At 44.9% G+C, this 120,090-nt stretch overlaps 4 protein-coding genes across 5 annotated transcripts; 3 read left to right on the plus strand and 1 right to left on the minus strand.

Moving 5' to 3' along the window:
- The first annotated feature begins 12,746 nt into the window (after positions 1 to 12,746).
- Positions 12,747 to 46,593, plus strand: LOC142571990 (katanin p60 ATPase-containing subunit A-like 2). The gene is made up of 16 exons (XM_075680761.1): positions 12,747 to 12,928; positions 13,437 to 13,494; positions 13,557 to 13,627; positions 13,720 to 13,880; positions 13,973 to 14,012; positions 14,809 to 14,944; positions 15,592 to 15,648; positions 17,957 to 18,052; positions 20,658 to 20,756; positions 21,915 to 21,978; positions 24,639 to 24,757; positions 25,104 to 25,198; positions 25,387 to 25,494; positions 27,084 to 27,264; positions 28,949 to 29,051; positions 31,455 to 46,593. The coding sequence occupies exons 2-16, from the start codon at positions 13,441 to 13,443 to the stop codon at positions 31,598 to 31,600; spliced, it is 1,530 nt and encodes a 509-aa protein (XP_075536876.1). The 5' UTR covers positions 12,747 to 12,928; positions 13,437 to 13,440; the 3' UTR covers positions 31,601 to 46,593.
- Positions 40,160 to 53,032, minus strand: mRpL24 (mitochondrial ribosomal protein L24). Of its 2 annotated transcripts, XM_075680763.1 has the most exons (6): positions 52,626 to 53,032; positions 52,231 to 52,326; positions 51,997 to 52,097; positions 49,944 to 50,080; positions 48,304 to 48,448; positions 40,160 to 40,262 (listed from the first exon to the last, which is right to left on the minus strand). In XM_075680763.1, exons 1-5 carry the CDS (start codon positions 52,896 to 52,898, stop codon positions 48,312 to 48,314), a joined length of 744 nt encoding a protein of 247 aa, XP_075536878.1. In that variant the 5' UTR covers positions 52,899 to 53,032; the 3' UTR covers positions 40,160 to 40,262; positions 48,304 to 48,311. The 2 variants fall into 2 exon arrangements, with proteins under 2 accessions (XP_075536878.1, XP_075536877.1); XM_075680762.1 differs by lacking the exon at positions 40,160 to 40,262 and having other exon boundaries at positions 48,257 to 48,448.
- Positions 53,033 to 53,207: 175 nt separating this feature from the next.
- Idh3a (isocitrate dehydrogenase [NAD] subunit alpha, mitochondrial) lies at positions 53,208 to 78,761 on the plus strand. Its single transcript, XM_075680764.1, has 10 exons — positions 53,208 to 53,341; positions 54,236 to 54,379; positions 56,062 to 56,234; positions 61,125 to 61,254; positions 64,058 to 64,191; positions 65,458 to 65,560; positions 69,973 to 70,037; positions 70,195 to 70,276; positions 73,264 to 73,416; positions 75,056 to 78,761. Exons 1-10 carry the CDS (start codon positions 53,315 to 53,317, stop codon positions 75,140 to 75,142), a joined length of 1,098 nt encoding a protein of 365 aa, XP_075536879.1. The 5' UTR covers positions 53,208 to 53,314; the 3' UTR covers positions 75,143 to 78,761.
- A 5,224-nt stretch (positions 78,762 to 83,985) lies between these two features.
- On the plus strand, positions 83,986 to 118,865 carry LOC142571994 (uncharacterized). Its single transcript, XM_075680765.1, has 2 exons — positions 83,986 to 84,606; positions 114,356 to 118,865. Exons 1-2 carry the CDS (start codon positions 84,144 to 84,146, stop codon positions 114,661 to 114,663), a joined length of 771 nt encoding a protein of 256 aa, XP_075536880.1. The 5' UTR covers positions 83,986 to 84,143; the 3' UTR covers positions 114,664 to 118,865.
- The last annotated feature ends 1,225 nt before the right edge of the window (positions 118,866 to 120,090 follow it).

Below are 120,090 nucleotides of genomic sequence, written 5' to 3' on the forward strand. Positions count from 1 at the left end.
TATAGAGATCTATAAACGTTAGTAAGAAGTGTGCTGTGGTTATATCACGAGAAACCTACTTAACCTTTCCGATCAAAAGGCAGGGAAGTGAAAAAGTTAGATTCTACAATAGAAATGGTACGCACCCCACAACACCCCCCCCCCCCTCCCTAATGTTCACTTTAAAAATCCACAATGTCATCCTCCTAGGCATTCCTCTCACTGTACAAGCACAGTTCAAGCGCAGTGTTCAATGTTCAAGCACAGTGGGAAAACAGCGAGTACTCATGGTATCAACGCACCGACAGGGCCACTGCGCATGCGCTCTGAATGTGCTGTCCTCGATCGCGATGCGAAGGTTGTGCGTTCCGCTCCCAGCTGTTCTTTATTCCACTTTTCTTGGCTTCAATGTATATTGGCTTCACGTCGCTTCTATAGTATTGTAAAAATTCGAACACCTCGGTACCCTTGTTTTTTTCTCGATCACGACGAGTAAGCGCACGCCGATTAGTCACCAACTCTTCACCCTACTTTCCCCAGCCGCAAGTGTCATTGTCTCAGCGCGCCAATCCTTACAAAAATTTTTATAGAAAGTCTATAGACGTCTATAGACTGTCTATAGACGTTCTATAAAAATTTGTAATGGCAAATAGACCTGTTGGAGTCATTGCAAGCAGTACATTACATATGCGGTGACCCGTCTCGAGCGCTTAAAAAGAAAAAAAAAAGGGGGGGGGCAATTGTACACGATTGGTCAATAAAGAAAACACAAAGAAAACACGTGATTCTTCAACGCACCAAAACGAGAGGTGAAGTAGACTCGAACCTAAGTGTTTACAGGCGTCCCAATAAGAGCATCCACACAAAGGGTGATGGCCACAGCCACACTAAATACCCTTCAAGAATTAACCGAAGCACATCTATCATCGCAATACCACAGACTCACCACCACTGAAGCTGGGCGTGAGATTCTGAGACAACTTCATCATGCTCCACCATTCAACGAGAGCAAGCGACATCATGTGCCTCCGAACATACACGACCAATACTACATGCAGGCCCTACCCAGAAACATGCACCCTAAATTTCACGTCAAGCGCCGCAAACTTCGAGCCAGGGTGACTCTAACACTGCTATCCGGAACTTCAGTAACGGCTACATTAACAACCTCGCGCACTCTCTACTATTCGCTCACCCACCAGAAAACGACATCGCTCTCGTACATCAAGGACTCCAAAGCAACGAAGTGGTTCATGCCGCTGCTCGAGGATTCACGGACCGAGTGGCCGCAAATTTGGGCCTAACTACAGAAGCCAATGACTCCCAACAAGACACCAATAAAAACACAATCGTCACATTCCATGAAATTTGCACAAATTACAGACACCAACGCCTAATGTATCCACCTCTCTCTGGGCCTAGAACGCGCCACAGAGAAATACTGTGGCGCCAACTACAAACTTGCACTTTTCTTACCCCCCGAACTTTGCACTTATTCTTTCCCGCCACATACCCGACACGCAAGTGTCGCTTTTGCCCTGTCCCGATGCAGATCTCTCCCATATCATGCGGCAATTCCCCATACAGACTACCCCCCACGCACGCTCAAATCATTAATTAGTAGCGAGGAGCTGTGGAAGACTGCCCTGCGCAGCTCCGATCCCACCCTACAGGACCGAGCCCTGAGATGGGCTGAGGAGGTATCGGAGGCCTACCATGACTAGAAGACGGACGTCTAGCCACATAATGTGGCGACGGACGCCTGCTGGGGCTGGAGTACTTAGACCTCCCTCTCTACCCCCGGCCACTCCCCTCTCTTAAAAGGGGAATAAAGTTCATTCATTCATTCATTCATTCATTCATTCATTCATTCATTCATTCATTCATTCATTCATACAGGCGTCGCCCACGTTGATGCAATGCGTACATAAACGCGCGCGAATGCTTTGTAAAGTTTACTTCTCCACATGAAGAAGAATATTGGGGAGAAGCCCTCTCTTAAAATTCAAAGGGGTGCTTTTCAATATATATATATATATATATATATATATATATATATATATATATATATATATATATATATATCGCAGGAAATGACGACGCATGCGCAACATTTTCCAGAGGAATACAGCAGTACGGCCTCATGACGACTATACTCGTTATCAACTATATATTGGTGTGAATTCCGGTGACGAATAAACTCGTGAGTGGTATAGAAAGAGTTAAGAGGAAGCTTTAGCTCGGCTGCTCCTATCTAAATACATGTAAATGGATGAATGGATGGATGGATGGATGGATATAAGGATGGATGGATGCAAAACTTTAATGAAGGTCCTGAGGTACGCGACTCAGCGCGCTGCGGGCCGCTCCCACGTTGGGACAGTCAGGCCATGCCCGACCGCCGCATCGTGGGCCCTATGGACAGCCCATAGTTGCGCTCCGGCATCATGTAATACATGTAAAAAGATAATTCATTTTTCTCAGCAACCACAGCGCCAAATTTGGCGAGGTTTGTTGCATTTAAAGGAAAAAATTAAAATCTAGTGACTGATGGTTTCGAATTTTCGATTTAGGTCGTCAATTTTTTACTAAGAAGTGGCAAATATCTAAAATTTTTAGGAAACGAAACTATCAAGTTTACAACTCTGTAACTCAGCAATGAAAAGTGATATCATAATTATGTGAATTGCATATAATAGTACATCTAAAGCGGAGAAAATTGATATGTTACACATGAATCTAAAAAAATTAGTAGTATAGAAATACAGCTTTTGCAGAACCCTTGTACACAACATAAAAAATGCACGTAAGATATAAAATGACATATCAAATTTGTCTGCTTTCAATGATATAGTCGATGTCGTTTACAGCACCCCGATATCTGTTTTTTGATGCAGAGCTATTAATTTGTAAACTTCGTGCTTCTGTTCTTTTTTTTTTTTCATACCTTCGAATTTTTTAATATCCTTTTAACAAGATTTATGCCATAAATCGAAGTTACGCTTGCGACAGTCACTAGAATTTAACTTTCTCTCTCAAGTGCAATTTCATTAAAATCGGTCCAGGGGTTATCTCAGAAAATCGTTTTTTCGTTTTACATGTATTTGAATAGGCCGCGTCGGAGCTGGGCCCGAGCTAAAGCTTCCTCTTAAAAAAAAAACATTCTTTAAGCTGTATTAGTAAACGAGCTATCCACAACTTCAAACAAGTTACTATTACACTGAAAAGAGGTCTGGTAAGCCAGAAAAGACGCAAAAATGAAAGACGGGCGGCAACGCCACCTTGAAATTTCTGCATTAGCTTTCCGTGACGTCATGAATTTTGGCGGCGTCTGCTCGAGCCTAGCTAATTTTTTCTTGTTTTGTCGGTAAAGGTGGACTACATAGTTATCTAAAGAAGTCTAAGACAGAAGTTAGGAAGTTTCAGAAACTTGTACTGAGACACGACGACACAAATACCGAAGTATACTGTGAAATTCGTGACGTTACACTAACGTACCGGCGTAGGGGCTCCGGGCGGAATAAAAGATAAATCAGAATTTGACCTTCATCTATTTTTCTAATAATCAACCTATGTTAACTCTAAGTGAACTAAGACATAATTTTAAGAAATTATGGCGTTTTACGTGCCAAAACCACTTTCTGATTATGAGGCAAACCGTAGTGGAGGACTCCGGAAATTTTGACCACCTGGGGATCTTTAACATGCACCTAAATCTAAGTACACGGGTGTTTTTCGCATTTCGCCCCCATCGAAATGCGGCCGCCGTGGCCGGGATTTGATCCCGTGACCTCATGCCTAGCAGCCCAACACCATAGCCACTGAGCAACCTCGGCGGGTAGATATAATATTGAAACAATACCTTATCGGTCGAAACTTATATGGTGTTTCAATTTCGTGTCCTTTTAACGTTGATAGGTTGCGTATGCGAGAAGCAGATGTATAGCCAAAACCCTTTCGTGGCAACGGCGAGAGTACAAATAAATAATAAGCAAACAAAAATACACATCACACAGGATGTCTGAAACCCCTGCGCGCCAGTTTGAAGTATGCCTTAAAAGCGGTTGAATTTCTATGGCGACTAGGGACCTCGGAAGCGCTTGGTGGGCGTGGTGGGATGTGCGAGATGGGCTACTAGTGCAATTGCGGTCCATAGAATCGATCGCGAAAGAGGTTCCTTCCTGCAAATTGTAGCCCTTTTGCGAAAATCGTGTAATATGGAAAACAAAGCCCTCTAACTCAGTGAAAAGAGAGCTAGCCCAATTTTTAACATCCTTAGTTAATTAATTTATTTATCTATTATTTGATTTCACGAAAAACGTTTAAAACAAACGGTAACTTTCAATGGCTGCCGAGCCGCGTTGGTATTGCACGGAATGAGGTAGCTGACGCAAGTGGCTACCTCAGCAGATCTGTTAAGTACCCTGACCCCCATTGAATTTGCCTCCCCCCCCCCCCATATCATGCTCCAATACTGTTCTCGGGGGATGTTCTCGAGGACATCCCCAGATTGTAGTTTCTGCGAGAGCTCTGACACTTAAGGGGTGCGTGTACTTGAAGTACGTCCACGACATTACTTACAGTGGGATCGCCTATATACGTGGCTATTTGAACCTCACTGACGAACGCCCTCTATCATTGAGCGAAATGTTTGGGCCGTGGTCGTTCCCTGACAAACAGAAGCGTGTCGTCAGTGCCCTTCGCGACTTAGGCAACATTCGCGAAAGATAGGCAACCTGTCTGTCATGGTGTGCAATCCTATCCTATTTTTTTTCACCCCTAGCAAACATTTTTTATTACACATTTTTTTTCCTGATCTTCCAAAAAGGCAACTTCACGATGGCTCAGAAGAACAGATGGTTGGCTAATACAACCCTCTCCTCTCTCTTGTGTGTCTTCGCCTTGTCCTAGTCAGTGCGCTGCTTCACCACCAACGTATGATAGTTTGCGAAACGTCATTGGTCGTTCCCGGATACCAGCACTGTACAGATGAGATCGCCAAAAAAATGTAAACACATGCATTCGTGCTGCCTTCATAGATCTAGCACGTTCAATAGAGCGCCTATTTGAGCTACTACTTTTCGCTTGTCGCCAATAAAATAGTAAAATATTTTTTTTAAGAAATTGGCAGACTCCGCAGTAATTGTCACCTACGTAATTTGAAGCATCGCGCTAGTCGACGCCGCACGAGATGCCGACGCGCGGCGAGCTGGCCGGGTCCGAACGGTCCAAGACGCGCGCTTTGTCGTTTTGGCTACTGCCGCATACAGTGTTTCGAGATCAGGCGCGATGGCGCACGAAAAGCAAAGGTAAGTTGCATTCAGCGGCGACATTCTCAAGCAATGTCCAGTGGTGCATCATCTTTGAGACATTTCGCCCGTCTATAGATCAGACGCGTCGGAGTAGACGAGCGAAAGTCTTTCTGGCGCGGCAACAGAAAGGCTGTCCGCAGGAAGCGCATGTTGCGCATTTAGAAAGGGGGGTTAACCGAGGGGCCCGATATCACGCGAAGCCAACAAACAAGGACACCAAGAACAACATAGGGGAAATTACATGTAAATAATAATTGAATAAAAGAAATGATAAATTAATGACCATGAAAGTGGATGAACAAAATAAAAGCTTGCTGCAGGTGGGGAAACTTGTCGCAGGTAGTGCAATCATGTGCGTGTAATATTTGCTAGTTTCTTTCTGTGCGTACTTCTTCTTGGTTTTATTATATGTTGCGTGCTATGGGCGTTGTGAGAATAGTGATTTTGTTACGATATGCTTTTTTTTAGCTTTGTTAAATAACGCTTGTTTCACATTAACGTAACAGTACGACCCTATTACCCAATGCCTTCCTAAAGGCAAGTAAGGTATTCATTATTGAATATATTAAATAAATAAAATAAGCATACCACAAGCAGATATATGGAAAAGCAATTTATATTTTTGTGTTCGATGTACGTAATTAACATGTTAATCATTAGTGTTTCAGTTACGGTGATGCCTGTTTGGACGGCAATACATATATACTAATAAACGAGTAAATGATTGCTTAATTATCATTTCACGCTTGGTGCACAATTTGCTGCTCCTTGTAGCCTTGAAACTACAGCTTGCCGCTGGTAATTGCACCCACATTGAGGCAGCAGAACACATGGATGTTCTTTAATCCAAAAAAAAAAAAAGGAAACTTAGCTGAAACACCTGAGCTGAAACATTCTTTGCGCGTTTGCACATTTCAGTGACACTTCCCCTTAAATATGTATTTGCCTTTGGACTGACATGCCTAATCCTGCGAGTTAGGCTTGTCCGTTTGCTGACAAAGCTAACACTAGATACACTAGACGAGCATAAAATTTTGCTTTCTGTAGTCTCTAATAATAATTTTTAATGATTCCGCGTGTTATCTGATGCATGCCAATGCGCGCAACACTGGTTCCTGTCAGTAAACAGGGTTCAACATTTCAGAATCAAATGGCAAAGTGATCCCCATTAATGTTGGTGACCGAGCGCGGTGAAGATGGAGCCGGCCACGCCCACCACTGAACTTACGCTATCTCGTGCGAATGGGAACGCCGTAGCAAAACCTGCCAGCGCGTGCGCTCTCGGAAGCCATGTCAAGCCTCAGTTACTTCCCGTCGTTTATTTATATAGATGGCGGTAGTTGCCTCAGCGGCAGTGATTGAACAAGTGATTAAAACGAACATAATTCCAGTTGGATGGAGTGAAAGCGAGGTGAACCTCATCTACAAAGGCGAAGGCGATAAGGATAGGACGAGCTCGTACAGGCCGGTTACAGTAACATCGTTGTTATATAGAACGGAAATGCAGGCCATAAAATTAGAACTGTCGAAATAGGCGGAAACTAGTGATTTATGCTGGGGGAACTACAGAATGAGTTCAGACTAGGCAGACGCGTGGAAGATAACATTTTTGTTCTAACTCAATGCATAGAGACTTCAGGAGCTCAGAATATACGTTTATGGACAGCATTTATAGATATTAACGGAGCTTACGACACAGGGAGTTGTGGGATATTCTCAAGCACGAAGGTATAGATGACGATATCGTGGAGCTGTTGAGGGAGGTATATAGAGCCAACCCATGGAGTAAAGATTGTGTGGGAAGGACGATATTGTAATGAAGTGGTGGAAATTCACCAAATTCGCCAAGGACTGAAGCAAGGATATCCTCTCTTTCCATTGTTATTCACGCTTTAGTTTATGTTAGGGGTACAGAAGGGCAACTGGAAAAGAGTCAATTAGGATTTGATTTATCATACACGCGTAATGGAAAAAAGTATGTGACAGAAGATCCCCGCACTTATGTATTTGGACGACATAGTGCTACTAGTCGACAATGCAAGACATTTACAGGCGCTGGTCAATATGTGTGGCAACGCAACGACAAATCTAGGCCTTAAATTTAGCACAGAGAAATCTGGAATTATTATCTTTAATGAAGATACGAGTAACTACGCGGTGTCGATTCAACTGCAAGTCATGTCCATAGTCAAGGGATATAAATATCTCGGCGTATACATAAACGAAGGAAAGGCTTACTCATGCACCCACCAAGATAATCTGAAAATGAAAGGGAAGCGGAATGCAGCAATAATGAAACATATATGCGGCACTTTGGATGAGATGGTGCATGGAATCTGGAAAGGAGTCATGGTGCCAGCGCTGACGTTCGCAAATGCCATTCTGTGCCTAAAATCTGATATAATGTTGGGATTGGAAGTTAACTAAAGATCGGTGGGCTGGTTGGCTTTGGGGGCTCACAGCAAAGCCACAAATGAGGCAGTGAAAGGGCACAATGGGTTGGGCCTCGTTTGAAGTAAGAGAAGTGCAGAGCAAAATAAGTTTTGAAGAAATACTCAGGAGCATTTGGTTCAAAATAAATGGGCGGTTAAAGTGCACAAGTATCTGCAGCGAAAAAGCGGTGTGTTTGCCCTGCACTGAAACCGACGATGCTCCGGCACCTCGCAGCAGCGGGACTTTCGCCGCATAATCCGAGTGATTACACTGCTTGGACTCAGGCACCACATTATGGATCCCTCTTGGATTTCATTAGATCAGCAAATCTCTTTTCATTCATTTAATCATCTTTATTCACCCCCATCCCATACCCCTGTATGCACTGAAGCATTTACCCTCGCATTAAAAAAAGAAAGCGTGGACGCAGAATGGATGAAGAGGTAAAGAAAGTTGGCAACCAAGCACAGGTTAATGAAAGTGTAAATAGACATCCAGGAGTAATCAGAAGGAAAGTGTGAGAAACGGAGGCAGTGAATTGATGGTGAATTGGATGCAAGGAATGGAAACAAAAAAAAAAACGAAAGAAGGGAAAATCTGTACGATAATACGAAGGGAAGTGTCTGGTCATTTAAGGCTCGAGCTGGTTGCCTAAGGACAAAAATATACAGGAAAAAATATTCGCAATTAGATTAGGCATGTGTATGCTGCAGCAAAAATCCGGCAAACCACTCAGCACATATAAATGGAATGCGAAGGGGTTCACTCAGTGAGACCAGTACGTAACATGCAACAAAAGCGCTTGGATTTAAAGTATAGGCGGAAGTACCAACCGGTCAGCAGTGGAGATAAGCAAGAGAAGTGCAGAGTATTAATGGAAAAAAAGCAGGGAAGAGACTGATACGACCGGATTCATTGCATACATAGGCAGCGGTACAACGTAGGTAGAGCGGATTAAAGAGATTTATACAAAAATGCTAGAAGGAAAAGCATTGATGGCGTATACCTGAGTAACTCAAGCAGGCTACGTGGCGATGTGTCCCCGCATCATTTTGAAGGAGATGCCAATTAATAATAATCATCGTCATCGTCATCAACGTCGTGACAACGAATCAAAATCAGTTTTGGAAGGACAGTACCACTGGTAGAAACTAAATAAAGGAAAGGTACGAGCAAATTGAATGGCAGGCAGCTACAAGAAGTGGCGAAAAACATTGAAAGCATGGTATCCAAGCAACCGCAAAGGACATGGACATACGACGAGTTAATAGGTATTTTTAAACGAGAGCTAGAGAAGGGACAGATTATGAAACTAGGAAGTAAGCAGGGAAAATATAAACCGAAAAACTGGTGGGACCGAGAAGTTAAGGAGGCCATAGAGCAACGCAAAGATGCGTGCAGAAAACACAGAGCAGCGAAGAAAAGGGGAGCCACACCAGAAGAGGTGGAGACAAAATGGGAGGATTACCTTGCAATGAAAAGAGAAGCATTGGCATTAATTCAAGCCAAGATAGCAAAAATTGGGGTACAGTGGATGTTAGAGATACGAAAAAAAGACAGAAATGCCTCTAAGAAATTTTGGGAACACATAAGGCAACAGAGTAAGAAGACAGAGGTGGTTCAGTACTCACTGACCACACCAGAAGGAACAAAGGTAGAGGGAGAGGAAGCTCAGGAATATATTAGGTTAACAATAGAGGCAGCATTTGCAGAGCCAGTGGGTAGCGAAATGGAGAACAATGACAACAGCAGGACAGAATTAAAGGAAGAGTACAGAAGGATGACAAGTAAGGAATGGGACAGAATTGAACACAAGGTCCCCGTGGGAACAGCGACAAGACCTGATGGCATACCTATGAAATTGATAAGCATATTAGGCCAGAAAAGTAAATTAAAATTACGACAACTTATTGAACAAATAGTAGTAGGGGGAGATGTTCCACAGGACTGGAAATCAAGCAGAATGATATTAGTTTACAAGGGTAAGGGAAGCAAGGACAACATTAAATCCTACAGGCCAATAACTGTCACATCAGTCATATATAGAGTAGCAATGTAGATGGTAAAAAAGAGAATGGAGGAATGGGCAGAACGTGAAGAGATCTTGGGAGAACTGCAGAATGGATTTAGAAGGAACAGAAGGCTAGATGATAATTTATTTGTTATAACACAGTGCATAGAGATAGCGACAGCCAGGCAGAAACCGCTATGGATAGCTTTTTTAGACATTAGAGGAGCCTATGATAATGTAAACCGAGAAAAGTTATGGAGCCAGTTGAGGGAATATGGTCTAGATAGGAAGATGATTGAGTTCCTACAACAAGTTTATACAGATAATGAGGTAGAGATAACATGGGAGGGGGAACCTACAAAGCCAGCTAAAATAAGAAGAGGTCTCAAGCAGGGCTGTCCACTGTCGCCTCTGCTTTTTATGATTTGCATGAGCCAAGTGGAAAAGAGACTAGAACAGAGCACAATAGGAACCGACATAAGCTATATGCTGGAAGGGCAGAAGGTAGCTCAAGTACTAGCCGGACTGATGCATGCAGATGATATTGTACTGCTTGCTGACACCCGAGTAGGGCTACAGGAACTAATGAGCATATATGGAGAGGAGGGAGAAAAATTGGGACTGCAATTCAGTAGAGAAAAGTCTGGGATAATAGTATACAATGAAGAAAGGGGGAAACCATTGGAAATACAAAGCACTAAGATTGATCATGTTGAAAAATACAAGTATTTGGGCATATGGCTAAACGAGGGCAAAAAATACTTGGAAGAACAGGAAAAAATTATGATTGAAAAAGTGAAAAGGAACTCAGCTGTAATGAAACACAAGGCACTATGGAACTATAATAGGTACGAGGTGGTTAGGGGCGTATGGAAAGGGGTTATGGTACCAGGCCTCACATTCGGAAATTCAGTACTGTGCATGAAATCGGAAGTTCAGGCATGCATGGAAACGAAACAGAGAAGTGTAGGCAGGTTGGCCTTAGGAGCGCACGGGAACACCCCTAATGAGGGAGTGCAGGGGGACATGGGATGGACGTCATTCGAAGGTAGAGAGGCAATAAGTAAGCTAAAATATGAACAGAGACTCCCAGCACTGAAGGAAAAAAGGTGGGCAGGAAAAGTGTACAAATATCTGTACATGAAAAGTTTGAACACAAAGTGGACACTCAGAACGAGGAAGCTGAGGAATAGATACCTACAGCCGAGGGAGGGGGTCAAACGTGGTTCTAGTGTGGGAAAGGAGGTGAAGGAGACGGAAAGAAAAATGTGGGAAGAAAGAATGCTCGGAAAGCCAGCGCTATCTATGTATAGGTCACAAAAACAGGAGATTAAGAGAGAGCTCTTATTTGATAACTCGCGGGGCAGCTCACTATTATTCGAAGCTAGGACGGGGGTTTTGAGAACGAAAACATACAGGGCTAAATTTGAAGACGTGGACCTTTGGTGCACAGCTTGCGGAGCCGAAATGGAGACCACTGAGCATATAGTGCTGAGATGCACAGACCTTCGCCCGACTCTGGCAGAGGGAACAGTGGCAGATATGGAAGGGGCATTGGGATTTCCCGGGGAACGAGGGCAAATAGACGAGAAAAGAGTGGCAGTAACGAAGGGGAGGCTAGAGGCTTGGTGGAGGAAGTCAAGGGAGAGATAATACCATAAATCGGGGAGATAGTGTTTCCTCTACTTTTTTAGATAGTTATTTTGGGGGAGGAGGGGAGTGAAAACTAGTTTAAGGAAAAGAGGATATAAAGAAAGGGAAAAAATAAAATAGGAGGGGGAGCAAAAGGCTAGGTGGCGCCAGCCGCCGCCCGTTACGAAGGGTATAGCCGCCATCCATCCATCCATCCATCCATCCGTTGTAGCTAAGTTCCCTTAGCTTGGTTCGCTCGGTCACCTCAATGCGCTGCTCGTCTCCGAACGGAAACGGAACGCATCGAGGCTTTACTCGTTCAGCGTACACAACCAGACACAGAAAACCGTCTTTACTTGGAAAAGAATGCTTTGCATTAAAAGAACATCGCGGGCACGCAATGGCATAGGCACAGCGCACGAAGCAGCCAGTAGTATACTATGGCTAGCAGGCTAGCGGGACATGACACACTTGAACGGCACAAGCAGGGGAAGCAAATCTATGACACGGGCTCTGGTTCTCTGCACGGTTTGAATCGTACGGATCGAACTTTCGGCGAGTGGTAATTAATGGCGGGGCTTATTTCAGTTTCGTTATAAGAGGGATTATGAGGGTCCCATTTTCAGTATTATGACTTTGGGACCCTCGCCTGTATATTACATTTAGGTACCTATGTTTTGCATATGAATAAATTTCAACTTCAAGTTAAAAAAAAAAAGCTTCAAAAGAAAACTTCAATTATTACGAGATGCATGTTTTTCCGACGCGTCGACTCGTAAATTTTGCACAGAGGCTGAAACTGGGCTTTTCACACGGTTGAAAATTTCGGTTCACTTGGCCTTTAAATAGCTACTTATCCCATTTTGAATGAACGTCGGCCGATCTCGCACGATAGAAAAATCTGGAGAAGAGTAAAGAGCGGAGAGGGAAAGCGTACTTGCGGATATGTGCAGAGAAAGAGGGGAGTAAAGCAACTGTTTGGTTGGCGCGGGCGTTTGACTTCCCGCACTAGGAAAGGAGGAGGGGATGAGAGCGCGCGCTAGTGTTCCTGCATATGCTAGCACGCTCCAGCTACGAGCGCCACACGTGAAAATGTATAAGCACTAGAAAAGCGCGACGTTTATGTTTAAGTTGAAATTCCCGCCTTTCCGCATCACACGATGGCACTGATGCCACCGAGCACGAGATCATGCTCGGGAAATTTATAACTTCAATAGTGAGTAGACGCCTAGAAACTTTAACACTAAAATGTCTTTTCTTTTTCTTAAAGTCACCAAAATATTCATTTCTTATTTATCGCAGATTCTTTGTAATCCTTTGAAAAGTGTGTTGAGCTCTGCCATCTAGGTACCGTCACCTAAACTATGTAAACGCGACGACTGCAACTGATGAACTTACGGGCATTCGGTCAAAAATAATCCTGCGCGTTCGGCTGCACGCAGTGCACCTTGTTTGTCATGGCGTTGATGCGGGGTGATCAGCTGTGCCACAGAGCAAGCATTACCACGGTGACGACGGTCTGCTGATCATCTGAAAGAGGCTGCTGATCAGCTGCTAACAGGTATTACGCTATGTTATTAAAATCCGCCCGTGTGGCGTCACATTCTTTTTTTTTTTCCTCCCGAAGACAGGTGTGCGCGTTGCGGCTTTGCCGCTTGGCACTGGTCAGCGCTGTCAAAGGCGTTCGTGCGGGCGATAATGCTGCTCTCACGATCAATTGTTCTATTTATAATTCCGCGGACGAGCGTCGGTGACCTGCACGCCAGTGTCTCTCACGCACAGTAATAACATCTTTGCTCCATATACAGTTTAGAAGCTTACAAAAATAAGTAAGGAAACGGCGCAGGTCGGCACGTCAGCCAGTTCCACTACGCTGTCGTTCGAGCTGACAACAGTCGCGCCGTGACTACTTTACGAAGACATGCCGTTCGCGCCGCTTAGTTCTGTTATGGAGCCCAGGACGGTGAAATTTTCCTATACCATGAGGTTTGTGAAGGCAACTGGAAAATTTTGTTTTCGGTATGCACTTACACATGCGGGTGTCCTCGCGTCACTATTGTTTTTCGCAGGAAGATGGCTGAGTCAAAAACAGCAAAATCCTTTGTGGACGGGCATATCGGTGACACTGTAAGTATTTAGTTCTTAATTGGCAGCTGAGCTTAGAGTTGACGAAGGCTTTTAACGTGCAGGAAGAACAGAAATCAGCCGTTCGAAAGCGCAACCTCCTGGTCTTGATCCTACATTACCTTCAGCACCAAGGGTGAGGAGCTCTACTTCACTATATTTGCCTTATCACTTTACCTAGCTCGGTGCTCTATAAGAATTGCTTCACCCTCTGTTTCCTTTTATAAGGCTGATGACAACTGCAGAAAGCCTCAAGACTGAATCGACACTGAAACTTGATGATTATGTTCTCTGTGATAATGTCGACCTGGAGCTAATACTTCAAGAGTATGAAACATTCCAGTTCGTCAAGTTCAGAAAACAGCCACATATCGCCCGTAAACTGGAAGGTGTGTTGCGTTAAATTAAATTTTATCCCTGCATGGTTTGTTTCCCACAGCTGAGACACCAACGTTTATTGATTGCTCCATTTCTCATGCAGAGAGTGGCCCACAGAAACATTCAAAGTCATCACGAGCACAGTAAGTGATTGCTATGTTGTTTCCTAGACTGCATGATATCTTACTTCTTGAATTCGTTACTTTTCAGTTATATGCTTCCAAATTTAATTATTAACATTTCCCACCAAGGGGCCCACAAGTATATTTGTTAATCATCAGTGCTTCTCGGACAGGATAATATAACGGTTCTATTACAATTACTTTCTTTTTCACACTTCTTCAGTAGTAGGAACAGTGCTCCGTCTACGCTATCACCAGGATTGGCCGGCATGACCAGTGAATGATAAAAAAGGAACAAAATTCAGTTAAAGGAATCTTTTTGTTATATCAGCCCTTGTTTGCTGAAAGTTTGAATATATGAGCCAAGGAACAACATAGCACGCTCCGAGAACTTACAATTGCAGCAGCTGAAGGATGGCTTGAACACTGTCTTGTACAGTGTTGTCAGCAATGCTGCAGTCACTTCAATTGTGCAGAATGATTGTTGTCATGTCACAGTGTCTAGCTAAACATTATATTTGCAGTTGTAGAGCTTATAGCATGCTAAAATTTAGGTCACGAACTGCCACTGACAAATGAGTTGCATATGAGCTTTCAGCACAGAGCAAGTTGCTATATATTAAAATGCTGGAGTGCAAAAATCACTAGGTGACTCACAAAGTACATAGTACTTGTTTCTTTTCGAACCATCTTTCAAATGTGCTCTGTATAAGAAAAAAAAAACATTCGCAATATGGATCTGTGTGGACCCTGCCAGCTGTACCACTGTACATGCACAATTCTTATCACTGTACTCTTCTCCATCATAACTTTTCAGTTCTACACAGGGACAGTCAACTCAAACATCTAGCAATGGAAGTGGGTCCTTTTGCAGCACATTTCGGATACGGGGCCTTCATCGAGCAAGTAGTGATGAAAAGCACAAATCTGAGTCACAGCTCTCTAAAGGAAAGGTAAACCATGCTCTCTATTTATCTTAAGTTATGTTTGGATTTGTGTGTTCATTCTACAGCTGAATGCTAGCACTTGTTGTTTGAGTGCGTAGGTACTCCATATGTGTCTCATATGTGCATGCACCACAACTTGACTACATCGAACTGAAATGCATTTAAATATACTAAAAGTAGAATAGTACTTGGAAAACTTCAGTGTGAAAATATGGTAACGTACAATTGTTACTCTGAGCCAGCCTTACTGTGTAATCGAATCACGCGGACTTCAGTCACAAACCAGTCCATGCACTGTGAGTGATGCCAACAGAAATTCACACTGTTTCATTACTGTAAGCATCTGTTGCCTTTATTTTAATCAGTTACCTAACTATCCTGTAACATGCCATGCATTTTGTTGCACGCCTGTAATATGTCCAATGTTCTCTTTGAGCTGTTCAGCATCTTACCAGCATTCCTGTTTAATGTCTGATGTTATGATATAATTAATCTTTTATTAAAAATGAATAAGAATCATTCCTCTGAAGATAAGTCTGCAGAAGCAATGTAAATTTTGTTGATCGTTGCTTTAATTCTTGCAGCTGAAGCAATACTGTATTTCAAATGTCCTTTCTTGTTTGACTGATTCCTCTTCTGTTTTTATTTCATAGCTTGAAAACACCTTTCGGCCGGAAAACATCACCATTGACAGGCGCCTGGGAATACAGGTAAGCAAACTATTGCCAATAGATAATAATGGCCTTGATTCATTTTAGGGCTGAACAGTTGATAAATTAACTGTCTGATTAATCAACAAATGCTTCAATCACAATCGTTTTGCTTTATCCCTGTTACTTGGCTGAGGTCACATTAGCAGAATCAGGCAAGTGCCAACACCCCTGTCCTCGCGTCACTTGTTCTACAGCAAGGAAGGCAGCCACAGATTCAGTGTTCCAACTAAGATGGTACGTGCACGCATGTTTCTCAGGAGTCAGGACAAAAGCCATCTATGTGTGTTCACTTCAAGCCAGCAAGACAAGCAGTCAAGTAAATTGCCTAACACTGGGTTTATGATTTCTTACCCACCACAGTAGCGTAGTGGATATGGTGTTGTGCTACTGAGCCTGAGGGCCGCTGGTTCAATCCCAACTGTGGCCGCAGCATTTCGATGAGGTTGAAATGCAAAAATGTCCTTGTACGTAAATTTAGATGCACATTAAATAACCCCAGATGGTCAAAATTAATATGCAGTCCTCCACTATGGTGTACATGATAATTAGATATTTAGGTGCATGTTAAAGAACCCTAGATAATCAAAATTAATTGTGAGTTCCCCACTATGGTGTGTGTCATTATTGAATCATGTTTTTGGCACATAAAACCTCAGAATTTAATATTTTAGTTATGATTTCATCTGAGTGTATTTGATACTATTGATGTATGCATGCTCAAGCAAGGTGTCGCTGACATAATAATAAAGGAAACCATCTTCAAATAGGACAGTTTGGTTTTTCTGCAAAGTTTATGTACATTTTTAAATGTTATCAGTTTTGATCTTTAGCTCGCATATGTAAATCTACAAATCCCCTTAGTGAATTAGTCTATTAAAAAGATGTGGTTAATTGGGTTAACATTTTTGATCAATGCCCAGCACTAGCAAAGTTGTAAATATACCTGTAAGAATGTCCTAAGTTATGATACTGTCGAAAGTCTGCTGTTACCAGTAACATGCCTAGCTGGGAGCCATTTAAATAAATAAGAAAAAAAATTGAATTGTTCAGGCTTTATTGTACTTTATCTCGTGTGAGTCCACTACATATTCTTGAAATATTTTGGGTGCCATTTTCAAGTCAATCGAAACTACAAAAGTAATATGATTTTGTCAGTTATCACAATATGCAAGTTTGTTAGTATCTTTGGGAGGCGTAATAAAAAAAAAGCACACTCTCTCTCTTTTGCTCCCACGCCTTTCTCTCTCTCTCCTTGCCTTTTCACTGTCGCAGCAAAACCATGGAAAGTGTTGGCACTGACAAAATCTATCTTGGTTGTGGAAGGAATAGATCTCTTGGCTAACCATTAGGCAGTGTTACACCATAATACTGATGCAAGACATTGTACAATAGGTCAGCATGTAGCCATGGCTTAGTATATAGGATCCATTTTGAAATAGCTTAAAAGTTTCTTACATGCCCTCTGTGCCAATTCTTGGTTACTAAATGGGAGTGGCATTCTCACTGTCTAGTGTGTTTGTTCCATCAATGATGAAGCAGACGTTTCATGCATTTTGCATATTGGAGGCACAGGCTTTAAACACCGTGCTGATGTGAGAAGCACCATGCTGATTGCGGCAATTGCTACAGTGCATATCACTAGCACCTTGAAAGATAGTCTGTCAAAACAGCATGAGGAACAAGGATAAGATAAGCAGATGACACAAGCCCTAGCACTGTCTGCTCTCTCAGCATTGCCTCTTTTTATGTTACAGTGTTACAGTGGAATCCAGTATGTTACTGGATTCCAAAGGAAGGGAAGCGTAGCAGGGGGCGGCAGAAAGTTAGGTGGGCGGATGAGATTAAGAAGTTTGCAGGGACGGCATGGCCACAATTAGTACATGACCGGGGCTGTTGGAGAAATATGGGAGAGGCCTTTGCCCTGCAGTGGGCGTAACCAGGCTGATGATGATGATGATGATGATGTGGAACACTGTTACAATGTGGAACAATATGCTCAATATGTTGCAGTCAATACCTTATTAAACTTCAATGTGTGGCACTTCACAACATGGTAGTTTTTGGCAGAGTAGTTGACATCATATGGACAGATACATTCTGTGGCCTGATGAAATAATGAATGTTCTTGATACGGCCCTTCAAAATGAAAGAAATGGCAGCTGAAAGGTGCGGTAAGGAGAACAGAAAATAGTGCACATGTTTATATATTGTGATGTAGTGAAGGACCCTTTTTGTCTATCGTGCCAAGTCTGTGGATACTCACGCAGCATTTAGTACTAGAAAGTGCGTTTATGTGCTTGTGCAGATCTGTACACCTGGATTGCCCCAGCTAAAGCTGCCGCAGGCCATGGGTGCCACTTTGGGGAGTGAGTGGTTTAACTTGGTCGACATCATTTCAAAGGTAAAGAAAAAAAAAATTAGGCAAGAACTTGAATGCACTGCCCTTAATGACATGTAGCAGAGTGGAGCTTATTATTGGTTTGGTAGACTTACTGTGATTTCACATTATGCACATATATGCTGGCAATACTTTTGTTAGCTTTGTTTTCTGTTTTGTTTAGCATAGAATATGACATGGTATGCACCATATGCATGACAGTGTCCTCAGGACTGTGTCTACGTTCCCTTTTTGTCTTGTTTGTTGCACTGTTCTTGTTCTAAATACCATACACCGACTAGAACATCAGTAAACTCTTTGTAATAAATACCATTCATCTGCAGCAAAATACAGGGGGTGGTCATGCTTAAGTTTTACAGAATCATTAAAATTATCTTGTGGCAGATAGCATAATTGTAGTCCTTGAGCTGGGTTGCTTGAAGCGGCGGGCATTACTTACACAAGAAATCTAAATGCATAATTGACTAAATAACAAACATTTTCTAATTACCTTGTAATTAATTTCTTTATGGCACATATTGCAATTTACAAATTTTATTCAGTTAGTTTGCAAGGCATACCCACTTGTAATAAATTTTGAGGATGGCACAAGTTTCGCAATATGCTCCATCAAACTAGCAGCGAAAATGCACTGTTGTTCCACTTATGTTCTTAGCAAAACATTACTTTGTTCATCAAAGCACAAAAGTAACTGTATTGGCCATGTATTTCGTCACACACTTTGGCAATGAACAACTCTAAATTGGAATCATCCTGAAAATTCATTTTAAGTGAATACACCCGGCAAACACACCTGCTACAATTCGTAAATTGCAATATGTACCATAAATTAAATATTAGTTAGTGATTCTTGGTGAATTAGTCAATTGTGCATTTCGATTTCTCGCTCGAGTATTGTCCGTGGCTTCAAGTAATCCTGCTCAAGCATTACAGTTACGCTATCTGTCATGGGCGATTTTTTTTAATTCTGTAAAACTTAAACATGATCACCCCTTATGTTCAGAATGAAAGAGCCATTAGTAGTTATGCACTATACTTACACCTGCAAACTTGCTGCATTGATTTCACATTCTTTAGCTTCCTTCACTGCCATCTTGCGATGCAGATCTTGTATATATTGCTTGGCCACATTCTAAAAAGAGCTTGCTTGTGTGCTGTGTACATTTGTACAGAAGGAAGGTACTCTTACAGTTGTTTTATGTTTGTGTGTATGAATGTGTGTGTTTGTGGTATGCATGCACACATATATGCGTGTAAAATATTTTTCACGTTTGTATCTCTGGACAATATGATACCTTGCATTTGGCAAGAATATCTTTTACAGGGTGAATAAATATGGCAGAATTCAAGCACTAGCTTTCACATCTGATTTTTCAAAATCAAGGGAAGTTAGATGACCTAGCTTTTTCTCTAGTGTTCCTTTTATTTCTGCAATTGCATGTTCGGTACAAGTGATGCAATCTGAGTAGGAGCATGATGATGAAGTGGAGGCCATTTGCGCAGTTACCGTAATGTATAAAAAGGAGTCATTCTACACCAAATTTCCCAGACATGTCACTCAACTATGCCAGATTGTTGCTCTTTTATTTTATAATCGTGACTTTTTACTACCTTGCTTACAATAATTTTCATATATATATATATTTTTTAATTTTTCGTGTCACGTGACATGCTTTTAAAGTTTGATCAAGTATGTGAGAACACAGTTCTGCGAGAAAATTAATAATGTTATTTCAGTGTGTAATGCTGCACAACTTTGCCTGCTGAACTGCAAAGATTTATCTTCAATATGTAATGGTGCTTATCAGCAATGTTGCTCATGGAAAGTTTCTTTAATGTTCCAAATTTTGACAAAAATCTGCAATTTTGATTTTTACTGCCAAAACTACTATTGGTTTGCTCAATGTATTTATTTCGCTTGACTTTCCTGGAACTCAACTTTACAGCAGGAAAATTTCTTGCACCATTACATTGTATGGATTTTCTGAAACATGACAAACATACCAAAATGTCAGTTGTCGTGCACTTTCAGCCCTGATTTTTGCAGTGAGGTGCTCCATGTAAGAATGTGGCATAAAGTGCATTAAATATGCCTATTTTTTGTGTTTCAATTCCATACGTATCTTATTTCGTTTTTTTTTTCTAAGTGGGATATAATTTTTTTTTTTTTATTTGGACTCCTATGCTATTTATGTGATAAGATCTGTGCCACCACTTTGTGGCGCATTGCAGTAGCTGTCCTGCTTCAGATAGTCGGTGCACACAGTGTGGGACTGTAATGCGAATTTCCTCAGCATGTGAGGGCTAAACTGTGTTGCCCAGCCAAAAGAACTATTATAAAAATTGTCCTTGCCTTGTCTTCCTGTCATGTCTTAGAGCTTGCCAGTGTGAATGCACCCTTACACTTGACTGGAAGTTGTAATTTTGCCTAAAATTGAACTCCTGATGACAAAAAAAAGATGGAATACGCTGAGAAAATTATGAAACAAACGCTTCACGGAACTGGAACACAGTGACATAGTTTTGCATTCTGATCTCTCTCTCTCTCTCTCTCCCCACACACACACACACACACACACGCACACATCTTTCTCTCTTTCTTTTGCAGGATGTCTATGTGGACAGTCCAAACGTCCACTGGAATGACATTGTTGGCCTTGAGTCAGCAAAGCGGCTTATCAAAGAAGCTCTAATCTACCCAATGAAGGTCAGTTCAGCATGTTTTTTTCTGTGGTATTTTTCAGTGCAATCTATACAGTCAAACACCTTTACAAATAAGTGCTTGGGGCCTTCAAAATTATCTGCTGTACAGGTCGCTCTATTGTAAAGTTGCACACAGCACCACTCACTATAGAACCAGGACAGAATTATGTCTTCGCTAACAGGTCATTTAGTTGTAGATGCGTTCATCGTAGAGGCGCTTGACTATATTTAGCAGAGTTTATCTCAAGGGTCCAGCAATATTTCTTGAATTCATTACATCATGTTGCCTTGATTATCTCAGCAGAGAATTATACAACCGTCAACATTAGAGCTTAATCTTGTTCAAGTAGCACCTTGACTGTGCTTGCACTCATTCAACATTTAATTTTTGTTTGTGAGCGCATTCCTTTTTTTCCTTCTGAAGATATTTTGTAACTTTCCATAAAGGTGTTGGAAGGGGCATTAAAGCACTGGCACCTCAATCTTAAGCTACCATGTAAAGCTAAGATGAAACACACATCAGTAGGCTGTGTACAAGGGCATAGCTTTAATGTTCCAATAGAGGAGCCCGATGCCAGTGGAGCAGACTGCAGAGATATGTTATGTGGTTATGTTGTGGCTCACATGAAAAAAAACAGAAAAAGACAAAGGGTGTTGAAATTAGTCTACAGCTTTGTGCTGTAGTGTCACTCTTATGGGAAGTTTGACAAAAGTTTCTTTTGCATGTAATAAAAATCAGTCACTCAATTAGTACCACTGGGAAGAAGAAAAAAAGAAGATTATTTTTGTTTTCACAAAGGTACCTCAATCAGTAAATTTAAATTCATAGTTTACAACACAATACGCGTAGAAGCTGTACAATATCTAGTATGAATGATCCAAAGACATGGTAAAGTGATCTTGTTTTCTTATGACGAGTGTCACATAATGACAGTGTTTAGAGAGAGCATGGTTTAGTGTTATTGGAAGCTTTTGTTGACTGTGCAGTTCGTTATTGCATGCATTAATACTGAAAAACATGTTATATAGTTTTCAGACTTTGAATTATTAGTTGAAGAGCCTGTCACAAACATTTGATGATGAGTACATTTGAATTGGAACCACTGTGATGTAGTTAGTCATTTATACAATGATGCATTTATTATCGTTGCACGCTGCTTAGTATCCAGACATCTTTTCTGGAATAATGGGTCCATGGAAGGGACTTCTGCTGTTTGGACCACCAGGTGGATCTTATCTCACATGTCACTGTGTTGTGTGCCTGTTTTTGGACAACCTATAATATCTTCAAGCTGAAAAAATTTGTGGTTTTCCCTTCACAGGCAGTAACCACATGGAACACACATTTAGCATGGCATTGCCCTCTGCAATGCACACATTTTGATTTTACAGGATTTGATAACAGTGCTGCTTTTATGGCTGAAATGCATGCATAGTGCAAGCTACTATATATTATTTTTAAAAGTAAGCACCTGGAACCCCTTTCAGTGAAAATCACAGTGTGATGATAACACAGTGCAATATGGAGATGCCATGATAAATATTCATTTGAAATATGTCCCATGAAAGAGAATAATGGTCATCCCAACAGTTACATGAAGCCACAAAGGAAGCCAATACAGGTTTCTTAGGGAGAAAGCTTCACTTTTCAGGAAAAACTTATTCTGGACTGGCGATCGAACCTTTCTGGGGTGGTTGCTTTACCATCTGAGCTAACCAGGAGGCTAGTGGATCACAGAGCTGGGCCGATTAACCAACAACTTAGAGCATAGAGACACCAAATATGACAATCTTATTCTGCAGAAATATCCAAAGTAGCTTCATGCTACTGTCAGATGGATGACAATTACTTCCTTCTATCAAACTTCATCTTGCAGACTTCTGCAGGACGGATTTGCATATATGTTCCATGTGGTTGCTGCTTATGCTTTGTTAAACACACCACACTGAATTCGTTTACAGACCTCTTTCGTTACTTAAAATCGGAGGCATGCCAGTGCTGGTGTTGGTGTAAGTGCCGTTGACAATTCACATGATCTACAGTCGTGCAAGAAGATGAAGTACAAGAAGAAAGTGAGACACAGGAAAGGGTGTTCCCGTTTTGGCCTTATCTTTTTCAAACTCGCCTCCTCACCTCTTGTCCTCTCGCTCATTTAGGTAATTCTACCTAGCCCAATTTTCTGCAAGGCAAGCATTATTGAGCTGTGTCACTCTGTCACAAATTGACGTCATAGGAAGCTAAACTTCCACAATAAAAACTTTGTCTTTGATTGAAAGTAACAGTAGTAAATGTAAAGATAGTGGCTGTTTGTAATTTAGGACATTTATTAGTTACGACGCACGCACTTTGCAACACGACAGCTTTTGTAAGCCATGGCATGACTTCAGCATTGCAACAGTGGTACAGGGTGTACAGTTCCTTTAGAAAAAAATGTGTCCAATTCTAGCAACAGGGGTATGAAAGCCTGATACCCATTGTCAGAAGAATAATTGCTGTTAGCCAGATGTACAGAGCCGGCAAACTGTGAGTTAAGAGCCGCTTACAAGTTTGGGCGTTTTGAACAGACAAGCGAGGTGCATAGATTTTGCGCTGATGATCGTGTCTGCAAGGTATCAAACTGCGGCACGGCATGAGAAGAGCTGAAATTTTAAACACAAGCCTGCGCTTCCTTCCTTTCAAGGGAGCCCTGCTTCCTTCTAGGAAATTAAGGTCAAATGCATAAACGCACTGCCTGCAATTTCCCTGATTATGATACATGGCTTCGATAAATCTTGCAATCCAGAATGCACAATACCACCACTCAAAGTATGCTGCTCAGCAAAAAAAGGAAGAAAAGAATTAAAGAAAGGAGTTGGTGCTCATGATGTAAATGAGATGCAACCCCTTGGCTCCAGTATAGGAGAAAAGCACAAACGGAATGTTTCTTGCAAACACTAGTTGAGGCAAAGCAGGTGTCTATGTTGGCAGTAAAGCTACCCTCCTGGCATCACGGCGACATGACATTTCAGTTTGTCCTACTTCCTCTAATAGTTTACTGATTTCGAGAATATCTGCAATAAAATGCTCTGCAGATGGCATTATAGAAGTTCTGATGTACTATAACCAAAATTTTCTATAGGCCCTGGTGAGGGGCTTTTTAACAAACTGTGCACCTGACATAAAGCCTTGTGTTCATTGCCTAAATGTCAGCGTGCTGTAAATAACAGTGCCACATTTGTTTACTAGCATGAAAGAGGTCTTTTTGCCGCTGTCAAATCAATTTTGCACCTTGGGCTGGTGTCATCTCCTGTATAATTTAACTTAATTGCTTTCTTTTTCACGAGTTTTATTTGCCTTCTGGTCTTTTGCTAGCAACCTTTGAGGTGCAGTCATATTATTCCTCCTTACTTCTTGTTTTTCCCCTTGTTTTTCCGCCACAACCATGTACCTCCTTGCTTATGGAAACAAACAAACAAACAAACAAACAAACAAATAAATAAATAATAAAAAATGTTTTTTTTTTCTCAAATGTGTATTGGTTTCATGTTTTATATAGTGGCGAGTTCTACACCTTAAATACAAACCTGTTCTTCAAATTTTAGAGCAGCTCAAGTTTGCCTTTCACGTGATGCTATAATTAATTATCAAAATTACCGCTAACATTTTTTCGCTGCTAATGTATATCTAGCCATGTAGCCTATCTGCAAGGGTTCTAGATACAAGGGTTCTATCTGACAGGGTTCTAGATAGGGCAGTTTCCTTTAAAAAAAGAAGTGTTCCACATAAATAGAAACACCTGGTATAGTGTACATAGTACAAAAGTGAGCAGAGCTCAGATCTGGCGCAATGTTGTAAATCTTGTCATCAAGTAATTAAACAGTTGTACTAATAAATGCTCTACCCCAGGCACTGGAAAGACACTCCTTGCAAAAGCCGTTGCAACAGAATGCAAGACAACATTCTTCAATATCACTGCTTCGACACTAGTCAGCAAGTGGCGAGGCGAGTCTGAAAAGCTAGTCAGGGTAAGTAATTCTTTTTCCTATTGCCATATTGTGCAGTGCTTATAGATACATCTCCTAATTTCCATGTGCTTGATACCTTGCATCTTGAAACTGTCAATGCACAAAAAGACGAGAAACGAAGAGAGTGGACAGGACGAAGCGCTTCCACTTTCGTCCTGTCCACTCTCTTTGTTTCTTGTCTTTTTGCTCTTTGACAGTTTCAAGATGCAAGTAAACCAACTAGCCCAGTTATCCATTCTGTTATTTGATACCTTGATTGCAGTGATAAAGAGTGTTTGTGATAATTATGCTCTGCTAACACAGAGGACTCGTTTTGCATAACTTGAGGGCACTCTTTCACATGTAGGTACTGTTCGAACTGGCTCGTCACAATTCACCTGCGACCATATTTCTGGATGAGCTCGATGCACTGGTTGGGGCTAAAGGTGCACTAGGAAACAGGTAACCAGCCACTGAGTGCAGCAGTTCCAATGTTCATTTGTGCACGGAAAGCACAGTTTATCTTTCCTGTCGGACTTTTCTGACGATTCATTTTCTGTGCATTTTGATTTCTGAATGAAGTACAGCAGCTAGGCTTTACTTCCAGGCAAATTCTGAAACTCCCCCAATTGTGTGTTTTCATGTTGCAGTGAGAATGAGGCCAGTCGTCGCATGAAAAGTGAGCTTCTGATACAGATGGATGGTCTCAGCAACTCTAAGGATCATGTCTTTGTGTTGGCCACTTCTAATTCACCATGGTGAGCAAATGATCATTTGTTGAAGCACCGAGAAAATTCAGCAGGGAAAGGACATAACGCTAGTTGCAAATTCTGAGTGAAAATCAGTTATTGGTTGCATCTTATGATGGTTTTACAGAAAATGATTACACTTTCATTTTTGCAGCACCAGAAGTTCAACTTTATGTCAACCTACAGAGCACCACTGACAGCATTAGTAATCAAGATGCTTGTTATTGCAGTGTTACCTTGCTTGCTTAGACAGGACATGCTTAATATGTTGGCACATTGGCAACTTCTTGATGTAAAACAGTCATCTCCTTACATAGTTGTGGTCAAAGCACCAAGGCATGAACACACATAAAGATAAAGGGAAAAGACAATGCAATTGCAGACGACTTACTTATGGTCATATGACAAAGAATAAGGCATGGGAGCACATATAATGTGCAATCTTATTGAATTCACAGCAACCAGCATGGTAGCGTAATCTTTTAGTGACACCTGCCAACATGCACAGCAACCTGAATATCAAACATGGACGCACGTTGCCTATCATGGCTCTCATCAGCCTTTTTACCATGTTTCTCTGCTATGGGAAGCCAAAATACTTGAATTAGAGATCCTTGTTCTACATATTTTAGTTAAAGTTTAGGAAGAATAAAATTTGGAGGACACTTAAGCTGTGCCTTTAGGAGTGGAATGTGATAGCATTCAAAGATCCCTGACTGCTTCTCACACTTCCCGGCAAATACAGCGTATGTAACTGTAATGTTTACCAGGAAACACTGGCAGCAAACGCTATGCACGAAGGCAAGTTTTCTGGTAGAAATGCGGCCTCTTGCATGGGCCGATCCCGGAAGTAGTGCACGGCAAAAAAATTCCATCATTTTTAGGTTTCTATTTCGCACTTTCATTATTTAAGTCTGAGAAGATTTAACGTAAAAGCCATGCGCTGTCGGTGTCTTGTTTAATGACATTTGTTTGTGGGCTGTCATTCTCAAAATTCCTAGGAATAACTTTCTCAAGAATGTAAGACAAGTTAAGAGCAACGTTAGTGATAGACTGGTGTGGCAATATAACCCGCATGTATTGCACGTCATATAGCGTGACGTGGCATATACATGTACCTAAATATATATGACAGTTTTCGCTCACGAAGAACTTCGCCAACACTGGATTTTCTGCGACACGGGGCTCTTAAGGCTGTTGCATTAAAATGCACAATGCAGACAACGGCAAGAGGTCGAGACACGGACAGTTCGCCTGTGTTGTGCATTTTATTCTTTCTAAGCATTATGAAGCAACTCACCCAGCAGCAAGTTTTATTAATTAAAGTGACATAATGCATTGAAATCGTTATGGGCCTACAAACATTTTGTGAGTTATCTTATTTAACTGGAATTTAGAAGTGCACATAATTAAAAAGTGTGATGCTGTGGGCACGCTTGTTGAGAGGCTTTATTACTTTAGTTCAGCGTTTCACATGGGCATTGTCTTCTAGTTTCTGCTTTTTGAACTTTTCACTGTCTCCCTCTTGTAGTTCCACCCGTCCGAGGTTTCATGTGTTGACTGTAACCACAAAACAAATTTGATGCCTCTGACAACAGGGATCTGGACCATGCTGTTCTTCGACGCCTGGAAAAACGTATCCTGGTGCCTCTGCCAGGCAAAGAAGCTCGCACCTTTCTTTTCCACAAGTTCCTTGAAGGCGGCCAGAGTGCCAAGAGTGGTGGCCGCCGAGAGAGTTGCTTCGTGGCTGCTGACATTGACTACAACCTTGTCAGCGAGGTGGAATTGTTTGTTTCTTCCGCTACCTCACTCAGAAAGCTTGCACAGTTTACATATAGCAGTGATGGAACAGATGCGCCAAATTGTGCCAATAGCAGCCCCTTGCCCAAACCTGCTTTAACATGGCATGTTAGTCGAAAATTGTGTGGTACCTGCTCCGAAAAAAGTATTAGAACTAAAACCTCATTCTGCTTACGCTACCCAGCTAATAAAACTGAAACCAAAACCTAACCCTAGAGCCCGCCATCTTTCATCATCATCAATATGGAACTAAATGGAGCAGCCATAGCCTGTGTATTTCTTTCCATTGAAAGTTCACTGTGGAGTCTTGTTTGGACCGTTCGGACTGCAATTCAGTATTCCTTGTACCATCAGGGCATGGAGTTTGCTCAAGAAGGATATCGGATCAAAAAGAAGCTTCAAATAATGTCCAGTCGTACATTATTTCACTGCACTTGCTGACAGTACTGCTTTAGAAATATTTTGTAGTATGCCAACTCAACCACTGACAGATAATTTGCTCATTAGTGGGAAACTTCCTTGCAACTCTGCATGATTTGAAGACAATGTTTCACGGTTTTAAACAGCTTTCACATGTTCCATGGCACAGTTATACAGTAGAAATTGCGCGCATTAGAAGTAAAGGAGCCTGTGGATGTCTTTTCAGTAACTTCACTTTAGTTGTGCATGTCCTACAGTATGGTCTCATTGACATGCTCTAGTTCCAAGAAACCTTGCTCGCTTAAAGCACACTGATTGCACACACAATGCCTGTTGCAAGTTATAAATGGCTTTATACTATGACGTATGTACAGAAAAACCAATTCTATTAAAACTTAATGAAACTAGCTTTATGATTTCAACCTAAATGTCTGAGTGATATACGTAAATCTGGCTCCACTTACTTATACACTATTTCATTTAAAATTGAGACCATATCTGGTATATAAATGTAAATCGGGTACTGTGCCAAAAGTGCTTGTTGCTGCACAAAGTCAGCTTTCTGCCTGTGTCAAGGCCTGTGTCAAGGCCTGTGCTAAAAGGTCAAATGGCTGTTTCATCGCTAATGTTGACAAATACATACACACATAGGGAAACTACTGCATATTTAAACAAGAATGTTGGTGTCACTACAAAGGCAGCAGTGCAAATTGAAACTAAGGGCCATGTTTTGTGCCGTGTTTTTTTGAATTTTTTATTCCTTTTGCCCTTTGTCATTAGCCTAGGTGGCACAATGCCACAATTATTGCCAGGATTGGCCTCTCATTTCAGTGGATGATAAGAGGCATGGAACATTAAATTAACTGTTGCAAGACGTAGCCACCAGATATCATATCTTGATTGTAAATATACTAGATTTTGATAAGCTACTGCTTGTACATCTGTTTGTAGCCCCCTGTTGCCTATATGTGCCTGAAACTACAAAACTACATAAGAAGTCCACACGTAGCCCTTGGTTGAACCTCTGTCAGCTTTCTGGTTGTCATTGTGTTATACTAATGCAATATTTTATTCAATGGCATCAACAGTTCATACAGCGTCGAGTAACATCAACAGTCTGCAAGTGTTCAGAATAAACAACTTTACTAGATTACTTAATAATTTACAGTGATCACTAGTCTTAAAAAGTAATTAGAACACCACCATCATTGAGTGTGTGCCTGTGTGCTTTCTTTTGTAACAGGCATCAGAGGGTTATTCGGGATCAGACATCAAGATAGCCTGCAAAGAAGCAGTGATGAAATCCCTCCGTCAAGCACTGGAAGCTGCTGAATGCTGTGATAATGGTAAGCATTTCAGTTCTCGCTGTTACCACTGGTGCTGCTAATTTTTTATGACATATTATATTATTGAGATCCGAAGTGTTCTGCACAAGTGAAACAGCTAGTCGTGGTAGCTACATTTAGAAATGTTGCTTTCTCTTGGAGCTGCTGTCATCGTTGTTAACTTTCCATGCCATAATGTGGCGACAATGCACTTGAACTAGAATTTGTTTCAGAGTAATGGGGGGGGGGGAGCAAATGACATGACAGGTACAGCAAATGTAATTTCTGCATTTAACTATCAATTTTTCTTTTTCATGCTGAATTCTCCTACACTACTGTTTTTGATGCAAGTACTGCTAGCATGGTAACATAGCCTCGCAAACAAGAGACATTTTGTGTGTGTGTGTGTGTGTGTGTGTGTGTCAATTGGTGCCAGCTATAAATTTTATGAACAATTAACTATGATATGTTGAGTAAGTAAGATGACATTTAATAGAATTCAGCACATTACTTGGCCATCGAACTTTCTTAAACATTGGTTCATATACTCTGGCTTATGGATGTTATATCGGCACTTTAACAGTTTTGAAATTACTACCAAAATTGCTTTTAACGTCCAGGCAAATTTTTCATAACATGGTGATCAAACACATAAGCTCATGCATGATGGGGTACCACAAAAGAAACAATAGGGTAGGCAAAGTCAGGTAAAAAAAGAGCACTCTATCCTGTCCCAACTGCTTTCCATCAACACCAAGTAACCCAACTCTCTTCATTAATTAAAAAAATAATAATTTAGTGCCGTATTTGCTGTCCTCTAAGCTTTTCCATCTTCTGCGCAGTCACAGCTTTGCAGCTCAGTCATAGACAAAAATGTGCTTGCATTTAGCATGTCCGCTTGTTGCCACAATGACTGGTTAGCATTTGTGCTCCACTGCAGTTATTTTGCAACCCTAGTGATCACTCAAGTGAAGATGTACTTACTTATTTCACAATGCCCCTAAAGGCCCTCGAAAGGGTATTATTAGGCAGAGCGGGGGATACAAAAAACAAAGTAAGGTGAACAATATTATATAAAAGCTACAAGAATATACAAAATTAAACAATAAAACCAAATACACAAGTGAAACTGATCAACAATTGAGAGTTCGAAAAAATACAAATGGGTTGAACTGAAACATAATAAAAACAAATGAAGTACAAACTTGAAAATAAATATAGCTATACGTGCTCATCAGACACAACAAATATGTAATAATGGCACAAAAATACACATAAGTGCTGAAAAAGTGATAGAGAAATAAAAGTGTTCTTGCTCACAATTGAGGCAATTGTTTGAACATAACAGTAAACAAGTAATTTATACACTGATAAGCATATACACTGGCAAAAAGTGTTCTTTGGGAAGACACACAATTAGGTAAATCATTAATATAGATTAGGAAAAGTAGTGGACCAAGAACGCTGTCCTGTGGAACACCGGAGATTACTTGGGTAGAAGACCCGCCGTGGTTGCTTAGTGGCTAAGGTGTTGGGCTGCTGAGCACGAGGTCGCGGGATCGAATCCCAGCCACGACGGCCGCATTTCGATGGGGGCGAAATGCGAAAACACCTGTGTACTTAGATTTAGGGGCACGTTAAAGAACCCCAGGCGGTCGAAATTTCAGGAGTCCTCCACTACAGCGTGCCTCATAATCAGAAAGTGGTTTTGGCACGTAAAATCCTATAATTTTTACTTGGGTAGAAGAACTAATGTTGTTAGCAAAGGTGTATTGTATTCTAGATGAGAGGAAATCCCTAATCCTTCCAATAGCGGCTGGGTGTATGTTAAGGTTCATGAGTTTCAGCAGTATTCTGTGAGAGAAACATGATCAAAAGCATTTGAAAAATCTAGAAAGACGGCATCAACTTGGAATCCATGGTCTATAAATAAATGTAACTCCTCTAAAAAGCCTTCTAACTATGGTTCGCATGAAAAGCCCTCAGGAAAGCCATGCTGGCATTCAGAAATAATTTTGTGGTCTTCCAAGTAATTGATAATTTCAGTATATAAGTTGTGTTCAGGTTGTTTGCAAGTAGTAGATGATGATGTTTGTCATCCGGAAGGTTACCAAAGAGGCTATAAAGATACAAGAAGTGAATGTGCTATTTTTGTGATATAATTTATCTCCAGTACTTCAATTACATGCATACGCCGTTGGCGACATTGTCAACTGCAGAGGCAGACGGAACTGACCGCATCATCCCTGAGCCAGTGTAAGCCAGCGTAAGCCATTGCAAGTAGTAGATGATGATGTTTGTCATCCGGAAGGTTACTAAAGAGGCTATAAAGATACAAGAAGTGAATGTGCTATTTTTGTGATATAATTTATCTCCAGTACTTCAATTACATTCGTACACCGTTGGCGACATTGTCAACTGCAGAGGCAGACGGAACTGACCGCATCATCCCTGAGCCAGTGTCAACGGAGGACATCTTGGATGCCATCAAGCAGACCAAGCCCACTGGCAAAGCACTCGCAGAAAAGTTTGAAACTTGGCACCAAGAGTTTGGCTCGTCACTTTCGTAATGTGTTCTCCTGTAACTTTCTCAAAGGCTGCATAGCCCACAGTCAGAGCAGGCAACTGTGTTTTGTCTCTAGTGCTAATGATTGCAGCCATAGAGATTCCTACAAAAATTACACTAGTCTCTGCAAGAGCTGCATGTATGGTGGTTTAGACAACATGGAAATGATGGTCAGAACATGAATTTGACTAAACTTCATCCTCCACGCCTTGCGACTTTTGCAAATAGATAATTTTCTAAGTGCAAGAATTTGCAATGATTATGCATGTGCACGGAGACTTATTCCTTTCCTTTGTTCAAAAAAATATGATTGCTTGGAAGCGAAGATAACACATAATAAATAATGCAACAAGAATGTCTGAAGCCACAAGCACTGAGATTAGACAAATCCATGTACTACCTACGATTCCTGTGTTAGCTGAATGATTGCAGTGCCAGAGTTCTCTCTAGTAATTTTAGTAGGAAACTATGGCTGCAGCACTGTTAAAGCCCATGAAAAAAAAGCATAATTCCAACAAAACAAAGAGCATGTTTGCTTGGTGCACGTGAACTGCAGAGGACATTTCTACAACCATAATAAGAGTCTTTATGGCCTATGCAACAGTGTTCAAGTCAGGGTACTGTGTGGCGAGAACTGCCATGCATACGTGATGGCTTGGAATTCTTTCAATGCATGCCTCTTTGGCTGTTACTAGTGATGTAGTTTCGTGTTCTGCAGCTTCGACGTTATGAAGCTTTAACCCATCATAATGTGATGCTGTCATGCCTTGATACGAGCCGTGCTCATGTACTGTTGCGTTGAATATGAGCTGCAACATGTGAGCCATGGTTGCATCTTGAGAAGAAAAGTGGAGAGGGTGTTGCCATTCCAGGAATGTGCATACCCTCGTGCTGTACACTGTCTGCTTTCTTCGTGGAGCAACCCGCCATGGTTGCTCAGTGGCCATGGTGTTGGGCTGCTGAGCATGAGGTCGCGGGATCGAATCCCAGCCATGGCGGCCGCATTTCAATGGGGGCGAAATGCGAAAACACCGGTGTACTTAGATTTAGGTGTACGTTAAAGAACCCCAGGTGGTCAAAGTTATTGGAGTCCTCCACTACGGCGTGCCTCATAATCAGAAAGTAGTTTTGGCACGTAGAACCTCATAAGTTAATTTGTTTTCTTCGTGGAGCAATACACTGGCCCGCCAAGCAGCCATCGTTCCATCGTGGATAAAAGAAAAATTAGAAAGTTAGAGCAGCATGCACCATGATGATGGCACTGAGGGCTTACAGGCTGTCCTGTAGGCCGATGTATTATCAGCCCACGAATAAAGCAGACACCGTAAAGCACAGGAGTATGCTGTCATTTCTGGAATGGCAAAACCCTCTCCACAGTTTTTCTCGAGAATGTAGCTGCGGCCATGGCTCATGTGTTGCAGCTCATACTGAGCGCAATAGTACATCTGTAATTATCCAATCGCTGACCGTAGAAATTGAGTCACTGCTGTGGTTGGGTTGTGAGCTGCTTAACATCCTGATCTTTAACGATGATCCTTGTCTACTTCTGGTACATATTTAAGAAAATGAGACACTTGGCACCTTTTAGGTTTAGGAAATGCATTTATTAAGTGCATTTAAGCATGGCTCACCATGAATCATCATTTGGCTGAAGGGAGCTAGCTCTTTCATCACAGCTTTACTAAGGGTAGCCAGTAGCTAAATTTAAGCAGTGAAGTTTTAGGTAGTATTTATAGCTCTGATGGGCTTAGCAGGAATAACTTGAAGCAGTTACTAAAGAAGCCACATCATGAGCTTTCCCCTACACTTGTTTCAGTAGTTGCAGTTTCGCATATTTTACATTGACCGGATATTAATTCTTTCTACATCACAAGAAATGATGAAAATTGTACAAAGTTTCCAGAAGCTTCCATAAATGTGGCACACAGGCAGCCATGTTGAAAAAGCGGGCGGTCAAGTAGCTCATAGTATGAAGTATAAAAGCTACACACAATGCCACTGACATTGACAGTTTGCCCTCCTATTGTCAAAAACTGCAACAAAAAGCAAGCTGACAGGTTCACATGTCAAGGTCGGTTCCCACATAACGACTATACTCATAATATATTACATTGGTACTAATTCTAGTGACAAGTTTATAATCATCAGCGGTTGTGACGGTTACAAAAGATAGTGTCAAATTCATAAGTCGCATGTGAATAGGATAACAAAAAAATTTGTTTCGCTCAAGTATTGCATGTTTATAATTCTTGTCTTGTTGTAAGGGTTTCTTACTACATGAATTAGAGAGGGGTGGTTGCATGTGCATGTGGTATTTGACTTAGAAACAAAGAGGAAGGAATTATACAAGATCATGAGTTTAATTACCTTTTCTTTTAGCAATTGGCAAAAGGTTTCTCACTGATGCTAAAGAAACATAAAATCTTAACACAACTGAAAGTTGAGCAAGTTGGTTGAGATTCACGTTACTGAAAGGCAGGCGTACAGACACAAACACAAGAAGGAACAAAAAGGACTAATGCCGGATAAAAAGGAAAGATCAGTAAAAGAAATCTTTGTCTTTGACTGAGTTAACATCACTGGTGCTGCTTCTGTGAGAGTTAGCCTGAATAGACAAGTGCAAGGCTGATGCAGACACTAGCGCAACCATGCATTGGCCGCTGAGTCATAAGTGGCAGCATGCAAGTATGTACACCTTTTGCCAACTGCTGCACCACAGCCTGTCATGGCTGTTGATCATGATTATCAACCAATATTGAGTTCACTGTGTCACAAAGGCCTCTCCCACAGATCTTCAATTATTCCTGTCTCGTACGAAGCAGTTGAACCCATCCTTTGCCCGCAAATTTTCCATTCTTGTCATTCCATCTAAACTGCAGCTTTCGTTGACTAGTGTTATGCCCTTCCCTGGGCATCCACTCTGTTTTCTTTAACAGACCACTGGTTGTCCGATCTACAAACTACATGACTTGTTGAACTCCACTCCTTCCACTTAATCTCAGTTAGAATACCAACCACCCACATTTGACCACTAAACAATACTACCATGTTTTCTATCAGTCGTTCCAGTGTTATGCTTATCATTTTATGCTGTTGAGCATGAGGTCATGGATTCAATTCCTGCACCGCTGGAAGCCACATTCTGAGGGGCATGAAATGCAAGAATTCTTGTGTTTTTTTAGGTTTAGGTGCACGTTAAAGAACTCCAGACATTCTAAATTAACCTAGAGCCCCATGCTATAGTGTCTCCTCTTAAACCACTGTTCAGTTTAGAGACATCAAAACACGCAATATGATTTCTGATCTTTCATTCCACCATTAACAGAGTCATTAGCTTTTTATGAAATTTCGTTGTTACCCTCAAAGTTTCAGCAGAGTCATTAGGGCACAAGTTGGCAATGTGCATTATGTCATTTATGGAAGCACCCAAGTAAACTCTTAGCTCACAAGTGGTCCCCTCAATTTCAAAGGGGTTATTACTCCATGCCATTGGTTTCTGGGCAAGCCATACACTAGTATCTTTAGATTAACTCTGACAGTGGCAGTACAATAAAGTTGCCAAGAATTTATGGCGAACTCTACCTCAATTGGTTGCCATTTTCTAAAATTACACTAGCATGATTACACTAGTAGTAGAGTACACCAGCACTTATAGGTGTGCATGCAGCCTGCTCATTTTACAAAGGCCCTTTCTGTCCAACAAGCAATGTTGCAGTCTGTGTGAGATGCAGCAGAGCATGAACAGGCTGACTCACCAAGTATCACAGTTGGCTTGTGAAGGGCTTGGGACAGATATTGACAGTACTCAGTGCGAACATGCTTTCTTTCAAACTGGCTGATTACCAAGGTTACCTTCAATCATGTTGATTTGGAAAAAGTTTAGAGCTGTCTTTGTGTGTCCGTGGCAAATATATGTATTTCAGCAAGTAGCTACTAAGCCGATTACAAAGCACTTCTTTTTAAACAAAGCTGCACTATATTTTTGTTTTCTTTATTCCTGTAATACGACATTTACAGCCAGAGTATGTGTTATAGGGCACCAGATGCCACCTGAACAAAGCAGTTTTTTATAAGCAAAGTACAAGCATAAGTGGCTTTCAGCACAGGCATTGGAACAGGTCACATCCCCAAGACAGTGGGTACAAGGTGGTGGTGGGTGAATCATGCCTGTCAGCCAAGATCTTTTACGGCAAGTGCCACCGGTCAGTTTGGAGCAGGGTCCATATTTTGTAACAATTCTTTGTCCTCAATTCTGTCCTTTCTGTACAAACTGTTGTGTCATGTGGCTGATCTTGGCAATAATGGCAGCATACAAGTTAATAATTATAAGCAAAAGGAGTGAATTGTGAAAACAATTATGGCAAGATCTGGGCGAGACATTCTTTCGCCCTATGTGCATTTGTCTGGTTAATTTAGGGCGATGTTGCTCATTTCACTGGTGCGCTTGAATTTTGAGCAAGTTGCTGTAAATCACTGCACGCTTGAATTGTGCGAGGAAAGTGTGACCTTGCACTGAATTGGTGAATGGGTCATGCACTCTTGAACATGGACAAGCTGTCTAACCTGACCTGTATACACGGCTGCTAGGTCTCTATTGATTGAGCTGCAGCTAGCCCAATAGAGTTAAATGCATTGCAGCTGTCTTTGTTCAGCTGCAAGTCACGGTTATAGTGCGTTGTATCACAGTTTATCAGTTGGAGCTTTTGGCCATCCTACTCTGGCCACACTGTAAGAAGTGCTGTTGAGCCCGTAGAATTCCCTGCAAAAAATTACTAGGTGGAATCCTGACACTAGTGTCAATGGGAATTGCAAGCATGGCAGTTTAGCTAGCATGGGACTGATGGCTTGTACATGGATCGATTTGCCTAAACTTATTTCCATTTAGCTTCAGATGGCTTTGTAAGTTTGCAAATTGATTGTTTTCAACAAAGTGTTGCACTATAAACTTAAAAAAATAGATGATGTTCAAAGTATGGCAGCCATGACATGTGTCCAGCTTCTACAATTGCTCTTGGGACATTCAGTAAGCGAAATCATAGGTTTCGAAATTGGTTTCCGTTACTCTGGGGGAGCTGTCGCTGGAGGACCTATTTGGACACCACCTATTCACAATGATTATACATGTGCGCAGAAGCTTATTGCTTTTATGGACTTAGAATAAATATGAGTGTTTGGAAGTTTAGAAAGAAAGAATGGAAGAATTACTGCCACAAGCATGAAGATTAGACAAATCCATGTACTAGCCATTGTTCCCGTGATAACTTAACAATCGCAACGCCAGAGTTCCCTCCAGTAGCTTTTTTTTAGGAAACTGAATGGTTGAGCTAATCTATATCATTCCAGGAAGCTTTGTAGCCTAAAGGAAGCTTCGTAGCCTAAAAGGGAGGAAATGAAACTGCCCATTGCTTGGTATAAAGGATTAGCAATTCAGTGGTGTATCAGTGCTTCCTAGCTCCAGTAGTGTGCATGTGCTAGTGTACAAACACCATGAAGTGTTTGCACCATGAGGTGCAAAATTCATAGGTGATGAAAATGAAGGCGCTTACTACAAATTCCTTGTCTCTTGGAACTTATGTGCACCCACATTTCAGCATTCGTAATAATTTCCAGTGTGTCTATAAATGTTTCAATGACTTCTTGTTTGCATGAAGTGCCAACAGCAGAGACTCTCTCAGGTTGTTTGAACAAACAGTTATTAGCACAAGTGAAATACTTACCCCCGTATTGTAGGACGTTCATGCGCTCAACACTCTACCTCGACTTGATAAAGTGGATGGCAGCGGCGCCCCTCAACAGAAGTGGTCACTGTGTTTCACTAACACACCACAGCAATTCTTGGGAAGCTTTGTGCCTTGTTCGGTCAAGGGGTGGCGCTGTGCTCAACTTGGTGAAGTGGTGGAAGAGCTTTGAATCAAGGATTGTTTCAGAATACATGGATTAGTCCCTATTTTTTTAAAATCTCCCACCAGCTGCATAATGTGAAACAGTTTAGTGTGCTTTCTAGAGCCTTTTTAACATAACATGCATGTGTACATGCTGTACTGTGATTCACACTTAACACCTGAAGAGAGCAGTAACAGTAATGACAGGACATTAACGCTACGCTATAAAAGCATAGAAGACACTACTGATGTGCAGATCTAGACGTGTAGAAACAAGGGAACTGCAGCTCCTCAAAAAAAAAAAAGGAAATCAAATCTTCTGGAGCCTTATGTCACTTACCACGTGATGCACACCTCTACGGAGCAAATGTCAAGCTGATCAAGAGAAAGAAAAATGCACCACTGCAGCATTTGTTTCTTGGCTCCTTGCATAAACACCTCGTTTATAGAATCAGAGCTGTTAGTTCCTCACACTTACAATTAGAAGAATATTTACACAATTAAAAAATATGGTTTCATGCTTGCTATGTGTATTCACCTTCCTCAACTGCTCATAACAGCAATTGAAGCATGAAAGCAGTATTATGACCATACCACCCAAAAGCACAAATCTGTTAACTCAAATCATGAAATTGTAAAGCTTGCAGCTTACCTATAATCATGTGCATTCTCATTGTAATGCTTGTATTCTTTAAAGCTATTTTTCTTTGCCAAGGCTGAGCTATGTGCTCAACAGTCCATTTCAATTTTTTTCCTGTACTGCAGAATACAAGGACAATACCTTATATGAGCATGGCTATGAAGAAAACTTGAAATTGAATGGAGCTAGCATGCATTCTCCTGCTGGTGTGCCGTGTTGGTTTTAAGCAGGTCTGGGTAAGCAGTGCCTCTTTCGGGCACTGCTTCAACAACGTACGTGTCTTGAAGATGCCTCAAAGAAGAAAAAAATAAGCTACTGAAAGTAGTGAGCAAAACGAGAACAAGGTGAAAGCGAGAGCCAACATTTCGACAAGTGAACTTGTCTTCTTCAAGGTGGATGGCAGTCCACTTGTTAAAACGTTGACTCATACTTTCACCTTGTTCTCGTTTTGCTCATCGTCTTGAATTTACATTTCCCGACTTCCCCTTGTTTTCTACTGAAAGTAGTCACATTTAAATTCTGTTGGGTACATATTAAGGCACTTCTGATTAGACCTGTGCTACAAAATTAGGTTATGTACAGAAGATGGCACTCAAAAAATACAGGAGGTAGATCTGTGGATGGGAGGGATGCTTAGTGGTGCAAGCATATATGGTCATGCAGCTGTTTTTGATAGTAGTGAGAGTATTAGAATAAGGTCCCCAAAGGTTTTGCAGCCCCGCAAAAGTAACGTCAGGGCCACTATGCATGCAAGAGATGCAAACAGAGTTTAGCGTTTAGGTTGGCGATGCTAATTCATGAAAATAGCACTCCGATCCAAACTCGATGCAAAGGTTTGCCATCAACAAACATGGTGGCATCCACTAAAGTGATGGCTCTCACCTTGTACCAGATTCGACCCCAGTCCTCGTTAACCTGCAGCCATCAAAAGCAATGAACAATGTCTTAGGCTTTCACTTTCACTCATTCCATGTAAAAAACAAGGGTTGAGTGAGAAATCATTGTTATTTCTTAAATCAGTAGCCGAACTTGAAGGCTGCCACGCCTAACACAAGTACATCTCGTTGCTAGGTTGGCAGAGATTGAATTCAGAGCTTAACATGACACAATTTATTATAAGCACTGTACAGACTTGTCATCAATGAAACATGTATAGAAAGAGCAATTATTTTGCTGCTGTGCTTCTGATTACCTTTCGTTGAAGCTTCCGTTTTCGCTCGTCGAAGTGCTGCAAGCGCACAACACAAAGAGCAAAAGCTAAACCCTAGTTTAAAACTCTTTGTTCTTGCATGCGCAAAGCTCTTTGGGGCCACAATGATAGATGCCCCCAATATAAAGCTTCCTAATAGGGTCCAAAATGTCATCTGTGCATTTTTTTTACATGGTTGGTGACTGCAGTTTATGCTGCCTATCTCTAATAGAACGTTGCGGAAACTGTGCATCCAACCATCTTTGCATACCCAAAGCCACATGCCCTGCTTGCGTTCTTTTGTATACCTTTTTTGTATTATTTTGCACACCCGACGGTTTGCATCCCTTAACTGACTGCACAAAACCTTAATCTCTCTAATGAATTCTGAAATGGTTTTGTGTTTTCCAAGTACCCAAAGAAAAAAAATTCTTTAAATACATGCTTAGCAAGAAGCCTATGTAAACCTACATATATAACAGTAGCTAATTAAAAATTATCGCATGTATAATGCACCAATATTAAAGGAAGCCTGCATCATACACAAGGTACAATATAATAGATTTTGATGCTGCATGTGAAATAACCAGAGCTCAGGCATGCAGTGAAACTTGCAGAAAAATTCAGAAGGTTCAATCCATTTTGCTGCTTTCTGTTTTTAGTAATTATGAAGATGGAAGATATAGAATAAAATAGATCTTTTGGCCAATGTAATTGAATGGTGCCTGAAGAGAATATGGCTTCCAAATCAAAATTGGTGCACATAGTTCACAAGCTTTATGCTTTCAAATGCTTTCTGAATATATCTGTTCTTGTGTTCATCTGTACAAGGTAAATCAGCAAGATTTCAAGTCAAGCCAAAGCGTTCTTATTTAGACTGGAGAAATACTGCCACCAAAGAATGCTGTTGAATTACAGCTGGATCGAGCCGTCTTGTCCGTTTCATGTTGGCCACCTGAAAGGACAAAAAATGAAAACGCTTTAAAATTTTATATACTCTTCAGGGTTCACAGCTCAACAAGAGAACAAACTTTTTTCTCTCCCTCTCTGTTGCTTCAAACCAAGATGGTGCTCATGTTGCTCGTTCAACTATGCTGAATGCTCTTGTGTCATAACAATCATTAAGTGTGCAGGACTGTGAAAGACACAAAAAAGCATGCTTTCAAGAAACATTTGTCTTCCCTGTTCTTATAGAGCACAGGTCTCTTCAAGGCAACTAGATACAGACAAGTAGGTGGGAATGTAATGATAATACCACTGCAAGAGCTTGATGCTGAGGTGGTTGTTAGCTGAGGGAGGAACATAGCCTTGAATGGTTTGGTTGCTGTTGTCCGGCTTGAACGCCATGTTTTGCAGTGTAATATTTGATAGATGAACTCACGTTTGAGTGTTACCACATTAGAGGCGGTCACAGTAAAAAATGGTAGACCACGTGATAGAAATCCGTGCATCTTCATGTCCATCCCGTCCCCAACCAGTGAGTGATATGTGGTGTATATTAAATCAATACCACATCGCCTGAATCTGTGTGACAATGCCATCAGCTTTGTTGTTGCACTTGTGATGCTCTACCAGGGTGTCGCAAGATTATTCATAGATTTAATTGTTGCGAAGAAACAACTTTTTCTTTTTTTCCACCAGAGCTTTGCTAGCTTGTTTCTGAGAAGAAAAGCTTCAGATGAAAGCCTTCAAACCAGGCAGCTCTCTTATGTTTTTCCTTTCTCCCAAAATTCAGTTTTTTTTTTCAAATATTTATGGAAATATTGTTTTAGACAGGCAAAGTTGTTGCACTTTTATAACTGTTTAACAAGTCATTCATGCTACACTGTGTAGGAAGGTACTGTAGTGAAAATATTCTTTACAGCTTGCACACAATTTGTCCTTGAAATGTTATAGAGCATCTAAAAATTGTCAATTCTCAAGTAACTACAGATACAGTACAAAGATGAAAAAGAAACACCTGTAATTGCAGGTTGTGTTGCATCTTCTATGTCACGTCCAACTTGCCAGCATTAACCTACCGTTACAAAGGCAAGGTTTTGACTTATTCGGCCTATTAACGACACACTGAGACATTTCCTGAATGCAGGAAATGTTCCTATCTGTGAGCAACACCAGTGATGACATTATAAGAAGCATGATGGCCCAAGGATGCCAGCAATTAGGCACACGCACGCAACCCTTCTCAGATTTTCTAGAAAATGGAGAAGCAGTGGTTGTTAATTAGTGCATCCCGCCTGTCCTGTCACTACTCCATTATTGTGCTTGGATGTCTTTGTCAGACGCCAGCTTCAAAGGGTTACCGTAAGAGCACCACAGCATTAAAAGAGGGGAAGGAAAGGATCAATAAACAGGGCATTGTCATCAGTGCCACCCCAGCTGTAAGAAATGGGAAAAGTAAAACATTGTACTAATTGTATCTCCTTTCATGTTAGATTCCTTTAAAGAATTCCATTTGGAACATATTTCTCAAACGGCATCACATTCATTCCAGTGTGTTGCTCAATTTCAAAAAAAGGTGTTTCAGGGCTCCTTTAACACTGTTTGTTTTTTGTGACTTCATTATAGGATGTTAATTTTATCACATCAAAGGTAGCAGTCGTAGTGCAAATTTTTACTCTTGTGTTAGCTTGCAGCACAGCAGGACAATATTTTCTTTTAAAAACAGGAAGGACTTGCCATTTGCAGTCATTGTGATGATACGCAGTTTATATGGTCTCATTGCCCTGTTCTCTTAGATTCTCCTGTTGTAAGACAGATAAGACCCTCATGGCAAGATCACTAGGAGTAAACCGGCCACTGCAGTTGTTCAACGATTGAGGGAATAATATTTAGTAACCATATTTCTCTATGATTTAGCTTGGCTTTGTGGAGAAATCACATTGCAGTCAAGGCATTTATTCAGAACAGTTACAGATATGTTCACAACCAGTTCATTTTATAATATTCAGTGCATAAATAAATCACAACAGTGTATGCTAAATTAGGATGACAGCTGGATGGACCACGACAGCCACTATGGGTGAAGTTGTTTTTGATGTCCTAAATATTTCTTTCTCATTAATGTTCTGCAAAGAGCTGAACAATTACTATTAGAAGCCAAGATTAATCATTGGGTTGTAATGCTCTTGAAAAGGCAAACAAGGTTCAAAGATGTTATTATACAAAGCCGCAAGGGTATTTGAAGCCACAAGGACGAAGATCAGGCAATGCTATGTGCTGTCAGTCATTTCTATATTGACTTAATCACCAGTGATGGAAAATGCAGACACCTGCATCAAGTTTTCCTCTGGTAACCTTGGTGTAAAGCTCTGTGGTGGACAGTAAGCGATGTGCATACAAAGGCATGAAGTAAACTACAGGAAAATAAAGTGACTCTCACACCCCGATATCGTGTAAATCCACTCATGTAAACGTCCTGTGAATCTTTTACACCGTGAGATATTTTCTTGCTGTTAAATCCTGTGTTTATACCCGCTGCTGTTGTCTGCTGCCGCGGCTTCAGTTCTTGTAGTGCCTGCAGTATCTAATATCCATTGCACTCAATCACGCCAACATGTGACCCGTTATGCTGTGCAGTGTTGGTAGTATTGATGATCTGACTAATGTCTAGTTTCCAACTGTTCAGGCTACGGTGCATACATTTTGGCTCATTATGTGTCCATGAATCATAGCATTTAGTTATAACTGAGGTGACTGGGTGTCCCATTTCCCACCTGCTGCAGTAACCTAGTTGCTATGGTGCTGCACTGTTGAACTTGAGGTCGCAAGCTCGATACCGGCAACGGAAGCTGCACTTCATGGGTGGCAAAATGCAAGAGCGCCATGTAACTTAATGTTAGAGGATCCCAGGTGGTTGAAATTAATCCAAAGTCTCCATCTGCAGCATGCCTTATAATGAGATTGTGGTTCTGGTGCAAAAATTCCCTGAATTTTATTTCATTTTATTCTTTGTAGGACAGCCATCTATGCTTTTACATTTATCTTGAGGAGCCCTCATGTCTTGTAATAAAAACCTCATAATGTGTCCTTTTTTTCTTATTCATCTTATACAGTAACTTTGCCTTTGTTTATTACAGTTGCAGACTAATTCCATTCGAAAAGTTTGCCAGCACTATTTGCAGCCAACTGTGTAGCCTCTGTACATTTAGTTGTTCTACCTTGCCATTTTTTTTTTTTTTGACATATGAAACAACAGTTTTGGCTCCCTTTGTACTCCGACACCACTTTAGTTATTATGTGTAATTTGCATTGGCTCATCACGATCATTGTGTTCAGAGGGTCAAATTGTGACTACTGCAGTGCATACGTGCCACGTGGTGCAGCTTCATAAATAAGGACAAGCACATATGGGCAAGCCTACGCAAGGGGACATATTGTGTTTCTTGCGGCTATAAGCTGCTCGAAATATTCGAGAAATTTAGCAGAAAGTGAGAGTACTACTAATAATATGCTTGGCTTTCAAGTGTAGCTTCACAGCAAAAACGCATTGCTGTGAAGCTACACTGTGCTTCTACAGAGAGAGATGCACATTATTGTTTCTGGAACCATGATTGTGCCAAGAAAAATGCCAGGTTGCTTTTCCAGAAAAATTAATGATGTGTGCAGTTATATTGCATAGATCTCTCTCTCTCTTTTTTTTTCTTTCTTTTTAGGCCTTAATAGACTCTGCAGGTCATGTAAGGGCAGCCTGTACACACAAAAAGATGGTACATATACACGACACTGAGAAGAGAGTACTGTACTCATTTTGGTTTCCATTACTACTCATTTCTGTGCTGCCCATGGTTGCAGTGGTGCATATAGCTGCCAGCTTTGCTTAAGCTGACATTTGTGTGGATTGAGCGAGCGTTTAATTATGTGCTGTTGTACGATAGTCTGCCATATTGATGTAGCACATCCTCCATGATGCTGTGAAACCCAGCACATTGTGATAAAGAATGTTTCGTGTTAGTGACAGAAACCCCATAGAACCTGCAAGTTGAACCAGAAGTAAACGGAGCCTCGATTTAAAATTTGAGTGTGCTGATGCATGTTACAGTGAAATTTAAGAGATCACTTGTGCTTCGCGCACAAGCACCTTGGTGCTGAAGTTGTGCATGAACACGGGATCTCTGCTTAGAAAGCTGCAGCACTGAATCTAGGCCTTTAATAAAAAAATGTGTAATAAATTTATAACATTTCAAAAAGTCACATTCTAGTGACTGTTTACAGTAGGCTTACTACATACATCCTATAATTTCCAACAAATATTTTGCAAGAATACTTAAACTGCAAAACAATTGAAGCATCATTTTTACACAATGCGTTGGCGGGCTAGTTGGTGCGAATCCATGAATACATTGTTTAGCGCAAAACGACAGGCACAGGAAAGACGACAGGACAAGGTGCTACCAGAACAGCAGGATCAAGAAATGACACAGACACACAAATATCAGGTTGGTGCGAATCCATGAATACTTTGTTTAGCGCAAAATGACAGGCACAGGAAAGACGACAGGACAAGGCGCTACCAGAACAGCAGGATCAGGAGATGACACAGACACACAAATATCATATCAAATATCAAATATGGATTCGCACCAACTAGCCCGCCAACGCATTGTGATGAACTATCTTTCTTCTACTGTGGGCCCTGATATTTGTGTGTCTGTGTCATCTCCTGATCCTGTGTTCTGGTAGCGCCTTGTCCTGTCGTCTTTCCTGTGCCTGTCGTTTTGCGCTAAACAAAGTATTCATGGATCATTTTTACAATTTCATAATTTTTCAACAGACAAGTACTGAACTTAATGTTAAAGAGGGTCGAAAATAAATTATCCTGCACAGGATATATAGGGTGTTTCATGTAACTTGAACCAAGTACATAAAAAAAGTGGTTAACCGCAACTGAACGGAACCAACGGCATATGGTATGCCGTCATGTGGCGCTCCTTAGAGTATTTTTCATATTCCGCTTAATTATTTAACTAAGATGAATTGTGCAAAATTTTTGATATTCACTTTAGGGCCTAGTGCATTTTGTTGCATTGTAAAAGAGGTTCAGAAACGACCGATCCAATTTTTTGTGGCAACGTAAGTGCTGCGTAGTGATTTTTTTCAGCATTTAAAGAAAGCCCGTGAAATATGAAATAAAACCACATGACTGCACTCATGTGCTATCGTATTGCTGCGCTCTCAATAGCGGTTCATGCGAAAGAATCGTGTGGGGGGACCATGGTGAAGTGAGCAGGCACAGCTCTAGGCATCAGCTTCACAGTGCATTAGCATCTTTGGCGGTTGCACACGAAAAGGAACCGCCGTGGTCCCCGATAAGCGATAGTGCTTTTTCTTGATTTCATCCGCAACTTAAGATTCTGTTCTTGTTCGACCATGTACCCACCCCCTCTGTAACGCCCCAACGGCCCTGAGGGTAAATAAATAAATAAATAAATAGGCTCGGCGCACAGTTGAGAGTGTTGCAATACGATAGTACACAAGCGCATTCATGTGGTTTTATTTTATATTTTGCGGGCTTTCTTTAAATGCCACAAAAAATTCACAACCTAGCAAGTACGGTGTTACAAAAATTTGGATCGGTCGTTCCTGAACTTGCTCTACAACGCAACGCACTTGGCCCTAAAGTGAATATTAAAAATTTTGTGTAATTCATCTTAATTAATTAAGATGAAAATAATATATACTCTAAGGAGCTCCACATGACAACAAGCAATATGCCATTGGTTTCGTTCAGCTGCCGTTAACCACTTCTTTTTAAATCCTAGGTTCAAGTTACGTGAAACACCCTGTATAACATGTTCCTAGTTTGTATGACTGGCAGTGACATATAAAAGTATGTCTGCTTTAATTACACTACAAGTAGCAGTTTGCAGAACTGCAGATATTCGTTTCAACTGCAGTGCTACAGTATAAACATGGTGCTTCAATGTTTTCTTTATTCTAACTTGCTTTACATATTTTACAAGATATTTGATGGTCTAAATAAAGGATCTGCCTCAACCAGTCACTAGAATTTGACTTCCTTCTTGAAATGCAACAAATCTGTCAGAACAATTTAGCAGTAGCACAGGACCCACTTTTGCAATTGAAATGTGTTTGAATGGGCAAGGTATAAGCAGAGTTTTCCTCTGCGAAGAGGTGAAGTACCACCTCAGTGCATTCTACATCGTAACATGCCCCGTCTACGTCTGGCTCCAATTCATTTTGCACAGCAGTTTTTTGTGTGTGATGATTCCATTCCTCATATCACTGCACAATTGCAATGCAAAAAAAAAAAAAGAAGTGTCACAGTGTTAAATTGTTTCGGATGCAGTGTTCAAGAAATATTACGCAACAATTTTGTAATGCAGCACTCGCAAAAGGACCTCTTCCAGTTGAGCAGAAGCACAAGTGTTTGTGTTTACTTGTGTTGTCGCACACTTTTATGGCCTTGGGTGGACCTTTCATGGCATTGTCGTCAACATGTGTATTTGATGTACAAACCACACCAGTGTACAGCCAATAAACATTTTGCACCTGTAGCCACTGCAGTAGTAGTCTCCTTTTTGCTATACAAGTCTTTTGAAAATTGTCTGTTATAATGTTAATTACTAAGATTTCCTTAATTATTCAATTAGATCTTTTGATTTCTCATGCAAGTAATGTCAGCCTATTTAAATAATTCAGCTTAGCTCAACAACTACAATTGGGCTATCTGCCTTATGCAATTAAAAATGTTTGTTAATTCTAAAAAAAAGTGCTCTATATAGAAAGATCTGGCCTATTCATGGCAATAAAAGATTTGATGCAAGTTGCGCTGATATGTAAAGAAAAAAAGAAATAAAGCCACTGTGTTAGACAATGGCACGGCTACCAATCCCATTTAGAACACCTATATCCAAAGGCAGTCAAGGTAGCAGGCTATGCCAGGAAATGTTTAAGACAGTGAAATATTTATTAAAAAGTTCACCAGCAAGAAAGCAAACATCACAGAATGAGGTCTGTCCCAAATGTTCTTGCAGAATGACTAAAAAAAGATTCATTTCATGAACTTCAGGTACATTGATGTGTTAACTTTCAAAATACTCCAATTATACACAACATACCATTTCCACATTTTCTTCAATTGCTCGAAGCTCCCTTGGAAGTCATCCATTAAGCGCTTCAACAGTGATGATGCTCCTTTTGAATTGTTACATCGCCAAAATGATGCCCCCAGAGCACCTGCTTTTATTTTGGGGAAAATATCACAGTGGGCTAAATCTGGGAAATAGGGAGCATGCTCCAGCAGTGATGAAATTGTGTGCCAAAAACTCTTGCACTATCAATGCCTAAAACTCTTGCACTATCAATGCCTAGTGTGCACAGGCATTATCATGGTGCAGAATCCAGCACCCCTGTTTCAACAAATTCCCATAGAATTCCCAACAAATTCCCATTTCAACAGTTCCCATAGGCCTTTTGCAAACACTTTATAAATTTCAGCACCCTTCTTGCTGAATTTCACAAGAAATGTGATATCGTCTGTTCAGCTATCCATTTTGACAAAGGATAAAAATGGGTTGCACGAAAAGTGTACATATAATATTCTGCCTAGTTATACAGCAGTCCAGCTCATACTAGTAGCCACAAGCTGGGTTCTTTTGAGTGATGTGAGCAAGGGAGCAGTGCCGGCACACACCCTCTTCCACACTTTTGCTGACTCGCTGCATGAACTTTTGGCACAGACCTTGTATACTATTCAAACAAGACAGGCAAGAGTAAAGAAAGACAGGCAGCCTATAGGGGGACCTTAAAACAATGAAACTGAATAAGAAATGGGAAAAGTCACAGGCACATGGTAAAAAGAAATTAAAGTTACAAGGATAGCGACGTGGCATAAAAAATTGACACAGTTGTGGCAGGGTATGTAAGAGTGAGTATGCAAAATACCTCTATATTGAAAAACTGCTGCAACTCAAGACTGACCACAACAATGGTAAAATGTAACTTTATTCTCACTGTAAACAAATTCAACTTACAATACTGCCTAATACCAATAAGTTTTAGCAGGTACTCTGTCCTCCTTGATGCCAAGTTCCTCCATTATCTCTTGTTCAAACGTCATCAGCTTTGGAACAAAAGTAATCTTTTCAAGCTCCTTTGCTCTGGTGTCTTTGGGTTGCTCTGAAAACAGAAAAAATTCACTGGCATCACTGGTTTGAAAGGACTTCAATCACAGTGAAGCTAATCAGGGGTGTAGCCAGTGGGGGCACACTGGGCAGGTTAGATATAGTGGTGCCACTGCCTTTCAAAGCTGCATTTGGCAATGTGGGTAAGGGATGGGTATGCACATACAGAAATGTGCTAACAGCTCACAGTATCAATTCATAACCCTTCACATGCCCTATGGATTATTAGAATGCCATCCACTATTAGCACAGTTATACAGGTATCCTTGAACACCAATACCCTGGTCAGCCAAGCAAATTCAGTGACACTTTGATCAAGTACGTCCTACAGCAAGTGTCACTAAACCTCTACGCCTAACAACCTGCGAATGACAACGAAGTATACTAACCCAAGGTGGCACTAAATTTGTGTTGAATGAGAAGAAAAGGGATTAACTGAGGGGCCCGACTTTTATTAATTATATCATATAAAACCAACAAACAAGGGCACCAAGGACAACACAGGGGAAACTACTAGTACTTAGTAATTGAAATAAAGAAATTACAAATTAATGGAACATCATGCAAAGACATGGGATCATTCCCCACCTCCGGCAAGCTGCTTTTTCATCCACTTTCAGTTCTGTTAATTTATCATTTCTTTACTTCAATTAGTAAGTACAAGTGATTTTCCCTGTGTTGTCCTTGATGTTGTTTGTTGGCGTCTTATGACACGATTAAAATCAGGCCCATCTGTTAACCCCTTTTCTTCTCGTTCATTACATAACGTGGGTCTCGAATCCATCAACCTTGATGCCTTCAGGTAGAACATGTGGTTTATTGACCAGTTGCCTTCACCCTAAAAAAGATCACGTACTCGTGACGCCTGTGGTAGAAAGGATGTTCCACATCCGCCGCCAAGGTTTGTGAGTGGTGGTGTTGGCTAACACTCCCAGGGTTAGTTCTAGTAGTAACACATAAATACCTCAGAAAGTGGATCGGAAGACAGCACCGTGGTAGCTCAATTGGTAGAGCATCATACACATAATGCGAAGACGTGGAATTGTTCCCCACCTGCGGCAAGTTGTTTTTTCATCCACTTTCAGTTCTATTAACTTATAATTTCTTTATTTCAATTATCAAATACAAAAAATTTCCTCTGTGTGGCCCTTGGTGTCTTTGTTTGTTCACTTGTTATGACTAAATTTGTGCGTCATTCTAGTTGTGGGAGCAACGGTTCTTTTGGAGCTGTTTGCTACAACCGTGTGGTTGGCAAAAGTTGCTTAAAATCACCATTACAGCCTACCAGCGCAACAATATGTCAATTATGTTGATTAATTTGGCATTGCGCTACTATCTGCTAGTTAATTCAGACAGAAAAGAAATGGCTTCAGAACGATAGCAGTCCCGGGTTTAACGACTGGACAAGGACAGTCTGCTTTTCGAAGACACTGAAATGGGTCCCTTTGTAGCATTCTGCATAGTTGGGGAGCACTTTGAAATCTGCTTACCAGCGTAAGCACCCTTGAGCTTATAATCGTATGTTTCTTCAGCCATCAGTGGGATGGGTAGGATCCGGCCAGAACGCACCGATACCCTGACCTTCTCACCGTCTTCGGTGTAACGCCATTCTACCTTTGTTGGCTTGCTGAAATGGAAAAAACAGAAAGACAAAAACACTTCTTTTTTTTCAGTTTCATGAGAACTTGGCAGAGGCTCATCATCATCATCATCAACCTATTTACGTCCACTGTAGGACGAAGGCCTCTCCCAGTAATCTTGAATTACCACTGTCTTGCACCAGCTGACCCCATTTTATGCTTGCAAATTTCCTAACTACGTCACACCACCAAATTCTCTATCGTCCCCGACTGTGCTTCCTTCTCTTGGTACGTATTCTGTAACTAATAGACAAGTGGTTATCCACCCTAAGCAGTAAACGGCCTGCCCAGTTGCATTTTAATGTGATAGCATTATAGGCAAACTTCACTCACACCGAAGGCATCTAACAGAAAATATGGGTTGATCCTGAATGCAGTGCAGTCAGTCTAACACGGCATCTCAAAGTGCTGACTGCCAGGAGAGAGCAATGCGAGAAACTGGCATGTGATGCACATGCCAGACATTTTGAGGAGTGACTTTGGCATAAGAAAAGAATGCATGTGATCATGGCCTAATAGTTGCAGCCTTAAGCTGCCATGCTGAAAGACCGAGATTAGGTCCCACCACCATCAGTCACACATTTTTTTATAGCATTATAGGTGGACTTCAACCACTTTAGAGGTATCTACAAAAAAAACTCGAGGTGTGTTGAGCATATGTAAGCATGTCTAAGTGTGCACAAAATTGCAAGTTTGTAAGAGATACAAGGTACAGAAATTTCACTTTGATAAATGAGAGTTTGAAAGGCAATCTGTGATGCATGCGTGCATGGCTGTCGAGACTTCACAATCATCACAATCTATATACGCTATCGCATAATTCAAGTGTTGGTGGTGCTACATCATGGCTTATTGCTTTTAATGTCCACTATAATAATGGCTAAAGCCACTTGCCCTCTCATTCACACCACTGTTTCTTAACATTATGCCTGTTTTTCGCTCCGTAATTTGTTGCACGGTCCTTAACTCCTTCTCAAGCTTTTCTTGAAAGAAGCTTGAGGGTTGTATATACCTTTGAACGAAAGTATACAAACCACAGGCTCACTGAAAAAACAGAGTTTCTTTGCAATCCAGACACACAAACAAATAACGATTGCACTGGAGAGTTGGTGATGCCTAATTTACACTGCTGTCTTCAATTTCAAGCTACATTCAAAGGCGAAGAAAAAAATCAGCTTTATCGCAGAATTCCTGGCTCGCTTACTTTTGCTCAGAGGAGTACATTAGTTAGGTGTGATTTTGCTATATTTCATTCATTTTACATAAATGAAGCCAAGCACACCAGCACATTTAAAACTGATGACAACCACTTATGAAAGGGCAGCAGATACTCAATGTTGATTACTACAATATACTCTCCAAATACACTACCTAATGTGGTTTCCGTGTGACATTATGGATCTTCAAGGGGAGTACGGTAGCGCGATTAAAAGACGGGACAAAAGAAGACACATAGAGACACACACAGCACTACCGTACTTCCCTTGAAGATGCATTACCAATAAGCCCACATTGCAACCCTCGTGACATTACGGAAACCACGTTAGTGAACAAATTCACAGCTTCCACTTTGCTGCTGGGAACAAACAAGTATTAAGAGGACTGGATTATGTGCAAGCTTTTTCACTGTGCTAGTGGTCTGCCAGCATGAAATCAATGAAATCACTTGAAATGTGTATACAGCATACCTTCTGTCAACGAAATTTACACAGTCCAGCTGTCACTGAATAAGCCTGAATTTGTTGAAAGTCAAGTGCTCCACAAGCTATAGGCAACACACTAATGTCAACAACATGTGTTACACTTTAACGCTGCATGGTGACAAACTGTCCTAAATAGGCGCAAACTCTTCTGATAAGCTCTGTTGCACTTATACAGTGCCTCGACCTAAGCAACTACATACTTATCTGTTGGGTCCACCAAAGCAACTTGGGTTGTGACAAGCAGAGGCATCTCAGTCTTCATGATTTGCATATTTTCACCAGAACCAGCATTACGGTATTCCTGAAGGAAACGCAAGAAATGGAATGAATTGTAATGTCATTCCGGAAGTTATGCTTCCTCACTACAACCAAGAAGAACGACGGGAAAGTGCGAATGGCATGTGTGTTTGCCAGCTTGTGTAACAAGTACTTACGCAGTTCAGTCCTTCTACACAAACCCAGTTACGTTCCTTGACAATGTAGTTCACAATTCCTTGTTTTCCCTTGTCCTTTCCAACAAGGACTTCGACCTGCACAAGAGAAAGGAGAATTCGCAAGGAAGCCCAATAAAAAGCATACCGCTAAACTAAAACCTCACATTACGAGCAGATCTTTTCCGAGCTCGCTGTCCGAGCAACATAATTCAATTAAATGCTGTAAGTTGTGAGCGCCCTACAAAAAAGGACACAATCACTGGCCACATATATATGAGAAAGGTTGTTGTACATGATGCTTTACCGCTTTACTGAATTAATGAATTACTGAAACCACATTCGCTCCTCGACAAGCGACAACTACAACGACAGGAAATTCAATTGCCAGTGCGTACACGATCGCCTCGGAACACTGTCCACACGATAGGCTCGACAAAGACGTGTTTGCTGGGAACTCCAGGCATGTTGTCCTTCCAGAAGTCCGACTGCCAGGGACGCGCCAAGCCAAAGTAGTATTTCTTGCGCTGAATCACAGCGGGACGGTACTGAGGTCCCTTAGGTGTGCGCCACTCTACCTGTGCCATCACTCGCTTCACGTACGACTCGGGGAAATTTGCATAGTCCTTGGGCAGCTTAGACGCCTTCAGTAGGAAAGACGTTAGCCGCATTTCTATATGTTATTAATCGCGAACCTTCAGAAAAATAAATTATAATATAGGCGCCTCATGTACGGCACGGAGTGCGCATACTTGCGGGGGACGCAACGCAAAGCCGACCATGCGTGTACCAGTGTTGCTGATACACCATAAAACCAACAAAACTACCGCTAACGTTGCGCACAAACACGCACAAGTTGAGATTTAAATAGACGGCTGTTTACGGCACTTTAATTAATTTATAATTTACACAACACTGTTTTAAATACGCTTTTAGCGATTTCATTACAGAATAAAAAAAAACTAGTCTGAATGTATGTCTGTTGCTTTAGTTACTTTTGTAGCCAAGCAAAAGCGCAACGAAAAGGGAAGAGCCAGTTTCTTTTTTAACTCGTGCTCTTGCAGTTCACAAGCTTTCGCCGCGCAAGATGCCTGGTGTATTAAGAAATGTCTCTGTGAGTAACTTTTGGTTGCATCCACTCGTTCTCCTTACAACGTATCACGTTAGATTGCTAGGAATGTAGTTTTAACGAATTTCATTACTCGTACAACTCTCATTGCCTCCTTTCGTGCCGGCTGACCTTATGGTGACTTTGTGACTATCTGTGGATTTTCTCCGTAATTGTTACTCGCTGAACAGGTTTATACGAAACGGATAAAGTCGGAAACGCTTGCACTTGCTCATCATTTCTGGAACGCACTCTATCGCTTAATGCAAGCGTCACGACCCGTGCCGATCATGTATCCGCGGAGTGATCGACTGCTACGAGCATCAGTCGTTTTAGTTGCAGTCTTTCCTACTTAACCCCGCCCCAAGGTCGGCGACCTTCGCCACTTCACTACTGCTCCCAGCTTGACTACTGCTCCCAACTTTAAGTGACCTGGCGAGGCAGCGGTGCTTCGGCGTTTGCGTTTTTGTCTCTCTAAGAAGGACGATTGTTGTATCGGCTGGCGGTGATAATCGTCGGGCGTGCGCTCAGCCCGAACATCCTCGCCGTAACATTTGTGCCAATAAAGAGCGCATTATGCTAGTAAACATGAAGAGTAGGTTATGTCTTAAGGCCAGTTGTTTTTACACGCAAAATTGTTTGTCGTTGTTTGCATTGTATGCGCCTCCATAATTGGTTCTATTTATTTGTGGGATCGTAGTTTGCTGTGGTACCGAAACGCTATTACGAATAGTGCCGCATTTATTTTAAGAAAAAAAAAAGCTTTTTTTACTTCTCTGCTCGCCTTTAAGAAAGCGCATCATACGGAAGGAAGTTTTAAGGCATTTTGTAAGTTATTATCGAACAGACCTGCAGCGATGTTCAAGTTCCCACAATTATTGCGTATTTTATAAATTGCAGAGGACCTTGCTTCAACGTACTTTGGGAGCGGCAAACTCAAAGCGACACTCATCCACTGATATTAGCACGGTGACACTGATTCCTGGCGATGGCATTGGTCCAGAAATATCCAGTGCTGTGCAGGATATATTCAAAACTGCTGGTGTAAGTAATACTTTCCTGCTCTGAGCTGTCTGCCATTATGTTTGTACTGAAATTGACAGGGACAGCAGGCATTATTTCTCATGACTTAGTGAAGGTTGTACCCTTTGATAAACGTTACGATTCAAATGTAGTGCACGGAAAGCTTGTTGCTAAGTGCTGTAGGCTGTATTTTAGCTCGTGTACAATTAGGATAGAAATGTGGGGACTAAGGACTGTTGATATCTTTCACCTTTTCTAGGGCGTTCCCGAATGCCTGAACCTCGAGTGGATTAAATTATGGTATACATTATATATATTTCTGTTTTCAGTACCTTGCTTATTTTTCACTTCCTTACATAATTACCAATGTCACTGAACTTTTGCTTATTAAGGATCTGATTTACGAAGCACTCTCAAAAATCTTTTGTAAGTAGCGCCAACTCTTGGTTGTTGGCTGCCCTTTCTATATCGTAGTGGTTGTCTTAGCTTCCGACTTACTCCCCACTGTTCCCCACTTATTGGTCCTGATTTTATTAGAGAAATCATTTAGCTAACTGTGGCAGTTGCAGGTTCTATTCCCTGCTGCTACAGAAACTGCATTCTTACGGGGTCAGAGTGCAAATATGCTGATGTACTGCAAGAACGCTTATGTGCCGTGCTTTGGGTGCAGATTGAAGGACTTCTCGTAGCCAAAGTTAGCATGGAGCTCTCCATTATGGCGTCGCTAATAACCCGTGGGATGTAAAGCTTCTTGAGTCAATCAATCAATCTTGTGAAACTGCCAGAGCTTAGTAGATGCTGCCAGGTTAGTGAATTGGTACAATCATAAGGCTAATTTCAGAGGTGCAACTAATACCAGTGTCACAAGGCTACTTTTGTTCACTGTCAAGCCCGATCTGAATTGAATTTCTTTATCGTGATTGACACTGATCACTGCTACACGGTCCAACGATCCAGATCGAGCTTGGGTAAGCTCTAGTGTACCAGCTGCTGTTAGTGGCTTGAAAGCACTTAATAAATTTGTCTAATATGCTGCAAAATTTGTAATATGAAACTCATTTTTCTCAAGAGCATGTTATTTTGTTTAACATTGTCAGTAAGTCTGTTATCGTCTGCAGCTCTCGTAACTACATGGTCGTCAGCCTACGACCGTGATAGTCTGGATCCTGATCGAGCGAGATCGTGATTGAAAGTGGCAGCATTACAGCAAACTCGTGCAGCAGCACTCCAATTGGATCAGACCCTGTTGCTATCAAAAGGGACGATGCGACACCGATATAAGAGTTACTGTGGCATAATCACACATATAGTTTATGTGGCTTACCATAATAGTGCATGACTTGTATATCACAGCTATACTTACAGACAGCTTTCTATGGCAATGCAGGGAAAGCTACAGAAGCATAGTGCACGCAGTTAGTAGTGCATCTAAATATTTAAATTCCCACATTTTCATCCACGTTAGTTGGAGTTGTGGTAGAAAAAATTCAGGGGCCTTGTCTACAACAGCAAAATAAAAGAAAGCAGACCAGTGAATGTTAAATTTGACTTATTTTGCTGCTCACTATTATGTTCAGTGCAAGTGACACAATGCTGCATTATATTCTAAAAGTAAGCTAACTCTTGGCTAGGCAAAGCTCAGTTCCTGGAAGTGACACTTCATTACCTGTCTGACAGGAGTAATAATTTGCTTGTGCTTTCAGGTGCCAATCCAGTGGGAAACAGTAGACGTCACACCAGTGAAAGGGCCAGACGGAAAGTTTGGCATCCCACAGAAGGCCATCGACTCTGTCAACAAGAACAAGATCGGCCTCAAGGGTCCCCTGATGACACCCATTGGCAAGGGCCATCGTTCTCTCAACCTTGCACTGAGGCAGTAAGTGCTGTCTGTTTAGAACCTTTCATTTTGTTTTGATGAAATTATGTGCTCCAAAATTACTATTCTGTGTATGTTGCAGATCTTTTTAGGGGCAAAATGCGAAAACACTCGTCTACTTAGATTTAAGTGCATGTTAAAAACCCCCAGGTGGTCCAAATTTTTGGAGTCCCACACTGCGGCATGCCTCATAATTATATCATGGTCTTGGCACGTAAAACCCCATAATTTAACTAATTAATGCAGATCTTTCGAATAATTGTAAAGTATTTGTGCTTTTTCTCTGTCCAAATTGTTAAGGCTATTGCCAGCTTTGTTGAGGAGTTTGTACTTGAAGGGGCACTAAAGACTAATATATTAAGTTTTGCTGTGCTAGCAAACTACGCTTCTGCAATAGCAAAATGGCTACTCTTACTGGGAAAGGCGGCGTGATAAGCCTGAAAAGATGGAGCAATAAATGATCTATGGGTATGGGAATCGGTGGGCATCATGATCAGTGGGTGCCAGCTCACTGTTATGTCACATTTTAACAGTGGCTGCTAAGGTCTGGCTAATTGTACATACACAAAGAAGGGTTACATTGTATGCTAAAGGAATAAAAGATTCAGCCCAGCAAGTTTCAAAACCTTCTCCAGAACCAACACAGCCCGAGTACAAGGAAACACTTTGAAATCTACGTTGTCACACTGACATATAGATGCTAAGATTTCAGTGAAAAGTTAAAGAATGTATGGGCTTTATTTTCTCCAGTTGCGACCAGTATAAAATAATTTAGTAAGGTCCTTTGGTGTCCCTTTAAAACTGTTATATAGTAAACATTTTAACTCTTTCAAGTGCCATCTTCAGAGTCATAAAAAGCGTACAGCTGCAGAATATATTAAGAGCTCTCAATTCTTTAGTGAGTTTTCTCACTTTTACATAATGTGGACTCGAAGAAAAAACTCGACTACAGGAACATCAGATATGAGAACATCATTTATTTCATGTCTAGCAGGCTTGAAAAGCACCTATGGAATCTCTAGAAAATTCAACACATTGTGAAAAACAATGAAAGAAGTGAACCCACTACATACAAAGATATACTTTCACCGAGCAAAAATATGCAACGGTCTACCTTTCCACTAATTTTACTACACCATTTTGCACGTCATTCAAACTTGCAGCACAATTCCAATAAAAAATGCTCAAGATGCATGCGACACATTTTAAATAACATTACTTTCATAAATGCTTTTGCTGCTGATGCACTGTCTTGGAGTACGCAATTGTGTGCAGCACCTGAAGCGGTCAAGTAGGGACTTGATGAACAGTAGTTAAACAAGAAATGTTACTGAAGCCAAGGTTTCAACAAATCCCCTTGCAAAAACATTGGCTTCACCAACATTCCTTGTTCACTACAAGTCACCATCTTCCTGTAAACTGCTGTCTTTAGTAAGGGCTTGTGTCATAGACCAGAAATTTTTAGAAGCTTTCATTCTTCAGGTTATGATGCTGAAAACTTGCAGATTTATGCAAGTGTGTGTGCTTATTTGAATGTAAATTCTATTTTTATTTATGTATATCATTTGGTTCTAATTCTATGTAAGTTTCCTTTATCTAATCTTCTGGAAGAGTTTCAGAACAACACTTTTCTTGTGTCAATTTCAAAATTTCTTTAACTCTCATTATAAGGTAGACAGAACAATAAGGTTTAGTCTAATTGGATTTCTTGAATTACAAAGATGTCATTGATACCCTGTTTAAAGGGGCCCTGGAACACTCCTTATCGAAGCTGAGAAATGCATTTGAAGTTAAAGTAGATTACTTCAGAAATACTTTGCAGCAAAAAGTACTTCATTGTGTTCAGTAGAAGCAGAGTTACTGGCAATCAGAGATCGCCTTTGATCCCCTTTGCGGGGCTCCCATTCCTTCTTCAATGCCATGCACTGCGAAGGCTATGGCAGAGCAGGGCACGCCCACAAGGCTCCATTCACTGAACGCCACCATGGCACACAGTTCAAATTTGATTTAGAATATTTACGTAGACGCCACTACTTCCAATTTTGGCATCTATGACGCACCAAACTCAGAGGCTATCCTTCAACTTACGGTTGAGTTTACGGTGTCTCATCCCTTTGCTGTGCTACGATGTACTAGATAGCTAGGCACGGCTATGTTTACTTACACCGAATGGCCGGAGTAACACAGTTACTTTTGCACTTATCTCTAGGGCAATCACCAAATTTTCAAGGGTCAAAAGAAACATTGACTTTATGTTTGCTCATGCAAGTAGGTCGGCAGTGCCCACATCTGCTAAGCGATGGAGACCACGCTGCAGACTCACATTGAAAGAATTTCTAACGTAACGAGCTTCTACCATGTTGGTGACATACCTCAAAGGTGTGCAACTTGGGAAGCAGATGACCTGTTCCAGTCGGCTGTTGGCGCTCTGACCAGCTTGTCATGAATCCACGTCACCACAGAGACCCACTCGGAGCATACTGTTGTCCTCAGCGAGCTCAGCGTGTGGACTCATCGCAACACTCCGCGGCCGCAGTGGCATTTACACTATGTGGCATCTACGCCTTGTTACACTACATGCAACCATACTGGCTAACCATAGCACGCAACATTTGCTACGTGCATAGGCTGGAGTGCACGCTCGCCCTTATGCACCCCAGCAGTGGTAATGCTACATCATGCGAACCACCTTTGTCCTGCACCAGCTTGACCAATAGATAGTAGCCACATCTAAATTGCACATTTTGAAGTGCTGTCAACAGATCAATATGAAGCAATGTCTACCAACGCATGCCTTGCCAGGAGCGGCCAGGATTGAGTGCACTATGGCAACCATATGTGTGGTTTGAACTTTAGTTTCGTGTGGTTCAAGGCTAGTTGAGTGTTCAAAACTAATCGATATTAGCTAGACCCAACGGCTACTAAACCAAAAAGCAGTATGGCCAAAGTTGAATTTCTTTGCAGGGTGCAACGGCTGGGCATGAGCATACATACGATAGTCGGCATCTGCGTATATGATTACGATGGTCATAATTCTTACTGAACTTCAAAACGAAAATTTTCACTTCAACCTCGTTGATGTGGATGTCGAGAAGGGTTGTTGCTTGGCCATCTTCGCCTATGGCACCATTGTTTATCTGGGCACCTGTCCCTCAATTCTCCGTTCGTTGTCAGGCTATATATTGTAAACAAGGCTCATAACAACTCCTCCATATGTACAGGCTTATTTACATATATACATTTCTACAACAGCTTGCGGTATCATCGACTATAGCTCTCTCATCACTCTCCCTCCAAACAAAAATTGAACTTTCCATTTTAAGCAATTTGATTCCCACAAGAATTCTATGCCCCTCAGCAGCATAGGGCCAGAGAAATCTGCCAATCACAAGTGGTTTTGCAAGCGCACAACTGTCGCGAACCAATGGTTTGGTCAAATCAGCCCAAAAGTTTTCTTTTGGCCACTCATATTGTTTCCTTTTGCTCTTCTGCATTTTCCTCTTGTCACTCCTTAAATTACCAAAATAAACAAACCAACAAAGGACACAGCAACAGTGAAGTACACCAACAAAATCCAGGAAAAACACGTCCCCTCCATTTTTGAATCCACTTGTTACCCGGCACATGTACTCGAGCAAGCTGCACACTGGAGAATATGCCATGTAATTGCTTGAAAACAGGCGGCAGCCAAATCTGACTTATACCGCCTCAGACACGCGACTCCCATCTGCCCATTAGCCTCCCAAGGAGCGCTGTCAGCACACGCCTTTTTATCCTTTGCCCAGCTTCCCTGACACCGGGGGGGTGACAGTGGTGACGACCGGCAAGGGAAGCTTTTGTTGGCACTCGTCTGTCGCGTTTGTCCATTTGAAACATCCTGCACGTGTGGTCAATTACCGTTGGCCTGGCGAAGCCCACCACCACCTCTAAACGACCTATCGTGCTAGCCGATTCGTGCCTAGTTCTCGGGTCTACACACACATGGAAACATTTCTGCAAAGTCTGCCTATGCTCGTCTACATATAAATAAATATAAGAAGATGCAATTGAAGGTTGTCAAACTTAACAAGCCCATTTAAAACTGCACCAATTACCCAGTAACAGTATGTAGAAGTGCACGGATTCGAACACCCTTCTTGATTAATGTCAGCTATCGTCCAATTGCAGCTGTCTATGAGAATCTTGCATATGGCAACATATGCAAGGCACCAGCGACTTCAAAACAGGTGAGGGGAAAGCACTGTTTGAAAAGAGAATGCTTGAGAAAAAAAAGGTGGCTTTAAGCTTAGCTTGTGATTTCCATGCACTTTGCATGACTGCAAAATTTGACTGAGATTTTCACAGATGTGTACACTACCCATGGACTGCGTTTTTTTTTTTCTCCAAGCTCAAGGGATGATCCAGGACCCCTTTAACAGATTCTAAAGGACTGACTTTCTGCAATCTGTTCCATAAAATTAAATGAAAGAAACATGCATAATATTAGAACCAAATGAGGTAAACAAAGAACCTCCTATTTGAAGTAAGCATACACAGTTACATGCGTCTACAAGTTTTTATCACCATAACTTTTAGAATAAAGATTTCAAAAAATATTTTATCCATGACCTAACTCCTCATCGAACACAGTTGCACTATATAACCTAAGTGCGGTGAAGCTTTCAGTAGTTGTGCCATGAATATACAACCAGGGACACTGAGCTTTGATATAGCTTTACCAAAAGGACTGAATCTTTCCGGCCACATGTTACACCTACAGTTTGTTCTTGTCGTTCACACAGCTGTTGCCTTTCACAGGGCAGTCTTCATTTTATTATTTGATGCTGCTACTTATTGTACGATAAGTATCACAGTTTACGTTTTACGCAATGTTCACCCTCTGTTTCGCAGGGCGTTCAGTCTCTATGCAAATGTGAGACCGTGCCGTTCACTCGAGGGCTTCGAGACACCCTACAAGGATGTGGATGTTGTGACGATCCGTGAAAACACTGAGGGAGAGTACAGTGGCATCGAGCACGAGGCGAGTGGTCTCAACACTTGTCCACTTTCTGTTTCAGGCGGTGCTGTAGAAAGCAATGATGCACCATTTTTGTTTACTATCCCATAACAAAATAACAAAGCTGGAAATTAGTTAAGTGCAACAAGTAATGTCATACCTGCATATGTGCATGTAATTTCATGCACCTCCACAAAGTAGCATGATTGTAACGGTCAAAGAGGTTGGCTCATACATGAGACACATGACAGAATATGTACATGCTGTCGTAGAATTTCTTGTTGTACACAGAGATACTGTAATTTACATTTCCTAATGTTCACAGGCAGTGTGGAAGAGCTTTTCAGTCGACTTACTGCGATGACTCGGTGGATATGGCATCCTGCTGCTGAGCGAGAGGTTGCAGGTTTGATCCTGTAGAGGCAGCCGCCTTCCGATGCAGGCGGGATGCATAAACGCTTGTCTACCACACTTCGGGTGCATGTTAACAAGCACCAGGTGGTTGAAAACATATCTGGAGCCCTCCTCTACGCCGCCCATCATAATCCACTGTGAAGTTTTGGGAAGTTAAACTCTACAATTTAGATTAATAGTTTCTCAGTTGAGTGAAACACGTTTTGATTCTCAGCTGAACAAACAGCCTATGTGGCACAGTGTTTATGGCATTCTGTTCATAAGGCATTCATATGGCATTCTGTTCATTCTGTTCTGTGGATAAGGGGATGGGATTGGTTTATAGCCATGACAGTGGGCAGGAGGGGAAGGCAGGGACGTTTTTGTACTACTTAGATTTAGGAGTATATTTCAGAGAATTATTGCCAGTCAAGATTAATCTGGAACCCCAATGGCGGCATCCTTCATAGCCGAATGTGTGGCTATAAAACTTGTCGCTTCTGAGATATTTTACTTGTTGGAGTGCATTGCATGACTCGTAGCTTGAAGCTATCGATAGTCATGTTCACACATTGAGGAGATGGTAATGTTAATGGGATCCCACATGGTGCAACAAAGCTTCCCTCCTCCCTGCTTTTTTTTTTAGATGCTACCTTTCTTGATTAGCAGCTTTAATGAACACCATCAATCTGTGATCTCAGTCTTGAAGTGATTGATTGATGGAATTTCTCATTAACTATTTAGGACTTCTCAGCAAAAGTAACTTCCTTTTTCTTGTTCTTTCTTTTGCTTTAATTAATATACCTCTAGCCCAGCAGCTAAGAGTATCTCAAGGTTTTGAACTTGGCGCTGTCGATGGCAACTTTGCATGCTAGCTGGGCTGTACAGAAGTCAGTTTTTTGCATTATAGTGACAGTGGCCTTACTGTTAGGATGAAAGGAAATTTGTATATGGTTATGCTAACGTTGTGATCTTTCTTTGCCAGGGAATGAAAATGAGAAGAATTTGCAACTACTTCAGTAACAGTTTTTGTCAGCTGGAATGCTCCAGTGTCACAGAATCTCAACACAAGTATATAATCGAAATGCATGCACAATGCTTTACTGTAGGTAGAAAGGTTCCCACTGTGCCTTAAAGTGCAAAGGGCTGTATGTAATTGTTAAAATTCAGAGGCATTGTATAACTGTCATAATGTCATAGCAACAATTTTAGACAATACCATAATTGACACTCCCTTCATGCACATTTGCTATTCTAAATTGTCTGATGTAGAATAGAGTGCCTGGTCTCCAGAAATCAATACAGAAATTCTGTATGGAATGTGCACTGAAAAATTCTAAGCAGTGTCAGGAATTCTGCATTATACTGCATGCATTTTAGTGGCAGCCTTGTTTATTTCAGGAAGCAATTGCTAGCCTCCTCCTCCTCTTTTTGTGGTGCTTATATATGTTGATGCAATTAATAATAACATAATTTGCTATGGTTGCTGTGTGTGGAATTCCTGGTTGGTCAGTGATATAGACAAATTAGGATGCATTAAAAATTGGGCTGTGCAATTTATATTCCTAATTATGATATGAGTATAGGTGTGTGATTACGACTAAGCATCATCTTGGCTTAGAAACCCTCCAGGAATGAAGAAAAAGATCTTTGTTCAAAGTTCTTTCAAAAACTTTTCTACTCTAGGGCTGGCATAGACCATGATAATTACCTGCTCAAACCACATATTTTTGCATTTGTTGATCACATCCATAAAGTAATATAACGGCAATCTAGAACTGATGTTTTTCGAATGTCTTTCTTCTAAAAAACAATCCCTGAATGGAATAGACTGCCACACGATGTCATTTGCAGCACCCCGAGTGACACATTTTTACATCCTTATAACTCTGTTTACTTGTGCATCCTTGTTTCTTGTTTTACAGTTTGACATCTGTGTACAATGTTTTATGAATTACATGTTTACCATATTCAGTCTACTGTTGTTTGATTGACATGTGTGTCCTCTTATATGTTGTATATATGTTTTTTCTTTTATATTGTCTGTTACCCCCCCCCCCCCACCTTTTTTGTAATGTCACACAGGCACCGTGGGTATTCAAATAAATGAATTAATGGGTGATGAAAAGCTCTACTTTATTAGTGCTTCTGTGTCTAACCACACAGCAGACACATACCCAGAAGAGTGTGATTGCATAATGTGCCCACTGAACATCACCGATTTGTTTCACAATTTCTACCATAGTGCACTGCTGGTGTGTAGCGAGCCTAATGGACATAGAAATGTGCAGAGGTTTACTAATGTTGCTGTCCGAGAGCCTTCATTTAGCGGCGCAGCAAGGGAGGGACAGTCATGCTGAGCCTGACTACCTCCCAAAACCCATTTTATTCAGAGATCTTTACTTACTCTGAGCTTTGCCTTGATGTGGTGCAGATTGTACCAGGAGTGGTGCAGAGCATCAAGCTGATCACCGAGCCTGCGTCAAGAAACATTGCCAACTATGCGTTTGAGTATGCCAAAGCAAATAACCGGACTATGGTTACTGCTGTACACAAGGCCAACATCATGTAAGCACTTCTTTGCTTTGTAGTGTGTCTATCAATGCAGCCCTGTGCACTTCTAAAAAAATGCTGTAGCCACTGCATATTTATAATAGTTCTCCACTCTAGCTTATGGTGGTAGATGTAGAAGGGAGTGCATCAGTATTCAGCATGTGCCTATTTATGAGCTTCTGACTGATTAAGGAGCTTAAAGCATGAGTTCAATTATTTCACCATGCACAAAAATGAGCAAGTATATTCGTATTGCAGCCTAGATTGGTGGCTCAGCTTATAAACCAAAACTAAGCTAAGATTGTGTATAAGTATGCCAAAAAAGTGAATGTCATAGATTGGAGATTTACATATCTTACCATAATAGAAATATTGAACACATTTTCTTTACATCTTTGCAGCAGTACAACATGGCTGTACCTAGAATTTAATTTAGGCATTACTGGTACTTGCTGCTACGACAAAAGCACTTTGGATGTTGCATGCCATTACGTATGTGAAGAGGCACATTAGTATCATTGTACAATGTGAGCATCACTCATTCTGTTATTAAGATTATAGTCATGTACACATCACATGTTATTAATATTTTGGATGTGTGACATTTAAACATAAACTTCTGGCAGATATTTGAATGGGCAACGAATAAATTGACATGATGAATATTAACACTAATGAAAATTTGAGTAAGGACTATTTCACTAAGGTAACCTCACATTTTCGGTATTCAGCCTCTTCTTTCATCAAAACTCAAGCTTTTATCTATGTTTAAGTTTCTTTGTCATGTGTAAGGCTACATTTGAAGACATACAGGAAGCAAGGACTATTGATGTAGTTGGCTGTTTAACAGGAATGCCCTGCTGGGGATGCCAGTGCTGTTGCATTTTCTGGCTTTGTAAGGGATAGAGGAAAAGCCCATCTTTCTTTCTTTCTTTCTTTTAACCAACATTCATAGCTATATTTGGGCATGTAATATTATTTGCAAGTTCATTAAGGGAAAGGCTAAAAAATAAATCTTGCTTTTATCAAGCAACGTTCCAATTAAGCAATATAAATTTTCATTTGTGAGCAGGTTTGTGCATTTTGTAACTTACTCAGCTGCAAGGAAACATCGAGCACATTTTCTTGCTTCTTTCAGCAATGAGTTTTATTTTTTTGACTGTCATGCAATATCGGCTTAGTACATAGGTTGCAGGAACACAAGGTGTAGTATTTGCCGAAGGTTGGGGAACTTATTATGAGCTCCTTTATTCCTTTCCTTCATCCCTCTGTACTACACAGGCGGATGTCCGATGGCCTTTTCCTACACTGCTGTCGAGAAGCAGCTGAGAGGAACCCTTCCATTAAGTACAATGAGATGTACCTGGACACACTGTGCCTCAATGTAAGTCTCATGCTTTGAAAGTTGTATCTGTTGGCTTTGTACCTTTCAAACAAAATTACTGCCACTGACCTAATTGTGCTACGCTTAGCAGCTGTTGTACTAAATCTCCTATATTTAAAGGAGTACTGACGGAAAATTCTTGCCTTGTTTTTATTGCTTTATTGGATAGCTATCAATCCAGTAATTACGCTATGGAGCCTGAATTTTCCCGATAGCACAACAAATCATTAATTATGTTACCTTTCAATGTGGCCATGTGCAGTACAGCTTGAGACCTGAAAAGGGAGACTCGTGATGTCGTCGAAACCTGTTGTGGCAGTTTCCTGGTACCAGACACCATTGACACGTACATACACTGTGATCGTGCTGCTATGATTGTGCATTTGTCCCATCACGTGCTGAATGGCCAAGGCCATTCAGCATGTGATGGGACAAATGGGGAGAGTATGCTCCCCTTCATTTTGAAAAAAGAAGTGAGCAATCGGAAGGGTCAGTGTGGTAGCTTTTGGCGACACAGTCATTGTATGGCCACCTCCACTTTTGGTGACGTGATGAGTCTCCTTTTTCACATCCGAAGCCATGCTGCACTTGACATGCATATTGAACAGGTTGTATTTATTTTATTTTATTTATTTCAACATACTGCAGCCCTAAAGGGTTATCACAGGAGTGGGGAAATGCAATACACGGAAAAAACAAAAATAGCATTGGACATCAATGATTAGTAATATACAATAGAAATTCAGCGAGTGGTAAAGATTTGCGTAACCAGGCAGAGCATTCCACAATTATATAGAATGGGCAAAAAAAACTTTTAAACGCATCAGTGTGATGGTGAAAAGTTGACATATTCAACTCATGGTGATGTCTGGTGGTTGTGGGTCTAGCGGGTGCGTTGTATTTGCCAAGTCAGGAAACTCGTGGGGACTTAATTAGAGTATAAAGAAACTTCAAGGATTCAATGTGACGACGAGAAGAGAGGCTGGTAAGTTGAAGACTAAGAAGATGGGAACTGGGTGAAAAATACCTGTCAAAGTGACAATAAATGAAGCGTACAGCTTTGTTCTGGACAGATTCAATTTTGTTGATGTCAGATATCTTGTATGGGTTCCATACAACGGAGCCATGCTCCATTGTTGGATGAACCAGTGTTTTATAATTGAGGAGTCGTGTTCTAAGTGGGGCTGAACGTAATGTGCGCAGCCAGTAGCCTAACCTTCTAAGCGCACGTGAGCTCTATGTGATGCGACCAAGAAAAATATAAGTCAATAGAAGGCCTAGATATTTACACGGTGAAACATCTCCTAGAGGGCAGCCATTATACAAATAGGTAAACGGAGAGGGGAAAAAGCAATCGGTGAATGGCATAGATACAGTTTTTCAGAACTTGATTTGCATCTACCAAGTCTCACACCATGATTGAAATGACGCAAATGAATCATCAAGGATAATGTGATCATGAAGAGTTTTAATTGTATGGTACAAAACACAATCATCTGCGTGCATTCGGATTTTAACAGGAATATTACTTGGTAGATCACTTGTGTAAATCAAAAGCAGAAGCGGACCTAATATTGACCCTTGAGGCATGCCAGATGTTAAACTGCAAGTAGAGGATTGAGAAGACCTAAAGAGTACATACTGAGACCGATTGGATAAAAAATAAGAAATCCAGTTAACTAATGCTTGGTTGTTAAGTATAACAGTGCACTTTTTCAACAATTTTGAGTGTGACCCAGTGTCGATAGCTTTGAAAGCTTTTGAAAACTTAATAAATATTGTGTCATTTTGATCTCCTACACTAAGGGCCTGTATGAGATCATGAGTGAAGCTGGGTTGTGGCGCTAAATCTGCTTCGAAAACCGTGTTGCGCATCAGATAAAACATTATTTGACTCTAGAAGTTCAGTGATATGTTTGTAAATTATGTGTTCAAGTATTTTACAAGAATGAGATGTGATAGAGATGGGTCTGTAGTTTAGTAAGGACTGCTTATTCCCAGATTTGAATAGTGGAAGAATTTTAGCTATTTTCCAGGCAAAATGGACAACAGACATCGAGAGAGATTTCTGAAAAAATAACAGTTAAATATTGATTAGTCCATAAAGAGTATATAAAGAGGAATGCATTATCTATATATTGTCAGGACTATGTTTCTTTTTCAGATCCAGTTTTCAAATTAAATTAAGCACACCCTGGTTCGAAGCAACAATGTTGTTAATAGAACTATGCGTCTGGCCTATAAAAGGAGGAACAACAGTTATCAAGTGTAAAAAGAGATTTAAAGTAACTATTAAATGCATTTGCCATCATAGAAGTATCACTTGTAACTGTGTCATTTATTTCAAAAGTATCAGTAGTAGATTCCTTTGGCAGAACAGAGCTCCAAAATTTGCCTGGATTATTTCTAAGCAAGCCTGTAAGTGTTACCTAGAAGTAAAATCACGAGCAACATTACTTTTGCTTCAAAGTTCCTCCTTAAGAGCAATGAATTGTGCAGTAGGAACAGAATCACCAGTACGTTTAGTACGCTGCAAATGTCCAAGTCGTCATGACAGGTGCAAAATTTGCCATGTAATCCGAGGCAGCTCTGAATTCGTCGTTTTTGTTTTTAACAGTACAAAACACATGCCGCAAAATGTAAAGAGATCACTAAAAAATTACGTTAAAGTATCGACATTGTAAAAAAGACTAACCTCTTCAAACTGGCTAAAGGAAGCGCTAAATGTGTCAGTTACACCAACATCCTCTGCATGGTTCATATCGCAGAAAGTAGAACAAGTATAACGGGCTTCCGGTACAGGGCAGGAAATGGATGTAAAGACCACTTTATGATCTGAAATGCCATCAACGACAGCACATTTGTAACCATAATCACAGACCCTGGGGCTGAAAAATACAAGATCTAAAATTGCCGTGCCTCTTGTGGCATCACTATTTACTTTAAGCCGGAAGTCTGAAAAGTTCACTGTTTCTCTGTATAGTTGGGAATCATGGCCTATCCGAGATAATGGCAGCCAGTGTATATCGGGAACATTGAAATCACCCATGCATATTAGATTTGGCAAATGAGGTGCTATTTCTTGGATGAATGCATTCAAGGAAACCAAAGGGCCTGTGATCAAGTTAGGCGGACGGTAAAAGAAAGCAACAACAAAAGTCAACGACTCAAAATTGACTTTACAGCAAACTGACTCAGTTTGAGGAGGAGCATCAAGCACAGGAAATTTGCAGTCAGAGTGTATATATAATGCAACGCCGCCACCTCTACCTTCTGTTTTATCAGTTCTTATAACATTAAAGCCTGGTAGCAATACTTTGGCATTACAAATTTCACTATGAAACCACGTTTCCATGACTCCAATGATATGGGGGAAGTAGGACAAAGTTAATGACAAGAAATCGGAAAACTTGACTAAACTTCTGGCGTTAATATTTAACATGCAGAGATTATCAGGGAATTCAGATGGATGTCATCAAGCATTAGAAGCAGTAGCTGTAGGAGACGCCCTGGTATCGTGATTATGAGACTGCACAATCGTGTTAGTCTGTGCGTCCCAGTTGTAGCGCACGTCAATAAGCACGTGGTCGTATACTATGAGCGTGGAGGAGCCGCTGTTGAGATAAGTTCTGGTTGCCTCCCATAGCTTTCTTCTGATAGATAGTACGTTGTCTGGAGCCCTTCAGTTTAGACGCGTTTTTAAGAATTTGAGCTTTTTCACGGAAATCCAGAAGTTTCAAAACCTCAATAATTCGAGCTCGAAGGGGCCCAATAATTTGTTCGAATTAAGCAGAGTTTGAATTAAACAAAACTTAATTGAATGGAGGAATACCAAGTAACATGAGTGACAAGTTTCGAAAGTGTAGCTTCATGGCAGCGCATACTGCACTGACAGGAAGTCACGCTTGTAGGCAAAATTATCGCTGCTGTGAAGTCATGCCTCAAGGCGAAATTCCCATATAAATATTGTTAAATTATTTGAATCTTTGGTGTGGGTTATATTTAGATGCCAAAATATGGTTCTTGCATTGGGAGGCTGCATCAGCAGCCAGCACACAGCCACACTGTGGGTCGGAGGCACTGCTGCGTAAGTTTGCACTGCAGAGAGCATGTTCGGCAGAATGATATGTTCAAATCAACTGTCGCAAGCGCTTACGTGTTCTAATTGCTGAGCGTTTTCGCACATCAAAATACACATCATTTTGAAAAAGGTCGCAGTATTAGTTTGAATAAACTGGAAATTCAAATTACGTGAGTTTGAATTAAAGAGATTTGACTATACTTTATAATTACAACCATCATAGTTTTGATGTCACTTGTTTTTGTTACTTTATGCAAGTGTTACTCATGTAAGGACCAAATGCAGGCACATACTGATTAAGCTTACATTTTCATGTTCCAAACCCTTACAGATGGTTCAGGATCCATCTAAGTTTGATGTTCTTGTAATGCCTAACCTTTATGGAGACATCCTAAGGTAAGTGTTGCCATGTGCAGTACTGTGGCCCCAAGCGCTAGCGGGCCCCAGCCTTTTCATTGCACAGAGAGAGCCACCTGCCTTGGCCCTGCAAGCTGCCGCAAGTAATAAAGACATAAAATATTTGACTACAGACATAGTACTCTCTCTATTGCAGTGATTTGTGTGCTGGTCTTGTTGGAGGACTTGGAGTGACACCAAGTGGGAACATTGGCTATGATGGAGCTATTTTTGAATCGGTAAGCATTTTTTGTTAGGCTTGTGAGCAGTTCAAATTTGATTTAGGGCTAAGCATAGACTAAAAATTTTTGTCAGATTAATTGGAAATGTTTAGTTTTCAGCATGAGTGGATTTAGGCACGAGAGCTACAAGAAATCAACGCAACTGGTGTTTTATGTGTGTAAACAGGAAAAAAAAATTATTTGAATTGTCAATTGCATGTCAGAGACACTTTGCCTGAATGGACATATCCAGCTCACTCGGATACAGTCGCAGAGGCAAAGAATATTGCTAACATTCTGTTCTGGTGGCGAGTTCATTTACTTACTGGTAGTCAGTCCTACCAGCTGAGCTCAAGAGGTGCCCACACAAATATTTTCTCCGCTGTCTCAAAGTATAGCTGTTTCCATGAGAGGCTGTGACTTCTGTACTGAGAAACCCACAGGCGGCATCTTAGTTGAGGCAATGAAGCTGAATCTCGTTTTCTTTCTTGCTGTTGAGCAAGCGAAATGGGGGCATCAGTGCTTGCTCATTTTGCTCATGACATTAGCCTGTTTAATCACGTGTAAAGCATTAATTGAATAATCGGAAGGTTATTGAATCAATCAGGCATCCCTAATTTCATTGCTTGTAGAATATATGTAATGTATGGTTCACCATTAAAGAGAACATTTTGAGCACGCACTGGACACTTTGGAGGTGTTCCAACTGTGGTGGCCTGGGGAAGCATTGTTGTTGCATTGTGCGAGCATGCAGAAAATAACCAGCAACATTACTGCAATTCTTCCGCTCCACAGAAGAAGGTTTGCAGGCTGGCTATGCAGGGAAATTAGCTTGTGTCATGTACTTGCATGTTAGCCCTAACTATGGACCAGGCAGTACTATACTATATTTGTTGAAAATGGCGACAAAGAGGTTTGTGTTCTAAAGTGCCACTCTTCATTCTCTCTTGGAAAAGTCTCCTATGTAGATGCACTCACATTTTGCGCAGTGTTAGCAGCAAGATTAGCGACCGCATATGGTGCAAATTATTATTATTGCAAGGGTGGTTCCACAACTCAATGGTAGGAATAAGAAATAATTTTGTATTGGCAAGCCCCGGATTACTTTGTTACATTTTTAAATAGTCGCTACAAATATTTAGCATTTATTATACTTCTGAACAAGCTTTTGCGTGCCCCCTTTGGAGGATGTTGCCACTTATTCCCTAAACCACTCCACCAATCATGGTCCCATCAGCAGCCTACATCAGTGATCCTGGGCAACTACTGTTTTGTGTAGAGGAAAAGATGACAGTCTGACATGGTGCTGAGCTGCTGGTCATGTGGTCAAACATTGCACCCCGAAATGCTGAATGAGGCTTATCATTCGTGTGGGAACACTGGCGTGGCATTGTAGTGAAGGACAACAGCTCCCTCACCACAGATGTTCGTCCTTCATTATAGCAACAAACTTGTGGCAATTACATCAAAATTTCATTATCCTTTTCAAGCATGTTGTGTAGACTCCGCGGCACACAGCTCAGAGTAAGTGAATCACTGTATCTTCATGTGCACCATATCTAAAAGGGTCAAAATGTGGAGTCACATGATTGAGACACTGTGAAACTCGCTGCCCAAATGCCAGCATTTCATTGGCACTGTCATTTTGCTGCTGAGAGCATGAGGCCGTGGGTTTGATTCCCAGGTGCCATGGCTGCGTTATGATCTGGGTAAAATGCAAAAAATTCTCGTCTTGGGTGCATGGTGCATATCAAAGGAACACCAGGTGGTTAAAGTTCACTCGGAGTGCCCCCAATTGCAGCACCTTGCATGTTGCTTTGGGATATTGAACTTATCTAACCATTCAACTGATTCATTGGTAATATACTTCCCTTTTACTGTTTACGTAGCTCACATAAAAAATAAAATCACATTCCTAATGTAATGAACAGGCAGTTTATCAGTGTAAGATGGAACATCAAGGAATGTGTACTCAAGTAATGAGTACACTTGACTTTTTCCATCTTCATCATGGGGATGTTGCTGGAGTACTTCAAATATAACATTTTACAGTGTCTGCAATGTACTGCAAGTATTGTGTTCAGAGGCAGCGTCATGTAAGAACAGCTCCCTCAGCACCTCTTGCTGATGCTTTTTACCAAATCATGCCTTGCCTTGACCAAAATTGATGAAGACAATGTGACAATTACTCATTAATATGATTGCGTGCTACCCATTTCTAGATAAGCAATAAACATATTTTGATCCTCACTCCTGAACAAGCATGTCATGTGTCCAGCCCTTTTGGTCTGCAGTTCCTTTCATTGGAGTGACTTTTGAGTGTACATAATCACTTCTTGGAATGTCCTTTAGTCTGGGCAATGTGTGAAAATAAGTATGTATGATCCATTTAGGTGGGCCTACAGTTATAGACTAGCTTCATTTGTCTCAAGATGCTGAGAAATGACATTGTGAAGTGCTGCAATTACTCATTTAGTCAACTTGAAGCATTTGGGGACAAACTTGCTGAAACAATGCTCTTTTTGAAAAGCTCATTCTAAACGTAGTCCATATATTTTTGTGATGAAATTAGTGGTTCTGCTGTGCTGCGATGCACATTAGATTATTAATCGGCAAATTTTACCCCTCTTCCTCCTCTTTTTGTAGATTCAATAATCAATTAGTCATGCAGAACTTACATTTAGCCGATATTCCTATTCCATTCTAATAACATGGTCCCTATTTTCACCCCTATAGAAGTAACTTACCACACAGATATAAGTAAGTTGTCAGCAAATAAACACAGTGTCAGTATCATTATTTAAGATACGAAAGTCTTAAAAGAAAAAGGAAGTGGCCCTGCTTGTTCAATGCACTTTCACAAGAGGCATTTTAATTCAGTTATCAGTTAATGTTAGTACTTTAATGCTACTGAGTTTAGGCAACATTTGAACTAAATTGAATGGGGAAAAAAAAGGTTGTTTTCAATGTCGCTCAAGCAACATGTGCTTCTCGATGGTTTGCAGGTCCATGGGACAGCGCCAGACATTGCTGGCCAGAACAAAGCAAACCCAACTGCTCTTCTGCTCAGCGCTGTCATGATGCTGCGTCACATGAAGCTCACAAACTTTGCTGACGTCATCGAGACTGCCTGCTTCGACACAATCCGGGAAGGAAAGGTGGGATTTATACCAATGAGCCACACTTGGTGGAAGCAAAGCAATATCTGTTTTGACTGGCCTGTCTGGTGAACAACCTGTGTTGCGTCACTAAAGCAATGACGAAAGCCTGGACGTTTTAAAAATTCCAGGCGGCCCTCAACCGTTAAAAACACCTAGGAGGCCGCAACGGCGAAAAGATGTTAGCGTTTGTAAACCCATTCGAGGGCTACTTAGGGCACTAGCCCAAACAAAGTTCCTGTGGGCACAATTCTCAAGAAGGGTTCAAGCTAGTATCATGACATGTTAAATTATCCTGTGCAATCAACTTGTGGTGGTTTAATCTAATCATGAACAAGACAAAGATTCAATGGACTGTGGAAATTTGGAAGTGATGAATAGGGTCGAAGAAAGAAACACCCTTTGTTCAACTACTGTTGACCATCAGTTAGGAATACATATCCTGTGTTTTTATCATTGTCGTTTGAATTATCAGAAGTCGAATAAAGTGTTAGGAAACAGGATTTTGCTCAAAGCGATAAATTGCGAGCCTTCCCAGAGTAGCATGAACCCAAAAGAAACTTGTACAGGTTTTAATTGTGAAGTATGCATCTTCGCTGATATGCCTGCACTATGCTGAAGCTTTCTGGTGCCACCACAGCCCCAGTGAATTATGCCAACACTCAGTAAAGTGTACTTATAGCACATCCCAAGTTTTTTCATTTCGTGAGTGCTGACCCTTTTTACCACATACAACATACATGCCCTCTTGAGATCATGTCACACTGCTGTATTATCAGTGATATTTTATGTTTATTTGTGTCACATGCAACAAGACATACCTAAGAAGTGGGTCATTCATGTGGCTTCTGTAGAGCTTGGTGCCTCCCAAGTTCAGTTGGGAAGTTGAATAAAACACCAGCAGATGAGTTTAGCATCAAAGTGAATACTGACTGGTGTTGCAGTTCTGCACTGAGCTGAAAATATGAGATAACTTTGTTCTCTTTTTATATTTCTAGTGTGTCAGCATTAACTCTCTCATTGCTGCTCATGCATTAAAATTGTATCTGCTTATCTCAAAAGTCATCGAAGTTGGGGTGTGGGGTCACTGCATAAACATAAGTATTTCGTGATATACAGAGTAGTAAGGTTGGCTAGCACTAACATAAAATAGCAAAAGCTTATTATTTGACTTTAAAATTGCTGCAATAGAATGCTTTTTGTGACTCTTTCAGTAACTCTTTCTTTGTGATCCAGTACCTTTATGTACTTTTTGTGGTGCTGCAAACCATTCTTTTACATTGATCCTTTCTCTCTATATGTTACAATGTTTTACTGAATGCAGCTTCTTAAATTAAAGGCTGTATAATGCTTGTTTTTTTATTATTAATTGAAATAAAGCAGGTTTAGACTGACAAAAATAAAGCCTTTACATATAGCATGCCATATAAGTAGGCTTTATGAATAGGAGATTACCTTTGAGAAGTCCATTAATGGCATCACTTATGTGGAGGTGTTGTTTTGATTGCTCATAAAGCTGCATAATTACAATTGTCTGCACCTATTTATCCCAGTCAATTGTATTTTGAAGCCATAACACCCTTTGTGAAAACAGCTGTTTCTGACTTTTCATGGCCTTTCATTCTCTCTTTTGCCACAGTATCTCACCGCTGATTTAGGGGGCAACGCCACGTGTTCCGACTTCACATCGGAAATTTGTTCCAAGGTAGTTGCTGCCAAGAAGTAGCCACCGTAGCAAGATCTACACCATCACCGGCCAGCAGAAAAGACAGTCTTTCAACATGAAAGTTTAGCTGTAGAAAAGAGCACAATAGAAATGTGATTTCTTTGTTTTTCTTTTTTTGTTGAAAGCCCTTTTTCTCAAGTTTGTTCAGTAATGTGGTGCTGTGGTCTCTAGAAGCTAGTGGACCAAGTCGCTGGTTACAAAATTTGACTGCCTCTCCACATAATGCGCATTTCGATTTAGTAGATGATTGAATTCACTTACCGGTGTGGTCTGTTCACGACTTGATTTTAGTAATGTAGCCAGCTGCCTAGTCAGCACTGAGTACTTTGTAACTCTCACTTTTGGGCATGTGTGACTTGCAGCATGAGCTGATTGTCTTGAGGCAACAGAGGTGAATGCAAAGAAACATTCATGCAGGCACATTTCGGGACTGAGTTTACCACATTTGCATGATTCAAATGTGCACCTTTTTTTGAGCGAAAAGTGCAGTCAAATTTGCATGCATGTTACAATGTTAGCTAATTTTACTCAATATTAAAAACGAAACCGATTCTTACTAAAATAGAAAGCTCAATGCAAGGTAGCTAGCCTCAGTGCCATCGAACGGACATTTTTTTATGCCTTGGTTTGGGGTCGCCTTTTTCCAGTTTGTGGTATGTGCGGCATTTCTAATGCATTAGATGGAACTGAACATGGGCAGCAAGAATGAGGTGTCGGTCAGACTCCGATAGCGACTAGCTGCTAAGATTCAGCTGTGTGCAAGTCTCGGTGCCTTTGTGTGCTCCATAAAGTTGTTTCAACACGTTATGTGTTGACTCAAGTGTTGTTACTTGATGTGCACGGCAGAATTGGCACCCAAGTTAATTTTTCTTTTATATGTTTGGACGGTAATATAACTGCGCATTACAATTGGGGGCGTGGTAAAATATTGCAAATACGATATTTTCATGCTGCACTGCTGTTGAGTGTACTGACGATGCCGTCACCACTTCGGGGAAGGCCTTTATTGCAAAAGCTGTTGGGTCACGTGAGAGTGGACGTGGCAATCTCTGTAAGTTACGTCTTTGGGGGTTGCCGAAGAGCGCCACTAACTTTGTAGTTATGAAGATCCTTGGTTCTAGCTTGATATTTCTTCCCCCGTATTGAGCGCTTGGTACCTAAGAGGACATTGTGCAACTAAATAAAAAGTTAAAGCTCATGAATGTATCAATCCTTAGTAGCTCATGCATCAAAGATGATGAAGCTGTACAAGGTAGTTCTTGTACCCTTTGGAATTTCTAAGGGTCTGTTCTTCCACTGCCTGAAATCTACCTAAGACTTTGCAAACACTTCACGATAGCTGATGCAATTCCCTTGCTGTACCAGAACCTTTTCAAACATCTCGCTACATCCGAGCTTAGTCCTTCAATAATCTTCACAATCGCCAACATTTTTTTTTTTCTGTATTACTTGCCAGCTACACAGACTCCTCCATACAACTGTATTTCAACAGTCTGGTCACACGGCCGCTTCATACGGCTGCTTCATACGGCCACTGCATGGCTGGCTGTATTAATGATAGTTCATCATGAGTGCTAGCACGCAGCTACACGTTCCCAGAGACGCCTTGGTCAAACAGCTACTTCAGGGCTCCAACAGAGGTCATGATGTTGGCTGTTCTGTGGCTGACATTCAATACCGGCCCTGCTGTCTCACCCTGCCGCCGCACCAACATTGGAACTCCCCTTAACAGCATCACTGTAAAACAGGTTGATTTTAGATGTCGGTGGACCAATAAACTTCAAGCTTCAAGCCTTCTCTTCTTTTTTAATTGATGTTTTCACTGAAGCAACTCGTGGGGCTACACATAGTGCAACGTTTAGCTTCTCGTGAAGGCACAATATGAGACACGTCACCTGACCTACATTTTGCTTCAGGTGAAAATGCGTGTCATTTATTTGCACATTTATGTTCAATAAGCATGCCTCCAAAATGAGTACACCCTGGAATGGAAGTCGTCAAGGTTTGCACACCCATTTGAATTATGGTAAAAAGTGCCCATGCAGTAGAAGTATCTCGTAGTCTTGTGCTGTAGTCAACGTACGAATTGCAAAGAAAGTTTGCAGGGGTTGTTATTTTGTTGTTTGTTAGTAGTTGTTCTTGAAGAGCCATCTGCTGCTTTAGTGTTCATTTTATTACGTAGGGCATTCTGAGACCAAGTGCTTCTTGTTAACCCCAGTTCCACATATTTCTCACTTTACAAAGGCAATGAGAATACGCTTTGCTTCATTGATGGTTGCCAATTTTTAGTCATGTTGTTGGCCAAATATAATTGATCTGGCATCAATAAACGAATTTGCAGTCTGGCCTCTACATTTTATGTGCTGAGATTATGATGAAATTTCAGCTTGAATGTGAGTGTGTATCCAATACTGAAAGACAGTTCTAAGTAGACTTTATTGAAGATAGCTTAAATGTCTTTGATTAGCCTGATGCTTGCTCTCTGAAGCAACGAGAGGGAAGTTGCTCTTCATATGTCTTTTCTCATGTCACAAATGTTGCATGCCTTGTTTGATACTTATTTATATTGCCCTTTTTCTTGCATAATTTTATGCCGACAGCTCTGCTTCGGAACACTTATGGAGCTCAGCTTGTTGCTTGCAACGCAGTTTTGCTTGAAATGCTGTGCTACTTGTCTAAATCCTCATTTCTGCTGTTTACAAGCAGCCCATCTATCTTTTTGCTTTTACTCTCTCTGTCTTACTTTTTGAAAAAATTTTGTGGCATTCGGTGAGGGGAACCGTGGTACTGCTGAATGTGAAAAGAAGTGCAGGAAATTTTGAATGCCAAATCGTTCAAAAAGGTTTGAACAGATAGATCTTTTCTGCTGTGTGTTGCTGATACGGTCTTGTGTAAAGTTTTCATTGCCATACCCTGCTAGTTCTTGCATGTGAAATGAACTACACAACTGCTTTTTCAGGCACTCTAGGCAACTGCTGTTTTAAATCTGGTGTTTGTCGAAACACAAAATGTAAAGTAGAATTTCGGTGCTAAATTTAGGTGTGTAAGGCCAAGCAGTTTGCTTGCTCTCTCTCTGTTTTAGTCAGAAATATAGTTTCCTAACCCAATTAAGCAGCTCTAACGTAACCATGCCTGTGTGTGAATCCATAAATTAGAGTTCAAACTGCTTAGACTGCAGAGATAAGGATCCTGTTCCTCAAATAAGTTACTAACACGTACGTGTGATGGTTATTTAAGAATGTGCACCCCCCGTGTTTGCTTTAAGCCAATGACCTGTCTGTTGCCTTTGTCTCAGCTGGCCACACATGTACTTTTTACAGGAAGTTTCCGAGTGTGAAATTTTTTTTTCTGCACTTGTAGTCTCCTCATCACCAATCATGCCAGATAGAGGGAAGGGCATTTGTGTGAAGAGCTAAGGACAAATTCTACATGCATAGCTCAATGTCGCCTAGTCTTTCAATATGCACGCTAGCACACGCTGTTGCGATGATGGCGAGAGAGGGGGGCATACGATGCTGCTCCATGTTTGTTTTGCAGCTCTGTTTGTTTTAGAGAACATGTCCCGTTTGCACTGTAACTAGATCCTGCTTGCATAAATAAAAGCAATGCAAGATACACATTTTCCAAAAGTGTGCAGAGTCATTTTTTTTTCGTTCCTGTTTCTTGTGAAGAAAGCGAGCAAATGCCATGGTGCCTATGGCATTATGCAGCTGAGCACGAAGTCGCACACTTTAATCCCAGCACGTAGTAGCTGCATCCTGATGCAAGCAAATTTCAGGAAATACTTGTGTAGTCCTGTGTTTTGGGTGCACATTAAAGAAAGCCAGGTGGCCAAATTTAACCTGGAGTCTTCATCTACAGCATCCCTCATACTCCACTTAGCAGCTTCAGGATATTAAACAATGCAATTTAAAGGAGTACTAGCTCAACATTGAGTACATCATACCTTTGACTTCGCCATTTTTTTATGTTAAATCCAAACTCTCTTAATTCTAGAAGAATGCTGGCAAGCCACGGAGCGCCTTATATAACGCTTTCAGGCGTATATACACAATTGTGCCCATGAAGTTAAGACGAAGCTTTAGCTCGGTCCCAACTCTGATGCGGCCCATTCAATACATGTAAAACACAAAAACCCTTTTCTGAGGTAACCCCTGGACCGATTCTAATGAAATTTGTTGCATTTGAGAGAGAAAGCTAAATTCTAGTGACTGTTGGAAGAGGAATTTCGATTTAGGGCTTGAATTTTGTTACAAAAATTTGAAAGTTTGAAAAAAATAGAAGCATGAAATTTACAAATTAATAGCCCTGCATCAAGAAGAGATATCGCGGTTCTGTAAACAGCATTAATTAAATCATTGAAAGTGGACAAAGTTGATATGTCATTTTATATCACGTGAATTTGTTACGTTGTGCACAAGGGTTCCGCAAAAGCTGTATTTCCATATTACTAAATTTTTTCAGCATTCACGTGTAACATATCCATTTTTTCCGCTATAGATATGCTATTAGATGCAATTCACAGAATTGCGGTATTGCATTTCATTGCTGAGTTACAGAGTTCTAAACTTGATAATTTCGTTTTCTGAGAATTTTTTATTTTTGTCTATATTTAATAAAATATTGACCTAAATAAAAAATTCGAAACCAACAGTCACTAGATTTTAAGTTTTTCTTTGAAATGCAACAAACCTCGCCAAATTTGGTGCAGTGGCTGCTGAGAAAAACGAATTCTCCTTTTACGTGTATTTAGACAGGAGCACCCGAGCTAAAGCTTCCTCTTAATGCATAAAAATCGAAAGCATTGATCAACAAATCACCACCCAAGCGCTCCGTATAGATGGTTAACCAGCAAAGCTGAAACATGCGGTCCCGGTGTTTATCACTGGGTTAATCCCAACAGTTCATTAAACGACGGCTTGGTAGACTGCCGGATCCTCGATATGCAGTTGCTGCTTGTGCTCGACTGCACGAGCCTGTTCTTGCGCCCGGGCTGCAGCATCGGCATGGTGTAGGCGAGCTCGCTTCCGGTTCTGCTCGCGGCATTGCTGATCGAAAGCTGCTTGCTCCTCGGGAGCATGCATGACGTGTGGCCTACCCATTTAGGAGCCAGAGAGAAACTGCTGCGTGCACACTTGGCTGCGACGGAGAGCAACGACGTCCACTACTGGCGCACCCAATTGCTCCCCTCTCTTTCTTTTTCTTTTTTTCTCTTTGTACGCGCATGCACATGGGGTTGCGCCAGAGGAGTTTTCGGCATACAGGCGACAGATGGACGGATGAATCAGGTAGCCTTATACAGCTTCACTTTAAAAAAATTATATTATTTAAAATGTGTCACAAGCACCTTGAAGCACTTCAGATTGAACCTGTGCTGCAAACTTGAATGATAAGCATTGAGTGTTTTAGTAAAATGAGTTTCAAGGTTGACAGCTGAATATTTGAAAGCCATAACTGGCTCATACCTTCGATGGTCTAGAAAACACAGCATGCAGAACAGAAGGTCATGTGAGCGCGCCTTGCACAGACGCACGCTCATGCCACTGCTCACTCATTTGCTGTCTTGAACAGCTGGCTCCAATGCCGCTCATCATGCCAGTGTTCCCCTACTGGCCCTTTCGCTCATGCCACTGCTCTCATATTCGTAGTCATCTTCCACAGCTGACTCCGATGGCACCTACCATGCCAAAAAGAAAAAGGCAAAGTTAATTGAAATAGAATTAATTCAGGCACTCGAGCCCACAACATTCAATGGGAGTCAAACCCTTGAGCCTATGTGGAAATTGAACACACAAAGTTTGGTGTTCAGGCAAAGTTAAATTATTCACTGTTAATTAATATAGAGTTAATTAAGGCACTCGAACCCTCGAATTTTGGTGGAAGTCGAACCCACTATCCCTGGTGTTGATTAAGGTAGCATCAATTAAGAAACTCGAACTCACGACCTTTGGTAGGAGAAAACAAGTAATAAGAAGTAACAACGCATCCAAAGAGAATGTCAGGTAATTTAGTGAATGTCCCTTGAATGCGCAGGCTTTTGCCTTCATCCTCTTTGGCATATGCTAAAGTGACTGTCAGTTTTTTGCCCTTGCATTATCGCTTTGCCTTTTGGAGTGGGTTCACTTCTTTCATTGATTCCACAATGTTTTTCATCAGGCATATATTTCAGTTTCAGTACCCAGGAGGTGGACTGTTCACAGCTTTGCGATACATTGGCTAACTACATTCCTGCGATCACTGCGCCTCGCACAAGGGCGTACAGCCAGAAGACACGTGCGTGGCACTCTCGCCTATTTTTAATAAGCAATGTCATCACACCTATCCTTGCTACACTATGTCGGAAGATTTTGATCTGTCTCATGGTGTCGTGATAATGCCGACAACACTAGGTCTGCATCTCAAGGCCAATTTTTGTTTTGAAAACATAAAAGATCTTACAAATTTTTCCCAAACTTAGTACTTGCAAAATCTTGTCCTACTAGATGCGAGAAACTTGTGGCATAATTTCTGGAACTTAAGGAATGCGTGCCGGTATTCCTTTAATACTTCATGAAAAAAGAGCTTGGTAACGTGTCGCCTTAGACCGCATACTTGGCTGATTAGGTTCCATACTGAGAGTAGTGCAGAGGACATAGGCGAGTGAGAAGCATTGTGATCGCTTGTGTCTTTCTCACTTGTCCACATCATCTATGCTCTTTACACCGTGGAACTTAACAGTCACTCCTATATAGAGTTAAGTGTCAGTGTATCTTTGTCAACTGCTCTTGTCAGCTGATCACGTATAACTTCCGGACGGGAGCCCCCGAGGTGCTGCGGTATTCTGTGCTTGACTGATGTGAGCAAAAATGAGAATTCACTTAAAAGCAGTCAAATAGATAGAAACATATGCTTTCTACACCTACATTTAACAACAAAAAAGCGTGTTCTGTTATCTGTTAGTTCTATTATCTTAGTTCTGTTAGCTAAAGTGCATTAATGTGTAGCTGTAAGGATATGTGAAACTCTGTCCCGCGCAACCCGAACTCTGCACAGTTGTTCGAAATGTGCAGTTATTGAAGATGAATTGTAGCATTTGTGTTTATTCGAATCGCACGGTGGCACTCACTTCGTTACCTCTGTACCACTCCGCTGTACATGGAGAGGTGCCATACATAGAGGTTTTCTTTGCAGTGTTGTACATTCGATTTTTGTCGTAAATGGTTAAATAACGATCCTGCCATGAAGGCTTTAATTTTGCCTCTGTATGTGGCCAAGATGAAATGATGTTTGCTTTCGATGTACTCTAAAAATTTCTGCATATGGCAGGCCAGCAGTTGATGGCAGGCCAATTAATTGTTGTAGCTACTCTATCTGCCGACAGGAATGAAGCCTTCAGTGTTGTGCATAAGGTGCAGAAAATATATGTTTTTTGGCCGTCCTGATGGTGACTGGGATCCCTCAAATGCAATGACACATGAGACCTGTGATTCATGTCGTTTTACTTGCATACTCGCTCCTTCAATGCACTGTGATTTCAGTCACATTCAGTGATCTGAAACACTGTCTCAATTATCGTTTTGCGCTGACTTAGCTAACTCGTTTATTGAAGTGAGTGGTTTATCAGGTGTTAGCAATCTAGCGAAATCATAATGAGGTCGCGAAAGAGTATTTCTAGAAAGATAATCGGCATTAGAAAGAGAGTGGTGCAGCTATAGCTAGCTGGCCAGCATAGGCATTCTGCAACTGTCGATGGCCACAAATTCATGGCGGAAGCGCAGGCTTGGTATTTCCGCGCTGACAGTCTAATGGTTGTTGCAGCGTACTCTCAATATCGGAATAAAGGGGAAAGGAATACGCCTGTGTTATCGTGCGGGAGGCCCGGAGGCGCTAATTCGTGCGATCCTTGAGGGAGGCGCGGTCCTTCGCGCCGACCTCGTAGCCGCGGTCGTTTCGCCTGGCCTGTGCGTAGCACGTACGCAATGAGTGCAACCTCATGCTCGATGGAGACGATTGTCGCATCATGTTCTCGTTTCCGCTCATTTGCTACCGCTTATGCGTGCACACAAACGTATATATATGTTGTGCGTGCCGGGCTCTGTGTCTAAATCATACTGTCTGCGATATTTAAAATTCGCGCCTCGTAGAATACTTGGGGAGGCGGGGTGATCGGCACGAGCACAACGCACGCTTTCTGTTCAATAACTTAAAATGTCTGCTTGGGCGGGTCCCATTATGAACCTAAGGCCAGTGCCAAAAGGCAGAAGTTTGGAGAAAAAGTGTCAAGCGGAGAAGGAGGGTGTGTAATTGCAAGGTTTATTTTACCTCCGAGTGCAAGTTCATTTAAATGTGAGCAACGCATCCGTTTTATTGCTTCGCATGGAGGATCATGATCTTAGCGTTCGGTAATGTGCAGCTTTTTTTTTTTTTTTTTTTTTTAGTGGAATGCGGTAGCACACGTGTTTATATATATATGTATATATATATATATATATTTATGGAGCTGGAGAGCTATTAAAGACGTGAAGAATATGCCAGCCCTCTGTTGCGATCGTAGACGCAAATTTTCGTCGCAGAGGCCGAATGCCTTCATTTCTGCAGCCACCAGCAACGATTTTCTCCCCCCCCCCCTTATTTTTTATTTTCTCTCGCTTCCGACCGCGCGCGCGCGCGCGCGTCGGGAGGTGAGACGTCGCCGACACCGCCACGCGCTCAGGTAGCCGCGTTTCGGAGAGCGTAGGGACGCGGAAACGCAAAATATGCGAAAAAAAAAATGAAAGACCGGAAGTACTTGTGGAGGGAATGGCCAATGAAAAGCAAGGCTGCGCTTACGTCACCTCCGCTAGGTGAGCGCTGGCCACTCCTCCAAAAACCACGAGGGAAAGTCGCAGATGTGAGCAGGCGGTCGCGGAGTGTGTGCGCCCCGCGCGTCTGTGCTTTCTTTCCCGCGTTCATGTGGCAACGTGGGAGTTAGCGCTCCTCGAATCGTTCACGTCGTACGCGTTGTCTGTGGTCCGGCATCGCCATGGCAGTACGTCTGTTGATAGACTCGGACAGAGACGTGAGTCTTGCCGCTGAATGCCTCGTGGCGATGTCCAACGCTCGACCTCGCGACCCGTACCCGTACTCTGACTCCGATCGGCGCAGCCCGGCGTCTCTGAGCACGACGGACGGCAGTGACTGCGTGCCTGACGAGCAGGAATCTCATCTCAAGGACACGTCGGTGTACATGATCGCCCGGATACTAGCGGACTTGACGCGGGTACCTCAAGAGCCGGTTGGTTCGGCTGCCGCGAGGCCCGTAAGTAGCGTTAGGCCTAAGGTGCGCGCCGCCTCGAACAAAGCGATCGTGGCGGCGTCGTCGGCCACACCCGGCGTCCGCGGATCCTCTTCTGCTCTCAAGAAAGTCCACATCTGCAGCTACGCAGGCTGCGACAAAGTCTACGGCAAGAGCTCTCACCTCAAGGCGCATCTACGCACGCATACAGGTAAGGAAACAGTCGGAACTGAACGCGCATCGTCTGCTAGCGAGAGGCCGCTACGGAGAACCGGCCCAGTTTTTTTTTCTTTTTTTTACTCTCCGCTTTGTCTCTCGATCAGCTGTGAACCGTGCCGATTCGCGCGCTTGGCGATCCGTGTCTCCAACGTTTTCATGAGAGCCGCTGCTAGGAGATGGAGACTACCTTTGGTCTTGGAGTGAGCGGGGTGGGGCTGGCGCTTTAAGTTTCAGACCGCGTTTCTAACCCTCGGGGCGCTACCTCGGCCGAGAGGGGCGTTCCTCCTTAGCAGACGACAGAGCGGCGGGCTTCTGGTTTCCTTCCTCGGAAAAACGCGATGGGCCGCTTATCGCCCGACACATACGCTCGGTCGACTCCTTCCCGTGTTCGCGAGAGAAAGTTGCAAAGCCACTAGCGATGCGATAACGTTCAGAGATTAGCGGCCAGGCAATCTGGTCGCGGTAATGAAGAGGCGCCGCTGTTTCATGCGCCCACTAGCCCTGTCGTCAAGGCGGCTTGTCGCGTTGCCTACGTCAGTGATCGGCGGACTGTCGCGAGGCAGGGCGTTCATACCCCATTCGGCGCGCATAAGCATGTTGGGGCGTGCGTGGCCAGCGAGCCCGATCTCGGCGGGAAGCAGGGGGTGACCCCCCACACTACCTCACGGCGCGTGAAGCAGCCTCCTCCCAGCCGCCGCGACGAAACCGAGGCAACGGGTCTGGCGGGAGCGTGCGCCTCGTTGGTAGTACACGTACTTGGAAAAAAAGGTGGTTGTTCGAGCGAGGCCAGCCCGAACACACCGCGCGCACGGGGTCTCTTGAACTTCCCTCCGCCCTCATCCGCCCAGTGGCCTTCGGGCAGCCGCGCTCACCTCTGGACGCTGCTTCGCCCGAGCATCTCGCTGACGGAGGAGGGGGCCAGCGATCTTTGTTTTGCTCATAAGTTACCTGCTTACGCGCGCGCACCCTTCTCCTTGGAGAGCTGTGTATGTGGTTCACGGCGCAAGCACAAAAGGCGCGGCGCGCGTTTGCCCGATCGGCGCTTTTAATTTCGCCCTTGCCAACGACTGCCTGCCATTGTGTGAGCGTGTGTACGTGTTTTTCTTTTCGCTGGTGCCATAGTTCGCAACCTCACGGACCATCTCCGAAGTCATTGCCTGTCGCAAGCCTTCTGCGTCGCAGTTACAGAAAAGCGCAGATCACTGCGCCCTTCTTGGCAGCCTGCTTCTTTTAGCGCAACGCGCCCACTTCTGATAAATGGGGTATATTTTAGCTTCATGTGTCTCCCCCACGTGTAGTTCGAACCGCACCGTTCAGTCAGTGTGAAGTGCCGCCATTTCGTTCTTGTGCGTCTCTGCTCGCGGGCACGCCGACGCGTTCCGTCTATTGTGTTTCTGCGCACTTCATCGCGCGCCAGTGATGGGAAATAGTGGGCGGGTTTGTTCGCGTCTGTGCGCTTCCGGCTCACTAGGAGCGGCAGCTGGAGGCCATTTAATGCCGGGATGGGGGGGGGGGGGGAATCTGCGGTCCCGACTCCGGCAGACGCAGCGTGCGTTTTCGCCGCCGGGAGCGTGGACCCGGAAAAGCAGCGCGATGCGTAGGTTTGGCCACGCGGTATGGGAGCGCCGTCGTTCCTGGCAGGTCACAAAGGCCGTGCGCGGAGTGGGGTATCTCCTGCTGACGCGCTGCCGACGTAAATGCCAGCAGCATCGGAGCGTCGCACTTGCGCGCTTGCCCAACGCGCATCTCGTGCAACGTGTGCCGCGACTCACGTGTGCTCGCGCGCGCTCTTCCCAGGGGCCACCGTCGTCGACATGCGGCCCCAGACTCTCCGGCGCCGTGGGTGGGAGCTTCTTTTTCCGAACACGTGTTCCCTGACCTTGACGCGTTTCTCTCTTCTCTGCGCTGTCGTCTTCTCCGTGTCTCCTGCTGCCGTTGCCCCTGTTGGCTGCGGACGCACGGTTGCCCCCCTTCACTTTCTGCGTTTCTCCCAGAATTGCGCGCCCTTGTTTTGTGACCCGCTCGCGTCGTAAGAGCGTCATTGTTCGCAGCGTTTCTCTTTTGGGACCGTCGAGCGTATTCTTTGAATGCACGGAACTCGCCTTTCTTGTTGCCTGCTTGCTTCGCGAATATCGGGAAAACTGAACAAATTTGAATTAGTTTACTAAAAAAAAAAAAGCGGTACAGCAGTAACAACATGTGTCTGTTGAGAGGGCCAGATAGCAGGAACGTTTTGGGCTAAAACGCACAAACCAGAAAAACGACGCAACGTTTTCATGGAATCATGTTGGCATGTTTGTCGCAAAGGTGCGTGGTCCGAATGGTCACCATCATCATTTTCTCCGGGCGCAAAGTAAAGGTTGGGCGGGCAGCTTTACGTGCCTTTTTGTTTTCCCATAACGCCCACGTCACTGTCTCCGTCCAGGCTTCCGCATTCGTGACCTGCAATCTGTAGTACAATAAGCGTGCTGCAGTCTTCGCAGCAGAGCACGTGATGTCGTCACGCGTGGACTCTCGGAACGCATCCGCGCGGTGGTGCTCACGCTCTGCTACCCGGACAACAAGGTGCGTGTTAGGCCTAAGGCCACGCCTCCGTCGCAGGCCAGCACGTGGCCTCTTCCCCGCACTGAATCGGCAGCCGCCTCGCTTTCGCGACCTCTGGAGCCCATCCGTCATGAGTCCGTAACAGCAGAGCAGCAGTGTTGCAACACTGCGCAGGAGTCTTCGATGTGCGTCGCGCCTTGTAATCTTGAGTGGGCGGATGTGCACTTTAGCTGTTCTTGTGCCGCCATGTTGGTGGGGAAAATGGCGAGGCCGCACATGGGATTCCTCGTGACACCTTTTAGGGCCGTTTGCAGAAATATGCTGCGCATGCGCAAAACTTGCTCTATTCCGACAAAAGGTTGTCGTCCGCACACTTCTATATTGATCGCTCTCATCAGCCTCGCTATTGCTACCGCCGAAACCGCGCTAGCCACTCCCCACCCTCCCTCTCCTGTTCTGTGGGGGTATTGCGCTGTGGTAAATGCCATTCAACGGTAACAGTACTTCTCATGTCGCTAGGTTGAGGGCGAACTACGCTGGAGTGAAACTTGTGATATATCTCGTAAAGCCTTCCCGCTCGTGCTTTCCTTCCTAGGAGGAGAATAAACGCAGTCTGTAGAATCGTTCTTTCTTTCAAGAATTAAGCTGGCAAATAATTTTTCACATGGTATATAAAAGTGTAGTGTGTGATTTTAGTGCTGTGCACGGAATGGTAAACCTGATGCTGCCTGTTAAACGCATACAATTCATTTCAACTTGTGTTTATGTACTCCCGGACGATTAGCACGCAATTCAAATGAGGACGATCTCTGGGAGTGGAGGTTTTGCAAAATAGTCCGGTGTCGTAACGTTTAGCGCGAGTGTGCTTGCACCACCGCTGGTGACACCATTACCTGCCTGTCCCCGCAACTTTTTATTTTTCTTCTGCCCTTGACTTCGAGATAACCTTGAGCAAAGTATCAAGGCCAATTGCTTCGTGGACTGTCGTCCCCGTATTATGCGCGGAGGGGGTGTGCCTCCTCAACCGTGCAGCTACTGGGGAGTCTATCTTGGGTTAAGAGTTAAGCTGCTTTTGACTCAATAAACAATCATAAATGACACACGTCAACTTACATTATACTAACTTAGCTACAGACCATGTGTCTCGCTCTTTTCTATTTGCGACAAGAAAGAACGGGTTAAGGCTATATGTGCTACAGCCCAAATTTCTCCATCAGTCCGCTTACGACTACCGGCACCCTTTGCGAGGGCGTAGTGACTCATCGTCAGGATCAGTCTGTCGTGACAGTAGTTGAGTCACTCTACAACTGTCACCGAGATACTGACCCTGTAGAATGTGTATAGTATTTCTGTGAGGCAGTGCCCTGGTAACATTATAGGCCTCTAGCATTAGGCACGCTGCTCTGCAAAGCTTCATTACAGCCACTCCCGTTCGTCTGCAGCCCTCCTCAGCTATTTCTACTCACGCTACGGATATAAAAATGGGTTGAAAACCGCGAGTGAAAAGGAAAGGGACGCGTGGTTAACAATAACGTATTGCGAAATAATTTACCAATCCAGCTTACATCAGTATTCCGCTTGAGCGTCCCTTTGACGAGTCCCGTGGAACGGCAGGCTTCTTTTTTTTTTTTTTTTTTTTCATTCTTTAAGACGCGGCAGTGTTCCGGAAGCCATCGTGCGCTCGCTAGATGACCGCCAAAAAAAAAAAAAAAAAAAAAAAAGTCGGATATCTCCTTTTACGTCACAAAGCAGCTGCAGTCTGTGCGAGGAGACGAGGTTGGCGAATGCAGCTGCCGCTTGCGCCCACGTTTCTTCATTTTGAGACGTGTCGAGCCCTTTTGCGCAGTTGCAACTTATTCGCAGACGCCGCGATCCGTTTCTTCTCTCTCGTTACATAGTAGCCGGCGGCACGCGGAAACGATCCGCGGCGTGTCGTCTTTATATAAGGCCATCGCTTCGCAGCTGCGGCTGAAAACTTGGATGCGCACTCCGATGTTGTTATTTGTTGGGAAAACAATGCTGTTTCCGTCGACCTTGTGGCCTAAACCGGTCGCGTGTGCACAAGCGAATGTACCGGGAGTGATGAACGCGCTGCCGTGCTTGGTTTTTAATGCGCAATTGGGCGCAGTATACTCCTAGGTGCAGGGCTCGGGGAGTTTTTCAAGCAGCAAAACCACGCGAGGCGGTCCCCGCCGCACGCCTGGTCCAATAACATAGAAAATGAAGTCCCAATTCAGTCACTTTTTACAAATCTATTATGGTATGATTTCACCTGAGAAAGCAAAGGAAAAGAAAGCCTGCCTTGAAGGTCGATAAGGTAGTTATTGATATAGTGATATAGATTTTTTTTTCTTACATTGCATTTCTGTTTGCTTTCATAATGTCTAAGCCAACTTGTCTCATTTTTTTTTTTCTGCTTATGTATTGTTTTTGTCGGTCCTGAATTAGTGCCTGTGCCTACTCCTGCTGCCCTCAGACCGGGTTTAAGGCCCGTCAAGTTGCTGCAAGCAACTTTTTCATTAAATCCCCCATAAATTGTATGTTTATGGAAATAAAGGCAAATATAAATATAAAACTACAGGCCGTGGTTGCTTAATGGCTATGGTGTGGGGCTGCCAAACACGAGGTGTCGGATCAAATTCCGGCCGCGGCCGCATTTCAATGGGGGCGAAATGCGAAAGCATCCGTGCATTAAGGTTTAGGCGCACCTAAAGAGCCACAGGTGGTCCAAATTATTCCGCAGTCCCCCCGCTTTGGCGTGCCTCATAATCAGATCGTGGCTTAAGCATGTGAAACCCCATAATCTAAGCTAATCTGGTGATGTACCGAAAGTAAAATTGTTCTGCAGAACTACCGGTAGTCTTGGAGACCGGCACTGCGATAGGTTTCTGCGCTTCTCATTAGCTTTAGTGGTGACTCGTTTTGTTGGCCTGGCCGCTTCTTGTACTCCGTGCAGCTGGCTTCGCGAATCTCGTTCTTCCCTCGGCCCTCGTCGCCGAGTTCGCGATGGATGGATGGACAAACTTTATTGAAGTCCATTAGGTCGCGCTAGTTTCCTAGCCCAAAGCTCCCACGTTAGGATTGAAAGGCCTAGCCTTTCGACCGCTTCCCAGGTCCGTCGGCCTGCCCATAGCTGCTCTTCTAATGTGGGACTCCGTAGAGCTGCGTAACACGGAGCAACGCCGGAGTATACAACTAAGATAAATGGTGTCGTTACATTTATCGCGTGCTGTATGGTGCAGCGCTTTAACGTGGATGGCCGAGCAGGCGTTACGAAAGTCTCCTTCGTTCTACTCTCTCCCTTTCCTCCTCCTCATTTCGCCGAAATCGGATCTCCCCCCAGGCGTCCGCATCTTGCGGCACGTGCGAAAGGTCGGCCATGTGTCTCGCGGACTGGCGAGCATCGCCGATCCCGTTCGCTCGATAAACATGCTGTATAGGTAGCGGCGCCTTGAAACGGTCCCGCCCGGTCTCCAGGTTTCGGCTTTCGAGGCGGCAGCGAGCTCGTGTTTTGCTTCGTCGAGGCACATCGCTTTCTGCGCAGTGCTTATCGGCTTTGCAGTCTTCCACGGTTTGACCGGCCAAGTATCTCCTCGGGGCGAGCGACAAAGAGGCCCCGAATACTGCGTAGATTGCAAACGGGATCGGTGCGCCTCGAGTTTATCTAGCTCCGTTCTTTTTTTTTTTCGTCGCTTCTGCAGTTGTGAAGCCTGCACCGAGGGCCTAGAGAAATAGAGACAGACGCGGAGATCTGTGAAGCACCGCGTGAAAATCGCCAGTCCGCGTGTCCTGTCCGTGAGCTCGCTGGCACTTTTAATTTGCGTCCGCAGTGCTGCATGTGCAACGCCGTAGGCGAGCGCTCCGAACGCCTTCTGCTTAAGTTTAATGTCTATCGCGAATCTCGGTGCTTGCGATTCTTGCAAAAGAACGCCAGCGGGGCATGGGGTTTTTAATACGCAAAGAAACTATTTTAGTCTTATAGGCAACGTTGCTTGCTGAAACCCAGCCAATACTCGTTTGCTGTTCTTCCAGCAAGACACTGCTCTCTACAGCCCACATTTATTTATTTATTTCCGTCAACGGCGCTGGAGCGCTCAAAGTGGAAGTGCGTGGTCACGTGAACGTAGCCTAGCTGTAGCTACATTTACTTGAGAAATGCGGGTCGAGTCTGCTTGTCGGGATGGAAACCGGTCGTTGGGTCCATGTAAGCGCTAGCGAGTCGGGCCGAGCGAGCGTCGATACGAGTTCGGTCAATCCGTCTGCAAGGGGTGCGTTGACTCGCCCAAAACGCTGGGCAAAAGGCACGCGAATGCGATGAGGTCCACTTCTGACTCCACCAGCTCGCGTCGCGTTCATGCAAGCCAAGCTTGCAATTGCACCCGAAGTCCATAAATCTGGTTTTGTCGCGCACGCCGCTCTCCCGCAGCTGACCATGAAGGTAACCCTCTGAAGCGTGACAAATCTGCTCCCACCCTCTTTTCTTTCCCCTCCACGTTCAAACATTCGGGAAGCGAAAGAATGGAAGCAGGCCAGGTGGGATTCCTAGTTACCCGAAGAAGTAAACGTTCTTTTTCGTGGAAGACAGGCTTTCAGGTTTTAGTCAGTTCTTCTGCCACGTGGCTTCTGGTGCTTCTTTTTTTTTTTTTTAATCCAGCGCTGCTACTTTTTGAAGATGACTCAGAAGAACATGACGGGCGCTTCTGGTTCCATACAGGCGTTCACGAGGGCTGAGGAGTTTTCGGCGAAGTCGTACGTCACGAATTCCGCCAGCCCTCCCATCGTCCGGTGGGGAGCGCGGGACGAAAAAAAAAAGGGGGGGGGGAGAAAAGGGAAAAAAAGAAACATTGTGTGTGTGTGTGTCTTTCCAGCGCGGCGTTGTGGGAGTGGCGCGGGTGCCGTGAACGTGGTCCGATGCGATCGGCGACGCGTGCCTCGATTCTTGTGCCGTTCGACGGCAGGCGCCGTCGGCAGTTTCCGCGTGTGCTAACCCTCGCAGCCGTTTGGCCCGCGCCCAGAGTGAGTGGAGCGACGATAGGGGAGCGCTCGCCTTGCGACACGCGTGCACTCGAGCGATAGAAAGGCGGCGGTCTGCTGGGCCCCGCTATCGGCGAGACCACCTTCGCCGCAGATAAGCCGCCGGCTTTGTTGCGCACTCGCCTTCTTCCTCGCCGCGTCCGCGCGACGGCCATGCGGAAGGATTGCTCGCGGCGAAAGTGCTAGCCCGAGGTCATCAAGCCTTGGCGCGCTTGCGGAGGCTATTCCGTGAAATCTCTCGAGGGACATGCCCTACGTTTTGTCTTCGCTATCGGGTGACCTCTTCCGTATTGAGGAACCGCGCAAACTCATTGCCCCGCCTTGTGGACGAGTCGGGACTCTGGTTTGTTGTTGTGTGTGCGTGCCGTTAGCGGATGTATATGGGCATCCCTAGTCCCGAATTCCCAACCAGCGCAGCAGAAATTCTCGTGGCCATCACGCACGTCTTTATGCTTTCATTGTCGTTGCTAAAGCGCCTGCTCTTGCATCGGCTTTTGACCTACACTCCTCCCCCTTAAAGTTGGTGCACACTGGCTTGGGCCTTTCCGGTAATGAGATGCCGCGTGTACATCATCCTGAGTTGCCCCGCGGTAGCACTCAGTGGAGCGCGCGCAGTGATACGCGCTCTTTTGGAGAGCATTCTGGGGCAGCTCGCCTAGCTTTCGCCGCGGGCACCGTCCCTTCGTTGTGTAGCGGCGCATGCGGGCCCCGGGAGCGGAGTGTTTTGATACGGCACTTCCGGCTTTACGACACCGCGATGTCTCGTCCGGTTGCTTTACGACTTCGGCGGCCGACGATGTAGCGCCCCTGCTCGGCACCCTTTTTGATTTCTCTCACTAGCTGCCGCTGCTCGAAACTCGATTGGGCGTGTTTGGACTCGGCGCGTTTGCGGAGGCCTGCTAATCAGGCGCCCAAAGAGAAAAATATATAGAGCTGTCTTTTGCGCATCATACCTAATTCGAGAACTCCGTAGAGGTCCACCGTGATATCTCCTCTATGGTAATTTTGATTTTTACTTTCGTCGCTCGTCAAACGCGGTACCGGGCCAACCAGTAGCGGTGCGCTGCGTCTAGAGAGAGGACACACCCCTCATAAATAAGCACATAGCGCCAGTGCCCATTTTTCGGCGGCTCACTATTTCTTGCATCTTTTTTTGTCATCGTTTATTAGCGTTACCTGTAGCACTCTCTCACTTGCGTTCGCTGCCGTCTTCGCCAAGGGGCGCCAGCTGGTTCTCCCCGAACGAAAGCGAGGTGGCGAAAAAGTCATTTGAAGTCCGCGCCTTCTTGTTTTCTTTATAACCACTTCCGTATTTTTTGGCGCCTCGATAATAGAGACCTCATTTTGACAGCACCACCTGCCAAACCACGCCCGCGGTCTGCCGCCGGCGATGCTGCCGCCACCGTTAGCGAGAAAAGAGCGAGCGAGTCGGTTCATCACGCATCCGCGGTGTCCATCATCCAGATTTCGCCCGCGTTCTGGCGCGCGTGCAGAATGGACGGCACGGCGAAGCGGCGGAGGAAAGTGAGGTGGGGGAACCCAGGGGAGAACACGCGCTTCCAGAATCGGCGGCCGCTTGCGAAACGCTCCGTGGGGCAGCGTTTGTTTCGGAAGCTCGCAACTTTTCTCTCTCGTCGCGCGCGCGCGGCGTGTGTGCGTTTCTTGCTCTTTTCCCGCCCGCTGGCTCGGTGCCGTTGCGAGCGGCGCTTCTCTGCCGTGACCCACTTTGCCCGTGGCAGGTAGCCATTGTTTCGTCGTCGCTGTCCGCTCCTTGCAGTGCGGTCGTTCTGGTTGTATGCTTTTTTTTTTCTTTGGTTGCTTTTCTCCTCCTGCGTTTATACCTCGGGCCAGGGGTGGTGGGCGGCCTACGTGCGCGCGCCGGACGCTTCCCGGCTCTCCGCCGGTCGGTGCTGTCGCCCATCTTCTATATATCGGCCTGCATAAATCTCGTACCCCCTGAGCGTGCACGCACCTTCTCCCCGTTCCTTCTTCTGCCGTTGAGCGAGCCCGCGTGCTGTTTCGTTTCTGTGGCCCGGTCGGCTTGCGCAGTTCCAAGCGCTGCTGTATTTCTTTTCTTCTCTGGCTGCCTGTGACGCCTCCGCGTGCCGTTTACATCCCTCTCTCGGCGTGCGTTTGGTGCTCTCGATATATTTGCGTGCCTCGGGTTTCGGCATCCCGCAGCTTTCCCGTGACGCCTAGACGCCGTTCGACTAGACGTACTGCCCGGCACCTGCCTTGCATTCAGCGCGCCTGCCTTCTGCGGTGGTCTTTTCCTTTCGCGTTCCTTAAAGGGCGAATGAGCCTTGATAGAGTTCCGCGAGTTGCATGCCTCACCTCATTGCCCTTTCATATTTCGTGACTGAACTAAGCACGGACTCGCGGGCATCCAAGTCTTCGTCCTCTTCGTCCCAAAACACGCATGCATGTGCGCGCACAAGCGCGATGTTAGGAGAACAAGGGGTGACGCCATGGGTGCTGAAGCTGTTTCGCAACTATGCTGCAGCCAAAGGTGACTGTAGTGAGAGTACAAATAAATGCTAAAGAAGACGCATACCAAGATTAAATACGGAGAAACATAAGAAATTGTCGTGTTCCTCCATCATTGCCGCCATGTACGGCTACTATGCGGGCCACCCTGATTCTCCTACTCGCGCGCCGGACGCACTTCGCGCCCGCGATGGCCGAGTCCAAGTCGAAAGAGCGACGCGGGACACAGTCGTCGTCGCCCCCCCCCCCCCCCCCCCCCAAGAGTCTCGTGCCTTCCTCGCGCTGGTCGGTCTTCGTGGCGGTCGGTACGTCGTACGCCTCCAAGCGCTCGGTGTACAGGTTGGAGCGTCGATGCGTGCTACTACTGGCAAGCGCGTATTTGTTTGAATGCGAGACCGCGGGAGGAGGAGCCGGTCGCGCGACGCTTGGCCGCGCATGCTGCGGAGTCGGCCGGAGCGCCCTTCTTTGAAGTGCGTACGGGAAACGGGAGGAAGGGTGCAGAGCATGCTTGCAAGGCGTTGGTGTGTGTGAGGGTAGTGATTATGTGCGCGCTCTCAGACGCCGGAGCGGTACGAATGAGCGGACTACTCCCCCCGCGGCTCAATGAGAGAGGGTGTTGTCGCCATCGTGCGTACACCGAGGTAGCACTCTAGCACAGCGTGCGCCGTGCCAGCCTCCTGTATTGTACTGGGTTGTGTACGCGCACGGCCGAGGCACGGCGTTCCGAGTCGCGGCGTGGTCTGCTCCAGTTGTTTTGCGACGCGCCCTCTCCTCTACCAGTGCGCGGCGCCCTTGCTTTTTCCTCCGCCGACTCCTCCTGTTTTGCGTGCGAAAGCCTTTCCTTATTTTCGATCATTCTCCCTCTTTGTGCGGCTGTCTCGCCGATGCCGGTGGCTTCCTCGGTCTCGCTGTAAGCCCCAACCTCGCGTTGCGTTGACGCGGAGGCGCGCATACTTTTATGCAACGTCCGGCGCCCACGCGGTTGAAGTTCTCGGAAGAGGCTGCCGCCGCTGTCGCGATACGCCGTTCCTGGTTCGATTGTGCCTCATTCTGAGAAAGAGAACAACACCGCGGTCGGCGGGCATCTTGCGAAATGTCACATAGGTGGGCTGCCCTGGAGAGGCTGCTTTCCGACCACATAGTCGCATCTGGAGGCCCGCCTCTTCATTGATTTCATTGAACGGAGAATTCGGGCCTTCTGATCCCCATAAGCCATTTCCCATGAATCTGCGTAGGCTAAGATTAGTTAATGCAGACAAGAGAGACCTAAAAAAAAAACAAAAAAAAACAGGTGCACCGAACGCTACATGCCGCCACAAAGCTCTTGCTTTCTAGCGCTTTTTCCATGAAGGGGCTCGAAATGTCGTCGGTAGACCTTCGGTCGGAAAACATAATTGCAGGACAGTCGACCTCCCGAGATTCGCGCCTCCAATTAGGATTACGTTTGTCAAAAGATAGCGTAAAATAACCTCGAGCATTGGAAAAGCATAAATGAACTGGGGGCGCTGCTGCGTATGCCTGCGCATGTTTATCCTTGCTTTCTAAACAATGCCCCCTTTGTACTCACTCTCGCTTTCGCCGTTTCTCTCTTACTGATAACAGTGCATTGAGAGCAAGATAGTCTTAACGATTGCTTCCGCTTTGTTTCATTTCTTTATCGCTCGCTCTGCATGTTGTTTGTGGCAGTAACGACGGTCGGCGTGAGTCGCAAATCGCACGCGATTGGAAAGGACGAGAGCGATCGCCACTTTGTCATGTTCCTGGTCCGGTTTAGCTTTGTTTCTTATCGAAATGTCGTAGCTTTGTTTCTTATCGAAATGTCAAGCTGCGCGCCGATAATCGTTGTTTACACTCGGGCCTGCATTATGCGCGCCATCGTAGTAGAATCGTTTCCGTTATCGTGATTTCCGATAAGAGTTCGCTGTAGTGTTTTATCAGGTGAGCACTGATTGTATAGGGCCGATGTGTGGGCGTCGCGCTTGAAGGTCTTTAGTCGCACCAGTACCGAGATGCCCACGTAAGCTCCGAGCCAAAAAAACTTACATGCCGACTGCTCTAAGACGTTGAGGTCTTCGAATTGTGTCGCCGCCTATTGTATGCGCTTGAAGAGGCACCGCGAAATGCTGGTCTTACGCGCTTGGCCCACTGTACGCGGCTTGTTGTCACGTTGGGACGGAACAACAACAAAAAAACTAATTGCCCTTCCGCTCTGTGAAGAAGGCTGACCAGCGAAGCTGTGTATGTGGGCCCCTTAATGGCGAACTGCATATCCGCCGTGGGTCGGCCCGGCATTGTACTAACTTCGGGATCGACCTACGTATAGGGAGTGCTTAACGCTTGCTTCACCTCCACCGCGGGTCAGCCCGGCATAGCACTATCTTCGGGATCAGCCCACGTATGGGGAGTGCTAATGCCTGCTTCACCTCCTCATTTGACGTTTTGAGCCATTCGGAGAGGGCGTATCCGCACTGCAAGCCAAAAATAGCTGACCCGGTGGCGCATTCCACAATATGGCGGTGCTTTGAGTGTCCAGGAAAGGGCACCCCCATCACGCGAGCTGCGTTGTGGGCTCTGAGGGGCACTACATTGTGAAGCACTCTGCTTTGTTTTTGACAGGATCGTGTCCTTTACCGTGCCCCGACAAGTACACTAGCGTATTATTGCGTTTTACTTCCATTTTTCGAGATCCGAGGGAAGGAAACGAGCCCACCGCCGCGGGTGTTGACGATGATAAACTTCATTCCGTAGTCCGAGACATCTTTACGGCGTGATTTCAGTGCGTCGTCGTAATTGGCTGCTCCTATTCCGAACGCAGCCGTGTTAGCGCGCGCAAGTGGGCGTTGTCAGCGCGGCCACGAGTGCGCGCCCCCGCAGTTGCGAAGCTCCGGGTGATAGCGCCCGCGGGTTGTTGTGTAAGTGTGCAAGATGCAGGCCACAAGTTTGCTCTCTCTCTCTTTCTCTCTCTCTCTCTCTGTGTGTGTGTGTATGTACGTGCTCTCGACAACCCTACCGCCGGTTGTGGTCGCATCGAATGCTAGTCTTGGAAACCGAGTTAGTAAAGAGTTATAGCTCAGCTGACCAGCCGGCCAGCGTAGACGCCAGTGCGCGTGCGCGGTACCTGCGCCGTGGCGTCTACGCTGAGCTATAACACACTATTGTCCCACCTTCCATGCCTTCTCTCTTGCTGTGTGACAGTTCAAGGGCTACTCGCACGAAACGTTTTACCGATGCCATCTATCCGCACTATCAGTTAATTCTATCAGTTAACTATAGTTAACTATCGTTATAGTTAACTATAGTTGTCAGTTAACTATCAGTTAACTATAGTTAACTAGTAAATTTATCAGTTATCTATCAGTTAATTTCCTTTCCCTTTGTCCTCCGGTAGCTTCAACACTAGTCAAGGAGGGAAGGTGTTGAAGGTCCGAAGTCGGCGCCCCTCGATCATTCGAGTGCACGGTGGCAGCGCGAAGGAAGAGCCGTTGTCCGATAAAGCGACGCTTTATTCAAACGCCGAGGCGTCTCTCCGAGTCCAAGCCCTAAGCTCCTCCTCCGCACAATTAAACATGACTTTTTAAGCCCTCAGTTGCACACAGAAGTCGCAAACCAACCAATCACACATGCGAGTTCACATCATTGTAACCAATAGCACAACCCTCTTCGTGCCGCTCACGTCATTGGTGGAAACAGTGGCACTCTTTACAACACGCCAGGGGATAGAATTTCTCAAAGCCACGTGCCATCTCCCTCTGCCCTACGTTGGGCTGCGAGTATCGGCCCCTGATGTCCTCATCTTTTCACCTGCAAGCGACCGCAATGCAAGCTGCGAGAATGTTTCCATGAAACTAGGGCTTATTGACTGCATATCTGCCGGACAGCGGGCTGCCCTGCCAGTACCGAGAAAACTGTCTCCCGTGCAGCTGTGTGCCGGTTCGCTTGAAATCCAAACACTATAATTGGGACCCGATGGCGATCGCACACAAAAGGATCCATCGGTCGTAGCCGGCTAAGTGATTGTAAAGCTACCGCTGTTTTCACAGGCATTCTCAGAAGGCGTACGCGGATGCCAAACATCAAACCGGCTGGGCAGCGTCGCGTCGCCAAATTTCCGTGACCGAGACGGTCGACGGGGCATTTGGGAAGCGCATGGGCATCAGCGGTGACCTTTCACCTTCACGACAGTCTCCCCGAACGCTCCCCTTCAGGTCCGGCCGTCTACCAGTTTCTTCCGAACGAGCGTGCAGATCTAGTGCCTTTTCTACGGCGCAGCCACTAATCCGTTTTCTCTCCACGCGTGGGTGTTTACCGCGTCTCCTCTTCGCGGAACCCACCTGCGTGCTTCGTTTCAGGTTATTGGCCGATACAGCCGCGGGTGAACTCGTCCTGCGCTTTGCTGTAGTCGCCTAAACTGGGCCACAAAACAACAGCAAGGTCAACTCCCTAACCTCAAACTGAATCTATCTATCTATCTATCTATCTATCTATCTATCTATCTATCTATCTATCTATCTATCTATCTAATCAGGTGGCTGCCGGAGCCGCTGAGTTAGTGGAGGAGGAGGTTAGCTCTGCCAAATGTTTGGCAGAGCTAAGCTCTTTCTTGTTCTGCAGCGAAAAAAACAAAAGCAGCAAAACGGTCGTTTAATGTTGGTGTAATGTTGGTTTGAACGGTTTTAACTCCATATTGCGATTCTCCCGGAATGAGCCTGTTGAAACGCGTCGACGCCAGGGATATACACACCTGTGTTTTATCCGTTATTCACGCGGCGCCTGTCTCCGACCTATCGCACATAGTAACTTAACTGGCTCATGTTCTCACTCTTGTTTCTTTTTTTCTTCATCCGCTGTTCGCAAAACGTAACAGGTGTTCCTGCTCACTGCAAGCTGCTTTTGGCGCACGTGTCGAAACAAATTGTACACTCCTAAACATCTGCTTTGATTTTTCTTTTTTCCTTTACACCGTGCGATGACGAGAAGTGTTTATGATGTCGTTCCACTGGCATCAAACTGTGATGCGTCGCCACAGGAAACAGGTTCACTGTGCTTACAGAGTATTGGTCGCTGACTCGCGACGGATCTCTTCCTTTTTTATTTTTAACGTCGCAGTGGGCGATCAAACAAGTTTTGTAGCATGCTTTAGGGAAACACGTGACATCTGCCACGGTGGCTCTGTAAATTGCGGCCACAATTCCTAAAGTCGAACAGTAATGAATATAGCGCGAGAAGCACGATCGCAGATATGTGAGAACATAAAGACAGGGCGAATGTAAACTCCACATGTAAACTCGCGTCGAACGACTGCGGTACAAGTCATGCTCCGCCGCATTCGGCTGTGCGCGGCAAGTAAAAGCGCTCATCTGCTGTGGATGACGGCGCGCCAGGGGTTGCGTGACTGTGCGCTTCTCCGCGGCCATTTCGCATTCCGATTAAACGTCTGCGCGGCAGCGCTGCTTCCTTTTGGGAATCTTGCAAAAATGGCTTCGACTCAAAACCTGTACGTTTTGTTTCACACAGCAACGTGAGCCACCGTGCTTGGACTGTTTACGCCCCCATCCCCCCCTCTCGTCCAGCTGAGACCGCCGCCCCTGGAGGAGCGCGTGTTTACCGTCATGAGTTTCTTGACGTGCGTGCGCTAGGCTGGGCCACTTCCCGGTGTGTTTCTTTGGTTTATTGCGCTACGCGCACCCCTCCCCCCTCTCAGCGCTTCCCTCTTCTGTTGAGCCGCCCCCTTTCGTGCGGCCCGTACGTGGTGGCCACCACGCGCCGGTGCCGCACTTCGGAAGCGGCGGCCCGCTGTTGCTACTGCCGCCCCACGCTACTTCCCTCGTGTTCTCCCTCTCCTGCGAGGACCGCCTTCTTTCTTCGGATCTCCTTCGTTTATTTGCGCTTGCGCCAACCGTGTACGGGTTGTTTTCTGTTTCCTGCGTGTGTTCCCATCGTCTCCCCTTTACACGCTGTACTTTTCCTCCCTCTTCCGTTATCTTTGAAACTCGTTTCCGCTTTATAAGAGAGCGAGCTTGCTCGGTTCCGCCTCCCCTTGGCCGGCTTCGCGTTCGGGACCCGCTGGAGCGAGCGAGCGGGCTCCACGAAGCCGGGCCGTTAATTTCAGGCTTGCGGGTTCGACTGCCTGCCTGCAGCCTCGATGGGTGAAAACCTACCTCCTGTGCTGGTTGGGAAAGGCGGCGTATGTTGTTCGGTCGAAGCTGCGAAAAGGCGGCTGCTGCGCTCTCGTTTGCGCCGGTCACCGTGGCGCTCGTGTGCTATGGTTTCATTGAACACTTCTCGGCAGTGCTTAAATGGGTCGGGAATGGTAACCGCGCCTGTGCAGGAACGTTGGGCAAGGGGAATGCGCCAGACTTAGTTGACGTATACGCTTTCTGTTGCCGCTCACGACAGGTAGAGACAGCGCGCGAGAGAAACGCCCGCATAAAAAAGAAACCTAGTACGCCGTTGTTTAACTTCACAGGCGTCACTCCGCGACCTTCCAGCTTCCGACCTTGCGTAACTGAGCTTCCCGTGGCAGACGTAGGCTGACTGCTTAACTTTAAAATAATAGCAATAAAACCGAAAAAAAATTTGGCACCCCACCCGTCGCAGACAAGCGCGGCGCCATGTCGTCCTAAAAAAAATTGTCCGCGGGACTGTTTCTTGCTCGAGGTCAATCTGGTGAACAAAAGTACCGACTCTCAGCTGAAGCGATTACATCTAATGTCGTCAGAAGCACTACTTTCACTCGCACTATTATTGCCTTGCTGCAAACATCATGAGCGCGTCTGTGCATAGGTCGGTAGACGCACTCGTTCTGTTTTGTAGGGTGTGCGCACATGTTAACGATCGGACGTTCGTAAAACGGGTTTCATCTCTGAAACACGATGCTCTCGAAGTGGCATTTCTGAACTTTCACTCCCCCTATGTCATTTAAGCACTTGTCAATCTCTCTATGACTTGTCTATCGCCACGCCCCCTTGAGCACACCATAGTGCGGCGCGCCTGAGCGCTACGTTCTAGGATGCCTCGATGCCCATTTGGCGCTGGCATCGAGACACCCTCCTAAGTACGAGGTAACTGCATTGTGTATGGCGCAACTATACGATACCTTACAGTCAGCCCCCTCAGCTCCTCAGACCAACGGCCCCTGTGCGTGCGTGGCAACGGCACCGCGTATTCTCTCTCTCTCTCTTTACAGACTTGCACTGCTTCGGGCGCTTGATTTCAGCTAAGTGGGACAGGCCTTTCTACGAGCTGTTCTACAAACTTGTGGTCGTAAAGAACCGAGGCAGAAATCAAAGGAAAAGGCGGGACGCCGAGAGTTCCGTGCTCTTTTACTGCGCTCGCCCTTGGCTGACCCGGCGCCAAGATAATCTCCACATTTCATTTATTGGCTTGCCTCCGCAGCCTTTCCTCTTAAGCGAAACGCACGGGCTCGCTCTTCTGCTAGTTGCGCACGTTATTAATTTTCATCTCTTAACCTCGGATTGCGGGGCATTTCTGAGACGAGCTTTAGCGAGACATTCGGGCGGCGTCCGTCGTCAGTTATGCCTCACTGTATGGCGACGGACATGAAGGTTGACGTCGCACCCACTTCCGCTGCCCTTGCTGTCACTAAAATCACTATAAGGGTATGAAGCCCCCCTCCTCTGAAACCGGTCGCTTCAATCGCGTGCGATACCACCGGGGGTACGGGTACCTGCTCACTGTTTACCGGCCTTGGGCCACATCTGCGGTGTCAGGCCCCGCGCGTCCATTGTTCGCATCACGGTTGAATTTCGGCGCGAACCAAGCGCTCTCTGGCGCGACCCGCTATCATCAACAGTGTGTCAGTCGGTCACTTCCCGGACTTGGGAGTGGAAGAAGGGCTCTGGCGGAAGGAAGACCCTCCGTGTCGGATCGCCGCGACACCATTTCTGTTTCTTCGTTTTCCCTCGCTCTTGCTGCTGCCGCCGCCGAGCTTCGAATGCCTCGGGGAGAGAAATGGGCGTACACCCGGGCGGCAACAGCTGACGACTGGGTTGCCTCGCACGTGCTGCGTCGCGCTGTCGAAAGAAAAAAAAAAGCAAAGAGAGCGCGCACTTGCTGGTCCAGTTTTCTCGCTCGACGGGAGTGGTGTTTCCTCGGCAAGGAGGTGGCGGTGAGCGTTCCCTCCGGTGCCGCTCGGTCACGGCTCTCCTCCGCGGTCGGTTCCGTACGACCTGCTTTCCTTTCCGCGGATCTGATTCTATGGCGGCCGAGAGCGAGAGCTGCGTGTGTCCCTGCCCGCTTTTTCGTGCTTCTTCGAGGCTGGCTCGCTCGCGTCTCAGGTGTCGCCCCGCAGCGTGATCGTTGCGGCGCGGCCGTGGCGACGCGCCCTTGCCTGTACGGCGTGCGCGGGACGCGAGCGTCAAACGCGACGGCGGTGGGCGGCCATCACGCGAATGGATGCTCGGCGATGTCTTATAAGGCGCCTGAAAGAAAAAAATGTATACAAATATGCGCTCTGGGAGGATGATAATCGGCATCTGCTACCCGACCTTATGTGCCATCGGCGGGGCCTCTTTTCTGGTCTGCTCTCCGTGAAGAGCGGCGTATATGTATGTGACAGTCGCACTCGTGCGATGACGTATTGGGAGCAGCGCAGTGATGTTACCAGCGCGTCCCTTCGAAACGGCAGCGGCGGCCCTTGACGACGCTCACGCCTGCCCCTTCCCCCTTGCTCGCAGGCATTTACTTGCCCGGCCCCAATTCTCCTTCTGGCTTTGGCACATAGGCCGCTTTTCCGACGTTTTGGTGCCGCTTTGTGGAGCTATAGCAACGCGGCACTGTACTGCGCATTAACTGTAGATTACGGCATTCGCAGGGAATTGTGGGGCTCCTTCGGTCTGATACGAGAGAAGTCTTGCTTCGGTGCAATCTTTGCAATTCGATAAAAGGAAAGTGCGCGGATCGCACGAGACCGCACGTGGCCTCATTCGCGGGTTCGATAACCGACTGCTGAGGCCGTATGCCGCCCAACGCGAAATTCAGAACGCTCTTGTAACGTCATTCGCGTGCGAGAATCCCGTGGAGAGTGAAAATTAATCCGCAACAGTTCCCCCCCCCCCTGCAGCGTTTCTCGTAGACCCCTGTGCAGCCAACCTTGGGACCTTAAACACCGCGATTCGAACGCGACCCCGGTGCCGCCGCCGCCGCCCCTCGCGACGGCGCAGATGGAGGTGGGGCGGCGACCGCGCCGCGCCCCCCTTCGTGAGTGATCTAGGCGCGAGCACGGAAGGCAGCGCAGGCGGACGACGACGAGCGAACGGGTTGAAGCGACGGCGGTGAAAGTCGCGGTTCCTGTTATCCCGGTTTTCTATGTTCATCTCGCGCTGGCCCGCTCTGCTTTGCAGCGCTCGATTTTCTTCTCGCCTCTTCTCCCTCCCTTTGTTCTTTCCTTTCGATTCGTGGTCGATCTCGTGCGCGTCGGGGAGAGAGGCGCAGTGGCCGTTTAGTTGTTGCAGTAGAGGAAGCGGCGCGCGCGCGCGCGCTGGCTGGCCGGTCGCGAAGTGGGCGTGGCACTCTCGCCGGCTGGCCTCGCGAGCCTTCTTGTTCCGCTCTGCTGTTCCAGATACGGGGGTTCCTCGTGGTACGATTCCGTTGGGCTCGGCCCGAAGCTGTCGCCTCCCGTCAGCCCCTTCTAGAGTGCCAAAAGCGCACGCACACGAAGTCGTCTTCGTTTTACCTGGTACGAACGTCGCTCGGTTTTGTTTTTCCGGGTCTCGGCAGCTCTAAGCTGTTTCCGTCTTTCCCTGTCGTTCTCTCTCTTCCCCTTACCGTTGCCATCCCATATTCTGTAACTGGTTGCGAAATCCAATTAGTTGTGCCGCCCTTCGGCACTGTTCACTCGGACAGAAGTGTAGACCAGCTTGCCATGGTCTCCTAGGCCGTATTATCGGATTTGTATCTCGGAACGCACGGCTCTTTCGTTAGCATTGATTGGCTGAGCCAGTGGAAGCGGGCTTGATGAAACGGAATGACGCGCGTCGTACCCAGGTTATTTTCACCTCGCATTGGTATCGACTGCGTTGACAGCATGGGGAGAGAAAAAAAAAATTAGGAAAGAAAAAAACGAAAGGTTATTTTCGTCTTCCATGGTTTCCAAGGACGCCCGCCGCTCCAGTGAGTCGTCGCTCTGGGCGCTATCTCGAGCGATTTATCGAGAATCCTGGATACCCTGATGTGCTGTGTTCCAAGGGGGATAGCGTTTTCGCTGGCGCGAATGCGCATCTTCGGCCGCCGCAGGATGGTGCATCCGAGCCGAATGTCATCGCGGACGTTTTTATGACAGTTGCAAAGTAGGGACGCTATCCCGGCAGCGTTATCTTGTAAAGGACATATTGTGTGAACGTTATTATAGGATAGAAAATTAACTTTCTTTTACGCCGGCAACGAGATTTTATACCGCGTCGTTTCGGCTCAGCAGTGAGCAGCCCCCCGCACGAGCATTTTGGTGAGCGATACCTTGGCTCAACGCTGGCCGGCATGTCTTGTTATCGCGAAAATTAATTTCTTCGTTTCGTGGAGCTCGATCTGCCGGCGCGTGTGGTCGAAACATTTTCCTCGTGCCGCGCTCCTGGTTACTCGCCGCGGGGGCTATGGCGTTCTGTCACGGCTTCCGATAACCGGCCACGTTCTGATGGGGGTGGAAGGCGTGCACTCGCGTGTACCGCTCTTCCGGTGGACGGATAAAAAAAGAAAAAAAGGCAGTTCCGCCCGAAAGGCGAAGCGCACCGATTGCGATAGCAAATTAGTAGATAGCTGTACGAAGTAAGGATAGTAGTTTTATCTGCCGTATAAACTTGTAACCATTCGCTCACTAATTAAATTAACAATGATAGAATATGTAAGCGTGACTCAACGAAGACGTAGAAAGAAACGCACACTGAGACTGCGCTGTCTTTGTGTGTCTGTTTATTTCTACGTCCTTGTTCAGTTGCGCTTACACATTCCATCATGGATTCATACCAACTAGCCCGCCAACGTGTTTTAACTAAATTAACCAGCAAGGTGTCACGCGCGCACAGGTAAACACGAACACATCTCGCTAGATGACAGCGGGAACTGTCTGTGAAAACGCTGGAGTTATGAATCGCGGCAGCAGCCGCGGGCCAATTGACCTCCGCGCATCTGTCGCTTCAACGTTAACGAAACGTCGAAAGCACAATGCATACGAAGCCACCGGACATCGAGCAGCAGCCGGAGACCCTCCTCCCTCACCTGACCCCCCTGCCTCGCTCGCCAGAGGAGGAGGGCACGCATCCGGGCGGCGTTCCTCGCACGCATACGCGGGATTGAACCGCGCTCGCCGGCTCACCCTCGCACGCTTTCTGTATTTAACGGAACCTCACGGTGACGAAAATGCGCCTGGAGAAAATGCACCTGGAGTGCCCATATATAACTGCTATCGCAATAAAAATGCCCCCGGTGAGGTCAAAATTTAGAGCTCGCCACCAAATGTAGGGCGTCTCTCGTAACTCGCTGAGCAGTTAGTGGACTTCAAACCTCGCAATCTCGCACTCATGTTTACTGTAAAGTGACTGCTTTTCTCGAGAGCGCACGCGGTACAGAGAGGGACGCGCCATTACAGCTCATTATCTCAATCGAGCGCTCAACCCATTAGGCTTGTTTTTCCTTCAACGGAACGGTCACTGACGCCTAACCAGTGGGACTTTCCTGTTTTTTGTTTCGCTCCATCCTTTCTGTTGCTGTGCGGCTTGGCTTTTGTTTACCGAGGAGGAGGCGACGGTCTACTGTCCGGTGACCCCCGCGCTTTGGCAAAAAACCGGCGGGCGACGCTGCGCGCGCGCGCGCTTATCGGGGAAGCGGAATAAACGGCGCGTCACGCTCTGTAGACACTCGCGCGGACCGGTATAGGTGGCGGAGGGGGGTGGAGGACGTGCCCCCAAGGTTGAGGTCGCAGGGTGTGGTTGGCGGGGCCCGTTCATTGGCGTTCGATTTAATTACCGTCGCTCACGTCGCGAGCCGCGGATCCCCGGGGCACGACTTGGTTACCTTCCGATGGCTAACAGCAGCAGGTCCTTGCCGCTCGATGCTGGCGGAAACTTGCTTCGCCTCTGCTCTGCGGGTGGCAGCTCGGTTCGACCGCAACGACCCGCGTTTCGTGCCTTGTGCTCCGGGTCGCGCCGACACGTCGCCCCCAGTGTATGTCCAAAGGGTTCACGCGCGACACCAAACCTTGCCATCGCTGCTGTATCTTTTCGCCCTTCGGGCCAATGACTTTTTTTTTTTTTTTACTCTGTTACTCACACTTCACTACCTTTGGTATCGGCCCACGGTTCTAGGCAAGAGAATGATGTCTCCGAAGTGGGTACATCGACATGGCCATCGCTGCTGCATCTTTTCGCCCTTCGGGCCAATGACTTTTTTTTAAAACTCTTTTACTCACACTTCACTACCTTTGGTATCGGCCCACGGTTCTAGGCAAGAGGATGATGCCTCCGAAGTGGGTACATCCACATGGCTTCCCCGTTTCATCGCGATAACAATTATAGGAGTCTCTATAGGTGCGTTCGCACCGTTGCTGTTGGCGGAGCCGTCGGCGTCAGCGTCGTCCTGATGGCCCCGCTATGTATGTCGAATGCCTCGCGCGAAGTGCTTTAGACGGTCTTCAGAAACGCAGAGCGCGTTTGGCTGCGAAAAAAACGAAACGGAAGTGGACGCGCACCGTCAACGCTACCCTAAATCGCCACGGTGGCGAAGCAAGGGCAACCTTCGGCCTTCTGCTATTGTCCTCGCAGTTTCTGTTTTGTCTCCCGAAAATTGTCTTTTCCCGGAATAGCGGGTCAGCTCTGAAGGCCCTTATTTTATGGTTATTGGACTCGCTGTAGCCGCAAGTGTGATGTCTTCGCGCGTGCGCCCATTATGACGGTGGCATAATTGCGTGTACGCATATGCTGCATGCGCGAATCTATTAATGCGGAAAGCGGCTAGCTGGGAAAGTTCTAACTAGCACACTTGCAGTAGTCCGTCTCCGTCGAACTTATCGGAATTCGAACTAGCAGCAGCATAAACCGACTCTCCACGGAAAAAAAAAAAAACTGGGGTGCCTTACTCTTTTCTGACCTTGCAGTATCGTGTACAGGCAGTTGTGCATCACGTGGTTATATTCGATTTCTCCACGTGTAACCGCTGGTTCCTAAATATACCGTCCTGCGTAGACCCGACTTGGCGAGTCGAAGAAGCGTTGAAAGACGCGCACTGCAGGGGGTGCAGTCATGGCCGCAGGGGGTCCTCGTTTGAGCTGCGCAAGTACCCGCTTCCGGTTCAGTCTCTCGGGGATGCGGGCGTCCGTTACGTATACCTCGTCGTGGCAACGCGGTGCTGCTTGCTACCCATCTACGCACCGAGCCCGCGGGCTCGCACCCAGGCGGTTCCCGAACGTGATGCGCTCTTTTCTCCGAACCTGCAAGGTGGCCGCCGTTCTCGCGCGGGGCGGTCCCTCGACCTCCTTCCCGCCGCGCATGTGAATGGGGCACCGTGTTTCTCAGGCGACGCGCAGGGGAGTCGTTCTTCTCAGACCCGCGGGGAGCGCCCGAGTTACGTTTCATTCATTCATGACGGCCCTTCCCGTTCTCTGGACCCCGAGGCCGCGTTTTCTCTGGTCGCCGCCAACGCGTACGAGGACGCGCATTGTGATCCGTCGTTGTGAGTGAATGGCTGCGTCCCGGTGGGGAACCACGGACGCGCATTGGCTTCCCTTCTCGTCCCCTGAGCCCCACTCACTCACTGTCTCTCTCTCTCGTTTAAATCCTTGTGTGTTTTATAGGGCGCCAACGGAGCCGCGGTTTAGGTGTACACTTCGTCCGCACAGGTCTAGCCTAGCCTAGCTTAAGGCACCGACGCGGCCCCAGGCGGTGCCTCGCCGACTGTCTCTGCTTCCCCAAGAAGGGGGCGTAGGCTTGTTTGTCGGTTCGGTCGCGCGGTGAATGGACGCGAATCGCGGCAGCGATTTAAAAGGCAGAGAGGAGGAAGGCAGGCAAGGAAGAGAGAGAGAGAGACGTTAGGTGCTGGGAGCCGTCGGGAGTGAGCGCACCGGCGGACGACACCTGGACCGGAGGTGCGTGTAACGTGGGAGAGGCTGCAGTGGCTGTTTTTTTTTCGATCGTCTTTCTGTCTCGTTGCTCTCCCACCGTGCGCTGGCTGAGTCGGCCAAGTCGGTGGTGCTTGGCACTACTCTTGTTTCTTTCTCCTTCGCCGGCGGAAGTCGGGCAGTTTGCTGCTCGACGGCTCCCGAGATTCGTGACCGAAGCAGCTGGTGGTGTGTGTGGAGGAGGCGAGGGGTGTGGCACCCCTGTGGGCCCCCTTTTCTCCCGGCGAATGCCGGCGGCGGAAGGAGGTCTCCATCTGTCGGTTCACCGTCGCTCCGCATTTTTGCACCGCCACTGGTGTTAGGCGCCGATCAGTTCTCGCATTTCTTTTTTCGGTTTCTCCCGGCTCTTTTAACGATAATCTGGCTTTTCGTTTTTACTTTTTAGGGCGATAATACTGTTACGTATAGTAACGCCGAAAATTTTGGCGGGGCTTCCAGAATGGAGGCGCTCCTTCGCGAGCGGGAATCCGCGCGAGTCTGGTGCAACTTTGTTGACGGACGGGCGCGCCGTGCGTAGCAGCACGGCGCGGTTGTTCCCCGCCGCTGCGGCTCGATGACGCGACGTGCCCGGGCGTGCTGCGCGGGGTTCGTGACGGGTTGCGCCGATGCAATTGACCTTTTCCGTTTTATCGCGGCCGGGGTTGCGCGTGGATACAGGCGCCCTCGGGGGCCATCGCACCGACGAAAGCTGCCGAAGCGGCGGCCACTCAACCTGCGGCCGATCCCCCGGTCCCAAAGGGGGGGTTGCGAGCAGTGCGACACGAACGCGCGCCTTCGCGTCGCCGGCTCGTTTTCTCTCCTCTGCGCGCGTCGGGGCCGAGCAGATAGCGGCGATTGTTGTGGTGTTGCCTCGCCTGTGTGCGAGTGGGCGTCGACGCGCCGGGTGGGCGTCTTTCCAAGGAGAGCCGCCGCCCGGTGGGGGTCACTCTGCCTGGCCGGGGCAAGCGGCTCCGGTCAAGTCGACGACCTCTAACGTGTCGAGGGGAACGGGTTGGCCGCGATGGATTTTGTGTGCCCCCCATCTGGTTACCTTTGCCGCACCTGCAGCGTTCGGTGCTTCCGGTTGTGGAGACGTTGCCGCCGACTGCGGTCGTATCCTGTAGATGTATGGTCGAAGGTCCGCTTGCGTATGTTGTGAAAGTCGCGCGTTCAATATGATGATTAGAGATAGTGATTCTTTTGATCGCAAACGTTAGGGAGGAGTCAAGGAAAAAAAAAAGGGCAGGAAGCATGGTAGGAGTGCTAGCTGAGGTGCTGTTTGTTTGGACGATGTCGCCTGTTTGCTTCAGTAGCGGTACCACGTTGAAGCGAACATTCCTCGACGCCAGTAAAAACCGCAACCCGCCGCGTTCGATGAGGGGCACTGTCGCTGCCGAGAGTTCCGCTGGCAGCAAGCCCGTGCTGCCGGGCTTCATATACTTGGGGCGCCGCGCGCCGGATGGTCGCGCCTGCCCACGGCACACGCTCCCGGTGAATCAGCGGGCCCCCTTGGTGCAGGCGAAGTCGTCCCTGCCGGAGTGGACGGGCGGGGACGTCGACAGCGCCGGCCAGGCGCCGCCGTCGGACTGCGGTTGGGACGGCGACCGGAATGGCGGGTGAGGAGGCTCGCCCGCGCGACGTCTTTGCTGCCTCGATGCCTCTGGCAGCAGCTGTCGGCACCATCTGCCTGCCGGTGTCGCACCTGTCCTTCCCCTCCGGTCTCCCTCCTCCTGGCGTTTAAATAGGTGCGCGCCACCTGGCACCATGTGGGTCGACGGACGCGCGTCAGCTGCCGCCGCGAGCCGGCTATGCTGCCGACCGCGCCCGCCCGGGGGGGCGGGGGGGGGCGCCCCCCTCCTCCGTGCCACGTGCGGCCGTGGCTGCCGCACGTGCTTCGCGCACGACCGAGCCGCGCATCCTGTTGTCGCCGACCTGTTGAGGCCTCTCCGGCGGGCGGTGGCGACGAAATTTGCCGTCGGGTCTCCTTCGCCTGCAAAGGTTGCCCCCCCCCCCCCTCCAGACCGAATTGTTCGAGGGAGAAGCTTCGTGACGTGCGGTGGTCGATGACTTTGGTCCATGGGAAGGAGGCGGGGCCGCGTCTCGTGTAATCGCCACGTAAACTCGCACGTTTACAATGCATTCGTCGACCCGTGAGCGGGTGCACCTAGAGAACTTTTTTTTTTCTTTTTAAGCAAGCACCATCGATGACCTGTATAAAACAGTTGCGCCTATCGTCGGAGGAAATTGTCGCTTGCGTGCCGTCGAAAACGCAATGCCTGTTTTGTGTGAGCTTGAGAACGAGCTATCGGTGACCGCGCTCAAAATTGTTTGAACGTGGCGCCAGGCTGAACTCGGCCGTAGCGGTTTAATGCGATAGCGTTAACGGTCCTGTCTCACAAAAAAAGAAAAGAAAAAAAAACGATGTCGGATGTTTGGCGGTCAATCATTCCGAACCACAACAACGCAGGCCCTCATCATGGTGCAGATGATTTACTGAAATAATTGAACTCCTAAAAGTAACATGTGTCAGAAAAATCGTAAAGTATGACTTACACACAACCTACAGAGATGATAGCGTCGGTCTTTAACTTGAATATGCCAGAAAACGTAATTCTGTTACGCAGAAACTCGAACACTAACCACTTTTCCGAGCTCGGTTCCCTGCAACAACACTCAACCGCAAGAAAGCTTCGGTTGCCGGGAAGCGTGACATGAAGTCAAGGATCTTTGAAATCTATCGCGTTCCACTCTTAAAGGCGAAACTTAAGCGTCCTCCAATATTGCTTTTTTTTTTTTCATTATTTCGTGTTCGCAAGGTGCGCATTAAAAGATACCCGCCGAGTACATAGTCTTTAATATTCTACGCTTGCTTAGGCTGCACGTTATGGGCACAGAATTGGCTCCTTACATTAGGAGCCGCACATACGAGCGATTTTGTTTTCCATTCAATCTTGGCGAGTCTGACGCAACTTATCTGTTGCAAGTATACTTCTGTCTATACACAAGGGAAAAATAAATATACGGATTGAGGAAGAGGATTATAGCGCTCATGTTCTTCGCGGTGTTTGTGGTCGAAGGCGGAGGACCTCGCTCTCCGAATTTTTGGGAGAGGGTCAAATGTGTCATCCTTTACCTGCTCCTACGCCGCGAGAGTCAACAACTAAATCTCTGTGCGGGCCCGCACCTCGCGCCATGCTAACAACTGACAGCAGGCCTTTCGACTACAAGTTTCGGTCACTTGGCTTACAAAAGCGACGTGAAAAGAAAGACAAAGCAAAAGGAAAAAAGCGTTGACGGGTCACGGTGTGCCCACACGCTGCCCCCTCCCTTCTTTTTGCTAACATAAACACCAGGATACCAGGATCGCAACTGTGTCTCAAGGCTCAATTTGATGCCCCCACCCGTTTAATATATATATATATATATATATATATATATATATATATATATATATATATATAATCTTAGCCTACTGTCCTATTGTCGCTGCGCTCGGAGTTCACACTTGATTGATAGTCTTGACAATGGCGAAGAGCTGAGCCGATGCGGTGTTACTCGCAGGAAGTGCATTTCTTCTCGTACGTCATTTTGGGTTCCCAGGAAGTTCTTTATTTCTTTCCTTCTTTCTCCTTTTCTTACTTCAAGCGAGTAAGAAAACGCGTGTGCTTCCGGGCTTTCGCTTGCAGTAGTGGCGCGTCGATTGGGGGCTAAGCCAGTTTGTCGCCCCAGTGAGACGCCGCGGACATCGCGCCGCGCGAAAGCATCTCCGAAGTGATTTAGCGGCAGCACGGGGGCGCCCAGCACCGCTCGGCAAACTGTCCGACTGTGCCGCTGAGGAAACTGGCGATCCGTTTCCAGCTCTCCCGTTGCCCACCGAGGGGGGAGCGCTGCCGCGTTTCTTTTCGAAGCTCGGCCGCCGCTTTTCCGCGACGTCGCGCAATCCGCGCTCTGATTGCGCTTTGAAAGGCGAGCGGGCGCGCGCGCGCTCTGCGAGCTTTTGTGCCGGCTGCGTTTCTGCTGTTCCGCTTGATTTTCCAGCAGGGCGATTCGCCGGTGGCCGAGAGGGAGAGAAAGCGCAGCGCGCTGCTGATGGTATCAAACGAGGTGGGTGGGTGGGGCACCCCGCGTCTTGTGTCGGGTTAGAGCTGCGCCTGCCCGGACTTGTTTTGCGCCATATTGCTCGTGTATTTTCCGACGCGCTGTTTGGCTGTCGTCTCTCTGGCTTCGCAACAGCGCACGGCTGGCTTTCGTCCCGGCGTCCTTGCATCAGCATCTTTCCTGCCCCCCCCCCCTCCCTCCCGCACTGGGGACGGATGGGAGGACAACGCGAGGTTCGCGGTACGCGACCCTTGCCTGGCTGGCCCGCGCACTGTCGTCGAAAGAGCGATCCGGGCCCGCGGTCGCGCCCGTTTCGAAACGTGTTTTGCGTCGCCTTCGCTAAACGGCTTCAAAAATAAACTTGCCCGTGCCACGCCCCTTCTTTCTCCTCCGGGCCCGGGCGGCGAAACGGGGCGCGGAGCGAAGTGCCTTTGTTTCACCCTCCCAGGGCGTGCCAGTGCCAAAGGCCCCGAGAGCGCTGACGCCGCTACCTTTGCAGTCGAAGGTCGCTCCCGTGCGCGCCAGCGGGTTGCGGACGACGTCCTGCCCGCCCGCACTGGCATTGGGAGCTTGAGAAATCAGCATGCGTCCGCGCGGTTTAACCCGCGCGCACTTATCGCGTCTCCAGAAAGATCGGTGCCCGCTTTTTCTCCCAGCGCGGAGAGGCTTCGGAGGTCGCCGCTGCGGGCTCGCGCGTGTCGCTCATTTCGTTTCTTCCGTCGTGGGAGTGTGGCGTCCCCTGGTGACGGACGCGACAAGTCCTGGCGGAGGGCTTTCGCCTCTGGCTCTTTCTTAGGAAAAAAGGCGCTCTTGGCGGTTCGTGGCTCTTCCGGTTTTCGGAGGACGACAAAGGGGCCGTTTCTTGCGTGCCGTGCTTGCGTGCGTGTTTCTTTTTCCTTCCCTTTAACCCGCGCCCATTCGAATTCGTGCTCTCTCTCGCTGGGCGGGCCTGTTTCCGGAGCGCTTTCTTCGTTCCTCGGGTGTCCGGCACTGCGGCCGCATCCTGCGTTTGCTGTGTGCGTTTTGAATGTTTGGATGGTGCTCGCGGGTCATGGGGACATGTTCTCACGGGAACCGCACCACCGTTAAATCGCACCGATTCTGTTGTTGGTGGGAAATTTATGTGCACTAGATTCAGCGCGAATATTTTAAAAATGTGATTTTCTATTTGCTCTTGCAGATAAATATCTGCAATAAATGCGGTTTAAAAACTCTGTTACTTCAATACACGCAATGGTGTTAGGAACTCCTCAAATGGAATTCATCACTTGTATTCTTTGGATGGTTTAAAATATTCGAGGGGACACCTTTACGGCAACCACAGTATCTGGCTTCTTCTGTTGGTACTTCAGCCGTACGCTAATTGTTAGTGCTTCATTAAATCTGATGAGACAGTGTCGACGCACATGTAAACTATCATCGAACGATAACCTGCACGCTAACCTCGGTTCTACTCTTTCTTTTGTCGTCTGCGCAGGAGAGCGTCCATTCCCGTGCACATGGCCCGACTGCGGCAAGCGGTTCGCGCGCTCCGACGAGCTGGCGCGTCACCACCGGACGCACACGGGCGAGAAGAAGTTCGCCTGCCCGCTGTGCGGCAAGCGCTTCATGCGCTCCGACCACTTGACCAAGCACGCTCGTCGGCACCCGGACTTCCGGCCGACCATGCTGGGGTCTGGCCGCCGTGGCGGCGGCGGCGGCGGCAGCTGCCACAAGCCGACCAACGCCACAACCGCCGACTCCCTGGGGGACAGCTCCGACCACTCGCTGCCCTCGTCTCCCTAGGATGGGAGCCCATCACGTGCCGCCTTGCTTGCCGCGAAGAAAGAGACAGTGCAACCATCCACGCTCTTGCTGTCACTTAGGCAGTAGGAAGAAAAAGAAAAGAGAGAGAGAAAAGAGGAGAAAGTGCAGATTCTGGTGCGCAGTGTGGACACAACTGGCGCACTTATTGTGTGGTATAGCTCACCATGGGTGTGTTTCCTCAGCATCTTACTTTGTTGCTTCTATTTGTTCCTCAGCTGCTGCCACTACTGATGCTGTTCTTCATGATTTTTATGGATGCCGTAGCCCTGCCCGTCCTCCTTGCTTTGATGAAATTGGCCTTCAGTGTGTTGCTTGAATGGATGCTAGTTTGACACCTGCCATATTTAAATTAGTCAAGCAGAAAGAAATGGCTGTGAAGTTGGGGATGAGAACTTCAATTGGACTGCCAACGTCCCGCACCTACTCCCCTTCACAACTTAGATGTCTTGTGAAAGGGCCTGTGTGGCGAGGTGAGGGGGAAGGTGAAAAAAATTCCTGTCAGATGTTTTTATAATCTTAATTAATTTATTTTTATGCTGTGCTCTGGGCAACACATTGGGCCATTGATATTTCGACCTTTCAATGTGGGCAGGGACTCTCTCACTCATTTTTTTCTGCACTATTTTCAATGCCGTGTGCATGGTTTTTATGTACATAGGGGGATGCTTGTGGGGCAGGTCAGGGCCATAACTGATGTTCATTGCTGCTTATTTACGTCTTGGGTCAGTTTTTCTTGGGCAGCAAGGCTGAATCCAGGGTGTCTTCTAAAAGGACATTTGCTAACTCATCATTGATGTCATGGCCCAGCACAGGGTGCCCCTGTATGCATGTACAATCTTGTTTCATGACAATTGTGGACCTTCGTTTGTTAATCGCTGTCTACTGCACAACCTGGATGTGTTACATGTGTGAACTGTTGTGAAGAACGTGGTGTGTGTGGGGGGGGAACAATGTTAATAGTTTGTGTGTGTGCGCATGTGTGTGCGTGTTTGTCAGTGTGCATAATTTGGTGTCCCAAAAATATACAGTTTGGAACTGTGCTCACCAATTGGCGCTACCTTCTGTTCATGTAAATGCAGCTACAGTGTTCAAGTCATTATGTGCACAATGACAATCTGAAGTGCACTGGGTGTTAGTCATCAAGTGGCATCCTTTCTAAATCCATCTTTGGGCTTTTATCGGCTTCTCATAGGAAGTTTCAAAATATCTTCAGTGCTCTTGGATACCCTGTGGCAAACTTCGAAGTGGCAGCCACTGATCTCTCATGTATGTAGAGCTTAGGCTAACAAGTGTTCTTATCGTTTCTTTGTACCCAGGGTTTGGCATGCAATGTGATGAGTGCTTCACATTTGTTTGTTAAACTGTTATCAGCTTTAGTTTGTGTGAATGCTTTGTTTCCGTTTTGCAAAAGCACTATGGCTGTGATTCATAATGCACTTTTGTTTTTGTAGGGTGTGTATAGTTTGCTGCATTTTGTCTGCAATTATAATAATATGGCTGGCCATATTGAGTCAGATTTAGTTGCACCTTATCTGTCATAGCTATTTTTCTGCTACAAACCTCTTACAAGTGTGGCTTGACCCTTCTTTCTTTTCTTTTTTTTTCTTTTGCTTCTGTTTGTGCGTGGGTGCAGGATAAAGCTGAAGTGTTTCACTTTCTTTTTTCTCAATCAGGTCAGGCTATCATGTGCATCCCCAAACTTTCTATAGTCTTCTTGGGGTCTCGCATCTTGAAACCAGTTTAGTTTTGGCAGTTTACAGATACATAGCTCCATGGGAACACTTACAGCATCAACTTTGTAATTTAGCTACAACAATGCATTAGAATGATTCCTCAGACATTTTGAACATATTCCATCATGCCACTTCATGGTTGTCATTTGCTCTTGTTCCAACGCTGTTACTGTGCTTGGAGAATGCTCGAGGAGGATGCCACGAAACACATTCGTAGTGTGTGGGTCCTGGGCGTGTCATGCATGCTCAAGTGCCCTTGGCAGTGGTGCCATAGTCCCACCAACTCTCCATCTTTCTGTTTGTAGCATCTGGATTTTTCCATCCCTGCTCGCATGTCATATCATTCCGAGGACACATACTCAATTTGTTAAAAGGCAGGTTAGCAGGCACTTCTTTTTATATAACATATTACGCTGTTCCTTTTTCTTCATTAGAGCTGGACTCTTTTCTGTTTCTGCTTTTGACTTTGCACAGATCATGGCTGCTTACAGCCTGCGTTATCATCTTGTGCAATGTTCTGCAAATGTTCCCAGGGCGGCTCAGCTGCTCCAGTGTTCCTCACGTGCCCGTCACAAAGATATTGCTGTGGCTGGAATTTGTTTTGTTAGTTCCCTCCACCACATCCCCTTTTCCTCCTCTCCCCAACTGTCACATAGAGTGTATGCCACTGGCCTTGTGTTGCAGAGGTCTTGTGTTGCTGTGCATATTGGGGGCCAGGCTGTATAGATCATTTTGTGTCGTGGGCACATTGTGCACTGCACCACAGTATTTGTTGGCACATTTTCTTGGAAGTGGTGGGTTTGGAACTTGGAAGAGGAGAGTCCAGGTGAGCCTGAGAATGTGTGGCACATCTCTTGCTTGCCATTTGCGATCATTATTGTGAGTGCTCTGGATGCCTTTCTACATTTTTGTAAAGGGTGCAAGCTCTGGGTTGTCTGCAGAGTTTTCTTTGTGTGGCCGGAGAATAGCTTGAGTAAGAGTCAGAGTGTATCCTGCTGGTTAATTTTTTTTCTTTTCTTTTTTGTTAGTTCAATGTAATACAGATGTCACGTATTAGTGCCCAACACCATATGTGGGCCTGCCACTCGTACCCTGTATATTTGTTCTTTTGCTCTTTCTGGTCGGCTAAACCTGTGCCTCCGCCTCTCGTAGTGCGTCTTTGTGGAGCAGTGCTGCTGGAGGGCTTGTGGGAAGTGTGGAGGTGAATGGCATTGGCACACGGTGCCGATTTCTAGGGGTTTGCAAGCAATCTTTTGGAACTGAATTTATTGCAAATTTGGTAAGGATGGCACTGCATCAAGTCTGGCAGTTTAAGTGCTTGCAGATTACAAATCGAGACTGTGCAATTTTCAAATAATTTTCTAATTGTACCGGCTGTAAAGGACATGCGAATTCCTCCCAATGCAAGTTTAGGTTATAAATAAACTATTCAGGGAAAAATCGAAATTTCAAGGAGCAGCTATTAGAGATGTTAGCTGTAAAAAACATTTTTAATGTTCATGCGCCCCTATTGATTTCTTTCTTAGTACCCTTGTGGTATGTAGCTGCCAAGTGCCATGGCACGCTGCAAACTAGCTCACAGTTGGCTTCCATCCCAGCGAGCTTTAATGCTCTCTGCTAGCGAGTGGCACCTATTAACTTATTCATCCATATTTAAGCACAGTAGCTATAGTTTATCTTGTAGGTTTTTCACATAAAGTAACAGAAAAATGTCTTGTCCATATATTTTTTATCACTATCAAAAACACCACTGTACAAAAACCTCGGCTTGCCACGAAGCCACCAGGATTGCTTTCGAATGTCTCCGTGGCAGTTCTATGGGGCTAATACTCTTGCATAGCCAATACGTTCCTTTGTTTTGTTGTTGTGTTTAACAAGTCAGCAGCGTGGCTTTGTGTTTATTGGCCAGTTTTCTTGCTTTGAATTTGTTTATTTTTTTAATGCTAATATTTTTTAAAAGCCTGCCTACTCCCCCTCCCCCCCCTTTTTTTCAATGCCACAGTCAGGCATGATTTATTGTCTTAAATAAGTACCATCTTGCAGCTTTTAATAGCTGTTTTTTCATACTAGTTTTATTAGCAGACTTGTCATTATTTGTTGCATAGCATTTCAGTGCTGTAAATATTGTACCATAAGCGTGTTGTTTATATATGCCAAATGTCCTCTGTGGATTTGCGAAGCCTTTTTTTGTGCCGCCATCTGGTCTGTTCTTCGCCTTTTGGCAAATGTTTCCCTTGGCGTTTTTGTCCCTCCCTTGCAATCATAAAAGTGCAAATGGGAAGAAAGTTGGGGAACCTTTTGATGTCATTGGCAATCCAGTACTTACAAGAGTTGTATTTGTACATAGAATTTCATTGGCCTCCATGGTCTACAGAATCTAAAACTTAACTTGAGAGTCCTTGAGGGTGCATTATTTATACACTGAAATAAAAATTGTTAGACAAAGTGCATACTGGGAGCCTGTCTTTCTTTCATGCATTTCATGACACTATTACAGCCAAATACAGTTAAAACTTGGATCTAATGAAACCCAATTTTATGAAGTTCCCGATCTAACAAAGAAATTTCCATTCATCGGCAGGTGTCGATAGGGTTCAGCGTTATCACCAACCCAAATTAATGAAGCAAACTTGGCCGAACTTCATTTAACAATGTTTTTCCTGAAATAAATGAGTAAAAAATGATTTCTCTTTAATTTTGATACAGTTGGGTTCTTCGTTGAGCGTGCGCTCTAAAGCTATTGCATTAGAACATCTAGGTGCCATGGTCACATCCCTAGCTTTATTTTGACGAGGCTGTACACCATTCCCATGCACGGAACAGCTGACCCGACATCGCCTCGGTAGGGGCGGCAGCGGTTGCTTTTGTTATTTCACGGTTTATGCGACAGATGACTGGATTAGCGGCAAATACAATGCCGCGGTAGCTTTTGCATGTCGCTACGTTACAATTTTAGATTTCAAGAGACTGAAAAATTCCTTTCTCGATTTTACTAACTTCCCGATATAACAAAATTATTCGAGCGTCGTCATCACTTCGTTAAATCAAGTTTCAACTGTACAGCCACTATAGCCTATATAAAGTGACTTGACAGTCTAACCTAGGAATGCCCTCAAGTACCACACTTTCTGCAGCATTATAATGATTGTGGGGCAATAGTGATGGTACAAAGATAACGAAAAGGCAAAGGGCTGTCTTTTTCAGAGAAAAGCTGAGAACGGCGGCCATACTGAAAGCTGCACTGCAAACAACCATGCTTCACTTGATGAAAGGTACCTTAAGTCTACATTTGTCTTGGCAAGTAATTGACTGTCAATTACCCATTACCTTGAAATTTCACTGATCTTCCATCTGCAGTTTACCAATTCTCAGTGCCAAATCTTACTTCTCTATTTCTCTTTGCTTGCCAAGAGAATAATTTAGCATCTTCAATTTGAGCATTAGTCTGCTGTAATAAAAATGCCACTTTTGGGGTAATTATGACTGCTAATTACCTGCTGTCTTGAAATTAATCCACTATTCCTAATGCCTAATCATCTATCTCCCTTAGCCTTCCACGAGAATTGTTTGGAAGACAAAAGTATGGTTTAGAAAGGTAGCACCAGTAGTTCGAATTCATATTGTGTAGAAGGGCGAGTTGTTCGGCAGATATGTATACATAGATTTCGCCCAG

This window comes from Dermacentor variabilis, chromosome 2 (genome assembly GCF_050947875.1).
Source record: "Dermacentor variabilis isolate Ectoservices chromosome 2, ASM5094787v1, whole genome shotgun sequence".
NCBI classification, from domain to species: Eukaryota; Metazoa; Arthropoda; class Arachnida; order Ixodida; family Ixodidae; genus Dermacentor; species Dermacentor variabilis.

Coding starts and splice junctions, on each gene's coding strand:
- LOC142571990 (XM_075680761.1), top strand. CDS start 13,441: ATGGCTGAGTCAAAAACAGCAAAATCCTTTGTGGACGGGCATATCGGT. Junction 13,881..13,972: donor TATCGCCCGTAAACTGGAAG/GTGTGTTGCGTT, acceptor TTTCTCATGCAG/AGAGTGGCCCACAGAAACAT. Junction 25,199..25,386: donor AAAGGTGCACTAGGAAACAG/GTAACCAGCCAC, acceptor TTCATGTTGCAG/TGAGAATGAGGCCAGTCGTC.
- mRpL24 (XM_075680763.1), bottom strand. CDS start 52,898: ATGCGGCTAACGTCTTTCCTACTGAAGGCGTCTAAGCTGCCCAAGGAC. Junction 52,327..52,625: donor CAGTGTTCCGAGGCGATCGT/GTACGCACTGGC, acceptor TCTCTTGTGCAG/GTCGAAGTCCTTGTTGGAAA. Junction 50,081..51,996: donor TTGGTGGACCCAACAGATAA/GTATGTAGTTGC, acceptor TTTCCATTTCAG/CAAGCCAACAAAGGTAGAAT.
- Idh3a (XM_075680764.1), top strand. CDS start 53,315: ATGCCTGGTGTATTAAGAAATGTCTCT. Junction 54,380..56,061: donor ATATATTCAAAACTGCTGGT/GTAAGTAATACT, acceptor TTGTGCTTTCAG/GTGCCAATCCAGTGGGAAAC. Junction 70,277..73,263: donor ATGGAGCTATTTTTGAATCG/GTAAGCATTTTT, acceptor GATGGTTTGCAG/GTCCATGGGACAGCGCCAGA.
- LOC142571994 (XM_075680765.1), top strand. CDS start 84,144: ATGGCAGTACGTCTGTTGATAGACTCGGACAGAGACGTGAGTCTTGCC. Junction 84,607..114,355: donor GCATCTACGCACGCATACAG/GTAAGGAAACAG, acceptor TCGTCTGCGCAG/GAGAGCGTCCATTCCCGTGC.